General features: G+C 42.5%; 5 protein-coding genes, 4 non-coding genes and 1 pseudogene across 20 annotated transcripts; 2 read left to right on the top strand and 8 right to left on the bottom strand.

Annotated features, from left to right (window-relative positions):
* Window positions 1-2,054: 2,054 nt before the first annotated feature.
* Window positions 2,055-4,027, bottom strand: LALBA (lactalbumin alpha). The gene is made up of 4 exons (XM_045555058.1): window positions 3,895-4,027; window positions 3,424-3,582; window positions 2,857-2,932; window positions 2,055-2,341 (listed from the first exon to the last, which is right to left on the bottom strand). The coding sequence occupies exons 1-4, from the start codon at window positions 4,025-4,027 to the stop codon at window positions 2,281-2,283; spliced, it is 429 nt and encodes a 142-aa protein (XP_045411014.1). The 3' UTR covers window positions 2,055-2,280.
* A 10,951-nt stretch (window positions 4,028-14,978) lies between these two features.
* On the bottom strand, window positions 14,979-15,112 carry LOC123640891. The gene has a single exon (XR_006736124.1). It is a non-coding gene; the product is annotated as a small nucleolar RNA SNORA71 (small nucleolar RNA).
* Window positions 15,113-26,211: 11,099 nt separating this feature from the next.
* Window positions 26,212-53,524, bottom strand: KANSL2 (KAT8 regulatory NSL complex subunit 2). The gene is made up of 10 exons (XM_045555057.1): window positions 53,473-53,524; window positions 52,648-52,906; window positions 51,344-51,522; window positions 50,730-50,844; window positions 45,522-45,685; window positions 43,545-43,711; window positions 42,685-42,781; window positions 36,459-36,712; window positions 30,796-30,915; window positions 26,212-28,872 (listed from the first exon to the last, which is right to left on the bottom strand). Exons 2-10 carry the CDS (start codon window positions 52,896-52,898, stop codon window positions 28,741-28,743), a joined length of 1,479 nt encoding a protein of 492 aa, XP_045411013.1. The 5' UTR covers window positions 52,899-52,906; window positions 53,473-53,524; the 3' UTR covers window positions 26,212-28,740.
* On the bottom strand, window positions 29,101-29,237 carry LOC123640922. Its single transcript, XR_006736150.1, has one exon. It is a non-coding gene; the product is annotated as a small nucleolar RNA SNORA2/SNORA34 family (small nucleolar RNA).
* Window positions 31,779-31,916, bottom strand: LOC123640923. The gene has a single exon (XR_006736151.1). It is a non-coding gene; the product is annotated as a small nucleolar RNA SNORA2/SNORA34 family (small nucleolar RNA).
* On the bottom strand, window positions 42,445-42,581 carry LOC123640921. Its single transcript, XR_006736149.1, has one exon. It is a non-coding gene; the product is annotated as a small nucleolar RNA SNORA2/SNORA34 family (small nucleolar RNA).
* Window positions 53,525-58,461: 4,937 nt separating the features above from the next.
* On the bottom strand, window positions 58,462-82,893 carry CCNT1 (cyclin T1). The gene is made up of 9 exons (XM_045555055.1): window positions 82,282-82,893; window positions 80,488-80,569; window positions 72,793-72,921; window positions 70,265-70,325; window positions 68,514-68,576; window positions 67,042-67,087; window positions 65,695-65,858; window positions 65,458-65,528; window positions 58,462-64,436 (listed from the first exon to the last, which is right to left on the bottom strand). Exons 1-9 carry the CDS (start codon window positions 82,440-82,442, stop codon window positions 63,033-63,035), a joined length of 2,181 nt encoding a protein of 726 aa, XP_045411011.1. The 5' UTR covers window positions 82,443-82,893; the 3' UTR covers window positions 58,462-63,032.
* Window positions 78,835-79,577, top strand: LOC123640445 (annotated as a pseudogene).
* Window positions 82,782-116,689, top strand: TEX49 (testis expressed 49). 3 transcript variants are annotated; one of them, XR_006735978.1, is made up of 4 exons: window positions 82,782-82,920; window positions 84,545-84,641; window positions 113,755-113,877; window positions 116,508-116,689. XR_006735978.1 is itself a non-coding variant. In XM_045555056.1 (4 exons), exons 1-4 carry the CDS (start codon window positions 90,490-90,492, stop codon window positions 116,554-116,556), a joined length of 396 nt encoding a protein of 131 aa, XP_045411012.1. In that variant the 3' UTR covers window positions 116,557-116,689. The 3 variants fall into 3 exon arrangements, 1 of the variants encoding a protein (XP_045411012.1); XM_045555056.1 differs by lacking the exons at window positions 82,782-82,920; window positions 84,545-84,641 and adding exons at window positions 90,490-90,568; window positions 115,626-115,770; XR_006735979.1 differs by lacking the exon at window positions 113,755-113,877.
* ADCY6 (adenylate cyclase 6) lies at window positions 116,368-137,403 on the bottom strand. 10 transcript variants are annotated; one of them, XM_045555049.1, is made up of 22 exons: window positions 137,383-137,403; window positions 131,819-132,680; window positions 127,975-128,124; window positions 127,461-127,582; window positions 127,256-127,367; window positions 126,958-127,085; window positions 126,281-126,439; window positions 126,061-126,202; window positions 125,817-125,945; window positions 125,531-125,556; window positions 125,147-125,294; window positions 124,810-124,907; window positions 124,541-124,628; window positions 124,251-124,367; window positions 123,850-124,008; window positions 123,392-123,570; window positions 122,500-122,535; window positions 122,284-122,413; window positions 121,705-121,968; window positions 120,720-120,924; window positions 119,818-119,942; window positions 116,368-117,078 (listed from the first exon to the last, which is right to left on the bottom strand). In XM_045555049.1, exons 2-22 carry the CDS (start codon window positions 132,677-132,679, stop codon window positions 116,950-116,952), a joined length of 3,507 nt encoding a protein of 1,168 aa, XP_045411005.1. In that variant the 5' UTR covers window position 132,680; window positions 137,383-137,403; the 3' UTR covers window positions 116,368-116,949. The 10 variants fall into 10 exon arrangements, with proteins under 10 accessions (XP_045411005.1, XP_045411002.1, XP_045411003.1 ...); XM_045555046.1 differs by lacking the exon at window positions 137,383-137,403 and adding an exon at window positions 137,079-137,366; XM_045555047.1 differs by lacking the exon at window positions 137,383-137,403 and adding an exon at window positions 134,583-137,021.
* Between the last annotated feature and the right edge of the window lie 5,857 nt (window positions 137,404-143,260).

Below are 143,260 nucleotides of genomic sequence, written 5' to 3'. Positions count from 1 at the left end.
GCAAGAAGAAATAATAGAGTGGAAGGTTCAAACCAAAGGATTCCAGGTTCTCAGATTCATCATAATCATTGAGCTGACTGTAAGAGTCTCTGTTCTACCTCTGGCTCCCAGAGAAAAAGAAAGGGTTCCTTTCACAGCTCTTCATGAAGGATAAGAAATCCCTCAAAGCCTTCAAGGCACCCATTTCAGATTCTTGGGTCCCCATCCATGCTGTCCTTTTCCCACCCCACATCTCTACCTGCCAGAATCCCACCTATACTTCAACACTAGCTTAAATGCCTCCTTTCTTGATCATTTTTCTAACATCCCCTCCCAATATAAATTAGCCTTCCTTTTGTGAATGCCCAGGGCACATTTCTAACCTCTCTTATGATGCTTATAACACTATTTTTTGCATTATAACTATTTTTTTTTTTTGAGACAGAGTCTCACTCTGTTGCCGGGGCTAGAGTGCCATGGCGTCAGCCTAGCTCACAGCAACCTCAAACTCCTGGGCTCAAGCGATCCTCCTGCCTCAACCTCCCGGGTAGTTGGGACTACAGGCACACACCACCATGCCCAGCTAATTTTTTCTATGTATTTTTAGTTGTCCAGCTAATTTTTTTCTATTTTTTTAGTAGAGACAGGGTCTCACTCTTGCTCAGGCAGGTCTCGAACTCCTGAGCTCAAACGATCCGCCCGCCTCGGCTTCCCAAGTGCTAGGATTACAGGCGTGAGCCACCACGCCCAACCTATAACTGTTTATTAATGTTTATCTTATCTCTCCTATTAGTCCTTGAGGGAAGAGACCCGTTTAGCTAACCTTGGATCCCTTTATTGTTTTTTTGTTTGTTTTTTTTTTTTTGAGACAGAGTCTCACTTTGTTGCCCGGGCTAGAGTGAGTGCCGTGGCATCAGCCTAGCTCACAGCAACCTCAGACTCCTGGGCTTAAGTGATCCTCCTGCCTCAGCCTCCCGAGTAGCTGGGACTACAGGCAGGAGCCACCATGCCCGGCTAATTTTTTTGTATATATATTTTTAGTTGGCCAGATAATTTCTTTCTATTTTTAGTAGAGATGGGGTCTCACTCTTGCTCAGGCTGGTCTCGAACTCCTGACCTCGAGCGATCCACCCACCTCGGCCTCCCAGAGCTAGGATTACAGGCGTGAGCCACCGCGCCCGGCCTCAGAGTCTCGCTTTGTTGCCCAGGCTAGAGTGAGTGCCGTGGCATCAGCCTAGCTCACAGCAACCTCAGACTCCTGGGCTTAAGCGATCCTACTGCCTCAGCCTCCTGAGTAGCTGGGACTACAGTTATGCGCCACCATGCCCGGCTAATTTTTTGTATATATATTTTTAGTTGGCCAGATAATTTCTTTCTATTTTTAGTAGAGATGGGGTCTCAGTCTTGCTCAGGCTGGTCTCGAACTCCTGACCTCGAGCGATCCACCCACCTCGGCCTCCCAGAGTGCTAGGATTACAGGCGTGAGCCACCGAGCCTGGCCTTTTTTTTTTTTTTTTGAGACAGAGTCTCGTTCTGTTGCCTGGGCTAGAGTGCCGTGGCATCAGCCTCGCTCACAGCAACCTCAAACTCCTGGGCTCAAGCGATCCTTCTGCCTCAGCCTCCGCGAATAGCTGGGACTACAGGTATGCACCACCATGCCCGGCTAATTTTTCTATATGTATATATATTTTAGCTGTCCATATAATTTCTTTCTATTTTTGTAGAGATGGGGTCTCACTCTTGCTCAGGTTGGTCTTGAACTCCTGACCTCCAGCAATCCTCCTGCCTCGGCCTCCCAGAGTGCTAGGATTACAGGCATGAGCCACCGCGCCCGACCCTTTTATAGTTCTTTGACTATACAAGGTGATCAATAAAGTTTGTTGAATTGGTACAGAAAGTAACCCATATCTTTCTGTTGCAAGTTCAGCCTGCTCCTTCTTTAGTGGAGACAGAAGGTGGCTACAACCTATAGCTCAGTGTCCACCCATTCACCCTTCTTCCTCCCCTTCCCTCCAGAAAGAAAATAAAGCCAGCGACTTCAAATAAGGCCCTTTATTGAGGACACAGGTGGAATCTATTGCTGTAGTGAAAGTGCCATCAGGGGCACTAATCAAAGGTCTGAAGTGCAGTGCACCAGTCATGCATCCCTGGAGAGTAGCTCTCAAGAGTCCAGTGGTGTCACTGCAGGGCCCAGGGCTCAGAGACAGCATCGGGAGGGTAGAAAGAAGCAAAGTGAGGTAGCGTTAGGGAAAGGAGTTCCAGGAGCATAGAGAGGGCAGGAGTGGCGAGGATAGCGGACGCTCACAACTTCTCGCAGTTCCATTGTTCCAGCTTATCAGTGCAGAGTGGTTTATGGGCCAACCTGACAATGGAGAAGGGGACAAGGTGAGTTGGTTGACTGGATCTTAGCTTGAACTTCCATCTAGCTTCATCCCCAGGAGGGCTGAGGTGGAAGAGTGTGAATGAGAATTACAGAAAGACTTTCCTAGCCAGATAACAAGGGACACTAAGCCACATAGTGGGTTAGCGCCTAAAAAAATAATCCAAGAAAATTGTAGGGCTAGAAAAGATGAGCAATGATATCAAGAGCTTACTTCAGGGTATAGGACTGAACAAGTGGAATTAGAAGCCCAAGACCAGGTGAGGGAAGGCCTGGGTCCCAGCCCTCCATTAGCAAATCCCTCATTAGGGAAGTTGCCACACAGGAATGGAGCACAGGAGGCTTAAAAATGTAAATCTGAGTCTGCTAGATGAGTTTTGTTTTGGAGCCTACAGTCAAGATTAAGTGATCAAGAGCTAGAGAGAGAGGAAGGTGGTACTGGCATAATGGGGGGAAGGACATGGGGAAGGGGAAGTAGAAAATAGAATGAAAATTACCAGTAGTCAATTCCTTTAATGTCCAGGATCTTCTTGGCACACATTATGTCATCAGTAAGGTCATCATCCAGGAACTCTGGCAGGAGTGGCACAGAAAGAATTAGAGAGGTAAGAAGTATTATACATAAAGGTAATTAGTTAATGAGTTCCCCTGTTCCCTGGACCCAGTGGGTCTGGTTCTTCTCTCAACTCAAAGTCTATTGTCTTTCTATATGAAAAGACCAACACAGTAATGTCTTCCCCTGGATCTTAGCTTGGTCTTAGCCCAGGGACTTCCTGGTACATCTTTGGAGGAATCATCTGCATCCAAAAATGCAGAATATCAGGCTTCAAGACTCTCAGACAGCTCAAATAGTTTACCCCTGAACCTCAGGGCACAGTTTGGGGATTTGGTGATCATGAAAAATCTAAATAGCTTCTTACTCAGCACTGTTAATTCAAGTCCCACAATTTTTGTGGAGTCCAACCAAGGCAGTGAACCCAGACATGTGCTTGACACCAAAAGGGAGATTACCCCAGGGGCAGGTTCCAGAAAACCAGAGAAACAGGGTTATAGAAGCTACTCACTGTCACAGGAGATGCCACAGATGTTCCTTGACTCAGGGATCTGGTCGCTTCTACACCAGTGCTTATTACTGATCTGGAAGAGTCCATATTCTGTGCTTCTCTCATTTTCGACTATAGCTTGTGTGTCATACGCACTGGCATGAAATAGAGTACATATCACTGAAGGAAAGATGAAAAAGAGATGTCCAGGATCAGCATAATTGAGGAGCAGAAAAATGCTTTCTATCCAATCTCCAGAGATGGCAAAGCACAGAGTATCTTGAATTAAGAAAAAAAGTTCCAAAAATGATCAGACAATGGGAGAAAGGAAGGATAGGAGAATAAATGGAATGAAAGAGTACACATATGAGCCAAGAAGATAAGAAATGATTAGATAATTAAGTGAAAGTGGAGGAGAGAAAGGGAAGAAAAGGAGGATGGAGGAAAGAAGCAAATGAGGAATGGGAAGAAACAAGGGTGCAGGGAACTTACATTCAGGCAAAGTGAAATCTCTATAGCCATTCATGTCCTTCAGGAGATGGAACATCTCACATTTCGTGAACTGAACAGCCTGTATGGCAGGGAACAGGATGGCCGCTAGGAGCAAAGGGACAAAGGATATCATTTTGGCTGCCCCCAAGAACATGGAATGGGAGTACCACTCAGCTTCACCTCCTTTTATTCATGCAGAAAGCCTCAGGGGCCCTGGCCCTATATCCAGGAAGTGGATGAAGAGAGACTGGTGATGCCAAGACAGAAACATTGAGCCTGCCAGCTTCCTTCCGTAATTCACCCTACTTTTCCTTCCCCTCCCCCAATTGTTCTCTACCCAGAAAGAGTTCTAAGCATGATCCTGTTTCCCATTTGGCTTTGTTTACCCCTATGTTTCTTATAGGGTTGGTTCTAGGAAGAAACATGTCCCCAGCTACTTTAGGAACAAAGGAGGCCTCAGGGGCAATACAAATAAGGCAATCAGAAAATACAATAAGGGTCCATGGCCAATTCCCCCTTTTCCCCTAGAAAGGGAAATACAGAATGTGGAAAGGGAGTGTATCACCTGCCATAGTTCCAGGATCAGGGCTGGCACTTGTCCAGCCAACCCAGCCATGGAACAAAGCCCAGAAAGAGTCCCTTGATACGGGGGTTCATGGCTGAGGGCTCAGAGATGGGGATAGAATATGGAGATGTAGACTATGAGAATCAGATATCATATGATCCCTAGACTTCCCACTTCACGAAAATGGGCAATTCGAAAAGCCTGTATGAAGGTATCTAGCTGTCCTATGACCTGTTATCAGGTTCCCCAACCCCAACCACCCCTACCATCAATAACCAGATACTACAGTAGAATTAAGACATTGTGTAAATCCAAGACTAATAACTTGTGCTATATCTGTTCATTAGTAGAAGAATTTTTAGACGGCCTCACAGTTTGCCACAAAGTTGTAAAGAGGGTGACCTAAGCCAGTGGGAAGATTGGACTTAAAGCACCTTAAGACTGGCGGTATCTGGAGTTTATAAAACAGGTTTCTGGCTCTGAACTCGAAGGTCAATGCCCCTGAACAAGTAGAGTTGAGGGTACTAGTTCTGAATAATTCCGTTAATTCGCTGGCATCAAGCTTCATGTCATGGTGCCAATACCTGTTAGCCTCCTTCGAGCCAGGGCTCACCCTCTTTATTCCAATATCTAAACCTGATTTCTTACATTTCAGGCTGTATTCATCCCAATCAAACTATTTAAGACTTACTAACTGAAGATCTTCCATACTGTTATCTCATATATGTCTTCTGACTTGGGGAAAATTCTTTTCAGTTTAATCTGTCTTCTATACCATGGGTAACCAGTATATGAAGTGGCACAAGTGAAACTAGTGTGGAGGATCTCGCTGTGCTAAGAGGGATGAGCAGGAAGTCCTGATTGCAGAGAGATACATATTCAGAAATACAGCAAATTGCTGCCACTGCATTTCTCCTTATTCCACCCAGCGGCATCGGAAGGACACACAACAGGAATAGGAATTCTATCACACTAAGCAAGTTTTGTTCAGAATATGGCTGGGAGTGAGAGGATGACCTTGGACCATGTGGGAGAGGGACCAATAAGAAAAGCCAGTCCTGCGGACTAGCCTTTCCAGCAGTGGAGTCTTGTGTAAAATGCCTCCTGCCCTGGGTATGGACTAAGTACCTACAATAGAGTAAAATGGCCAGCCAGGGTCTCAGGAATCACACGGGCTTTCTACACTTGCAGGCAAGTCAAAACCTAAGGCTGCAGCCAGCTTGCCTATAATTTGATTGTACTTCTGCCCTTCCCTGAATGCAGTGAAAATCAGCACACAGGTCAGGAATCACAACTAAGCACAGAAAAGAAAATGAACGTGCCTCAGGCAAGCGGAACCATTATTTCCCTAGAAATACTTGTAAAATAGGGTATCTGGGGTCATCTGAAAAGGAGAAGAGAAGGTGTCTAATGGGAACAATTGCAAACATTCAGAGAAAGATGTAGATTCTTGGAGATGGTCCAAAGGAGGACAGCCAGCCACCATTACAGAACTGAAGGAGGAAGCCTATGGAAAGACACAACACAGCTAAGGGAGAAAAGCTTGAAATTTAGTTAGGAAGCTCTGCGTGGAGGCCAAGATCTGAATCAAAATGGTGAAGAGGCATTTATAACACACTTTCCTGGATTTTTTCAGAAATATACCAGAAAGCTATGTTTATTCCCTCAGATTCTGTTATAAAAATCATGGTTTCTAAAACCAGGAATCATCTTTTTAGAGGACTTTTAAAAGTCAACGAATCAAAAGCTTCTCTTTCAAAGCACATTTGCCATCTGAAACTGTAGTTTGTAGGTGAGTGGTAGTTTACAGACAGAGCCAACAGCTACCCTTTGGAGGGAGCACCCTGAGGGCCACAGTAATATTATTACTTCTTACAGTTAATATCTTCACTTTATTCTACTTCCTCCCATAATTGAGGAAAATTATCAGTAGGTAGATAATGAAGCTAGATCTTGGACTTGAAGCCTAAATTTCATACAAATGTTTAACTGAATTTGAGAGTTAATTAAAGCAATTAAGATTTTGGCCGGGCGCGGTGGCTCACGCCTGTAATCCTAGCCTTCTGGGAGGCCGAGCAGGGTGGATCGCTCGAGGTCAGGAGTTTGAGACCAGCCTGAGCAAGAGCGAGACCCCGTCTCTACTAAAAATAGAAAGAAATTATCTGGCCAACTAAAAATATATATAGAAAAAAATTAGCTGGGAATGGTGGCGCATGCCTGTAGTCCCAGCTACTCGGGAGGCTGAGGCAGTAGGATTGCTTGAGCCCAGGAGTCTGAGGTTGCTGTGAGCTAGGCTGATGCCACGGCACTCACTCTAGCCTGTGCGACAAAGTGAGACTCTGTCTCAAAAAAAAAAAAAAAAGGCAATTAAGATTTGGAGGAGTGATTTCAATTGGCACTTTTCTTTTTTAGTTGCTTGTACAAAAGCCCATGCAAAGTCACTTAGCACTATGGATTCACATTCTATACCACACCAAAAGCCTGCTTTCAATTAATATGGGCTTATTTTGAATTGTTGTATTTGGATTTTGTACATATTTCTATACCTGCTTTTATGCTTAAATGAACCATTGATTCATTTTTGTGAATTGGTAATAGTATCAACAAAAAATGCACATATGCAAATGTAAATTATAACACAAAAATTATTTTAAAATATATTAACTAAAATTAATTTTACCTTTTTAACTGAATATTAGCTAAAACAAACTGATACACATGTAATTACCAAAAAGGTAATAAAATTTCTGTCATATCTTAATAAATATTTTTCATTCTTAATTCATAAAATGTTTATTTTTAAATAAATATATCTTTATATAATTTTCCATCACCATCTTTAATAGAATCTTACATCCTATTTTTTGTTAATGTGGTGCTTTTTCATTTCCTTTTTAGGTTGGCTGCCCTCTTCCCCTCCTCATTTCTTCTCTGCCTCACATCATGCTGTTAACTCATATTAACAATCTACCATATATTTTTATTAATTATTATATTTATATATATGTGGTTTTGCTATTCATTTAAAATTATTTAATTCATCTGCAATTCTGTCTGAGTTCCCTCCTCTTTTTAACTTTTCATATTTGTCTATTCTAACACAAATACCTTATTGATTTCATTGCAGTGGCTTTTGGTATGTTCTGGTATCTATTAATAATATGACAAGTCTTCCTTGTTATTCTATTTTTTTAGAAAAATAAACTTTTTATTTTCAAAATAAAGTTAAACCAAAGGGGTATGGGGCAAGATGGCTGACTAGAGACATCACTTGCTGGAGCATCCGGAGAGAAGGAAGGGTTTCGGATAGGGGAGATAGCAGAGCGGGTGCAGCACAGGTGAATTTCAGTGAGGAGTGCAGAGCCTGCTGGGGACCTCAGGGAGGAAATTGGGAAGCAGAGAAGGAAGAGGATAAAGGAAAAAAGATAATGGCAAGGACCAAATCCAGAGGGGTTCAGAGCCCAGAGAAGGGATAAGGGGAGATCCCTTTCTCCCTCTCATAATCCTTCAGTGATCAGCAGGCTACCGAGTTACTGGGAAACTTTTCTACCCCCACAAACTCAAGCACTGCAGCAACCACAGAATTGTGGGGAGAACTTGAGTGATCCCAGAGCTTCAACACCCCAAGTGGGGTTCCCCCCAAGGAGAGGACCCAAGAGCCCAAAGAGCAGGCTTTCTTCCAATCAGACTCTTATCTCTCCCTGTCTCTCCCCAACCCACTGCAACCGGGACAGTAGTTTCAGCTGAGAATTTGGTAAATGGCCCCCTCCCTGCAGCTGGCGCATCCTGCAGTCTGAAGTTTACACAGAGACTGGGGCCCATGCCTCTCTCCTTGGGGACCTGCAGGGGACCCAGGGCACCCGATCTGGGATCTCCCTGCCGGCCAGCATTTTGTGGATACACACGCCAGCGGATCAGACATGCTGGCCAGCTCTGTGCCCCCAGGACTTGAGTGGGTCGCTGGATGACACAGGGGTGGTGGTGGTGGGGGGGATTAGGAGCTGAACTTGGGAGGCAAGGGAGCCCATGTGGGCAGAACTGATGGGAGAAAACTGCGGGGCTCAAGACAAGGCAAACAGGAGAAGCGTTCATCTCCCCCAGAGAAAAGCTACACTGTTGGCTAGGGCAGGTCCTCCTGTGGGGGGAGATCCCAGCCTGTGAGGCCATAGCAACCAAGTGCGGCACATTCAGGGCTGGAGGGCAGGGGCAAGTAACAGGGATGGAGCTCACTCCACAGCCAATCTGGGAAATCTGGCCTCCCTCGCAAGTAGCCTTTAGGTCTTGGAGAGCCGGCCTCAGCCCTCCAGCCAGTGGCTCCCCCAGCAGCCAGAAAGATGACCTCTGAGCCCTGCTGAGGCTTTGCAAAGCCTTTCAGACTCACACAACCTAACCACACCCAGCCTTGCCCCTCCGCACACGTCTGCTGTGGTGGGGTCCAAGCAATCCCCTGGGAACTATAGGGCCCTTCCCAAATCCCGGGGCATTCAAGTGCTCCACCTGATGGACTAAAGCTTATTGCCGGCACAAAAGAACATCTCTGCCATTGCCTCTCTCCTGCAAGCATCAACCACTGACAGGGAGAACAACTCTATAGCTCATTACAGCATCTACCAACTCAATCAAACAGGGCGTGGCTGATTCTCACAAGCATGGCCCACCATCTTAGAGATTAAACTAGGGGTTCCAATACAGTTCATACTGCTTTGAAGAGGGAAAGACAGCAGAATGCAAGCAACCCAAAGGGACACTGCTTTTTAGGACAAAAACAGAAGTTACAGGCAGCTCAATCTATGAAGGGTCTCTCTCCTCCACTGCCAACCTCTGGGCTGATCAGGGAGCTGCTCAGAGTCTGTGCAGAGACATTCCACCATAGAGGAGGCACAGCAGAGAGCTGGTGCCTGCCAATACGAGGTTTGTGCAACTGACTCCAGCCTGATCATTCTAGTGCACAGAGCCAGGTCTGCATGGGACCCAGCCTTCCAGCAATAGTCTTTGCTGAGCAGGGAAAGGACAGATGCTCCCCTGTGACTGGGGGCAGATCATGCCTCCTCCCTGGTATGGGAGCCAAACAAAGCAGAGTCTCAGATGTCACAGGCACCACTTGGGAAGCCTGGGGTGACTGTATCAGTGCATTCTAGCTGTGGGGGGAAACCTGGGCCAAACAGCAGAGCTGGCCTGGATACGTAGACCCTTAGGCCATTGAGACTGCAACAGGGCATCAGCAGTCCCCACACTGGTGAAAAAGCCCACCATAATGGTTACTCTGCCCCCAAAATTCCCAGAGCCAGCTCTGAAATTCTCGCTGTGCCCGAGTCTGAGGCTCTGCCCCTGTAGCTCCAGGGCCCCCTCCAGGCCTGCAACTCCATCCCTGAGGCTCCAGCATTGTACTTAGATGCCAAGACCACACTACTGAGTCTCCACCACTACCACTGGGCCAGCAGAACCTCCCTGAGGTCCAACACTTCACTCAGGAAGCCCCAGCCTGAGCAGCCATCACTCTTAGACTTGGTTCGAGAGAGACCAGCAAAGGAGAACAGGTGTCCTGCAATCATACTAACCCAGAGCTGAGAGTGGGAGCCAGATGAGAAGAAACCAGCAAAAGAACCCTGGCAACATAAAAAAAATAAAATAGTTTGACAACCCCAAGGGAACACAGTGGAGCTACATTTGTGGACCCCACCCACAAGGAAATTGCCAAAATGACAAAAATGGAATTCAGAGTATGGATAGTAAGTAAGATGAATGGAATAGAAGAGAAAGTTGAAAACCAACAAAAAGAAGCCAATAAAATACTTCATGAAATCAATGGAAAAACATGAAAAAGTCATTAGAGAGCTAGATACCATAAGAAAGGATATAATAGAACTTAAAAAATTGAAAGAGTCATTTAGGGAATTTCAAAATGTGGAAGAAAGTTTTAACAACAGGCTAAACCAAGGAGAAGGAAGAATCTCAGAGCTTGAAAACAAGGCTCTTGAGATAACCCACTCATTCAAAGAGATGGCGAAGAGTATAGAAAAGTTGGAGCAATCACTGAGAGAGATATGGGACTATGTGAAGCAAACTAATGTTTGAATTAAAGGTATCCTTGAGGGAGAACAAGAAAGAACTAAAAGCATGGGCTGGGCGCGGTGGCTCACACCTGTAATCCTAGCACTCTGGGAGGCTGAGGCGGGTGGATCGCTCGAGGTCAGGAGTTCGAGACTAGCCTCAGCGAGACCCCATCTCTACTAAAATAGAAATAAAAATTATCTGGACAACTGAAAATAGATACAGAAAAAATTAGCTGGGCATGGTGGCACATGCCTGTAGTCCCAGCTACTTGGGAGGCTGAGGCAGTAGGATCGCTTGAGCCCAGGAGTTTGAGGTTGCTGTGAGCTAGGCTGATGCCATGGCACTCACTCTAGCCCAGGCAACAAAGTGAGACTCTGTCTCAAAAAAAAGAAAAAAAAAAAAAAAAGAACTAAAAGCATGGAAAACCTATTTGAGAAAAATAATGAAAAAAACTTCTCTGGTATCGCCAGAAATTCAGACAGACAGACACAAGATAGACATTGAATACTGAGAAGATTCATAGCAAATAGGTCATCTCCAAGACACACAGTAATCAACCTGGCCAAAGTCAAAATGAAGGAGAAAATTCTGCAAGCAGCAAGATGAAAGCATCAAATAACCTACAAAGAAAAAACGATCAAACTAACTGCAGAATTCTCAGTGGAAACCTTATAAACTAGAAGAGATTGGGGCCCCATTTTCAATTGACTTAAGCAGAACTGCAAGACTAGAATTTTGTATCCTACAAAACTAAGTTTCACAATTGACAGAGATTTTAAGTCTTTTCCAGATAAACACTGATGGAATTTGCCATGACTGGACCTGCCTTGCACAAAATACTCAGAACAGCACTATACACAAATCAGCACAACAGATACCCACCAGTGTAAACTCACCTAAAAAAAAAAAACTCACAACTCCTATAAAACAATAGAACAAGAGGTAAAACAAAGCAATAAGGGACTACCCAACAGAATGAATAGACCAACATCCCACATATCAATGATATCAACCAATGTTAATGGACTAAATGTACCTCTCAAAAGACATAGGCTGGATGAATGGATGAAAAAACACAACCCAAGTATCTGCTGTCTCCAGGAAACACATCTAAACCACAAGGACACACAGACTCAACATGAAATGATGGGGGGAAAGTCCATATAAATGGAAATCAAAAGAGAGCAATAATAGCTATTCTCATAGCAGACAAAATTCACATAAAGCCAACAAAGGTGAAAAAAGACAAAAGAGGCTCATTATATAATGGTAAAGGGAGGTATCCAATAAGAAGACATAACAAACAAGCTCCTCCAAGATAATAAAGCAAATTTTACTAGACCTAAGCAAAGAAATAAATAGCACCTCATACAATAATTGCAGGGGAACTCAACACCTCACTGTCAAAGCTTGACAAATCATCAAAGCAAAAAATAAAGAAACAATGGATTTAAACCAAATTGTAAATCAAATGGATCATACAGACATTTACAGAATATTTTATCCAAAACTACAGAATATACATTCTTCTCAGCCAGACATGGAACATTCTCCAAGATTGATCATATCTTTGGCCACAAAACAGGTCTCAACAAATTTTAAAAAATCACAATCATACCATGTAGCTTCTCAGACCACAGAAGAATAAAACTAGAAATCAATTACAAGAGAAACACTCAAACCTACACAAAGTCATGGAAATTAAACTACCTGCTGCTGAATGATTACTGGGTCAAGAATGAAATTAAGATGGAAATCAAAAAATTCCTTGAACTGAATGACAAAGGGGACAGAAGCTAACAAAGTCTGTGGGATGCAGCAAAAGCATTCCTCAGGGGAAAATTCCTAGCCGTAAATGCTTGCATTGAAAACAAGAAAGATCACAAATTAATGACTTAATGTCACACCTCAGGGAACTAGGAAAGAAAGGACAAACCAAACCCAAAGCCAGCAGAAGAAAAGAGATAAAGCTCAGAGCAGAACTAAATGAATTGAGGAAAAAAATACAAACAATTAACAAAACTAAAAGTTGGTTCTTTGAAAAGATAAACAAAACTGGCAGACCTCTTGCTAAATTAACTGAGAACAGAAGAGAAAGGACCCAAATAAGCTCAATCAGAAATGAAAATGGTGACATTACAACTGATACCACAGAAATATAAAACATCATCCATGAATACTACATAAATCTCTACATGCATAAACTAAAGAACGTACAGGAAGTGGACAAGTTCCTGTAAACACACAGCCTCCCAAGATTCAACCAGTTAGAAATAGAACTCCTGAGCACACCAATAACAAACAGTGAGATTGAAATACTAATAAAAAAAACTCCCAAGGGAAAAAAAGCCCTGGACCAAATGGATTTACTGCTGAATTCTATCACACCTACAAAGAAGACCTAGTACCCACAATATAGAAATTATTCCATAATACTGAGAAGGAGGGAATCCTCCTCAACTCATTCTATAAAGCCACTATCACCTTGATACCAAAGGTAGGAAAAGATATAACAAAAAAAGAAAACTACAGACTAATATCCCTTATGAATGTAGATACAACAATCCTCAATAAAATACTAGCAAACTGACTTCAACAGCCCATTAAAAAAAGAATCCACTAGGACCAAGTGAGCTTCGTGCCAGGGATGCAAGGATGGTTCAACATACATAAATCAATAAATGTGATTCACCACATAAATAAAGGCAAAAACAAAGACCATATGATCATCTCAATAGGTGCTGAGAAAGCATTTGACAAAATCTAGCACCCTTTCATGATAAAAACCCTCAACAAACTAGATATAGAAGGAACATATCTCAGAATAATAAAAGCCAAATGTGACAAACCCACAGCCAACATCATACTGAATGGGGAAAAGTTTAAAGCATTCCCCCTCAGAACTTGAAGAATACAATTAATAAACTTGGCTCAATAGATGTATATGTAACACTGTACTGAATAACTGCAAAATACACTTTTTTATAATATGACCAAAACATTGGAAATTGTAGTGTTTCAAACTTGACCTCAGTGACTCCACCTTGGGCTACTTACTCCGTGTTGAACTGCTGATGAATTTTGAGATTCACAAAGGAACTGTGAAAGGTATTTCCTTCACAAACAACTGTGCTCTCAACAATACACAATACAAGGAAACTGGTCCTAATCTTTACAAACTGTATATAGTTTTGTACCAACTGAAACAAATGCACCCTTCTACTGATAATTAAAGACTTCTTTGTTTAATCCACCAATAAAATAATCTGACAAACAATTTATGTAATCTAAATGAATTCCTATAAATGTAAGCCTCCTCGCCCCTCTGGGGCAGTGTAGTCTCTACCTGGGTTGCAACCCCCGCTCCTGAGTAAATGCTCATTTTCCTCTGATCTATTGATTCTTCCTTTTATTTTTGTCAGGTTTAACAAAATATTCAGAATAATAAAGCAGTTAAAACATGATATCTAAGGAAATACTAGCCCTAAATGTGGAGGATATTAAAGAAGAAAGGTTGAAATTTAATGAGCTAAACACCCATCTCAATAAGCTTGAAAAAAGAAGAAAATAAACTCAAGTAAATAAATGAAGGCACTAATAAAGAGCAGAAAATAATGAGAATAGAAAACAAACATAAAAGCCAAAAGTTGATTTTTTGAAAATACTAATAAAATCAATAAATGTTGTATGAAACCAAGAAAAAAAGAGAGGAGGCACAAATAACCAATATCAGGCATTTTATGTAGAAGTTTTGTTCATTTGTTTTTGTTGTATTTTTTTTCCAGCAGTGTGTTCTGTAAGGGCTGCTTCCATAAATCCCTCACTTAAATTCTGCTCTGCCCATCTCTGGTCCTTTCCTGCTTACCTAGACTGGAGGGAAAACCCCCCGTGGCCACACAAGGCCAGGACCAACAGAATTAAGTCACTTGTTGAAGAATTCTTTGAAGGGGTGGAAAACAAATCTGCTCCCACCCTCAATCGGTGCGCCAGTTGCTTACTCAGTGTTTTCCCCCTGACACTCCACAATGCAATGAGTCCTATCCCCTTACAATGGTGGGACATACCCTTTCTTGCTTTTCATTTGTCCCACACTGACAGAGCAGACTGTCTAGTGATAGAACAAAGCAAGCCACAAAACTCAGACACTGTCCTCAAGATCCCAGCAAAGAGAGCTTAGGAGACAAGTCAAGGAACAATTTCCACAGGATCTGTTTGGTGCTGAGGCAGGTGACTAACGGTGTGGAAGGAGAAGTGTGGAGACTAATGAAGCCTCTGGAAGGAAGGGGGAGGGGGCCCCATCACAGCTCCATACCCGACCCTTCTATTCCTTGAGGCTGAGCTTATACTCCCACACCCTTCCTGTATGTCTCACAGTAATCTGCTCTGGGCTGGGGAGAAATGCAACTCAACGAACTAGATGATGCCAGGCACAGGAGGCATCTGGAAGGTGGTGGGAAGAAGGAGATGTGGGAAAGCCCCAGGGTCTGGAAGAGACAGGAATGGACCCTCCAAACACGGGGAAATGTTTCCAGTGATTCTTCTCCCTGCACTATCAATGACCTGGGCACGGGCAGCCCATGATCACTTTCGAATGCAGGGGAAGTTTTGAGTTGACTGATTCTTTCTTCTGCCTGGTCAAGTCTGCTACTGAGTCCCTCTAGTGTGTTTTCCAATTCAGTTATTGTATTATTCAGTCCAGAATTTATATTTGGTTCTTCTTCATAACTTCTATATTTTTGTTCATGTTCTCATTTTGTTCATGCATCATTTTCCTGCTCTTTTTAATGGTTATTGTTTTTCTTGTCAGGCAATACTTTATGTCACAAAATAGAATGAGTGTTCCCATGATAGTTATTTTGAATTCTTTGTCCAGTCATTCATATATTGCCCCTTGGTCAGGGTCAGTTTTGGGAGATTCAAGTTGTTCTTTTGCATAGACTGTGTTTTGCCATTTCTTTGTTTGTTTTGTTATTTTCTGTTGGGATTCCAGCATTTGAAAACTTAACTACCTCTCCCAGTCTTTATAGTCTGGTTTCATGTAGAAAGGGCTTTCTCCATGCAGCCCAGCTAGAGAATCTGGACACCTTTCAAGCCTTTCCTGAGGATACATCTTCTCTGTGTTTGTGCATGTAATCTTTTTCTTCTTCTTTTTTTTTTTTTTGAGACAGAGTCTCGCTCTGTGACCTGGGCTAGAGTGCCCTGGTGTCAGCCTAGCTCACAGCAACCTCAAACTCCTGGGCTCAAACAATCCTCCTGCCTCAGCCTCCTAAATAGCTGGGGCTATAAGTGCGCCACCACGCCGGCTAATTTTTTCTGTTTTTAGTAGAGATGGGGGAGGGGGGGTCTCACTCTTGCTCAGGCCGGTCTTGAACTCCTGACCTCAAGGGATCCTCCCGCCTCGGCCTCCCAGAGTGCTAGGATTACAGGCTAATCTAATAGAAGAAGTTTGCCTGTTTCTACTCAGGAGCTCTTCTTTGTTTCTGTTTACAAAATTGCAGCCTCGCTGGTGCTGTAGAAAGCTGTGATACTGGGGTTCCACCTAGTGTCTGTCTGTGGTACTGTAGACTCTGGTGCTGGAACAAGCTACATTGATCACTTTTATTCTTAACTGCCCCCACCCTGAGCCTTGTTCCTGTCAATGCTTAAATTTGGGCAGCACCCTAAAAAGTAGAAATGTTGGGTGTACATTTCACTTCTTTCCCTTTTCAGGAAGAAGTCAGGAGTTGGGGTTTCCTCATTATTATGCTATCCCATACCAAATGAAGGGCTCTGGTGAGTGCATGCCACAAATTTTCCTAGTGATCTTTGATGGAGTTGGCTTCAAGCTCAGCTGCGGTGCAACAACCTCTTAACTGGTTTCTGGATTTTTCACAAAAGTAATTGGTTTATATATTGTGAAATCCATGTTTCTGTGTGGAAGGAGGGTCTGGGGTTTCCTATTCTGTCATCTTGCTGATGTCCTTTATTGCCTCATTTTCCTCTGGTTAGTGGTCACATTTCTCTGCTTCTTGTATATCTGCTAATTGTTTTATTGGATCCTGGACATTATGGATGGTATGTTATTGAGTGTCTGGATTTTGTTGTCTTTCAAAGAGTTTTGTTTTATACTAGTAGACAGTTAAGATACCTGAGGTTCAGTTTAACATTTTCAAGCCTTGTTTTTAGGGTTTGTTAGAACAGATCTAGATTAGCCTTCATTCTTAGGCTAATTTAAGTCTATTCCTAAGGTGTGGCCTTACTGAGGTATCTACTGAATGCCTCCAGTTTCCAGTGAAATTTCTCCACTCTGGTTGTAGGAACTCAAACATCTCCCACTCTGTATGAGCTCCAGTAGTTACTTAACTTACCACTCCTAGTAATATTTAGCCAAAGTCTCAGGGGTCTCCTTATGCAGGTTTCTGGGATTCTTTCTCAACATAGCTCACTCCTCTTCTGCCCTAAAAATTCAAACAATCTCTGACTCTCCAAACTCTGATCTCTGTCTCCTCAGCTTAGCAAGACAACTATACTCTGCCTCCTAGATCCCAAGTCTAGAAACTTTGTTAAGACAGAAAATTGATATGATAATAGGGCTCACCTCAATTGCTTCCCTTCTCTAACTTATTACAGTCCTGTGCTATATGTTTTCCAATAGCTGAAAACAGATATTTCGTATACTTTGTCCATTTTGTAGTGTTTACAGCAGGAGGGCTGATCTGGTACCAGTCACTCCTTCATGAGACCTGAAGACCCTTACCCTCATTTTTAATGTTCTAAAACCTCTGTTACCCTTTAAATTCTAATTCATATTCCACTCTGTCCATTAACTTCCCTTAACCCCGTTTTTTGTAATATCAATAAACTATGCCACTCTTTTGTTGCAGTTATCACATATTCCACATTAAATATGTAGGCAGATCCTATGTCTTGACCATCAAATAATGCCTAACATGTGGGGCTCAAAAATTGTTATTTATTTGTTAACCCAATTTTAAAAATGGGCAAATGACCCAAACAGACATTTCTCAAAAGGAGACATATAAATGGCTAATAGGTACATGAAAAAAAAAATGCTCAGCTTCACTAATCATTAGGGAAATGCAAATTAAAACCACAATGAGATGTCACTACATACCTGTTAGAATGACTTTTATAAAAAACATGAAAGATAACAAATGTTGGAAAAGATGCAGAGAAAAGGGAGATTTTATACATTGTTGGTTGGAATGTAAATTAGTACAGCCATTATGGAAAATCATATGAAGATTCCTCAAAAAACTAAAAATAGAACTACCGTACAACCCGTTCTTCCCACTTCTGGATATATAGCCAAAGGAACTGAAATCAATATGTCAAAGGGATATCTGCACTCCCATATTCATTGAAGCATAATTCACAATAGCCAAAATATGAAAACAAGTGTCCATCAATGAATGAATGGATAAATAAAAATGGTATATATACACAATGAAATACTATTCAGCCTTAAAGGGATGGAATCCTGTCATTTGCAACAACATAGATAAATCTGGAGCACATTATGCTAAATGAAATAAGCCAGACACAAAAAGATAAATACTGCATGATCTCACTTATATGTGAAATCTAATAAAGTTGATCTCATAGAAGTAGAAAGTAGAAATATGGTTAACAGAGTTGGTGTGGGATGGAGGGAATGGGGAGATTAAAGGGCACAAAGGTGCATATAAACAGGAGGAATAGGTTTTGAGATCTATTGCAACAGCAGGGTGAATATAATCAATAATAATGTATTATTTGTCTCAAAACAACTAAGTAAATTCCAAATGTTTCATCATATAAAATTGATAGGTAAATGAGATGATGGATATGTTCATTAACTTGGTTTAATCATGCCACATATATCAAAACACTACATTGTACCCCATAAATGCATACAAATATGGTTTATCAACAAAAATAATCTTAATTTAAAAATACATTTTAAAAAAATATTTATTTGTTCGGCCGGGCACGGTGGCTCATGCTTGTAATCCTAGCACTCTGGGAGGCCGAGGTGGGAGGATCGCTTGAGGTCAGGAGTTCGAGACCAGCCTGAGCAAGAGCAAGACCCCGTCTCTACTAAGCAAATAGAAAGAAATTATCTGGACAACCAAAAATACATAGAAAAAATTAGCCGGGCATGGTGGTGCATGCCTGTAGTCCCAGCTACTCAGGAGGCTGAGGCAGGAGGATCGCTTGAGCCCAGGAGTTTGAGGTTGCTGTGAGCTAGCCTGACGCCACAGCACTCTTGTCCAGGCAACAGAGCGAGACTCTGTCTCAAAAAAAACAAAAATTATTTGTTGAATGAAAGAGATGCTCCAAAAAGCATCTGATCAGTTGAAATATACACAAAGAGGATAAATGACCTCCTCACAAAAAAAAAAAATTATTTGTTGAATGAAAGAGATGGTCCAAAAAGATACTCTCTTCTGGTCAGTTGAAATATACACAAAGAGGATAAATGACTTCCTCACTTAATGGAAGGTTGGACTATATATGGTTAGAGTCCGTCCCAACTCGAAGCTTCGTTGAAAAAAATGGTTAGGCAAATTGTGCTTTATTTACATCATGAATATTACATGATTATTTTAAATGGGGGAAAACGCTTATACACTTTGGGAAGCTGAGGCAGGAGGATTGCTTGAGGCCAGGAGTTTGAGACCAGCCTGGGCAACATAGTGAGACCCTATCTCTACAAAAAATATTTTTAAAATAGCCAAGTGTAGTGGCATGCACCTGTAGTGCCAGCTACTCAGGAGGCTGAGGCGGGAAGATTGCTTTGCTTGAGCCCAGACTATGATTGCTCTATTGCACTTCAGCCTGGGTGAGAGCAAGACCCTGTCTCTTTTTAAAAAAGAAAAAATTTTTAATATTAGGTTAAATATCAGGATTCAAATTGCATACATGGATTAATAATTACAGCTATGTGAAAAATGCACATATAAAAACTGGAAGGAAATATAATCTTAATAATATATAATCTTATAATCTTTAAATCTATATAATCTTATAATCTTTAAATATATTTAAATTTTTTTTATTTCACCCCCCCCAATGGAAATATATTTTAAAAGAGCAGAGTTATTCTAACTTGTATGTGCTACTAACGTATGTTTTTTATTATCATTATCCAACACTAGTCTTGAGAGATAACTGGCTTGGCTTTCTACTTACCTTCATGAAGGATGGCTTAGGATGATCAATTATTCCAAAAGTCAAACTTTATTTTTATTAAATATCCTCCAACATCTTACTGGATTTAGCTAACAGCCTTATTGAGAATATTTGTTCATGTTATCTGCAAGTACATTTTGCAACTAGTTTATCCTGCAGGGCTCACCAGAAAGTTTTATTGCTCATAGTGAGGTATTCTAAGGGTGCTTTATGGAGACTTTGTTTGTTAATGACTGAGGCCATTGTTTGATAACATCTACTTTATATTTTTTCCAGGATGAAAATTTGACAATCAATAGCAGCTAAGTTAGGGTACATTTTAGGTAAGTCTGTACATCTGTGTATCTGTTCCACAATGCTTATAATCAGGAGGTAGCAAGCATCTGAAGATAGTTTTTAGGGACCAACTTGATCACATTTCCAGGCCAACTCATCACAGCTTTCTTCTTTCTCTTAATATCTTCTATTTATCCTTCTCCTCTATTATCCAAAGGCAAAACTGTGAAATGTCAGATTTGAATTCTGCTTCTGCCACCTACTAACTGGTGTGCTCCTGGACAATGTATTTGACCTCCCTGTGCTGTAGTTGCCTGAGATACATAACGTGTAGATAATGATAACAACTATCTCCTGGGATTCTTATGAGACTTCAATGAGATGATTCTGTAAAACTCTTATCAGAGTGTCCAGCATACAGGAACTGTTCAATAAATGGTCTGTTTTAGTATCACTATTTTGCTGTCTGGTTTTACCATAGCCTCCTCTTTACATTGTCCCCATCTGTCCTTGATGCTGACATCAATGAGAGGGAGAGGGATAGGAGAAGCTATTCCTGTGAAGGTAAATTTCCCCCCGGGCAGGATACCTGCATTCAGGAAAGCTGGCTCTGAATGAAAGGGGTATCTGACGAGGATAACACAGCCCCATCATCAAAGCATGGGAAACAAACATCAAAGCATGTAGTAAATATACAAACCAATCTTGTTTTGTTCACTGCTCTATACCTAGAGTCTAGAACAGTGGCTGACAGGTTATAAGCCCTCAATAAATATTTATTGAATTAATTGATGTTTCATGTATGTTTATATAAAAACATAATTTAATACCTAAAAAACAGCATAGGCATCCTTTATTTCTACTTTAAACTCACACGTAACACCTCTGAAAAAGAGCTAAAATTCAAACAAACTTTTAAGCACAAGTTGGATATTTTTATTATTATTATTATCATAAATTCTACGTCAATGAATACTGGCTTTCCGTTCTACCTGGAAAAGATTCTTATTCTCTCTCTCACCTGGCATCTCACTCAGGCTCTTTACACAATCCAAGACCTAGGCCTCCCTATTTTATTCTCTGCCACTCCTTCAAAGAAAATATGCTAATTACTTTCTTGCAGGTCACCTTTTCCTCATTCAAGTCTCTCCACTCTGCCTCTCTTCTGCCACGGTGAGACACTTGTCCAGTTTCTTCCAGGAAGGGTCATCCTAGTCTGCTCCTAAGAAATCCCAGCCCCGGCACAGAACTTGTCCTGACCTCCTCCTGGCCCAGATCTGCTCTCTGCTTTCTTATGGAAGAAACTCGGTGCTATATCACTGCAGCAAGGTTTCCTGTTCACTTTTGTCATTCAGCTGCTTTTTACTGTCTGCCTCTGTTATCTTGAAGGGACCTGACCTGGTTTTATGCTAATCTGTGATGTTAAACTGTCAAAATAAACAGAAGGGATTACCTGTAGCAGTTTCCTCCTGCCTCCTCCCTGCTAAGAGATCAAAGCAAGACCCTGGGTCCTAATCCAGAGTAGAAGACTGTTAATCTTGGTCTGAGAGGTCATACTCCTGACTGTCCACCCCAATGCTGTGAGAATAAATCACAGCATACTCACATTTCACTTTGGGCTTCATTCTGAGCATTGAATATTAATTAAATAAGTTGATATTTGCTTTGTGAATTATAAAGTATTAGATAAATTTTGGCTTTAATGTGGCTGTTCTTTGATCTTGCCACTCTTTTCCTGTCTCATAAGGGAGAGGTCATTAGATCTGAGTGAAACACTTGGATGTGGTCCTGTGAGGAACAGAACATTCCCCTGGAACCAGAACATAGATGCAGCTGCTCCAGTTGGCTCCGAGCTATGTCTCCTCTCCAAGGAGCCTCTTCTTCAGCCCCAACAACGGGTTGCCTTAGAAAAGGCAGCAGGACCCATGGCAGCACATACAGAATAGGGACAATAGTCTCCTGTGAGCACCCCAGGGTGGGGGGAGCCAATAACAAGGAGGCTCCACAGGAGAGAAGCAGAAGGTGCACAGAGCTGGCAGCTGGCAGAAGAATTAGTCCAGGGTAAAGACGTCCAGGAGAGGAGAAGTTGACTCCAAGCCCAAATCAGGTCAGCGCCCACTCTCCACTGAGTCTGGTATCTAGAGTTCATCTGGGTCAACACTGCTCTCTGCCTCCAGAGAGGACCACCTCTGACCCAACCTAAACAGTCCTGGAACAGAGCGTCCTGTACTTTTCAAATGTCTTGTGTTTGTTCCAGGAGGTTCCAGCAGATGAGGCCCATATTTGGCAACAAACTTCTGGAGATTCTAGGAAAGAACCCTATTTCCCCCATTCTGACCCTGTTCCCTGAGCCTCACCTTATTTTTTTCTTATTTCTTTTATTTTTTTGAGACAGAGTCTCGCTTTGTTGCCTGGGCTAGAGTGAGTGCCGTGGTGTCAGCCTAGCTCACAGCAACCTCAAACTCCTGGGCTCAAGCAATCCTTCTGCCTCAGCCTCCCGAGTAGCTGGGACTACAGGCACGTGCCACCATGCCCGGCTAATTTTTTCTATATATTTTCAGTTGTTCAGCTAATTTCTTTCTATTTTTGGTAGAGACGGGGGTCTTGCTCTTGCTCAGGCTGGTCTCGAACTCCTGAGCTCAAAGGATCCACCCGCCTCGGCCTCCCAGAGTGCTAGGATTACAGGCGTGAGCCACCGCGCCCGGCCTAAGACAACTCTTTAGGTTAGGTTTTCTCAAACTATCGCCTCTTCCACTCACACAACTGTTACAGTCTTTTCAACACCCTCTTTAGATTATCTTATTAACAAATGTTTTATCCCCTCAGATAAGGACCATGGGACCACTGTCTGTACCATAGTATGCCACCAGAAATGTATCCAAAAGGCTTGGGGAGACTAGGAGCCTGTCAGCTCCTGGAGGAAAAGAATTAACTCCCTCATGCAACCTTTGGTTTAAAAATTTAACCCTAATGTTACTTAAAATGGATCTATAAACCTTTAAACAGGAACAGATACTGTTTGTGCACCCCTCGTTTATATTTTTGTCTGCGGAGGCAAGAAAAGAACTTCTTGGGCTTATGATTGCTTAAACAGCTGGACAACGGGGCCACTTGTTTATTAGGACTCCTAACCACTCCCTTCTTGGTCCATAACAGATCCTAATAGAGACTCCATCTGGGGAACCCCAAAACAGTGTCTCCCAGGGGAAGTCCCAGATAAAAATGACCACTTCTTTGGGTACACCCTACTACCCTGATGGGGACTGACAGCTAATCAACTTGTGCTCCACAACCTATCCATAATCTTGAAAATTATTGCTAATAAAACTGCATTAGTGGCCGGGCGCGGTGGCTCACGCCTGTAATCCTAGCCCTCTGGGAGGCCGAGGCGGGTGGATCGCTCGAGGTCAGGAGTTCGAGACCAGCCTGAGCGAGACCCCGTCTCTACTAAGAATAGAGATAAAAATTATCTGGACAACTAAAAATATATATAGAAAAAATTAGCCGGGCATGGTGGCGCATGCCTGTAGTCCCAGCTACTCGGGAGGCTGAGGCAGTAGGATCGCTTAAGCCCAGGAATTTGAGGTTGTTGTGAGCTAGGCTGACGCCATGGCGCTCACTCTAGCCCGGGCAACAAAGTGAGACTCTGTCTCAGAAAAAAAAAAAACTGCATTAGCAATAGCTGCTCAACGAAAATCTTTAGACTCTTTAGTTCAAGTGGTTCTTGATAACCACATTGCTCTTGACTATATTTTAAAAGAACAAAGGGGTGTTTTTGTTATACCTAATTCTTCATGCTACACTTACATAAATACCTTCACAGAAATGGAAATACGTGTTGATAAAATTAGACAACAAGCTTCATGGTTGCAATAGGTTAACAAAAATAATCTAGAAATGAGAAATTGGTTCTCAAGACTATTCTCTTAGATTTCTCCGGATACTCACTCTATTCTTTCAGGGATCTTAAAGTTTAGCCTTTCCCTTTTACTACTGATTTTCTTGATTTGCCTCATAACAAATATATTAATTAAATGTGGACTAAAATGTTGTTTCAAAATAACAAACAAAAACACTCAGATAATGGTACTGGAGACGTTGAATCATTCACCTATGACTCATGAATACTTTCAGCAACAGGCTCAAAACTTTCATTCCTCAGACCCCAGCTGTGCCCCATTTCAATAGGAAACAGCCAGATAGAACCACACCCCAATTCCCCCAAATTGAGGAATAAACTAAGAGGAGGGGAGAATTGTAACCGGTTCCATAAGCAAAAACACCTAGAAAAAGTGATGGCTAATACTCAGCGAAGTGGAAATGACTGAGTTGCCCTGGCGGCAAGCAGAGGAAGGAATTAAAAGGTGCAGGGAGGGCATGCCAGAATGGGTCTATTATGTGAGACCAGAACCAACAAAGTTTTACGTTCCATGAGAGGGTCCAGAGGACACTCATTCACCAAGCCTATCAGGGATGCACTGGTGAGAAGGGCCACATTGCTAAGTTCAATTAGTCTTCTCCTCTGCAGTCCAGGACTGAGCTTGGTAACAGCCATGAGGATGATGGGGCTCCTAAGTAATAGAAGCCAGGTGGACAGCACTTAACTATAACCAGTTCTATAAGCAAGAAAATGTTTTCTCGATAATGTTTTTAGTTCCCCCATATTTCTAATGAGTTTTCAGCATTCACATTATGGCTGCAACTGGCAACTCCAAGTGGCCTTGATAGCAAGATTTATCTCAACCCTGGTAACTTATCAGCTACAGAGAACTCTTCAGTAAAATTTGCAAACCAGAACTTTGTGACTGTCTGTTGCACGATGCATTCTCTTTTGATTCTCTTTCCCAGGAACGACAGAACCTCCTACAAAGTCTCACACCACCTGTGCGTCCAGAGAAGACAAGATAAGCGAGCTCCCTACCCGCAACAGACAATGCCCAAAGACCAAGGAGCCTGTGCAGAAGGCTGAAAGAACAACCAATATTAACGGCTGGCTCATTATAATACTTATCTGCCATTTGTTGATCATAGGACGTATGTACTAGCATGATTTCTCACTGTGCTTATGTGCCTGTACTCCACCCCAGCACATAATGATGCTCACATCCCTCATACATTATTCATTTCACCTGCAGAAAAACCCCCAGACCCTGGTGCTTGGCGAGGTGGATTTAAGGGAAATTCATACCTCCCCCTCACTGTTGATGCATCCATGGAAATAAATCCTTTCCTCCTGACAATCCTCACTGTCTCAGTAATTGGCTTTCTGTGCGGGGGTGGGGGCAACATTGAACCCCCTTTGTGGGTTCATTGACTTGTTAACTACCAAAAGTAAAGGGTACACAATTACTGTCAAGAGCAGCAGTCAGAGGGGGATCCAAATAGGCTGACCCACAGGGAATTATGGATATGGTTATAGAACTTAACATCCCTGGGGTCAACCTAGATAGGCAGCTATGAGGGTGCTGCTTAACATCTACAGAGAGAAGAAAAAAATGGAGGGACAGGAGACTGATGGTGATCACCCTAATAAAATGTCCCAATCCCTTGCTCTGAGCTAACTTTCATATCTAGAACTGTGATTATCAAGAGATGGTCAGATCCCCAAGACAGAGTACCCTTCACCACTATGGCCAGTATGTATAGCAGTGAGTGGCTTAATCCTTCCCATTTACTTAGGTGGTGATACACTGGAGAAAAGAAAACAATCAGTCACTTCAAATATTAGACATAGGATCTGAGTTGACACTGATACCCAGAAGCCTGAAGTGTCATCACGATCACACATCACAAAGGGGGATGGGGTGTCCTTCCCTCAGCTCACTGAAGAGAGGTACCTATCAGACCAGCTGGAGGGGGAAAAAAGCCAAGCCAGGTTTACCGATGAGTGGGCTCAGTTTTTATGTGCAAGGAAAAAATGGATGGCAGCTGTATTACAGCCTTATTCGGAGTCAGTATTCAGTGGAAAGGGAAAATCTTTCCAGTAGGTTAAGATGTGAGCAGTGTACCTGGTCATCCACTTTCCGTGGAAGGAGAAATGGCCCAAGGTGAGAATATATACAGAATCCTGGCTAGCCGGTCAGAAAACTGGAAGGAAAAGGAGTGGAAGATCAGATACAAAGAGGGTGAGATAGAGATTTGTGACTATACATATTGGAAATGACCATGAAATGTGATTTGTTTTTTCTATCATTTGTTAATGCCTACCAGAAAGCACCCACCATTAAAAAAGGCACTGAACAACCAAGTGGACAAAATGATTTGGTCATTTAATGTTAGCCAGCCTTCATCATCCGCCACCCCAGAGCTAGGACAGGCACATAAGTGAAGTAGACACAGTGACAGATGGAGGCTAGGCTGGCATGGACTCTTACATACCAACTAGCTCCTGCCCCCTCCAGATGTCTCACCAGCCAGCAACAGAGACCAACATCAAGCCCCTAATATGATACTATTCCTCAAGGACACCAAGGCAGGTACATATTCACAGGTCCCAGGGATTGGAATATGGACACCTTTACAGGATTATTCTGTCTACCACAGGTGCAGGTTGGTACTCCCTCACACAATAAAAATGTGCAGCAACCCTGGCCTGAGAAAGGTACTACCGAACACTCAAGACCCCTTGTCTGCAGCCTTGCCGGGTCTTGGCCTGGGGGTGGGGAACCTTATGAATGAAGTAGGTTCACATGACCAGGTAAGCCAGGACCTACCATCCATATGCAAGGACAAAGGAGATTTAGAATGTTTAGTGGAGTGGGACCTGTATGCTAGTATTCTGCGGATGTCTACCCTTTGTGGCCTTCAGACAAACTATAGCAATAGGAGTTGTGATTTGTCCCAAGCTTCTCCTAAAAGAGGCTCCTCAGGAATCATGAACACGCCTGAGAAAAGTAGATCTAACACAAAGACCAAACCATAGTAGCCATGGAGGTATGGTATACCACCCAGATTTCAAGAAAACCAGCCCTAGAGTTAACCGACAGCCTTCAGCTTCCTCACCTTTGAATCTACCAAGTTATCACACTTCACTCAGGCTGCTACTAATGACTGAGCACAATAGGGCCATTAGGCCATTTTTTTCTAACAGGCAACTTTTGCTTGGGGACTCCATTAGCAGGGCCAATATTTTTACAGTCTGAGGCCAACCCTCCTATCTTCCCTGTGACTAGTAAGAGCCAGGACCTTGGAAGAAAATGGTAGCTATATAAGGCCTTCTCAAAACTCACCATAGATGGGTTTGTGAACTTGAGTTGCTGTAAGAATTTCAGGGGTGTTAAGAATACAGATTCCCTGGACTTCATACCCCAGAAAGTGGTATGGGCCTGTTTACTTCTTAACAATCACCTTGGGTGATCTGTATACCAGTGTTCTGCAGATCACTTCTTTAAAAAACGGGAAGAGGATATGTAATCTGTAATCCTGTTGAGTCATGTCCATTCTCATAGCTGTCTAAGTAATGCTCATCTTTGTGGATAAAGCATAAAAAGTACTAGAGAAACCAAAAAGCAGTGGGAACCACAAACCAAACCATGGGAAGATCTATTAAAGATGACCTACTCAGTTCATCTGATGGGACTTCTATGAGTTCTGACCATTCATTCTCTGGATGTAAATAAAATTCTTGATGATGGTATAACTGTATCAACCCTTGTGTACTCACTTCAGTTCTTACAGAAAGTAATCTTTTGGACTACTTGTCATAACGCATTATAGTAACAGACAACTTCAAGCTTAACCCTAACTTAACTTCTATTATAACCCTACCCTAAGATTTAGCATCAAAATAATCTTGACAATGCCTATCTATATCTATCTTGCTGATCCAGCATCAGGCTCAACTTCCCTGAGATGGCTTTAACTGTGAGAAATAAATGAGAGCAGGAGTAAGGGACACAGAGTAGAGGGTGAAAAGAAGGAAGATATTTAAAACTAGTTGGCTTTAACAAGTCCTGCCCCTTCTCATTTACTTCTTCCAGGTTTTTACCTTATCTTTCAAACCAAAACCAAAACGAGCCACTGAACATTTATTTACTTCCTGGGATAGAATTATTGTGTGTCCCATTTTCCCTTTCCCATCAGAGACAGGTCTCTAAAACCCAGAAATGACATTCTCAAATACAAACAAAATATGCATCCAATTCAGATAATTGTTTTACATTTTCATAACATTTCCTTCAACATTTAATAGAAACTATATACAATAAATTTTTACTGTATCTTACATAAGACAGCCACCACAGAAATTTACACAGGTTAGAAGCAAGATAGGTAATTAAGAAGGGCCCAGTCCTGTGGGCTATTTTCTCACAGGATAAAAGTCAGAGTTTAATGGGGAAAGGGGTTCAGACTACCCAATTAATCGAAGGTGAAGGCAGGCTAAAATGTAGCGCTTTCGATAACCAGACATATCTCAAGGGCACTACTCAGAGATAGCTCCCACCTGGCCACCTATGTGGATTCCTGTCCATGACTTAGGAAATCCCATTACAAAGATGTCTCTTTCCCCTTAGGCATAGTCCCAAATACTCAATCCCAGAAGCTTTGACAAGAATTACCACTCTTTCTTTCTCAGAGTGAGAAGAAGCCGTGACTTTTGAAAACTATTGGTCCATTCTCTCCATATTTGGTTGTATGTTTAACTACAGCACTCAATCCAGAAGAAAAACAAGGTAGTCTGGGTTGCCCTTGTTTAGTGAGAGATGATCAGAGAAACACTTGTTTGAAGAATGAGAAATTTAAATCCACCAAAGTCAAACGGTCCCCCAAACACACTATCAACTGATAGAAGGGGGTTCTGGCTTCCCATTTGCAGTAGTCAATCCACTTTGAGGCAATGGTGCAGAGGCTTTCTCAGAATTTCGAGATCCCTGGGATCTGCACCCATCCCCAGCCATCTGCATCTGGCCCTGTTAAAAGAAATAAAGACACTTTGGTTAGAATTTCATTCATTGTGGTATGAAGTATGTATCTGACTTATCAATGCCCATTTACAGTAACAACAAGAACAAGACAACAAAAATAAAATAATTCTGAGCAGGTGCGCTTCCCCAAACTTAGCTATCTCTGTCTCTTAGAGTCAGAAGTCATTACTTGTAGGATTTCCTGAAGCTCTTCCAATGGGAGGGAAAGCTGTGGGTTGTTTCTTCCAAATGAAACAGCCATTCTCTGCTAAGATTCCAGAACAGCCAACAGACCATAGGAAGACAGTCCTTTAGGCCTCTGTTTGAAACCAACAGCTATAGTATAACTGCTGGTCTTCAGTCAGGGCCATTGGTTTTCCATCAAAGGCTCAGAGAAAGAAGTCAAGTCACATTACCAGTCCTTACTTCTACAATGAGAACAATCCCAGTGCTGAATTCTCCCCTAACACATTAACTGCCACGTTGAGTTGTATTTTAACTCATGGTATTTTGAGCCTGGGGCCTCATGAGGTATATGTAACTCACACATCTCTCTTTACCTTGGGAGCCATGAGAACTATTTTTCAAGTTGCATATAACTCACGCAAGGAAAATATAAAATAAATTTTTCAATAAATTAGAATCATTTTGCTTTCGAAGTTTTTATTCTATTCTTATAATAAAACACCATGGCCCTAAGGAAAAAATTTTTTTTCTAGCATGTCAGTCAATGTGTTAAAAGGTACAATTTACTGGCCCGGAACAGTGACTAACACCTGTAATTTCAGCACTTTGGGAGGCCAAGGGAGGGGGTGGGGGGATCGCTTGAGCCCAGGAGTTCGAGATCAGCCTGGGCAACATAGCGAGACTCCATCTCTAAAAAATATTTAAAAATCAGTCAGGTGTGGTGGTGCCCAACTATAGTCCCAGCTACTCCGGAAGCCAAGGTAGGAGGATCACCTGAGCCCAGGAGTTTGGCTATGCAGTGAGCTTTGATTAACACCACTGCACTCTGGCCCAGCCAACAGAGCAAGACTCAATCTCCCCCAAAAACTTAAAAAAAAATTTTAAAAAAGGTACAATTGAAGATACCATGTCCCAACCTTTTATTTAAATAAATTGGCCAGGCATGGTGGCTCACACCCATAATCCCAGCTCTTTGGAAGGCTGAGGCTGAGGCAGGAGAATCATTTGGGCCCAGTAGTTCAAGACCTGAAGGGGCAAGAACCCCACCTCTACAAAAAAAGAAAAAAAAAATTTTTCTTTTTTTTTTTTTTGAGACAGTCTCACTCTTGTCACCCGAGCTAGAGTACAGTGGTGTCACGACAGCTCAAACTCCAGAGGTCAAGTGATCCTTCCGCCTTGGCCTCCCAGAGTGCTAGGATTATAGGTATGAGCCATGTACCGGGCCCTCAAAATTTTTTAGAAACAGCCAGGCATAATGGTACATTCCTGCAGTCCTAGCTACTCAAGAGGCTGAGGTAGGAGGATTGCTTGAGCCCAGGAGTTCAAGGTTGCAGTGAACTATGATGGCATAACTGCACTCCAGCCTAGGCAACAAAGCAAGACCCAAATAAAATTTTAAAAAAGTAAATAAATTTTAAAAGGAAAAAAAAAAGAAAAAGGGAAGGAAAGGCAAAGAAAAGGAAGAATGTCTTACTCTGGGATATGAAGATCAGGGGCCATTAGGTATTCTAAGGGCCCATCTGGAGAATTAGAGCCACAAGGGCATCCAGGAGCAGAGAAGGGCATTTTTTAAAAGTACTCTCCTTATATGGTATATTCACTGAGCAAAAGCCATCTGGGGCAATCTTTATACTCTACTTGTGATAACACCCCTACTCCCTGGAGTACATGCTACCCTGCAGGGAACCCTCTGCCTGGCTGGGTCACATGAGGAAAGCCTAAGTGGGATTGTTCTTCACTTGCCAAGATATCCACAGGGCCTTCAGCAATTTCTTTGATTGAATGATCTTCAAGGGTTATTGAAGGATCAAAAAGCAAGGGTGAAGGAGGGCACTGCATACCATCACCAACAACATCCAAGTCCTAGGAAAAAAAGAGAAAAGTCTATCAGCAATACCAAGGGAATCAATCAGCTACAGGTGGCATATTTTCAGCAAACCTCAAAGCAATTCTCTGCTCCCTCTCTCACCCCTTGCCTAACCTTTAATCAAGAAAAGATTTTACCAGAATCTCCAACAAATGAAGACAAGATCCAACTGCACTGAGAACTTTTTCTTACTGCCAAGTACAAAACACAGATCAGTACAGTGGCTTAAAAAAGCAAATTCCCAGGAAAATTCATACAGATAGGAGAACGGTAGAGGCTAGGGGAAGGGAAGAGTTACTGTTTAATGACAACAGAGTTTCTATTTGGGCTGACGGAAAAGTTCTGGAAAAGAAAAGTGGTAATGGTTGCACAGCATTGTGAATGTTTTTAATACCATTAAGTTGTACACTTAAAAATGGTTAAAATGATAAATTCTGGTACATATATTTTACCGTAATAAAAAAATATTAATAAAAAGCATATTCCCTGAGGCTAACTATAGTCAACATCTAAATTCACCAGTGATGAATTTAAGTATGGACAATTAGCATAAACAAAAATTAAAATTAAATATTGCTTAAAAACACTGGGCAATATAAGATTGCCTGATTAATGTCCTAACAGTCACAAAACAAGCGAGTTCAGGAGGGGGATTTGCTGCTTGGCCTTTTGGCTAAGATCAAGTGAAGTGGTGAAAAGGGAGGAGGTGGGAAGGAAAGAGGAAGGATAGAAAAAAAGTTCCTCTGAATAGCTAGGAAATATTCTGGTTAAGTCCCTATCCCCACAGAGTAATAAGTCCGTGATTCTTAAACCCAACATAGTTCAAATGCTCTGTTAGAAAACAATGACATATTCTAGACTATGTTTCTTCCAAGTGAATTGGCCACTCACACAGCAATATCCAACAGCTAACAGACCACAGGGAAGACATCACTCTTGGCTCCTGTTTGAAACCAACAGCTACAACAGCAAACTACTGGTCTTGATTCAGGGCCTAAATGATTGCAAAGGCTCAAACAATACATCAAACTAACTTTCATGCCACTGCTTTCTAAATAACCTAGTGCTAAACTCTCCTTCCCAAGAGTTAAAAATATCCAAGGTTTGTACCCCTGTGCCCACTCCACTTTACAAAGGCTCTGTGTTTCTGATAATCTAGCTTCATGAGAAGCTGAGTTCCATGCATTTAAGTAAGTCGAAGAATTTTCAATCCTTTCCCATTTTATGGTGTGCTAATCATCATCTTCACATTAGATAAAAAAAAGAACATAATTTAAAATTCTATTAGGCCAGGTGCAGTGGCTCATGCCTGTAATCCCAGCACTTTGGGAGGCCAAGGTGAGAGGATCACTTGAAGCCAGGAATTCGAGACCAGCCTGGGCAACACAGCAAGACACTATCTCTAAAAAAAAAAAAAAAGAAGAAGAAGAAGAAAAAGAAACCTACTAGACTTAAAGCTGCTCAATTCAAACAAAAACATAGGAAGAAGGATACAGTTGCTTTACCTACCATCTATTTCAGATGTATTGGAAACTTATTAACCACAGAAACCACTGTTCTCATACCATTAAGATTGTAAATTGTTTTCTGCAATTCTTTTACTATGCACAATTATTATATAAATAATTAGCTTGTCATTTAAGCAGTGAAGCAAAAGGAATTCAAGTCTCAAGATGACAATGGAATAGAAATGTTTTCAAAGGAAAATAGATACAGAAAAGGCTTTTCTCACATATACGGTGTTTAACAAAAATTAAAATTGGAAAAGGAACCTAAAATAAACGATCAGCAAAAATTCCTATCATATCAGGAATGTTTAGAGACTAAAGTATCAGGATACAAAGACAGAATCCACATTTTGTTCTTGTATCAAAAACCATCACCGTAGAGACTTCATTGACTTAAAAAAAAAAAAGAAAACAATTATTAAAAAAAAAAAAACGATCAAAAAATAGAAAGAGAGAGAACGGGAACTCAAAGTAATAGGATTAAGGTATTAAGCTGCCACCTGCCAATCATCCTTGGATCAAAGCACAGAAAACAGGCAAATATAATATCCAGAATGAAAGGCTACATTTTTATCCATATTAATATCTGATACCTGTCCTCTCTCCCCACTTCCCCTCCCTCCCTTCCTAAAAAAATTTTTCTTAATAAAATATCCGATACCTGGTCTTCCCATAAGTTAAGTTACCAAAAGTTACCATTAACAAGTTATAGAAATGACAACTAAACATAGGCAATGAGTTAAGACTGCTTGGTGAAATTCACATGATTCAGAAATATTTTTGTAGCAAAATTGTACACTAATTTACACTATTAAATATATCCATAATTTGTGGAGGATAAAAATTAATTTCTAAAACTAGATTGTTTCAACATTTTCTGGAGAACTATTACCCCAAAGTATATTTTTTAATAAGCAATGTGATTTATCAAAAAGTACATGAATATGAACATAGTAGATGATCAAGTACAAATAGCTGATAATCATTTTTAAACCTCTATCAACAAAGGCTCTTTTTTTTTTTTTCCCTTTCTGAGACAGTCTTGCTCTGTCACCCAGGCTAGAGTGCAGTGGCATCATCATAGCTCATTGCAACCTCAAACTCCTGGGCTCATGCAATCCTCCTGCCTCAGCCTTCCTTGTAGCTGGTACTACAGGCATGCATCACCACACCCAGCTACCAGCTAATTTTTCTTTTTTTGTAGAGACTGGATCTTGCTCTTGCTCAGACTAGTCTCATGAGCTCAAGCCATTCTCCCACCTCAGCCTCCCAAGAGTGCTAGGATTACAGGCGCGAGCTACTGTGCCTAGCCCAACAAAAGGCTCACCTTAAAAACCCACTGGATTTTCAAAAGTAAGGTTACTTCTGAGGTATTCTTTGAAAAACTCATGTCACAAATAAGGATTAACAAATCTGACAATACATTTTTAAAACTTTTTTAAGATTCCTTAAATATCAGAAAACCTAAGATAACATCTCATAATCTCTAATATTTTGTTTACATATCCTCTGAAAAGCGAACAAGTAATATCATTGAGCAAACTCCAACAGGAATACATTCACAAAGCTGCTCGTGTTACTAAGTTTAAAAAAGATAACACCTCTCTGGGTTTTCTTCAAATATAAAGAAGCAGACAAAAATCCATCTTTATTAATCTAGGGCTATCTGTTCATTTATTCTCTTCAATATAACCTCATTAGAAAAGTCTGGGAAGCATTGAAGTATATAATGTCTATTTCTAAGGCTATTTTCTAGTTCTTATATTCTATGAATCTATGAAACAGACTATAAAAAACAATTATAATCAAGGTTATAAAATTACATTTTTGTTAGGCAGGTGTGTTTGTGCACACCTGTAGTCCCAGCTACTCAGGAAGCTAAGCTGGGAGGATTGCTTTAGCCTACGAGTTTGAGGCTGCACTGAGCTATGATCAAACCAATGCACTCCAGCCTGAGCAACAGAGTGAGATCCCATCTCAAAAAAAATTATATTTTCCTTCTAAATGAAGTAACAAAAATCAAAAATTTGATAAACCCACAAGCAGTATACTACCAACTTTTTTAAAAGGGAGAAATTACAAAAAAATACTGAAAGAAGTATATTCTCAATAGCATTTTTTCTTTTTCAGAAATTACTGTCCTGATATATCTTTCTTAGTGAAAGAGACCCTTGAGGCCACCCAAACTTTGCTTCTACGCTTAGCAAACAATCTTGCAACAACCTATATTGAATTTTCCATTTAGATCTGTCACCTTAATCATGTTATGGCTATATGAAAGATGCCTTCATTATGAAATTTGGAAAATTTATCCTCAGAAAAAATAAGGAAGACCTTTATCCAGAAGACTAAAGATTAAGCGGAAGTGCCAAGAAAGAGATGAAATGCCTCTAAAGTCAAATAACAGATCAGTGCTTATTAGGGAAACCAATGAAATCAGAGAAGGATTTATGAGACTGGGACCAATTGAGGAAAAAGTTGAAAAAGGCAGGGTGGTGCGCATACTTAGAAGGCTATAAGAGCAAATACTTGGGAGAGCACTGTTGTTCCAGTCAGTTCACAATAGAATCTGTAACATATCGAAAATGGAAAGAATAGCCAGAGCCTAGTTTAGAGTCATTTCTTGGAGAACATATTAATCTGAAAATAAAACTTTTACCATAGAGCCAAAACAGAAGTTTACACAGTTCAAGAGTTGATATAGGCCGGGCGCGGTAGCTCACGCCTATAATCCTAGCACCACTCTGTGAGGCCGAGGCGGGCGGATTGTTTGAGCTCAGAAGTTCGAAACCAGCCTGAGCAAGAGTGAGACTCTGTCTCTACTAAATAATAAATTAGCTGGACAACTAAAAATATATAGAAAAAATCAGCCAGGCATGGTGGCGCATGCCTGTAGTCCCCAGCTACTTGGGAGGCTGAGGCAGAAGGATTGCTTGAGCCCAAGAGTTTGAGGCTGCTGTGAGCGAGGCTGACGCCATGGTACTCTAGCCAGGGTGACAGAACAGGACTCTGCCTCCAAAAAAAAAAAAAAAAAGTTGATATATACAGAAATCAGAATTCATTTATGATTCTAATGAATCGAACTCATCTTGGGGATAGGTACCCAAATCTTTAGGCTACACCAAATCTAACCATCATCTTGCCTTTCCAACTTCCCTTACTTTACAATCTCCATTATCATTCTCTCAGAAAAAGAAATGCTTCTGTGAATTTAAACTTTTAAGTAGTTTTAGAAGTTTCAACATTAAGTCAACAAAATAGAAGAATTTTGCTTTTTAGTCTAAATGAAATTAGTGGTTTGACAAATAAGTCCACTGCTAAGTACATACACAGAGAGAACTGGAGAACTGAAAATTTGTCCACACAAAAACTTGTACATGAATATTCATAACATCATATTCCTTACTGGCCAAAAAGTAGAAACAGCACAAATGTCCATCAACTAATAGATTTAGAATTTTAAAATGTGGTATATCCAAACAATGTAATATTAATTCAGTCATAAAAAAGAATGAAGTATTGATACGTACTATCATAACATGGATAAACCTTGAAAACATTATGCTAAGTGAAATAAGCCAGACATAAAGGGCCACATATTATGATTTATATGTATGTCCAGAACAGGCAAATTTATAGACAAAAAGTAGATTAATAGTTGCTAGGGGATGGGGGCAAAAGAAAATGAGAAATGACTGCTAATTGTAATGGGTTTCTTTGGGGGATGATGAAACATTCTCAAATTAGATAGTGGTGACAGTTGCATAACTTTGTGAATATACTAAACATCACTAAATCATACCATTTCAAAGGTTAGAATTTATGGTATGTGAATTATCTCTCGAAAAAGGATAAAAAAATAAGGTAGCACAGAATTCTCTAAATAAATATGCTAACTTACAAATACAATAATACATATATCACTTCAAAAACTTACAACTCTCCTAACCACAAAAGACTAACCTACCCTCACCATTAATAAATAAGGCTTTATCTCAAGGGCCAATCAGAACAGAGCTTCTCTAACTTACATCACTGAACTCCAGAGGTAAACTCTCAGTGGGCTGAAGCTCAGCAGCACTCAAGTACAGATCCATGGGGCCGGCTTCCAGATCGTCTGGCACAGACAGTACCTGCTCCGGCTTATACATCTGGGGAGGCAACTGGAAATGCAGTGGGCAGCAGGGATCCTCAGAGAGGCTTACAGGAACTGGTTTGTTGCAGGGTACCTCTTCAGATCCCTGGCAGCATTTGAAGAGAACCTGATTGGTATCCTGACAAATATCTGTAGAAAAATGGTCAAGGGAAATAAAGCAGGATCTGTTGGAGGTACAAAATACAGGAGAGTTGTCTGCCATGTAAAACTTAAAAGTCTGGACTACATGAGATAATTACAGCTACATTTGATACAGAAAACCAAATGCAGTTAGTAATTTTTAAAGTTACTTCTCAAAATAAATGTCAATTACTAGCATCTAATTCTAGCTCTACCAATAACTTAAAACTTCTCCCCAACCTCCTTTTTAATATTGTGATCATTTAAACTAGACATTAATCCTGTTCTCCCTTATGACAGGGCTAGGCAAACAGCAGTAACACTCCCAGGTACACACACCTATTCAGAAGAAACATGTCCTGGCAAATGCAAATAGCCTACAGAAGCCCCTACCAACCCCTTCCAAGAGTCAAGAGATACAACGGGGTTTCTGCTCTGTTAAGCAGACGGGCAAAGTTTGCAAAAACTTTTTGGACTTTGTTTCCAAAGATGATTTACATGTTTAAAGCAGCACCAAATCTGGGGAAACAGAGATCTACAAATAGTCACTAGGTATCATATCCTGACAAGACCTAAAAATAAATCTCTATTTTTTTTTTAAGGAAAGAGTAGTAGTAACATGGGAGTCCTTTTATGATCCCAAAGAAAAAGATTATTTTGCGTATGGGGGTCCATGAAATAAAAGTACTCCAGGAACACCCCAAGAGCTCTATAACAACTTCTGTTAGCCGGGCACGGTGGCTCACGCCTGTAATCCTAGCACTCTGGAAGGCTGAGGTGGGAGGATCACTCAAAGTCAGGAGTTCGAGACCAGCCTGAGCAAGAGTGAGACCCCATCTCTACTAAAAATAGAAAGAAATGATCTGGACAGCTAAAAATATATATAGAAAAAAGCCGGGCACGGTGGCACATGCCTGTAGTCACAGCTACTCGGGAGGTTGAGGCAGGAGGATCACTTGACTCCAGGAGTTTGAGGTTGCTGTGAGCTAGGCTGACACCACCACAGCACTCTAGCCCGGGCAACAGAACGAAACTCTGTCTCAAAAAAAAAAAAAAAAAAAAAAACTTCTGTTAAGAGCAGGAGAAAGGGAGTCAATTTCCAAGTTGACAAAGAAAATTCTGTAGGATTAATCAAAATTGAAATCATGATTAGATAAAACTCAAGTTCAAGTTAAGTTACTCTATAAAAATACATTTTATGCAAATGTGAACATTTCTTGAAATCTTAACTACATGGTTATTTTCCCTAGATTAGCAAACACTTTTTTTTTTTTTTTTTGATACAGGGTATTGCTCTGTTCCCAGGCTAAAGTGCCACGGCCTCATCACAGCTCACTGCAACCTCAAGTTCCTGGGCTCAGGTGATCCTCCTGCCTCAGCCTCCCAAGAAGTAGCTGGGATACAGGTATGTGCCCACCATACCTGGCTAATTTTTCTATTTTTTTTTGTAGAGACAGGGTCTCATCTCACTCTTGCTCAGGATGGTCTCGAACTCCTGGTCTCAAGCGTTTCTTCCACCTCGACCTCCCAAAGTGCTAGAATTACAGGTGTGAGCCACTGCACCTGGCCAAACAAATGTTATTTTAAACTTGGGCTTATTTTTAACCAGAAAACATAATATTCTATAAATCAACTGTACCAGGGTTATGGAATTATGGGTAATTTTCCAACAATTTTAAGGCAATTTTTAAAAATTAAAAAAATCTAGTTTTAGGCCGGGCGCAGTGGCTCACGCCTGTAATCCTAGCACTCTGGGAGGCCGAGGCGGGTGGATTGCTCGCGGTCAGGAGTTCGAGACCAGCCTGAGTAAGAGTGAGACCCCGTCTCTACCAAAAATAGAAAGAAATGATTTGGACAGCTAAAAATCTATATAGAAAAAATTAGCCGGGCATGGTGGCGCATGCCTGTAGTCCCTGCTACTCGGGAGGCTGAGGCAGTAGGATCGCTTAAGCCCAGGAGTTTGAGGTTGCTGTGAGCTAGGCTGACGCCACGGCACTCACTCTAGCCCAGGCAACAAAGCGAGACTCTGTCTCAAAAAAAAAAAAAAAAAAAAAATCTAGTTTTTTAAACCAAGTAAGTCTTCTTGAATAAAGCTGTTTTTTTCTATCCACACTTGGAAAGGGCTAAACTCTAAAAGCAGAGTTTCACAACCATGGCACTACTGACACTGTGGGCCAGGATATCCTGTGCTGGAAGTCAGATGTTTAAGCAGTATATCTGGCCTCTTTCCATTACCTGTCAGTATCACCCCTATCCCTGAGTTATGACAACCAAAAATTTCTCCACACATTGCCAAATGGAGGACAAAATGGCTCCCAGTTGAGAACCACTACTTTAAAGGAACAGTAGATAACACAAAGTAAACATTTATGGAACAATCAAATGAATAAACATGAATCTAATGGGAATAATTAGATTTGCACTCTGTATATCCTTAAGAGAATCTAAGCAGTATCTAATGTGCTTATGCAGCCCAATGTTATTTAAGTTATTATTATAATATTTAAAATATTAACCCATTAAATATCTCAATCAGAAACTTTTTTCATGGAATTCAAAGGAATTTCACAAAAGCCTCTTATTTAATACCAGAGTATCCTAGAAAAACACTCCCCCAATCATTCTCTACCCTCTCTCCTTTCAGATGGGGACAACAGAGACAAAAAGAAGGGAACGGTTAACCTACACCTAAAGTCTGGGTACTTCACTTTCAGTCCAGTGCTGTCTCAATTAGACCAGAGTAAAGAGTTAACAGGTCACCAATGGCAGTCGTATCTTTCTCTGGGGTAAGGACTTAAGGAAGGGTAAGTGACTCAGGCAACTATGGAGTGGAAAGGAAAGAGCATAAAAAGAAAAAAAAATACTTCCCTTCTCTTTTCAAATACATTTCACTTTCAACTTTGCTTTTTAAAAATACATATATTTTAACAAATCACTTGAGTACAGTATTATAAGAAATATCTAAAATAGTCCTTACTATCTCTAAACTGGGCTTTTTTCCTTATAAAAGTAATTCGAGCTCACCAAAAAAACCCAGAGTATCAAGAAACAGAGTGCAAAAAGGGCATTCATAACCTTACCATGCAAAACTCATCACATTTCTGTTACATTCCCTCCTGGTATTCAATTTCATGCAGTTAAAACATACTCTACAGAATTCCATATCCTATTTTTGTCACTTTCATTTTCAAATTCACAGGTTTTGGCAAATATAAAGTTTAATGCCTTAAAATATTCCATATTATATTGTGCCTTAATTTACTTTTCTCCATGTCTGAGTATTTTAAGGCTATCTCCAGCCAGAATAGTATTTTGTCAAAACACTGGTCTGCATTTGGTTGTCTTCTTAAAATAATTTCCCAGAGGTAAAATAACCATATCAAAGAATATGAATATTTTCAAACTGGTTTCCAAAAAGCTTATACCAATTTACATTACCACTGGCAACATTTAGAAGGTCCCATTTTACCATACCCTCACCTAATTTTGAAATTCATTCACTCATAAAAAAATTGCGTATCTTAAAATTTACCTTAAATATATGTACAAATATCAAATTTATAGATTTTAAATTTTCCTTGTTTTATTTCCTATTTACACTTAACCTTTGAACAACACAAGTTTGAAGTGCACCAGTCCACCTGTATGTGGATTTTCTTCTGCCTCTGCCACCCCTAAGACAGCAAGACCAACCCCTCCTTCTCCTCCTACTCAGCATAAATATGACAAGGATGAAGACCTTCATAATGATCTACTTTCACTTATCGAATAGTAAATATATTCTCATATATATATATTGAGACAGAGTCTTGCTCTGTTGCCCAAGCTAGATGCAGTGGCACAATCATAGCTCACTATAGCCTCTACTTCCTGGGTTCAAGTGATCTTCCCGCCTCAGCCTCCTAAAGGCATACCCTACCACCCTGAGCTAATTTGTCTTTTTCTTTTTGTGGAGACAGGGGTCTCTCTATGTTGCTGAGGCTGGTTTTGAACCCCTATCTCAAGTGATCCTCCTGCCTCAGCATCCTGAGCGGCTAGGATTATAGATGCCAGCCACTACACCCTACTTTTATTTTTTTCTCTAGTTTACTTTAAGAAAATAGTATGTAATACATACAACACATAAAATATGTTAATCGACTATGTTATCAGTAAGGCTGGTCAATAACAGGCTATCAGTAGTTAAGTTTTGGGGGTCAAAAGTTATATGCAGATCTTCAACTGTATAGACGTTCAGTGTCCCAAACCTCAAGTTGTTCAAGGGTCAACTGTATTTATAGAGAAGATAAACACTTTTCAACTATCTTTCTTTTTTCTATTTTCTTTTAAATCTGTCCCTAGATAGCTTTTGCCCAATTATATTTTAAGCATTTATCTTTAAAGTTTCTAATTACTTTGAGCAAGCATTTTATATATAAAGAATAGTAGGCTGGGTGTGGTGGCTCATGCCTGTAATCCTAGCACTCTGGGAGGCCGAGGCGGGTGGATCGTTTGAGCTCAGGAGTTCCAGACCAGCCTGAGCAAGAGCGAGACCCCTGTCTGTACTAAAAATAGAAAGAAATTAGCTGGACAACTAAAAATATATAGAAAAAGTTAGCCAGGTATGGTGATGCATGCCTGTAGTCCCAGCTACTCAGGAGGCTGAGGCAGAAGGATCACTTGAGCTCAGGAGTTTGAGCCACGGCACTCTGGTCTGGGCAACAGAGTGAGACTCTGTCTTAAAAAAAAAAAAAAAAAAAAAAAGACAGTAATCCTTTCTCAGACATTTGTTGCAATAATAAATGAGTAAAATATCTAATAAACAATAAAAAAAAATCAGCCTCCCTGACCAAGAGGGGGTTCTCCTCTTCCTATTAAAAGAAATACATATTTTCAAATATTGGCATTTCTTCCCAGGCAAATAAAATACAGCAATTTTATGCCTTTCATATAAAGATCACATTTAAGTGCTTTTACTGTGAAATGTAATTTTCTCAATCAACGTCCATAATAAAGATGCACTTTCAGGTCAGGCACAGTCTATAATCACGTCTATAATCCTAGCACTCTGGGAGGCCAAGGCAGGAGGATTGCTTGAGCTCAGGAGTTCGAGACCAGCCTGAGCAGGAGTGAGACCCCCGTCTCTACTAAACAGAAAAATTAGCCGGGCATGGTGGTATGCACCTGTAAATCCCAGCTACTTGGGAGGCTGAGGCAGGAGGATTGCTTGAGCCCAGAAGTTTGAGGTTGCTGTGAGCTAGGCTGATGCCACGGCACTCTAGTCCAGATAACAGAGTGAGGCTCTGTCTCAAAAAAAATAAAAATTAAAAAGATGCACTTTCACAATCCAATAAACAACTCAAAAAAATTTTGAAGCCCAATAGTAAATGTAGTCCTTTAACAGAACCAAAAGATATTATGATGGTTCAAAGGCAAATTAATCAAAAGGAGAAGAAAAGACTTCTCACTTTTGGAACCAGTAAGCTTCTAATTTGAATGAAGTTTAAAATATACAAGTTAGGGCCCTGACCACACAAAACAATAATATTAGAGGGAAGTTCATAGTGTAGAATCATCCTTTCATTTTGGTTGAAAACGCACAGTAATTTTGGGGGGTTATAATTAAGATTTAACAGCATTACAATTCTAACAAATAACTTAAATCAGGATCTCGAGATACACATAAATATTTCATGGATATTTTGCAACCCCGGTATTAAGACTACAAATAAATATAAGCCTACATCTACTGCCAATGACTCAGATGTTTCTTTCTAACGAATTGACCATTACATTTCCAAAGTTCTGAAATGGCCAACAGACCATAGAAAGATAATTCTTTAGGCTCCTGTTTGAAACCAACAGCTTCAGCAAACTGCCGGCCTTGATTCAGGGCCAAAGGAAAACAAAACCTTTAATTAGGCAAACTAGCACAGAGATTCCCACTAGCCTTCAGTCTAACCAGCAAATCAAGCTGGAACAGGTGCCCAGTAAAAAGATACGGGTAAGGCAGTGTCTGGTCATTGGAAGAGACTGATTGGAACAACGAACATCATCCACAAAGGCCAAGCACCTCTGACTGGAACGAGTAGTATGGGCCTAAAATGAAAAAACAGATTAAAACAAACCAACTGACAAAAGAACATATACAATCATGACAATACTTAGTTACAAGAAAAATACATCCTTAAAGGCTAGAAAATCCAACGTTTAACAAAAATTGATTCACCAGTATTATGCAAAAGAAAAATATTTAAAACCTCATGTATAAAGAACAAGCCAACCTTAATCCCAAATATATCTATTCCTGTTATAAAAGTATGATATAACATAATGATTTTCAAACTAGTTTGTCTTTTAGCAGAACCCTTTTTTAAATTGTACCTTACATGGAGCCTCAACAAATAAAACAGATAAAAATGAAATTAGTCTTATTGAAGCAGAGACCAACGATTTGAGAAACAAATTTAAGAATGCTCACTAAACTCTTCTTCCTATCAACCTTATTTCCTGACATTCAATTGCTTCCATTTCACCTACCTTCCCATCTTTTAAGACAAGACTACCACGCAACTTAGGCTTAACCTGTGCTATTCCTGAACCGAAGAATATCTGAATAAAAAAAACGTAGAAATCTATCTCAACTACTCAATTTGCAGATGATAATACTGAAGCATACAGGAGTCTGTAGGGCATTGAGACTAGAACCCTATGTCTCCTGACTTCCAGGTAGGCGCTTTCACTATAACCTAAGGGCAATTAAGTCAGATTTCAGAGCCAGGACTGGATACTGTTTTGATCATTACCCTAACTCTGTAAATAAAGTGAATGTATGTATCTTAGAGGTACAGACACCAATTACCTGTTGGGCGGCACCGTCTGTGGCCAGCATTCTGCGTTCCTTCAACTGCCTGTGTAGTAAGGCTTCCACTCCATAGCGCTGGCGGTATCGCCGGAGACACTTTAATCGCTTCAAGTTTTCTCGTTCTTTGGCCAAAAGTCCCTCTGGGCCAGTCAGGAGACTACTACCTAGAGAGTTACAAGAGTCAAGATGTTATCTGCCAACCAACCCATCAAGGATGCTTCTCCAAATCAACAAGTAAACAAGGAAATCTTTGGCTATAAGACAGGCAGTTTCTAAAGCAAATTCTCCTTCAATCTAGGTACCAAGACAGAAATAAATCTAATGACAGTAATGCATTGCATAATCTTTCAGTCAATGACAGATCCCTGTTCTATGGTGAGCAGGCCTACACAAACCTACTGCCAAAGTCTGAGGAAGCTGAGAAGTCAAAGAAAGAGGCTGAAAAATCCAGTTTCTCAGAAACATTTAATAGGGACTTATGAACAGAAGCCATGTCTCCAGCAGCAGTGCAAGATGATGATGGATCCCTGCACCTCCCCACCCCAGGGCTTATATAATACAGGAAAGGAATGGGTAGGAAAACTGAAGCTGACCCCTCAGAGAAAGGCAAGAATGCTATATGAATCTGCCTAAGGGTAGGATTTACGGTCAAGACTGTTTGACCTAAGGGCAGCATTTACATGGTAACAGCAAATAAGGTAGAAATTCTAAGAGGCATCCCCAGAACAGGGGTTAATGAGAAGTCAACATGGCAGATTTCATCCAAGATGGAGTTGCTTTAGCCTCCACAACTCCATATACAATGATAGTCCCTTAAGATTATAATGGAGCTGAAAAGTTCCTATTGCCTAGTGACATCCTAGTGCAACATATTACTCTCGCATTTGTGGTTATGCTGGTGAACAAATCTACAGTGCTGCCATTCATATAAAAGTATAGCATATACAATTATGTATAGTACATAATACTTAGTAATGGTAATAAACAACTATGTTACTGCTTTATGTATTTATTATCCCATACTTTTTATTATTAGTGTACTCCTCCTTACTAAAAAAAAAAAGTTAACTATAAAATAGCTTCACGCAGTTCCTTCAGGAGGTATTTCAGAAGGCAGTGTTATCTTAGGAGACGAGAGCTTCATGTGTGTTATTAACCCTGAAGCCCTTTACAATAGGGCAAGATGTGGAAGTGGAAGACATTGATATTGATGATCCTGACTCTGTGTACAACTAGTCTAATGTGTGTGTTTGTGTCTTAGTTTTTAACAAAAAACTTTAAAAAGTAAAAAATATTAGACAATTTTTAAATAGAAAAAAGCTTACAGAATAAGGACATAAAAATATTTCTGTAAAGCTGTACAATGTGTTTGTTTTAAGCTAAGTGTTACTACAAAAGAGTCAAGAAGTTAAAAAATTTTTTAAAGTATAAAAGTTACAGTAAACTAACGGTAATTTATTATTGAAGAAAAGTTTTTTTATAAATTTAGTGTAGCCTAAATGTACAGTGTTTATAAAGTCTATAGTAGTATGTAGTACTGTCCTAGGCCTTCACATTCACTCACCACTCAACTGACCAACTCAGAGCAACTGCCAGTCCTGCAAGGTCCATTCGTGCTAAGTGCCCTATACAGGTGGTACCATTTTTTTTACCCTTTATACTATATTGTAACTGTACCTTTTGTATGTTTACACATACAAATACTTACCGTTGTATAACAACTGCCCCCAGCATTCAGTATGGTAACATGCTGTACAAGTTTGTAGCCTAGAAGCAACAGGCTATCCCATATAACCTAGGTGTGTAGTAGACTATTACCATCTAGGTTTGTCTAAGTATACTCTCTGAGGTTCAAACAATGACAAAAATCACCTAATAACGCACATAACCCCTATCATTAAGCAACATATGACTGCACTACCAAAATCACATGTTGAATCCACAATAACTTGCTGGAACTGTCATATAACTTGCCTAGAGCTTCATGTTCCACTTTGCGATTATGTAAGTACCGGCGCTTCTTCTCCTTGAGCAGATGCTGAAGTCGTTTAAACTGATCAATGTACAAAGATTGCAAACGAATTAGCTTCTCACGCATAATCAGAGCCACTTCTTCTGCTGTGTAGACACCAGCATGTCTGGAAAAAGAGAATTCAGCAAAACATAAGAAAACATAATACTAATAAAAATCCAAGCTTGAAAGTAGAAAAGGGAGAACAGTCAATCTATTTTCCAGAATGAGGTGATGAGGTGGTTGCCTGATCTAAAAAAAAAAAAGTAGAAAAGGGTAGTAAGATTAGACTTAGTTTGTTATTTAACAAGTAGTCAGGCTGAGACAATGACCTTATTAGACAGGCATGTTTTCACAGAGCATTTTAACATTCAAGTTATTAAACAAAACAAAAAACCTCCAAAGAAAGGATACTAACGTGCAAGCTCACAAAACGGGGGAAGGAACATTTCATTATTTTTCCCAGTTATTTATTTGTATTATGTTTAAAAGAAGTGAATAAATGGAACATCCTAAATTTTTATTAAATCTATATTCTTATTCCACTTAAATGACTTAATATGGAATCATCACTTACCAGCCAGGACAGCTTTAAAGTGTTCAATTTATTAACATGTGTCTTAATATATTCTAATTAAAGCACAAGAGATACTAACATCAAGTTGATTAAAACTTGTAATTTTGGGGCCGGGTGCAGTGGCTCACGCCTGTAATCCTAGCACTCTGGGAGGCCAAGGCGGGTGTGTCACTCAAGGTCAGGAGTTCGAGACCAGCCTGAGCAAGAGCGAGACCCTGTCTCTACTGAAAAGAAAAATAGAAAGAAATTATCTGGCCAATTAAAAATATATATAGAAAAAAAAATTTTTTTTTAAATTGTAACTTTTTAAAAAATCCATTACTGGCCAGGCACAGTGGCTCACGTCCATAATCTGAGCACTCTGGGAGGCCAAGGTAGGAGGACCCCTTGAGGTCAGGAGTTCGAGACCAGCCTGAGCAAGAGCAAGACCCCATCCTCTACTAAAAAAATAGAAAAAATTAGCCAGGCATGGTGGTGCGTGCCTGTAGTCCCAGCTACTCGGGAGGCTGAGGCAGGAGGATTGCTTGAGCCCAGGAGTTTGAGGTTGCTGTGAGCTAGGCTGATGCCACCACTCTCTAGCCCAGGCAACAGAGCAAGATTCCATCTCTAAATAAATAAGTAAATACATACATACATACATACAGATAGACAGAGAGACATACCACTCCTATATTGGAGCTTATATGGACCCTCAAACACTGGTCACAATGGGCCATACACTGTCCTCAGCTCATTTTCTTGACAACAGTCTCAAAATCCAGTACACTAAGTTAACCCTTAATTGCCACAGAACTAGCAAGGATCCATATCAACTTTATTAAGCATTGCTGACAATCATAAATTAAAAGAACTTCCAAAAGTTATGCTAGTCATTAATGGGGTGAAAACTATTCCCTGCCTCTGACTTAAGTAATTCAAAATTAAGAGATTAACTTTGAATTTAAAAGATTTTAGGTTCCATTTTTCTAGTCTGATAATTATATAAATAGAACAAGCTAGACATATTATATATATACCTTAACTTGATATTAAATTTCGTACTTTGACTAAGTAAAAATTGTTTATTTAAAAGGCAATACAAATTACATATTTAAACTAATTTTAAATCCAAAAATTATGCTTTATTGAAAAAATTAGCTGTTAAGTTACTGAAATACATAGAATAAGTAAAATTAACTTTAGGACTGAAAGCAAGTAATCTCTGCCAAAAATTTTTCCTAACTATATACAGAAGCCAATACTACTGGTATATAAGAGAAGTACTTAACTACAAAGTACCCTGAAATAAAAGTGAACAGAAACCGAGAGAAATTAAAACATGATGAATAAAACCAGCAAATTACAGAAATAACAATCTAAAAGACTATCAGAAAATGTGAAAAAATCTTATTAATAAAAATACAGGTCTTAAAAAGGTGACTGAGTTACATCTCAAGAAAATGGGCTATGTCTGCTTAACCCGCCTACAACAGAAATACTGAGCTTTTAACCTAATAAAATTTGTTAAAACGAAATTAATTTCATTGCACCCTGCCAGAAGAGAATTTAATTAATGGTCTGGGAACTGAAATTTATAAATCTGAAGCCACTACAATAAAAATTTACTAGAAATCACTGGGCAGGGGGTATGAGTATCCTGACTACTAAATATGGATGCCCGGCTCATGTAACAGATGGATCATTTACTGAAAGATGGATGTGCCAGACTTTCATAGCTAATCTTTAAAATCATGTACTAACTCCCTTGCTCTCATATGCACAAATACAAGTCAAGGTTTTATTATTAGACTTCATCTTCAAAAAAGAAAAAGAGTAGGCTGGGCGCAGTGGCTCACGCCTGTAATCCTAGCACTCTGGGAGGCCGAGGCAGGTGGATGGCTCGAGATCAGGAGTTCGAGACCAGCCTGAGCAAGAGCGAGACCCCGTCTCTACTAAAAATAGAAAGAAATTATCTGGCCAACCGAAAATATACATAGAAAAATTAGCCGGGCATGGTGGTGCATGCCTATAGTCCCAGCTACTCGGGAGGCTGAGGCAGTAGGATCGCTTAAGCCCAGGAGTTTGAGGTTGCTGTGAGCTAGGCTGATGCCATGGCACTCTAACCCGGGCAACAGAGTGAGATTCTGTCTCAAAAAAAAAAAAAAAAAAAGAGTAACCTTATATTCCACTAAATAGTGTCTCTTATTAAAAAGAGCATTCTCCTAAATTTCTTCATTTTGAAAACAATGAGGAAGATTCAACAACCTTCATCAAAACAAGTGTGGGGTGTTTATAGAGATCATATGACAAAATTTACTTTTTAAAAAGAGAAACAAAACTTTAACACTACCATTAGCTAAAACTTCACAAATGTTGGAGGTTGTAAACAAGCTTTTAAAGATTACTTTTTACAAAGCAATTAAGTACGTGGTTACTTTGAGGGAAATCACATATATATGTACATGAGGCTAAAAAAACCTACACCAATAATATTCTAGTTAAGATAAAGTCTAGTAACATCATAACACAAAAAGTGCCCTTTCTGCAACAAGCAAGTGAAGATAAATGCAGTTAAACTGTTAAATAATTACTAAATACAAGATAGTAATGTATAATCATGTTAAATATTATAAGGGAACATTTAACAACTCTATATGCCTAAAAATGCATGTTTAGTGGGCCTCAAGTTTTTTTTTGAATAATCGCATTGGCCATACAGTTAATTACCTAATATGCATATTTGGGGCTTTATAGTCCCTTTGAATATGTTTCTTCTAGGAGAGACTGACATCAACTGCCTAGTCCTTTCAGCACTTGTATTTCTCATAAAATTAACTCGTATTTTATTTATATAGCAGTCTCTTAGATTGATCCACTCTAGATTACTACTGACAAAATCAAGTTTCTGGACCTTCAAAGCTGAGTGTTTACCACACAACAGAACACTCACTTTGTGACCCTACAGAGCACACATCTCTTCAAAGCAGTAAGTTTAGCCATCTAGAACCACAAGGGAGAAAAAAGAATGAATATGTCTGGTATAAGTTACTACTGCTAGAGAATCCTGCTAGAAAACAAACATTCCCTTTCAAACTACCTCCATGAGCTTTCTAAACTAGTAATTCCTGAAAACTGACTACACTGAGATCACTCAAGAGAAATCGATGAATTAGTCTACTCAGAAAATGTAACCCCAGACTATGGTCATACCACACTGAACATACCCAATCTCCTCTGATTGGGTGCATAGGCAGGGTAAGCAGGGTAAGGCCTGGTTAGTACTCCAACAGGAGAAAAGGTAACCTCAAATCACTTCTTATAAACCACGGAATCCAAGGTAATGAAGAAAATACTATTCCAAGAATGAAAGCCCAAAAGTCAAGGCTAGAAACTCATTACCCCTGCCACTATCTACAGTACTTCTACATAAACTATTAGGAAGTAGTATGAGACAGAAGTCAGCAAGCAAAATTTTAAGAAACCAAAACTAGGCCAGGCACAGTGGCTCACAACTATAACCCCAGCACATCCTAACACTTTGGGAGGCTGAGGATGGAGTATCACTTGAGGCCAGGAGTTTGAGATCAGCCTGAGCAACAGTCTCTACAAAAAATTTAAAAGTTAGCCAGGGGGTTGTTCATAAAATAACATAAAATAAAAGAAAAATTAGCCAGATCTGGTGGTACGTGCCTATAGGCTTAGTTACTTGGGAAGCTGAGGTGGGAGGATCATTTGAACCCAGGAGTTCAAGGCTGCATGAGCTGGGATGATGCCACTGCACCGTAGCCTAAGAGACAGAGCAAGACCCTGTCACTGGGGAAAAAAAAAAAAAAAAACTGAACTCAAAACCATGAGATACAGAAATATGAGACTTTGGAATGACAACGTTTTTATGTTTCTACAACTTCTAAGGTGATCATGGGTTAAGTGAAGAGCAGAACCTTAGCAAGATGTAATTAGGATGATTACTCACTTCTCGGTTTCTAAATCAGTTTTTCTTAGGTGAGACTGGTTTCATGAAAAATACCTTTTTATTTTTCTTTAAAAAATTCACAAAGAAACGATAAATGTTTAAGGTGATGGATATAATAATTACCCTGATTTCATCATTTCACAATGTGTACATGTGTCAAAACATTTTGTACCCCATAAATATGTACAATTGTAAACTAAAAATAAAACTTTAAGAAAATCCATAAACACAGAATTCTACAAAATAAATAGTTATTCAAGTACAATCACCTCATTATTCCTGAGTTTTAGGCCAACACCTATTCACATCCATTTTCTCTTCTCTAACTGGTCTGAGCATTTTTCAACTTATCTCACACATTCCCATGTCCAAATGTCCTATTTTCTCCCCTACACTTTGTCACATGTAGAATTTGGTGTTCATAATTTTTCCAAATTATAAGGCTTCTAAAAAAGAATCAAATCCTGCCTTGAAGCAAGATGACAATGAACCATCGTAATATACAATAGCTGTTACTGCTCACAAATAGTTATCTTTGACCCTCCTAAATTACTGATCTATTAATAGCATAGCATGCAGCACTATATTCCATATACTAACTACATAAGATATTCAAAAGCCTTATGTGGAGTTACAACTTACTTTAGGGGATCTTCTTGATCACTGTCTATGCTATCAGCTTCACTGTCAGGGTCACCTCTCCAAGTCTGATCCACAGTAATGGGTTCCTGCTCCCCATCACTCCAGCTGTCTTCATCTGAGGCAAGGAAGGGAGAGCAGCCATTAAGACTTCCCACCTCTGTAACTCCACCACACCAAACTAGATTACTTATTCAAACCTTAAAATTAAAAAAAAAACTTAGTACAAAGGCACTGGCAAATAAAAACGCTTAAAATACAACCCAGGTGAGATTATTTACAATATAAATGAGTTAACCACGCCCTCTCAAAGGGACAGAAAAGCCAATTTAAAAATTATTCTTGTTTCCTGAAACTACTTTACCTAACAAAGCTGTTAAGCACAAAAACAGCAATGAAGGAAAATGTCACCCACTCGGGGGAGTAAACCTAAACAAATACTACTTCAAATTCAAAAGAATTGGTAAACAACATAGCAATCGTGGAATGCACACTGAAGTCCCAATGAATAAAAAATAACATTGCTAAATATATTCAAGGTACTGTACTAAAGTAAACTAAGTTCTTTCTTAACCTTTGTCCTTCTTTTTCATTCTAGGAGAGAAGAAGACCCTTACCCAGTATTCGGCTGGCTTCACTGCGGTTACTTTCTGGAGTCTGAGACCCCAGCTCTGTCTTAGCATATGAGCTCAGCTGGCACAAGAGTGTTTCACCCATAGGCCCTGGGTTGGTCTTCTTCATTTGAGCATGAAGTGCCAGGGCATTCCTACGGGCATGTTCAGCACAGAAGGACACCCTAAAGAAACAAAACGTTAACAGTTATAGGTCCCTTCTTAAAAGGGTTCAGTGATTTCCTTAGTCCCAAATCTTTAGATCATTTTTAGCAAATTAAAATGCCTATTATATTCATTTCTAAACAGGCCAGTTTAGTCGAAGAATTTAACTGGCCCAAGGTCAACTCATTTGATGTTATTAAAGGGAAATGCAGGCAGCATTATCCAGTACTCCACCAAACAAAACATTCCAACTATAAAAATGTTGACATCATCTCATAAATCATGCACGCTTTCGTCTTTCAAAAATGGCTCTGGAAGGCTACTCAACACTTTAATATCAAGCCACTGTAGGTAATAAGATATGGGACACAATTTTAAAACTACAAGATATTATCTAGTCATTACATTTTTGCATGGATATCTTTGTGTATATGATGAAAGCTATCAAGCCTCTTCTAGAAAAATACACACATATACAATTTTGCATGTTATTTAACAAAGTTCATGGACAGCCAAAAGTGCCATGCATGCCTGCATTAAGAATAATTTCGAATATCCCTGGCTGGGCACGGTGGCTCACACCTGTAATCCCAGCACTCTAGGAGGCCAAGGTGGGAGGATCGCTCGAGGTGCTCAAGGTCAGGAGTTCGAGACAAGCCTGAACAAGAGCGAGACCCTGTCTCTACTGAAAAATAGAAAGAAATCAACCGGACAACTGAAAATATATAGAAAAACTTAGCCGGGCTTGGTGGCACATGCCTGTAGTCTCAGCTACCGGGAGGCTGAGGCAGTAGGATTGCTTGAGCCCAAGAGTTTGAGGTTGCTGTGAGCTAGGCTGATGCCACGGTACTCTAGCCTACTCTAGCCGGGGAACAGAGTGAGACTCTGTCTCAAAAAAAAAAAAAAAAAAACCCTTCGTTTTACAGCTAAGGAAAAAAATACAAAGAGAGGAACTAAATGACCCAACTCAAATGTCCTTCCAATTTTCACCGTTTCGATGTTTTTGTTTTTTTTTTCCAAAAGATATACCCATAACCCCAATTTCAAAAGCACATGACCTAAAACTCGGCAGCTATGCTCAAGCCCACATCATACCACATCCTATTCTCACTTTAAGAGACACATATCTTTATACATATACATACCCATCTTTCTTCTCTGGCTTTGGGGCAGCACTGGGACATCTTTTTCCATTCTTCGTCGATATATAACTACACTGCTTGAAGGGTGCATTCTTGTCTTCAAGGATATGCTTAATGCAAAACTCTTGCCCCTCGAGACGAGGTTGAGAGCATGGGCGATGAGTGAAGGAACACGACAGGGGCTCCTGAGATCTGGACACTGGGGTGATCCTCCCCCGATTGGTTGGCAAGACGTGAATCCGAATCCTGTTCATACCAAAACCTGCAGAGTCAAACGAAAGATCAAAAAGCCCTTACCCTTCCCGAAAATTCTCGCTCTACAATATCCAGAGAGATCACAGATAGTTTCTACAGGACCGCCAGAAATGGGCCCCGCAGGGTACGCTCCGTAACTCCTCACCGCCCTCCTCCAAGTCTTTACAGGCATTTTTGTGACTCTTCCTCCCCTTAACTTCTCCCATCCGGCCCGGAAGATACGTTCAAAGTATCTTCAGGACTCGCACGACAGCCGCAAGAGCGGAAGCTACGGCGCCTGCCCCACGAGGCGGCCACGCCGCAACACCGCGCCCCGCCCCCGCCTCCCTGCACGCCGCCTTTGTCCCGTCCCGCCTCAGAGATCACGACTGGGCCGCGCCAAGCCTCGGCTGCCCGTGCGAACGCCATTTTGTCCTAAGGCTCCGGTCACTGGAGAACCTGGCTCCTGGGAGCCCGTAGGAAGGAGCTTCATTCCGACACTGCTTGAGGCGAAGTAGCAGCTCCGAGCCAACAGAAAAAGCGAAGCGGCACCCTAACTGCAAGGCCTAAGAGCACGCAGCACCGCCATCTTACCTCGGGCGCCGAGCTCTGCCGCGCCAGCCGCTCTTAACTTGGCCCCGCTCCTTTCCGCGCTCCCAACTGCTGATTGGCTACTGCTCCGATGACGCTGTGTCGCCATTGGCCGAGGCCTACTACCTATCATTTCTGGGAAGGCGGAGCTCTGAGAAAACGCGCGGCTCGGGTGGCTAAGACGACCTGTCTGTCAGCAACTCTGCCTGGAGGAGAGTGAGTCCAGAAGCTCGGCGCGGGGCGGGCTGCTGCGTGGGTCGCCGGCTGCAGATATTTTCCATCTCACAGCGTGGCTCATTGGACCCCGGGTCTGTAGTCCTAGGCTGCTGCTCTCTTACCACTCATACATAGAGGCTAGAGAATCACTGTCCATTTGACTGTTTTATGAACAGTTTAATACCTTTACTGAACATTGGATGTAGCGCACCCTGAGAAACATTTTTGGGGTGTGTACTATGATTAACGTAATGGGGCATTACCTGTATAAATCATTTAATTTTCCACAGCAACCCTAAGAGGTAGAAACAATTATTACTTCCATTTTACAGAGAAGAGGACCGAGAACCTGATAGGCCCATAACTGGTAAATGGGAAGGAGAGGCGAGTTTGAACACAGCCTCATCCTTTATCCCTTATTGCCTCTCATTTAGTAAAGAGCATTGGACGGAAATATGGAAATATGAGTTCTAGTTTAGGCCTTGATTCTCTAAAATTCTCTGCAATTCCATGCTAAATAATGCAGGTATTGGCCTGGCGTGGTGGCTCACGCCTATAATCCTAGCACTCTAGGAGGCTGAGGTGGGAGGATGGCTTGAGCTCAGGAGTTCGAGACCAGCCTGAGCGAGAGCGAGACCCTGTCTCTACTACAAATAGAAAACATTAGCCGGGCATGGTGGCGCATGCCTGTAGTCCCAGCTACTCGGGAGGCTGAGGCAGTAGGATCGCTTAAGCCCCGGACTTTGAGGTTGCTGAGAGCTAGGCTGACGCCACGGCACTCTAGCCAGGGCACAGAGTGCGACTGTGTCTATTAATTAATTAATTAATTAAAACTAGTGAAAAATGTCAAGAGATACAGGAATAGAGATGCAACAAAGATTTTCCTTTAATAAGAGGGTCTACTGAAGGTCTTAGTTGAAAAAAAAAATCCTGCTAAGTCCAGGACAGACAAAAAATTGCTATTTAGAACCACTTTTAAAGTGGAGAGAGGGAGAAGACATTATTAAAGGGTCAAGACATTGGCAAATTCTTTGTGCTGTTTAATAAAGTAGATAGCTTTTTTTTTTTTGAGACAGAGTCTTGCTTTGTTGCCCAGGCTAGAGTGAGTGCCGTGGCGTCAGCCTCGCTCACAGCAACCTCACACTCCTGGGCTTAAGTGATCCTACTGCCTCAGCCTCCCGGGTAGCTGGGACTACAGGCATGCGCCACTATGCCCAGCTAATTTTTTCTATATAGATTTTTAGTTGGCCATATAATTTCTTTCTATTTTTAGTAGAGACGAGGTCTCGCTGTTGCTCAGGCTGGTCTCGAATTCCTGACCTGGAGCAATCCACCCACCTCGGCCTCCCAGAGAGTGCTAGGGTTACAGGCGTGAGCCACCACGCCCGGCCAGTAGATAGCTATTTTTAATTCACTGAACACTGCTAGCTATTGGAGAGGTTAAAGTGGACTAGAAGCTGTTTATAATAGGGGATGCGAAAGAGAAACTCCTGAAGGAAAGGGATTTTTGAGAATTTTGACTTTGGGGGTCTAATCTTAGAGAAAAGTGAGAAAAAGGACAGAAGAAAATGAGCTAACAGTGTGATCTGACACTGTAGGAGCAGCTGGGTTAGTTTAAAAAAAAATAGAAATCTTTGTATCAGAAAAGAACTTTCACAAGCTCTCACCACATCAACTCAAAGCCTGTGATTCAGCTAATATTCTCTCCCTTCCATCCAGTTATTGTGACTTAACTGCCCTTGGTTCTATCAGAGGCAAAATCCTCCACTTGTGCACTAGATCCCATTTCATCTACTCAATGACATCACTCCAAGGCTCCCTTCTCTCCCACATCTACTGGATCTTTCCTATCTGGCATATATGCATGCTGCAATTTCTGCCATTTGAAAAATTTTTATATTACCTCTTCCTCCAGCTACTTCCCCATTTCTCTTACTCCTCTTTATAGTAAAACTCAGAAGCGTTATCACGTTGTCTCCAACTTCTCTCCTCTCTTGAACCCTCTCCAGTTAGGTTTTCCTCAACACCAAATTGCTAGTCAAGTTTATCAATGACCTTCACCTTGTTAATTCTAATGAAGTTTTCAAGCCTCATCTTGTTAGAGCTTTTTGCAACATCTGACACACTTGGCCACTCCCTCCTCCTTAACACACTTTCAGATCTCCATTCTCTTCCTAGTTTTCTTCCTACCTCACAGTCACCCATTCTTAGTCTTTTTTTCTCTTGTTCCTCTTTTCCCCAAATTTTGAGCACCGGTCACCTCTCTTCTCTACTAACATTTCCTTGGTTATCTCACTCTATCTCATTCCATTCATAAGCTCATGACTCCCAAATGTTTATCTCCAGCCTGGACCCCACCTTTGAACTCGACTCTATATCCATCTGTCCAGTAGACATCTCCACTTGGATGTCTAACTGGCGTTTCAAATTTAATGTTAAAGCCAAACTCTTGCTAGAACTGTAGTCATCTCCACCTCAGTATATAACTCCATCCTTCCAGCTGAGCAGGCCAAACACTGGGAATCATCCTCAACTTCTTTCTCTTCTCCCTAATAACAAATCCTATTGGTTCCATCTTCAAGATATATCACTTCTCATTGCCTTGAGCACTTCTAACCTGTCCAAGATCTCTTACCTAAATGTTGTGAAAGGCTCCTTGCCCTTGTCTCCTATAATCTATTTTCAACATGGCAGCTCAGATGAACTTTTTTTTTTTTTTTTTTTGAGACAATCTCGCTTTGTTGCCCGGGCTAGAGTGAGTGTGCTGTGACATCAGCCTAGCTCACAGCAACCTCAAACTCCTGGGCTCCAGCAATCCTTCTGCCTCAGCCTCCTGAGTAGCTGGGACTACAGGCATGTGCCACCATGCTCAGCTAATTTTTTTTCTATGTATATTTAGCTGTCCAGATCATTTCTTTCTATTTTTAGTAGAGAGCTCTTGCTCAGGCAGGTCTGGAACTCTTGACCTCGAGCAATCCTCCAGCCTCCCAGAGGGCTAGGATTACAGGCGGGAGCCACCATGCCGGCCCAGCTGAACATTTTAAAACGTAAGTTGGATGTCACTTCTCTGCTCAGAACTTTCCCATGGTGTCTGTCCCATTCATTCAGTCTTTATGCAATGCCCTGTAGTATAGGGCTTTCTATTGCCTCTCTAACCCCATATCCTTTGATTCCTCCCCTCACTCATTTCCATACTAACTACTCTGGCCTCCTTGCTATTTCTCAAACATGCCAGTATATTTTCATCTCCGAACCTTTGATGTTTCAGATGTTTCCCGGAATGATCTTATCCCAGCTATCCAATGGTTTGCTGTGTCACTTCCTTCAGGTCTTTGCTAAAATGTAACCTAATAAAGCCTTCCTTTGCCACCTTTTTTCCCAATTGCATCAACCCTTCTTACCTACACAAACACATACACACTCCCTCCCCATCCCCATTTCCCTGCTTTACATTCTCCAAAGTACTTATCACCATTTAACTTACTGTACATTATCTGTAAATTCTTTGAAGGCAGAATTCTTGTTTACTGACGTATTCCCAACAGTAAACTGTTGTCCATAGCACTTAGAAAGGTGTATCTGATATTCAGTTTTAACTTATCACTGTGGTTTTTTGGTTATCTGCTGGTTTTGAGCAGTTATGTGAAGGGGTTGAGATTCCACAGTACAAAAACAGTAGCACAAGTAGGACAATGTGACAATCCATAAACTAAATCAATTTAGCAAAAAGGGCCCCAGAGCCAGAGATTATTATTAGTACAGCCTCTAAGAGAATCCACAGGAGTCTCAAAGGCTTCAAACATTGTACAGAATGTTGAGTGGTAGAGATCAAAACAATCTTATGGAGCTCTCAGTGTCCAGGAGACCTGGATATGTTGTAAACATTAGTCATTAAAAGGAAGCCTAGCTCTATATTGATTAGTTGAACAAACCCTGTAATTGGGGCTCCAGCTGTACTTAAACTTTAAATTCATTTATACCTTATCTATTCCCAAGGATAAAGCAGACCAGAATTCCTTCACTGTCATCAACTTCAATAATATTTCAGATTATATATATATTTTTTAGGAGATTTATATTATATACATACATTTTAGAAAATGGGAGAAAGAATGAAAAGAAGTCATGACTTTTTACAGAAGTATCACCCTGTTAAATTTATCTTTTTTCCTTTTAAAGCTTTCAAACTATAGCTACTGCTAACTTTGTGTTATAAATTTGGAGTACGTCAGCATAAAAGTTCTTTCCCTTTAAGTGTGTAATTTATAAGATTTACCTCACAGGTGTGGTTTTATTATGGCCCAGTACAAGGGTAAGTATTCCCTATCAAGTTTTTCTGGGCACCATCAAGAATGTTAATTTTTCCTTCAAAGCATATTTTCTTCCAAATATATTGCCATGTCTACAACACTTCAGGTTTTTCAAAGAACCAAGGATACAATTGTGAATTATGTTAATAGTGCTTTCTAGATAAGCAATACATGTTGCTATCATCTGTCAGAGCTATAATTTTTTTTTGTGCAAGTTACTCTTCCAGGTATTCATTCAGCAATAAAGAGTGAGAGTTTTTCCCTTTGACTACAACACAATTTATACTACCAGGTTCACTGTGATGACCAAATCTTTAGGTCTTTCCAGTGGACTCAATTTCCACAGGATCTTGCACAAGAACGAATATACTAATATCAAAATTGAAGCAAAATTATAATATCAATAAAATGACAGTCTAAGACTAAGGATAATATGAAGACTCAGTACACATAAACAACAATCAGATGAGTGTTTTATCATTAACGTTTATTGATGGGATGGATAAATACAGATTGAGAAACAAACTTGACAGCAAGATATCAAACTGATAGCCAGACTATAAAATGTATACAACATCCTTTTTAAAAATTTTTTGAATTTTTTACAAAGAGCCCTTACTTACATCCTATCATTCACATAACAGCAGAGATCCCAGGGGTAGCATCCAGAACTGAGGTGCCCCAAGGAGGACAGAGGCAATAGCAGAATATGCTGAGAAAGGACTCTTAAGAGCACTACAAAGATAACAGACAAAAATCTCACCACAAAATTGTACCTGAGTAACACAGATTGGTAAAGTGTTTTACTTTTTTTTTTTTCCTTTTTGCTCTTTGGTCTGATAAGAAAACGGACAGTTTTAGGTGTGTGAAGTAGGGTGGGAAAGGGTCAGTTTCAAATTCAGAAACCTAGGTTAACACTAAGTTAGGCTGCTGCATTCTTTTCTTTGGGTGCTTAAACTAGCCAGCACTTTCACATAATTACATTATGATCAACAACTAATCAGTTAGTTCCTCAGCTTCAACTGAAGAGTTCCTGATTACCTGATGGAGGACATACCTGCTCTGGCTTCAGTTAGCATGCTGTCAAGCATCACTCTCCATGCTTAACATGGCAACACAAAACCCAAGAGCCTTTGTCTTCATTCAACCATGAATACACACTCAGAAAGGAGAAGGATACTGCTTTTTAGTAAACATTCTTTTTCTTTACCTCCCTTTTCCAATACCAAATTCATATTAAAAACTTTAGCAACATTAAAAGGGAGAGCTCTTCCACATAAAAAATAATTTCCATTCCAGACCACTCTATCAGGTAGGATTAGAGTACCATGCTTGTTTCAAACTCGCATCCACAGAAGGGTAAAAAGACAAACTTGTTAAGTGTGGTACAACATGAAGATTTCCTAAACCATCAGGAGCAAACACTCAGTTAAGAGCTGGGTGTTAAGCAACAACTCAAGAAATTTGGGGAGGTATCAAAGACACCAAAGGCTTAGTGGAGGCTAATTAGCAAAGGACTATTTCTCACCATCTGATGGGTTGCATAGACTGCTTAAAATCTCCCAAATCCGAAAGAATAATATTGTATTCCCACTTCAAGATGTTCTAGACCTTCCCTTGTCCCAGCTTAAGTATCAAAATAACAACAAACAAAAAAATTATTTTAAATAATCAATTCCCCAAATAAGGGAAATTCAAATATGTTTAAAACCCAACCATACTGGGATACATAAGGCCCGTCTAATTGCCTTCTACCAGAAGCAAGGTATGAGAAGTATACCTTCCAATATGAAGAATTAGGTAGCAGAAGCTTAAGAAAACTGAGCAGTGATGTTACCATGATTTCTATATCCTAATCATTGCTGTTGTTTCCAACTGGAGACTTAAAATTTTTCTGTCAACACTGGTGAACCCAATAATACAGAACTATATTATATACACTATAATCATTTTTAAAAAAGAAGAAAAGAGAAGTTAAGGAAATACATTGATTCACGAATGAGAAGACTAGACTAACACCTAAGTATTTTCTAAACCCCAAAAGCGTAACTGATACTTCAGAAGACCAGTTTGGCTTTAGATTAACGTTTCACTAGGGTTCTAACAGCAACACAGGTATCTGATTTAAAAACTCTAAGAACAATCCACAGGTATTTGTTTTTGTCAACATGAGAGTCAAGCAAAGTTTCAGGAATGAGATTTACAGAACTTGAGGCTCCAGGCCTACTTACCACCTTCACTTATCCTTGACAGTCTACGCTAAAAGAAGAAACAAAAATCCGTATTTACTAGACTAACTTTGGATGTATAAATCCCATTTCTTACCCTTTGAAGGTGTGAAGATAGGAAAGACATACACAGCACAGAAACCACACAACCCAAACTCAATTAAAACGCAATAAGGTTTTAATTGAGCTTATGGAATTTGGACGATACACATGCTAGTTGACAGGTCCATCTGCTAACCCAAAGACAATACAGCAGCTTCACGAGGAACCTATAAGGAGGTTCATGACATATGCATAGATCTAAAAGCAGACATTGTAGGTATCTTTAGATGGTACCAGGAGGCATTAATATAAAAGATCTCTAAAGCAACCTATATCAGGAATGATCTACTAGTGCAAAGGTCAGACTACACAGCATAACGCAGCTCTTAAGTCTTTGTAAGCACTTTTGTCTAGTTCATTCCTAACAACACAGTAAGGAACTTAACTACAATACTGCCATGAAGAACTGCTGTTAAGTCAAATGGATATGCACCTTTGTGGTGAAGGAGTATGTGATTTAAATATATGTGACATTTGATAAGAATAATTAAAAGCTAGAAAAGACATTTTTCACAAAGCAGTGATCATCAATTCCACAAAGATACAGATACAAATTAAATGGCATATTCCCTTTGGAAAGGCCAGGAAGGGAAACAGATGCTACCAAACAGAATCTAAATTAATAGGAAGCCTAAATTTAGTAAACACAAACACACATCTACCAATTATCTGGCACAACAAAGAAAATATCAAGGGGAAAGAGGAAAATGTCATCTATATGTCATCTATAAAAGTGAAGAGACACACCAAGAAATATTAATGGTTTAGAGGTCAACAGAGAGCTCCTTGTTTTAGCCAGCAATGGTAGGCACTCTAGACAGGTCAAATACACAGAGATGCAGGACACCAACCCCTTCCTAAAAATTCCTTTCTATATTAGGCCAGTACATCATCAATTCCAACTGCCTTAGTTTTCTTCCCAAACTATTTCTGGCAAGCAGCAGCACTTGTACAAGTCCATTTCCCCAGGACTTCCAATGAAAAGAATTCAACTCCTCCCTAAAGACTATTTGGTGTGAAGGAAGCTGCATTAAAAACAAGATAACAAATTCAAATTGCACCATCTCTTCTAGAGCAAAAAAAAATGCCATGAAAACCAAAGAATATCCCATCAAATGATCTGTGGCTGCGTGGTTTTGAATTAGACAGCTTGGCTTAGAATTCTTTCCTCATCAAAAATGTTTACTCCTAATATATGGGATAATCAAGCCCCCATAACAAAAGAACTTCTGACTTATTTTTTAAAGGACTCAGAAATCTCAAGAACTTCTGTCTAGAATCCAAAGCCACCACATCTGAACACAATAGTATCTCTTTGCTAGGCTTGCTTGCTCTCATGGCATCAGTACTGTTAAATTCACCAGCTCCAATCTCTCAAGTAATATAGGTGGCAAAAACCTGAGGATACAGCTGTTTCCCTTCAGATACACAGATAAAAAAAGCAAGTCTTACATTCATAATATAATTTAAAACACAATGTACTAAAAATTCCAAATCACAATTTCATTGTTTTTAGTATCCCCTAGTTTCATGGCTTCTCCCAGAACTACTCTCACATATGGTCTGGGCTTTCATAGGCAGGATATACATAGCACATCCCCCTCCCCTTCACAGACCCTGAGATTGCTCTCATTTGAACACTTTCCCAAAGCCCAACTTGAAAAAAGACACACCCAATTCTGTAGGGCACAAGCTGGCCTTGCTCACCAATCCTCCTTCCTCAACCATACCCCGGTTTTGCATCAAAATGAAAAGAGGGGTAAAAAGGAAGTTTTCATAATGAAGTTAAGAATCAGGCCATAGGCAGCACTTGCCCAAACTAGAAATTAGGGGCTACTACTCAATTACAACATAAAGAAAGGGGAAAATGACAAGTCAAATACAAGCCTCTTCCTTCCTTTATGTTCTCAAGGTCAACCATGGTCTCTCTAGTAGACTGTTAGGAAGTGAAAACAGTAAGGGATAGGGAGGGAAAGATAAAACATGATTTTTACACACACACACTTAAAACACACATACCCACACTTACACTTAAAGGTCTCAACACTTCAAGTGGCCCGCGCCTACTTCAGAACTCTTGGCCAAAAAACCTACCCTCCCACCCACCCCGCACAAATTCCCACCCTCCAATCCCACCCACCAGGAGTCACTGCTATGTATCTCATACACACAGCAAAATCTCTATCCCCTCCCCAATTATATAAAAAAAACTAAACAGATAACTTACTTTCTTTAAATTACTTTTTAAAAGTCTCTTAAAAGATTTTGACGTTTAAATACTTCCTCTCTTCTGATATATTAAACACCAAAAGGATCCACAATTGTTTGATAAAACAAACCCTCCATATTTCAGTTCTGGCAAGAAGAGGGAAGATACCAGCTGCAATCAACCTAATTGGAAGGTGGAGAGGCCCAAGAATAGAGAAAGTGTTCTTAATCCTTCACAGCTTCAACACATTCCCACCTCTGTGATACCAGTAAAATTGTAATAAAATAGTTAAATGTATGAGACAGCAGATATAATAACCAAGGCCCTCCACCACCCTCCCACTTATCTCTCAGTATCAATTTATTCCCTAGTCCAAGAAGGGTGACATATTTCATAAGGGAAGTAATTTTCTTAACTCAGAATCAGTAGTCAAAAAAAAAAAAAAAAAAACCAACGTGTTTTTTAAAGAAGTTTTTTTTCTCCTCTTCTTTTTTTTTTTTACTTAGGAAGGGGTGGAAGTGGTGGAGGAGGTTCTGATGGTAAAGGTGGTGGCCGGGGTTTGTCTGTATTGCCAGATCTGGAGGAGATCCCACCAGCCCGTGGATTCAGATATTCACCATAAGAATGAACAAATTCAAACGCAGGGGGCTGAGTGGGCTGAACACCCTGGGCACTGAGCAGAGAGTGAAGCATATTCACAGTATCTTGATAGTCTATCGTCTGAGTTGTGTTATGACCATTGGCTCCACTGGGCCCTTTATCCAGTTTCATATGAGAAACTCGAGTTTTACAGCTGGGCTGTGAAAAGGGAAGGCCACTTGTATCTGAGCTATGCCCAGGTAACTGGGCCATTGTAGGAAGTGGAGGAAAGGAGAAACTTATGGAAGAGGATTTACTACTCTTGGCAATCTTGGCTGGATGATCAAACACTGCCCCTCCAGTCTCTTCAGGGGGCCCCCGTTTACGAGTAGAACTGGAAGAGGAGAAAGAACTAGATAAGCTATAGGTTTTGTGTGCTAAGGTGCTTGTCTGGCTACTATGTTTTGGATCACCTGGACGTTTATTCCCAGTACCAACTGGAAGCTGTGCGTGAGAGTGCTTGTGTGAGTGGTGATTATGATGATGATGATGATTAGATGGGTGAGTCTTGTGCTTTTCTTTGTGCTCTCGGCTCTTTGTAACACTGTCATCTACAGAATTGTGCTTGTCAGATGCAGTATGAACTTTAATGCGCATTTTTATCTCCTCTGGTTTTGAAGAGGCAGCTTTATCTCCACCTGCCACTGGGATTCTCATTTTGAGAGCTGTTTTGTCAGCCTTTTCCAGAAAAGGCCGTTCAGGGTTTTCAGAGCCCTCTATGGGTATTTTCAGAATGACTGAAGAATGGGTATCATGGTGAGACAGGAGATTCTGGGCAGCGTATGCATACTGTGACTTCACATTGGCCTCCATGTTCTCCAGTTGTCTCTTCTGGGCGGCCAACTCTTCTGCATGCTTTGCACGGTATTCTTTCAGTGACACTTTAGCTGATGGTACGCTCTTACCACTCTGCTTCTGGGAAATAAATGCATTTGAACCATCCTGTTGCAAGGAATGATCAACTCCTATAAGTGCTAAATTCTCACTAGTCCGATGACCCTGAGCAGGTTCTAGTTTAAAAGGAGGTTGAGAGGACAGCCAGCGCTCGCCCTGCAACATCTCCACACTGGTTAAGTTGTTAGATGACTCTTCAGAGACTGGAAGGGAAGGCACTGCACTTGTGGTAGAAGTTGACATGCTCATTAAACCTGCAATAGTTGTGTCTGAAGAGCTCTGGGAAATCATATTGAGGATTGTCTGCTCTGAAGTGTTTTCATCTGCTCCTCGGTCATCTGCTTTTGTTTTCCTGGCAGCCTGGTATGCCTAGAATGAAGCAAATAACATCCCTTCACTTGAGGTAATTTATTAAATAGAAGAACACTGAGTTGAATAGATTGTACTTGCAGCAACACTGGAAGTTCTGGATAGGCCACAAACAGGAGGCTATCCTAACATAAAACCCAATATAAATACTACCATCAGAAGAAGATTTTAAAACCTTCAATCAAGAGTCACAGCAACAACAACAACAACAACAAAAAAAGTCACAGCAATCTTTACAAATGTTACAAAGCAAGAACATAAAATAATTTGTGCTTATCTAAAAATCATTCATTAACATCTATGCCTTCTTATGATTGCTTATGATTGGAAGTTGTTAGTCCATGAACAAATTCTAGCAATTCTGGTGAGGTTTTATATGAAAGTAAAATATGAACTATGTGATCTCAAACCTACTTCTAACCCTAGGCTTCTAAGAGGCAAACTCATTTTCTACAACTCGTTCAACTCAGGAGAATAAAATTAAGTTCATCAGTCTCGACTTATGAGAAAATGAGGGAACAATTTTAAAAGAAATTTTCTATCTGATACTGGGGAAAAGAAGGAATGATTTCATTATTCGTAACTAATAATTTGAAAAATATTTGAAATACAACTATGGACTATAATCTACACAGAAACAAAATTCTAAAATACATTTTTAAAATCACAACACCAGCTCTAACCTTGTAATTTTCTATCTTGCCTCTACCAGAAGCCGATATTCTGACTCAGAGAAGCCATGTTTTTACCCTAACAGTCTCCGTGCAGAAAATACTCAACCAATGTTGCTAACCAAATGACATATCACAGGAGTTGCAAAATGCAAGGCAAATCCTGCTATCACCTATAGCCATTGACTTCTGGGCCAGTATCCAAGCTATGAAGTTGAAGCCATGATTATTACATAACTATAAAAAGGGAAATTCCAAACCTAGGGTACATTTTCAATTCTGGTATATTCACTGGTGCATCAAAAGAAGAAACTAGTTTTGTTCCACAAGTTGACAGCAGTGAGTCTTACCCTCCAATTTCGAATGCGTTTGAGCCTGTTGGGAGTTTTCTCCAGAATCTGTAGAAATTCATGTGTCAGTTCTACAAATAAAATAGAACATTCAAGAAAGACTCAGCGAGACAGAAGTAATAAAGCAAGAATAACCTCAACTAACTCACTATTTTCATCTGAATCAAGTCATGTTCAGCCAGATATGTGATAGATCAAAAGCAAGTGCTTTTCAAGGTCCCTTACTCTAAAACTTACCATCTAAAAGTTCCAAGGTCACTGTGGCGTCAACATACTCCCACCAGTGCTTCCCGTCAGTTGAGACTGGGATCTCCCAGTTGGACCACTTGCAAGCCAGATGAATGCAGACACAGGCCACCACAGGAGGTGTGTACTGCAGGCTAAATGTGGTCAAATGCAGGCTGACATCAAAGGGAAGGAAACAGAGAGTGTCATGAGCTCTCAATTCTCAACCCAAAGCTAAAACTCTCCATTATTAAAAAAAAAAAAAAAAAAAAGTTTAAAAAAACACAGGAGAGTGAGAAGGGCAAGAAATCTCCAGTGCTCTGATACAGCACTCTATTTTCCTATTAACCCACCTATTCAGGTAACAACATTTCTAAATTTCTTGACTGCACATCATTCAATCCACACACTGACCAGAGCCAAAAAAAAAAAAAAAAAGTTGGGGGGAAAAAGGCTAGGTATTCAAGTTTTTTAAAACATTGACTTCTGGACCAGTATCCAAGCTCTGAGTCAATGTTTATTACCTATTACACTGAGACTAAGCTCAGATCTTAAGCAAAATTATAAGCCTTTTGGTGTGTGCAATCCCTAAATCAAGTACTTAAGGAAATACTGTAGAAATTACCTTGTCTCTTAACCAATCATAGGTCTATTTAAAATAATGAACAATCTTTCTCTCAAGTATGAATATGCTTGATTGATGGTTTATTTCAAAAATTTCTCATAAGAGGTTATAAAAAGAAACTTCTTATCCCTGACAGTTATTAGGGGTATCTTTGGTTTCCATGAACAAACAATATCAGGGATTACAGTTGAGAGTTAGTTAGTCATTTGATAATACAGGTTATGTACTAATAATTTATTTTGTAAAAAAAGGAAGAAAGAAAAAGTATTGAAACTCTTTATACACATAAGTGGCCCATTTGTTTGGGAGTGGGGGAAGAAAAAGGAGTCTTAAAAATATAAGTATTGCAGAATCTTCCAAATTAAGTTTTCGGTCACTATCAATGAACGCTAAGTTTAACTTAATGTTCAGAACTGTGCTCTTGGATATTTTAAAGCAAAGTAACACATACAGAATTGAGTACCCTATCAAAGAATCAGTACTAAATACTTATATCACCATAGCAAATTAAAAAGCACCATGGAAATTTAAATGACAACATGAAAACTGTGCATAAAAATCAACAGTTACCAGAGAATTGTCTATAACACATTGTATCAAAGATCATTTCCATGCCTGGGATCCTTGGGTTCTAGTTTACTGAGTAGTTGTATTTACCATTCAAAAGGTAACAATTCCAACCCAAGTAAAATCCTTTCCCAAAATTAGAAGGGAAAAAAAATTAAAATATAAACCTGTTGGTTGCCATGAAGTAAGAAGTCTGTGCCAAATCCTTGCTTGCTAAAAACAAACAAACAAACAAACAAACAGTGGGGCAGGGGCAAGGGAAGGAAAAAAGTTGTTAGTTCCATTTATTCTCAACAAATATTTAGTAACCATTTAATATTTGCAAGGTACTATGAATAGAGTGGTAAATGAGGCATACATGATCCCTGACCACCTGATGTTTCTATTCTACCTAAGGATACAGATCAATGATTTTTAATTTTAATAATTATGCTGCTTCCAGACCTAGGGACTCAAGCATTATTCTGCACACCAGATATCTGAGATACTTGTAGCAAGTAATTTAGAGATTCTGATATAAGGATTCACCGAGAAACACTAAGCTAGATGAACTAAAATGATCTGAAAGCCAGAAACAAAATCCAGAAGACCTTAATATATTTGGGAAAAAGTGATTTTTGCTGATAAGTTTTTAATGGAATGGCCTATGATTTACTCCCCAAATCATCAAATAACAAATTATTTAATTTATTACAATGAAAAAACCACATTCCTTTTTAAAAAAAAAAATGCTCTGGGTAACAAAGCAAGGTTTTATCTTCCCTAGAATGTCATCTTTTCAATGTTAACAAATATCCATCTCTAACCTTATCCTTGCTCAACATTTTGTTTTTTTTTTTTTTTTTTTTTTTGAGACAGAGTCTCACTCTGTTGCCCGGGCTAGAGTGCCGTGGTGTCAGTCTAGCTCACAGCAACCTCAAACTCCTGAGCTCAAGGTCTCCTACTGCCTCAGCCTCCCGAGTAGCTGGGACTACAGGCATGCACCACCATGCCTGGCTAATTTTTTCTATATATATTTTTAGTTGTCCAGCTAATTTCTTTCTATTTTTTTTTTAGTAGAGACAGGGTCTCGCTCTTGCTCAGGCTGGTCTCGAACTCCTGAGCTCAAATGATCCACCCATCTCGGCCTCCCAGAGTGCTAGGATTACAGGCGTGAGCCACTGTGCACGGCCAACAGAAAACATTTTAATACTTTCATAAAGAACCTGGGAAAACTGCAAATTTTCACATGAAACACACATTAGTAAAATGTAAAATAAGACCAATTGTCAGTTTGGTCTACAAAACTATAAACATCACTTAAACGCACAATGGCGTCCAGACTTTTTAAAAATTTTTTGCTGGGACAGGGTCTCACTATGTTGCCCAGGCTGTGTCTCAAACTCCTGGACTCAAGTGATCCTCCTGCCTTGGCCTTCTGGGTAGCCTTTAATCAACCCTAGAATTAAAATAAGATCACCTACCACCCCAAGACAAACATCTTCAAGAGGTTAACTCTCACCATTTATTTTTATATAAACCAAGCAGGCCTTTCAGTTTAACTTTTGGCCAAAGCAGATGTGTTATGTATTTGTTCACAGAAAGCCACAGCCTCTAAATGGTAAAACAATTTAAGACATCTCAAGTTGGGATTCCTTACCTCGAACAAGTTGAGTGCACTTTACTACATGTGTATGTGGGTGATCAATTGTTAGTTCAAAGCCTTAAAAGAAAAAAGTAACTGGTTAAAAAGCTAGAGATACTCAAAAACATTTTATACTTATTTTATCTGAGTCATCACTAAAGGCCTCCCTCATTTCCCTTGCCCAAAATCGCTGTTCAAAGGCTAAGAGTCACACAAAGAATGCAGTACACTCTTCTCTAAGATGTATTATCTTCAAAGTTGCTTACACTTTGAGCTAGAGGGGACTGCTAAGATCTCAAGAGCACTGAAGAACACAAAACACATTTTTAGGGACAACAGAATATAACATAAGGTTGGAAAAGGAGTCACTCAAGTGATGACTGCCTTTTAAAGCCTAACTTTTTTTCTGAGACAGGGTCTTGCTCTGTTTCTGGGGGTAGAGTGCAATATGATCATCATAGCTCACTGCAACTTCAAACTCCTAGGCTCAAGGGATCCTCCTGCCTCAGCCTCCCGAGTAGCTAGGACTACAGGTGTGTGCCACCATGCCCAGCTAATTTTTCTATTTTTTGTAGAGACAGAGTCTCATTATGTTGTTTAGGCTGGTCTCAAACTCCTGGGCTCAAGTGATCCTCCCACCTCGGCTTCTCAAAGTACTAGTGTTACAGGCATGAGCCACTGTGCCCGCCCTAAAGTTTAACCTTGAAAAAACATTTTAAAACCTATTCTTCTTTTACCTCAGTTTTGTTCCTTTTCATCATCTCAGTTACAGCAGACACTGATCATTTTATTTTACCTCAAATGGTCTTTACTAGAATTATTTAAGGAGGATCAGTATGTCTACAAAAACTGTCTTTGAGTAAGTTGCCTTTTTTGAGAATATAACTAAAATTTTCCCCATATAAGAAATTCTATTGATAAATTTAAAAGGTGCAAATTATTCTGAAAGGATAACTGATTTGTGTGAATTAGATCTCACTGGTTTCCACATTAAAATATTAATAAAAATTTATTTCACCAGAAAAAATTCATTGTCCCCTAAAATATGATTATTTTGAAGATAATTTAAGAGTCAACTAGCAGAAATTAACTTCAGAGATAAACTTTCAATAACTCATCATGTGTACATTGTCCAAAAAATATATAGCTATACTAATAACTTTCAAACACAACTCATAAAATCCTATCCTACCTGGGAGAAAAAAATGGCAGTCCAAAAGAACAAGAAATTCTTTATTTTCATATTTTTTAAGCTTTTAAAGACAGCCATCTGATGAAAATAACAGATAATATAGGAACATCATCAGAGTTGCCCACGCAACCACTATAGTTTGAGTTCCTCCATTTCCACTTTGCTGTCCTAAACACCAGTGACTAATTTTAAAAACAAATGCTGTTATCTAACTACAATGACAAATAGGTCATAACAATCCATGAAAGGAAAAATGTTCTTTAGATAGTTTTTGTCATTATTTACGAAGTTAAAAAGTACCAAACCTTAAAAAGCAAATCATGAAACCTAAAATGAGGAAAAAAAACCCCACTAATTGCTGTTTCAAAGGTCAGCTGTACTGCTTACATTCTCCCTATGGTATAGGCCAGGGTTAAACTCTGAGCTCTATAACCTCTACAATCCGGAAACAGAGGGACAGACACTCTGCAAAAACATCCCAAGGGATTTTCTTCCTGTTTCCTATTTGGCAAATTTAAAATCAAATCATTATGTTAAATAACTTTTTTAGTGTTTTAAAGGAAAATAAACTTACCTAAAGTCTGCAAAATTATGCTTTCTAAAATCACCAGATCTTGAACTTGTTGCAAGTAAGCCTAAAAATGAGAAGACAGAAATTATTCTCTATAAACACACAATGTGTAAAGTGTAAACAATTCTAACAACCCCTCCTATAGAAACCAAAACAATAAAAGGCAGGGGTGAAAATAGGAGATAGAATAGGAATTAAAATACAATCCTGATCCCTCATCCTCATTCAGTACAGATTTTCCTTAAAAAAAAAAAAAAAAGTAAAATAGCACACTGAGAGATAACTTTATTCATATATGGCTACGGAAATAGTACCAGAGATCTAGTTCATTTTCAGACTGATTAACATTTTAAGTTTTAAAGCTCAGGTGATTTAGACATAAGACAATTTAAAATATATCTTTTTTCAACACCACCAAAATACATTCGCAGAATCTTCCAACAGTACTGTAGACATTTAACTGGTATCAAACATTTGACTCCTGTTAAACCTTCCCCTTTGTGGCAATGCTAGATTTCTAAAAATTAACAGAAGAGTTCAAAGGAAAAGGTAATAAACAAGAAAATTCTCTCAGATTTGTAACAACCAAAACTATAACACTAGCCACATCTGGTTACTAAGCACTTGAAATGTAGCTAATCTAAACTGAAATATGCTATAACTGTAAAATATACATCGGATTTTGAAGACAGTTAAAAAATAAAGAATGTAAAATACCTCACTAATAACTTAGTAACATCGATTACATGCTAAAGTGACAATAATTTAGATTTACTGCATTAAATAAAATGCATTATTAAAATTAATCTTTTTAAAAAATTAACTTTCCACTTAACTTTATGATTTGAATAAATTGATAAGGATTTAAAACTATGCTAGTTCTCCTTTCCACACAGTGGAGAGAGTATCTACTCCCCCAACGACCTTAAAACAACTGGAGACTTGGGAGAAATTATGTAAATATGTATTGGAGAAGGAAAAAAAACTGGGGATTATTATGTTTTTGTTTTGTTAACTCAATTCTATAATCACATTTACTAGTCTCAAACCTAAATAAAGTCCAGAACAATCACTCTTTTCAACAAGAGCTACTGGTGTGGCTCAAAGAGAAAAATGAAGGAAGTCAAGACATGGCTACATATAACATAATTAGGAAAGACTATTATTAAAAATAAAAACAATCTCCCTGGCAAACAAAACCTTTCTCCATTATGATCAGAAGAAAGCACACGATTCCATTTATCTATTTGATAAAGGATAACCCAGACATCCATTGTAAGAAACTTAAATAATCTAGTAACAAAAATCCGTAATTTTTCTCTAATTACTTACAAAAATCAGAATTCTCAACTCATCAATCCTCAATCACTGACTTCTACAACCAGAAGAGAGTTTCTTTTCTTTAAGAAAGTCAAGAAAGGATAGAAGAAAACAAAAAGCTATGTGTATATGCATAGGACAAAGGTCTGGAAAAATATCTATCAGACTATAACCAGCAGTATACTAGGAAAAAGGGAGATGAACTTTGACTTTAAATGTTTCTTAAGTTTTTGAATTCTTTTATAATAAGCATATATAATTTTTATAATTTCTTTAAAAGTTAAAAAAAAAAAAAAACTAGTGACAGGACTCACTTTCTTAAGGACCCATAACAAAAATGTATCTATAAGAATATCCTTCATGGCCGGGCGCGGTGGTTCACGCCTGTAATCCTAGCACTCTGGGAGGCCGAGGCGGATGGATTGCTCGGTTCAGAAGTTTGAGACCAGCCTCAGCAAGAGCGAGACCCCATCTCTACTAAAAAATAGAAAGAAATTATCTGGCCAACTAAAATATATATATACAGAAAAAAATTAGCCGGGCATGGTGGCGCATGCCTGTAGTCCCAGCTACTGGGGAGGCTGAGGCAGTAGGATCGCTGAAGCCCAGGAGTTTGAGGTTGCTGTGAGCTAGGCTGACGCCACGGCACTCACTCTAGCCTGGGCAACACAGTGAGACTCTGTCTCAAAAAAAAAAAAAAAAAAAAAGAACATTCTTCATAACATCCATAGCGGCAAAAAGATGGAAATTATCTATACTTCTTAATGGAGAATGGTTAAAAAATATATATACACACATGCACACAAGCATATGATGAAATACTATCTAGACTTTTTTTTAAAGTAGAAAATTAATAAAATGAGAAAATATTTGAGATATAGTAAGTGAAAAAAAAAACCAGATACAAAAAACATGCACACATAGCTATTTATAGAAAAGAAGCCAGAAGTACCAGCGGGGTTCACTGTGCTTTGGCTGTCTAAAATATATCTAGGTGATGTATTTTCTTCTTTGTTTTTCTGCATTTTCAAATTTTACTATAATGAATACAATTAACTTTTGCCATAAAATTTATGTGATTTTTTTGCTAAGGAAAAAACAAACACTAAAAGGTGCCTTTAACAGCCCCCATTCAAACTTCAGTAAATCAAAGTTACAATATTAAGTTATAATAAATATAAAGAAAAACAGATGTATAATTAATCTCCTACCTCACTCCTAGTATCAGGAAGTGACTCCTGTGGATGGAGGCAAGCATGTGCTACCTTGATGACATGTTCCAATTTTTTTGGCTGCTCTTCTACTTTAGCTGCTAGAAACAAGGCTGCTGGAGCCACAGACTGGATAGAGAGAAAACAGATCATGTTTATTATTTATTTATTTCTAGACCAAGGTGGATCTAAAGAGGAGCTAAGTATCAAACAAATCCAGTGTTTGTCTCAACTTCATGAACTCTTATTTATGCTTTTCCTGCTACTTATAATATCTTCCCCTCTCCTATCCATTGATCCATGTCCACTTCCAAACAACAATCCTTCCACAACCTCTCATTAAAAGCTATGTATGAGAGAAGGTACTAGATATAAATAGACAGTTTTCTATTTAAAATGAGATTCTTGGCTCATGCCTGCAATCCAGCGCTTTGGGAGGCCAAGGATCATTTGAAGCTAGGCATTCAAGACCAGCCTGAGCAATATAGCAAGATCCTGTTTCTAAGAAAAAAAAAAAACCAAAAAAAATTAGCTGGGCATGGTGGTGCACACCTGTTATCCTAGCTACTCGGGAGGCTGAAGTGGGAAGATCGCTTGAGCACAGCAGTTCACGGCTGCAGTGAACTATGATTGTGCTACTGCACTCTAGCAACAGAGGAAGACCCTCATCTCTAAAAAAAATAAAAATGAAATAAAATGAAATTCTTTGTTAAAGAATTTGTTTATATCAAATCACTCTATACATTTTTCTAAGGAGTAAATTGAAATGTCCAGAACAAGCAAATCCATAGAGATAGAAAGTAGGTTAGTGGTTGCTACAGACTGGGGGAAGTGGGAAATGGGAGTGGCTGCAAATGGGTGAGGAGCTTCTGGTGTGATGTAAATGTTCTGGAATTAGACAGTGGTGATGGTTGCACAATACTGTGAATATACTAAAAACCAGTGAATTGTACAATTTAAAACAATGAATTTTAATGTATATAAATTATATCTCAATTATTTATATGTATCAAATTTTTTAAAAAAGAATACAAAGCATAGTATTATATGTAAGAGATCATACATAGAAGGCATTTGGTGGCAGGGAGGTGGGGGGGAATTCAAGCCAATACAGGCAAACAACAAACTGAGACAACAAACTAAGACACTAAACAATATAAAAGATGAGAGCAATATGACATTAATGTAGCCTAGTAATCTGGGAAACTTCAGAAGTACACTTTTCTTGAATCTTAGGAATATTTCAATGAATTAAAGATGGCAATGGCAAGAGCTATAATTCACAAGTCAAAGAAATGCAATAAAAAATTTCACAGAATTTAAGTATCTATTTCACTTTACTGATTAGAATAGATATTCTAATATTAATTTGTATCCCTGCAGTTATACATAATACTTTTGTAGAGCAAGTTTTCCTCCACAAATTCAATTCATAGTAATTCTTTTCCTTCACATTTGTTTCAGTTGTATACAGAGCTTGCTACATATACATTTCTCAGTCTTTGGCATAAACAAAGCAGGGTCCAAGAAAATGCACATGAACAAAGGTATGGGATCTGGGCACGAAGCACATTTGGAACACTAAACTGAGTAGCTAAATGAAATACATAATGGGATGTGAGACACTAAAGATTTCAGAAAAACATAGAGTATAATAAATATTAAGGAAGAGTAATCTGGTGGCAGGTAGGACTAGAAGGAGGAAAGGATGGGATATATTTAAAAGTTAATTTAAAAAAAAGAAAAAATTTTTTCTTTTTTTGAGACAGAGTCTCACTCTGTTGCCCAGGCTAGAGTGAGTGCCGTGGCATCAGCCTAGCTCACAGCAACCTCAAATTCTGGGCTCAAGCGATCCTCCTGCCTCAGCCTCCCAAGTAGCTGGGACTACAGGTATGCACCACAATGCCCGGCTAATTTTTTCTATATATTTTTAGTTGTTCAGCTAATTTCTTTCTATTTTTAGTAGAAACGGAGTCTCGCTCCTGCTCAGGCTGGTCTCGAACTCCTGACATCGAGCGATCTTCCCGCCTTGGCCTCCCAGAGTGCTAGGATTACAGGCGTGAGCCACCATGCCCGGTCAAAAGAAAAAAGAAAAATTTTAATAATAATTCAGGCATTAGGAAACAAAATTTAGAGTAGGCACTAACATTAGAAATAATGGAAAAAAGAAACAGGCATCACTTTGGAAAACTATTAGGGTTGCACTAAATATATATGCATGTATTTGCATACAGACAAAAATTCTAATGGGGTATACTCAAAACATTAAACAGGATTATTTCTGAAAAGTGAGTTATAGTGAAATCTTCATTTTCTCCTTCAATCCTTTCTTACAACTTTTTTTCTTTTTTTTTTTTAAGAGACAGGGTCTTGCTTTGTCACCCAGGCTGGACTGTAGCCTTGAACTTCTGGGCTCAAGCAATCTTCCTGCCTCAGCCTCCAGAGTAGCTAAGACTTCATACAGGCAGTGCCACTACACTCGGCCTCAATTTTATGATAATGAAAAAATATATTTACAGGGAGAGAAAAAATATATTTACAGGGAGAGAAAAAACAGTAATATAAAAATTAACAAGATTTTGTAACTGGGCCCAGCGCGGTGGCTCAGGCTTATAATCCTAGCACTCTGGGAGGCTGAGGCAGGAGGATCACTTGAGCTCATGAGTTTGAGGCCAGCCTGAGCAAGAGCTAGACCCGTCTCTATTAAAAATATAAAAAATTAGCCGGGCGTGGTGGCTCATGCCTGTAGTCCCAGCTACTTGGGAGGCTGAGGCAGGAGGATCGCTTGAGCCCAGGAGTCTGAGGTTGCTGTGAGCTAGGCTGACACCACACACTCACTGTAGCCTGGACAACAAAGTAAGACTCTGTCTCAAAAAAAAAAAAAAATTTTGTAACTGACTGGACAATGCAGAAAAGGAAAAGGACAAAGACAACACCAAAGTTTTAAACCTATCTAACTCTGCCTTCCAGGAACTAAGAATATATTTGAAAGGAGCTAACTATAATATAGTATATAAACAATAGATAACAAGGCAACACAGTATCTCATTAAGCAAAAAACTGCAAGAGATAATTTTCAATTTAATTTTTATGCAATCAACCATATAAATACTCAATATTCCTTATGGAATCATTTGTCAAGTTTACATATCAAAGTGTTTCCCCATCAAAGGCCAAGTTTCTCTAGGAGGAATTCTTATACCAGTTAAGAGTATAACATTTTCTCCATTTTCAAAAAACAATAATGCTAGCTAATGTTTATTGTTTGCTATGGGCAAATTAATTCATTTAAAGCCTATCCACTACTCATTTGCCCAAAGCTACACAGCTAGGAAGCACTATAGCACAGTTCCAAATCTAGACAGGACTCCAGAGACTCTACTTTTAACTGCTGAGCTTGACCTCTTAAGAGTCAACTAATTAGAGTAAAATACACCAATCAAATATGTTAGGCACTAAATACAGAATCTGTATTTTGAAATATATAAACAAATACACCCCACCCAAGTAGTTCACCACTTTTATTTTCCCCCACTTAAAAACAGTTAAGATAGTACATGTAGAAATTCAATTAATGAGATTGAATTTCTTCTCAAAAAGAAAGTAAATGCAATTCCAGAACTTAAGTGTAAAGAAATAAAGCAGTTATTTAACCATGTCCACTAAAGAAATAAAATTTATTTTAATTAAAAGACAAGTACTCTACCTACCAGGGTGTTGGAAAAATACTATCTTGATCTGAGATGTGGTCACATATAAAAAATAATAATGCAAAAATTAATCAATTTGCATCATTTAGATTTTTATGCTTTACTGTATACCTCAATAAAAAAACACAAAATGAGAAAAATATTCACAACACCCGAGAACAGGTATAATATATAAAGAACTCATAAAAATAAGATAATCAGAATAATAAAAAGGGGAAAAGAGAACAGTCAATTTTTCACTCAATTCTTCAATTTCACGAGAAGAACCATGACCAAAAGGCAAGAAAACCTCAACTTCACTAATTGAAGCAATGTAAATTAAGAAAATAATCTAGGACCTCATTAATCTGGCTCACCAACATACAACTAGCACTTAACAAGTAGTTAATATTTCCTGAAGAACTAAAATATTTCTTGAAGTAATGAATATTTTTTGTTAGGGTGTAAAAAAAAGGACACTCTTCTATAGTCCTGGAAACAAAGCATACTGATAATCTTTCAGGAGGGCAAATCAACACAACAAAAATTTTACATATGCATACCCTTGCGTACAGCAATTCCACCTATAGGAATTTATATTAAAATTCTCACACAAGTGTACTACGTAAGTACAAGACTACCCTATGTAACATTATTTATAATATAATAAACTAAAAACAACCCAAATACCCACCTATAGGGAGCTAGTTAAATAAATTATGGTAACTACACAAATACTACGTGGCTATTTAAAATAACAAGAAGCCAATATAAAAAGATAATCCAATATGTACTGTTAAGTGATAAAGGCAAGTTGCACAACAGTAGTGTAGTAAGACATGATTTTTTTTAATAGAAATAAATGCTAGTGTACATACAGAAAAATGTCTGGGACACTACATGCCAAACAATTATCAATGGTTATCTCTGGGTGGGTTTACAGAGGAGCTTTTAATTTCCACATTATACATTTCTATACTGTTTTAATTTTTACCATGGGAATTTACTACCTTTTTTTTTTTTTTGGAGACAGAGTCTTACTCTGTTGCCCTGGGTAGAGTGCAGTGATGTCATCGTAGCTCATTGCAACCAACTCCTGGGCTCAAGTGATCCTTTTGCCTCAGCCTCCCAAGTAACTGGGACTACAGGCATGCACCACTATACCTGGCTAATTTTTTCTATTTTTTAGTAGAGACACAGGGTCTCACTCTTGCCCAGGCTGGTCTCGAACTTCTGAGCTCAAGCAATCCTCTCGCCTTGGCCTCCCAAAGTGCTAGGACTACAGGCGTGAGCCACCATGCCCGGCCCTATTGCCTTTGTAATAAGAAAAAAAATAACATGAAAAATGCATGAGGGATTGAATATATATAACACCAATGCCACAGCAATGTATTAAAGCCTCTCAAATTTGAATTTAGATTCATCTCATCTAAACTCTTAGAATATATTAAAAGGGCAATATTTTTGATCTGTTAATTCTACAATGTGTCTAAAATCAATCCTCTAAAGAGGATCAACAACTCCAAATTAATCACTGGAATTTGGAAAAGGCCATGACATCCAAAAAAATATCTTCATATTGGATAATTACCAGATCATTCATTCATTCACTCATTCAATAAGTTTACTGAAGGTGCTTCGGAAAATATACAGAAAAGTGAGTCTCTGACCTTGCCAAGCTTAATATGTAGGAAATAAGATGTAATTTAACAGATAAAAGTAGGGGGAAATATATATTAACCTATATATGCACAAAATGGAAAAGTTGATTTGAGATTTAGTTCACCCCAGATTTTAAATCTTTATTGTAATAAAAGGGAAGAATTATAAAAAATTTTCTTCTGTAATATTTTAATAAAAAAGAAAAAGAATTATAGAAAACCTACAGAATTGGCGCAATAGCAATGAACTTGCTCTTCAAATTTCACTCTTTATCCACTACCTTCTACACTGGTGTCATTAGATAGCCTCATTAAATGCTAACATACTAATCTCTCCCTGCAATCAGAAGTAGGGCATGACTGGAGGTGTGGGGACTAAGGGCAGAAGAAAGCCAAGCTAACTGGACAATCATGAAAAATTAGGAATACTTAATTCACAAGTCCAAAAAGCTTGTTATGCAATTATTCCCAATACTGATTCTGCAAATTTCTTACATTACAGGAGCTATGTCTACCTTCACAGATTCTTTTCCTACAGGATAAAAAAAAAAAAAAAAAAAAAAAGAGTTTAAAACCCATCACCCTAAAGGGTATGTCTTAAACAAGTTTCCTTAGTAGTAGAACCTTTTTTAGGAAAAAAGCCATGAAGAGCTCTTTTTCCTGGCACATTGGAGGCAATCAGCCGCTTCAAGATGAAACTGAATATCTCCTTCCCAGCGACTGGCTGCCAGAAACTCATTAAGTGGACGATGAACGCAAACTTCGTACTTTCTATGAGAAGCGTATGGCCACGGTGAAGTTGCTGCTGATGCTCTTGGGTGAAGAATGGAAGGGTTACGTGGTCTGGATCAGTAGTGGGAATGACAGGCAAGGTTTCCCCGTGAACCAGGGTGTCTTGACCCATGGCTGTGTTCACCTGCTACTGAGTAAAGGGCATTCCTGTTATAGACCAAGGAGAACTGGAAAAAGAAAGTGCAAATCTGTTCGGGGTTGTATCATGGATGCCAATCTGAGTGTTCTCAACTTGGTTATTGTAAAAAAAGGAGAGAAGGGTATCCCTGGACTGACTGATACTACAGTACCTCATCATCTAGGGCCCCAAAGAGCTAGCAGAATCCGCAAACTTTTCAATCTGTCTAAAGATGATGTTCACCAGTATGTTGTAAGGAAGCCCTTAAACAAAGAAAGTAAGAAACCTAGGACCAAAGCACCCAAGATTCAGCGACTTGTAACTCCACGCGTCCTGCAATATAAACGCCGGCATATTGCTCTGAAGAAACAGCATACTAAGAAAAATAAGGAAGAGGCTGCAGAATATGCTAAACTTTTGGCCAAGAGAATGAAAGAGGCCAAAGAAAAGCGCCAGGAACAGACTGCCAAGAGACGTAGGCTGTCCTCTCTGAGAGCATCTACTTCTGAGTCCAGCCAAAAATGAGATTTTTTGAGTTAATATCATCCCCCCAAAAAAACCCCATAATGAAATATTTTACTCACAAATCCATATGAAGCATTCTCCAAGTTTATCCCTATTACGTTGGGATTTTATTAAACAAATATAGTTTTTCCTAGAACTGGGATAACACTATACATTTACAATCATGTGAAATAAGACCATTTGAGGTAGCAAAACTGAAGCTACCACTATTTACAATTCTGTCCAGAAAAAAATCCCTTTATTACTATTTTTTTTCCTATTATTAAAAGTCACTTCCCCAGTCATTATTATATAATGTACCTTCTCCTCCAACCATTGATTGGAATTTTATCAAAGGCTTTTGGAAAATCTAAATAACTTACACTCCTTTCCTGTGACCATATTATTATTTACCACTTTGAAAGTTATACTTAAATTAAGCATGATTTCTCCTTTAATGCTACTCTACCAACCCAAAAATGTTAACTTTAAGTGTTCAATAATCTACTTCTTTTTTAGAGAATCCAATCCACCTACTCTAAGAGTGTCTAAATCTACCAGACAACTAGACACTTCACAGGAAAACTGGAAGACTGGAATCAGAACAGCAGCACGACACATAAGCAAACTGATCAACCCTAAATTCTAAAGTTCAAATCCCAGTGCAGTAGCAAAGACCAGCCATAAATGAAATACATAGTTAGAATCTATCACAAAAGGATTACACCATATGAAAAAATTAAACTTGGCCATGCACGGTGGCTCATGCCTGTAGTCCCAGCTACTTGAAAGGCTGAGGTCAGAGGATCTCTTGAGCCCAGGAGTTTGAGGTTGAAGTGAGCTGTGATCGCACCACTACACTACCACCTGGGAGACAGAGAAAGACCCTGTCTCTAAAAAACAATAAATAAACAAAAATAATAATACTTACATTTCGATGGAATTGTGTGAAGGACTGAATCATGTAGAATCGATGCATGTACACGATAGCAGTGTTGATAGTCAATTGTGAGCTGAAGTGTTCAAGTTAAGGTCCAAAAACAAGCGGGCAGGCAGTACAATTTCCAAAAACGTAACCTCTAACTCCTCCCAAAAGACCACCAAATGATCAAGCACGGTAGATGCTACTAAATGAAATCATATTTACCTCTGCCTCTCCAAAGAGGTCTGTTTTCTTTCACCAAATTATTAATCGCCAATTGACATTTAGCACAATGTCTTACACGTAACAGGTATTTAATATAAATTTACTGAATGAATAAACAAACTCTCAGGATATGTGGATCAAGATAAACTATAAAAAAAAGTGTAAGATCTTAAACATTTCTGTCACTTGCCTTCTGAAAATGCTGCAATGGTGATCTGTTAGCTCAGGATATCTCTTAAACATGATTTACAGGGCCCTTCCTGACCTGGCCTCTAGATACGTCTGCACTATCTCCCTCACCTTCTAAACTCCAGCAATTAACTTTTCAGTTCCACTTCTCTCTGGCAACCAAGAATTCTCACATGGTGATCCCTGGGACCACAAATACTTTGAAATGACCTGATATTCATTAAATGAAAACAAAAACTTTTAAATATCTTAATTCTAAAGACCTCAGCTGACAATATGGGGTCTAGAAATGATGCAGTCCCATGGTGGCAACAACCTTAATGACAACACACATACAAAAGGGAAAACGTTTTAAGGATACACTGAAACAGAATTCGAAACAAAAAAGTTTAACTCCGTACTGACTGGATGCTTAGGAAACAGACTGGATATCAACAGGAAACAAAATGACAATAAAAAGGACACTTACTTTGAGATGAACACAACCTTAAGATACAAACAGCAACACATTTAAATGGAAGCTGCACCCAAGAAAAAGTGTTTGTGCACAGAATGAAAAAACTTTAAAACCATATTAGTTTTCTCCACCACCAAATGAGTGTATTTTTTGACAAAAATATTTGGAGGGGAAATCACTAACTTAGCACATCTTTGAAATATGAAGAAAACGAATATACACCAGCACTCTAAGTAACGTAAGAACCCAGTATTTTGTAAAAGATTTAAAACATTCGATTCCGTGAGTCTACATCCCTAAAAACATAAACCGACATCTTTCCTTCCTCTTAAATTCTATAAAACTCTTAACAGCAGCTACTACTATTTGAACGTCTGAATGCCAAGCATTGTGGTAGGAACACAATCAAATCCAAGAGGTTATCATCCCATTTTTACAGATGAGAAGACCAAGAATTTGACAGCTAGCAAGTGGGAGGAATGGATTTGGAACCAAACCTGGGGCATTAATTCTAGGCCTTCAGGTACTGAATTTCTCGAAACTCTTCACACACTAAGTTTGAGAGAGAGCTGTCAACGGTGAAACCTCTACTAGACCCCTAAAGCACAGCGGAAAAGGAGAATCTTAAAGTCACCAGAGCAGGTCAGAACACACTGAAGAGGGACTGGGAAGAGCTAGTTAAAACACAAAGCTGGGAAGGATACGAATTCCCAGCAAGGCTGGTGGCACGGGTGAGCGAGCGGGAAATTAACTCCGCCTCGCTGCCATCGCGCGAAGAGTTTCAGCCCGCCCCACCGTGGGCTCTCCCACCTAGACATCCAGCTCCTGCTGCCCACCTTCTTCCCCGCTTTGGTCCCCACCAGAGCTGAAGGCCTGGACGCGGAGCATAGTGGGACCGACTCGAAGGCCAAAAGCCTAGGCCGCAAGGATACACGTTAAGACGTTGCCCCATGTCCTGGAGTAGATTGGCCGCCTGCTGGCGATAAGAAAGTTCTTTATCTGGGTCCAGGCCAAAACGACGGGATGGGCTATTTTCCAGCTGTTCTCGAGTAAAATACCACCGTTTGTTGTTGTTCTTCCTCTCTCCCTCCATAGTGCTTCAACCAGAAGGCAGCGACGGAGGCTGCAAGCACTTCCCAGCGTCACCTAAGCGGCGACACATCCGCTGTGCGGAGGCAACTGCGACGTGACGAACTTCCGCTAAGAGTCGACAGCCAGATTGTGACGCTTCCGTCGCGGAAGCGAAAGTCAATGGGCCTACTTCCGTAATGGACCTCGCGCCACCCTGTAACAGCTAGTATACCAGGAAGGACCTTGAGGGTAGGACGCAGGCGCGTCACGTGACACCTTGGGAGGCAGGGGGTGGGAGGAGACGTTTACGTTTAAAAACCACGTCCTTTCCCGCGAGAACTGGGCTGAGCGCGCCCTCCGCTAGGCAGTGAGTCTTCAGTTGTGGCGGGTTGTGGCGTGCTTCCTGCCCACGCGCCGTTTGGCTGCGTCTCGGAGAATGTCGTTTGTGGCGGAGTCGGCGATGAAAATGGGGCGGGTGAAGAGCTTGAAAGAGAAAACAGGTGGGACTATCAGAAACTGAAAAAAAAATTAAAGAAAGTGGCCCTATCTATATCAAAGCAACTAGGAGCCTCTGACGTTGTTGATAGCAGTGTAAAGTACTACAACCCGTTAGAGAAGTCACTTCACAGTATGTAGCAAAAGCCATGGAAACATTCCTGCGATTCGCCACAGTGATGCAACTTAAAGGAATAAAATGAAATTAATGGCATTAATTTAGAGCTTACATGTCGCAGAGGCAATACTGACTTAAATATATTAATACTATTTCACTGAATCGGCACAACTCCGAGAGGTAATATTAATCCCTGTTTGCGAATGGGTGAAGTAAAACTGTCCTTCAGTGTAAAAAGCTCCCACCACTACCTGCCACATGCACAAATTTATAAATTCCTGCCCCTTGTCAAGATGTATTCCTGCCCCAAAGTCTGATGGCTGTTTGGTCCTGGACAAGATACTTAACCTCTCTGTGCCTCTTCTATAAAATGTAGATGATAACGCTTACGTTTTAGTTTGTGAAAGGGAGTGAATATTTAATGAGTTACAAGCATTTATAATAGTAACTGGTACTTAGAAAATATCCAGTAGATCTTGTTGTTATCATAGAATTTGTTACATTGTATTGAAGTTGAGGGCAAGAACAAGGCCTTCATTTTTGTATCCCTAGTACAGCCCTGGCCCTAGTAAATAGTCAATAAATCTTTGTAAAATGCTCGAAACACCCTACAGTACAGAAATTGGGGCTCAGGGAAATCAGGTAGTTTGCCCTACACTACATTGTTAATAATGCTAATAGTGCAGTTTTTTTTGGTTGGTTTGTTTTTGTTTTTGAGACATGGTCTTGCTCTGTTGCCCAGGCTAGAGTGCAGTGGCATCATTGTAGCTCACCACAACTTCAAACTCGTGGGCTTAAGTGATCCTCCTACCTCAGCTAATTTTTTTTATTTTTTTGTAGAGACATCTGGTCTCAAACTCCTGAACTCAAGCAATCCTGCCCCCTTGGCCTCCCAAAGTGCTAGGATTAGGCCTCAGCCCTAAGTGTAGATTTAAAAATCAAGTCTAGGGCCAGGCGCAGTGGCTCACGCCTTGTAATACTCTGGGAGGCCGAGGCGGGTGGATAGCTCAAGGTCAGGAGTTCGAGACCAGCCTGAGCAAGAGCAAGACCCCCATCTCTACTAAAAATATAGAAAGAAATTATCTGGCCAACTAAAAATATATATAGAAAAAATTAGCCAGGCATGGTGGCGCATGCCTGTAGTCCCAGCTACTCGGGAGGCTGAGGCAGTAGGATCCCTTAAGCCCAGGAGTTTGAGGTTGCTGTGAGCTAGGCTGACACCACAGCATTCTAGCCCAGGCAACAGTGAGACTCTGTCTCAAAAAAAAAAAAAAATCTAATCTAATTCCATTGTTCTTTCCATTCTAGCAACCTGTATGTCTGCTTTTCTGGAGCCATACTCAATTTACCTTGATTAAATTTGGATTATTTTAGATAAATTTGAATAATATTAGAATCCTTTGTCTTTTATAATATTTTGGGTTTTGTCCTTTCCAGATCAGGCTGCTTTTACTCAGTATGTTTGATCTTAATTCATTCTCAGAAGTATTTCCTGTCTATTAATATTTCAGGCCTTCCTCTGCCATATACGGCCTACAGTGAGTATTAGCTCCATTATACCCTGGAGAAATGAGATTCAGGAAGATTTAAATGACTTCTGTTTATAAGGTAAAGGAGCTTATGATTTCAAACTACTTTCATCACAGACTTTTCTTCTTTTAATAGAACATGTACTTTTTTAATAGATTCTTTTTTAGTAGAATAAGCACTTTTTCAGTTACATAGTCATGCATGTTGTCTTCTAAATAGCCAAAATTATTTCTTCCATATCCCTTTTGCCTAATGCTCTGACTGTGTTTGGTTCTCCACTTAATCTCTTGGATTGATGACTCCATACATATTGAATTTTCTATCTTGGCTTAGTATGCCACTCTTCCAGGAAAAAGTTCTGGTCTCTGTCAGGCTTCAGGCAATGCAGCTACTAATCATGGTTTGCTACCCTGCCATACAGAAGAGGGGGGTGCTGTGTAAATCAGAGAAAGAAAATATTGTTCATTTGAAGATGTAATTGACAGTAGGAAGCAGTGGTAACATATTAATAATTGCTAAATATATGAGTTTTTGAGTCAGGCCTAGATTCAAAGCCCAGCTATTCCTTTTTTTCCAACAATTTTAACAATTTGTAAGTGTACAGTTCAGTAGTGTCAACTATATTCTCATCATTGTGCAACAGAGCTCTAGAATTTTTTCGTTTTGTAATACTGAAACTTTATGCCCATTGAAAAACTCTCCATTTGCCTCTCTTTCCAGCTTCTGACAACCATCATTCTACCTTCTGTTTCTTTGACTTTGACTACCTTAGATACCTCTTATAAGTGGAATTATGCAGTATTTGTCTTTTTGTGACTGGCTTATTTCACTTAGTATAATGTCCTCAAAAATCCCAGCTGTTCTTTTAACTAGTTGTGTGATCTTGAATATCATCTCTGCATCCATTTAATAGAACACCACCTACACTATGTAGTAGGTGTTCAATACACATCTATTGGTCAAATAACATTAGCCTTCAGATACATTGCTCTTAAAGAACAATTGACAAAATCTTAAGCTAGAGGAATTTTCCTTATTTTTTTCTTTCTTTCTTTCTTTCTTTTTTTTTTTTAAAGACAGGGTCTCTTTCTGTCACCCAGGCTGGAGTGCAGTGGCCTGATCATAGCTCACTATAACCTCAAAATCCTGGGCTCAAGCAATCCTCCCACCTCAGCTGGGGCTACAGGTACGTGCCACTACACTCGCCTAATTTTTTTACTTTTTGTAGAGACAGGGTTACACTGTATTGCCCAGGCAGGTCTCAAACTCTTGGCCTCAAACTATCCTCACACCTTAGCCTCCCCAAGTGCTGGGATTACAGGTGTGAGCCACCAACACTTTTTTCTTTTTTAAAAAATGTAAATAGGACTTCGTTTCCTGTAAATCACACCTATAGGGCTACTCTTCCTATTCACTGGACTAATCTTGTTCTGGGTATAGCATTATACCATATTTCATTGTTTTGTCTTATTTTACACTGTGCTTATAAATATCATGTTTTAGTCATGCCAAACATTACCATTTCTACTGTTAAAACAATTTTTCCCCAACATTCATATAGTCTTCACATTAAAATATGAAAAGATAGTGTGCTCTTTGTAACACTCCCCAACTCCATGTTCAGTGATGTCACTTTGATAACTTGAAATCAGCCATGGTGTGTGTGGGTGCTGGTAACTATCAAGAAAAAATATTGTGTGTCTATACATATGTACAAAAGTTCCTTGTAAAATTTACTGATATAAAGGATGTATAGCACATAATTTATAAAAAAATAAAATATACAGTCTTCTTTATTGTAAATTTCCTATAGCAAACTGATTCTTACAGACTATTTTCTTTGATTTTGTCAAATTCTTGAATCAGAACCCAATCTATGGCTGCAGTGGACAAACAAATACAGATGCTCTTTGACGTATGATGAGGTTACATCCCAAAAAACCCATCATAAGTTGAAAATATCTTTTAAGTCGAAAATGCATTTAATAAACCCAACATACCAAACATCATAGCTTAGCCTAGCCTACCTTAAACATGCTCAGAACACTTACATTAGCCTACAGTTGGGCAAAATTATCTAATAAAAAGCCTATTTTATAATAAAGTGTTGAATATCTCGTGTAATTTATGGAATACTGTACTGAAAGTGAAAAACAATAATTGTATGAGTACTGAAAGTACAATTTCTACTGAATGCACATTGCTTTTATATCATCATAAAGTTGAAAAATCATAAGTGAACCATAATAAACTGGGGACCATCTGCATAGTTTTGAATGTTCGTTGATATTTTCATTTGCATTAATAAGATGAAAGTGGAACAACAAGACTTATGTTGGAACTTCACTTATTTGTCAATGACTTGAGAAACATCTTTGCTGAATTGGATAATAGTTTTTGAATGATGGAAGAATGTTCCAATTTTTTGTGTTATTGATAGCGTAATGGCTATAGACATGGTATACTTTTTAACTTTATCTGAATTAACATTTTTCTCTATCATTTTCCTACGTCAAGATAATCAACAAAATGAATAAATCGAGCATTGTAATATTTGCCAGTTTCTGTGTTGTAAATTCTCCCACCATGGCTGATTTCAAGATACCAATATCAAATTGGGAAGAGATTTACACACCATCATGTAATATTTTCTCCAGACAGATATGATAGATGGGGACTTCAGTTTCCAGTCTGACAGATAAAGAACTTGGAAGTCATCACTGCCATCCTCACAACAAGAAAAAAACTAAAATTGAAACTGAACAACCCTTCTTAGACCCATCAGAGAATTGAGATCATGGAGCAAACCTCTGCCCCCAAAACTAGAGAGATAGATGGACTTAGAACAGGTGGGACAGAAACTTACTGGGAGTAAAAACTGCTATTGGAATCAGCAGCTGACAGAAATACTCATAGAGCAATTGACTAGTTGCTGGAGACCAAACACAGACTAGCTTGAAAGATTTAAAAAACTCCTGGACGCCTAGCCTTTAAGAGTTCCCAGGCCTGGTGCAGTGGCTCACGCCTGTAATCTTAGCATTCTGGGAGGCTGAGGCAGGAGGATCACTTGAGGTCAGGAGTTCGAGACCAGCCTGAGCAAGAGTGAGACCCCCATCTCAACTAAAAAATAGAAAGAAATTAACCAGACAACTAAAAATATATAGAAAAAATTAGCCAGGCATGGTGGCACATGTCTGTAGTTCCAGCTACTGGGGAGGCTAAGCCAGGAGAATCACTTGAGCCAAAGAGTTTGAGGATGCTGTGAGCTAGGCTGACGCCAGGGCACTCTATTCCTGGGAAACAGAGTAAGACTCTGTCTCAAAAAAAAAAAAGAGTTCTTGACGTTTTTGTGAGTTTTACCTCCAGGAGCCCCACTGAATTGTCACTGTGAAAACTGGAAAAAAAATCCCCTTGTGGTTCCAGCAGGGAGAGAGAAAAAGGAGTCATTTTGAAATACACGCAGGCCTAAAAAAGGCCTGCTATTAAGGGAAACTATTTAACAGAGTCTAACCAATGTAGGAGAAGGGAAGTACCCCACTGTAGCCTCCAGTAGTCTTCCTGTTTTACATAAGGGGGAAAAAAGACGAGACCCTTGTGAAGGTCAGCCCAGAGACATAAGCTCAATAAAATGTAGAGACCTAATAACAGAATTAGAGAATGCCCCCCCCAATCTCACCACTACATTAGTAGCGTTCCTGTATAATAACAGGGGATTACAAATGAAAAAACTGCAAGGTTCACACCCTGTTTAAGAAAGAGTCTTGCAGCCGGTGTGGTGGCTCACGCCTGTAATCCTAGCACTTTGGGAGGCTCAGGTGGGAGGATTGCTTCCAAGACCATCCAGAGCAAGAACAAAACCCCGTCTCTACTAAAAATAGAAAAATAAACCAGGTGTTGTGGCTCACACCTGTAGTCCCAGATACTCAGGGAGCTGAGGCAGGAGGATCGCCTGAAGCCAGGAGTTTAAGGTTGTAGTGAGCTATGATGACCCCACCACCGCACTCTACCTGAGGTGACAGAGACTCTGTCTCAAAAAAAGTCTTGGCTGCAGTGAGCTATGTTAGCGCCACTGCACTCCAGCCTAGATAGCAGAGCAAGATTCTGTCTCATTAATTAAATAAATAGATAGATAGAAAGATACATACATACATAAAAGAAAGACTCCCTAAGGAAATTCAAAGATAGCAAGGATGACAAAAACAAGGACAGCTGGAAGAAATTTTAGCCTCTGATACCTACAGCTATAGAAAAAGTAAACACAGCCTAACTCCTAGCCGTATTAACACAAAACCTGGCTTTTACCAAATACATCATGTCCAATTTTTGACAGAAAAGTTAAAAGGCATCCTACAAGGTGAAAAATACAATCTAAAGAGACAAAGCAAGCATCAGAACCAGACTCACATATGGCAGAAATTTTGGAATTACCAGACAGAATTTAAAGTAATTATGGGCTGGGCGAGGTGGCTCATGCCTGTAATCCTAGCACTCTGGGAGGCCAAGGCGGGTGGATCGCTCGAGGTCAGGAGTTCGAGACTAGGCAAGAGCAAGACCCCATCTCTACTAAAAATAGAAAGAAATTATCTGGCCAACGAAAATATACATAGAAAAAATTAGCCGGGCATGGTGGCGCATGCCTGTAGTCCCAGCTACTCGGGAGGCTGAGGCAGTAGGATCGCTTAAGCCTAGGAGTTTGAGGTTGCTGTGAGCTAGGCTGATGCCACGGCACTCACTCCAGCCCGGGCAACAAAGCAAGACTCTGTCTCAAAAAAAAAAAAAAAAAAATATATATATATATGTATATATATAAAGTAATTATGATTAATACGTTAAGGACTCTTAATGGAAAAAGTGGACAACATTCAAGGACAAAGGGTAATGCAAGTAGAGAGATGAAAACTCTAAGAAAGAATCAAAAGAGGAGATGCCAGAAATCAAAAACACTGTAACAGAAATGAAGAATGCCTTTGGTGGACTCATCAGTAGACTGGACGTGACTAAGGAAAGAATCAGTAAGCTTGAAAATATGTCAATAGAAACTTCCCAAACTGATAGGCAAAAAGAAAAAAGAATGAAAAAAACAAGGTGGAATATTCAGTTACAATGAAATTAAATAAACTCATGAGCATAGATAATAGTAAAATGTAGTAAAATAATTAGAAAGAGATGAGTTTTTAGTATTTACTACCTTTATTTTTAATATGACTTAATTAAAAGTTTAAATAATTTAATTTTTAACAATGGCTTAACAACCAGCTCACAAAATTAATGAAAATTTAACAAGTTCTCCAAAGTTGGTATGGATTGGCACACCACTGCTGAAATAACTTAAAGACTCATTGGAAGTATCCCTTATTTTTTGTTGGTTGTTTGTTTTTTGTTTTTAGAGACAGGGTCTCTCTCTCTCTCCCCCAGGCTAGAGTGCAGTGGCACGATTATAGCTCACTGTAATCTCGAACTCTTGGGGTAAAGCCATCCTCATGCCTCCACTTCCCAAAGTGCTGGGACTGCAGGCATGAGCCACCACTTTACAGATTTAAACACTGTTTGTTAAGATTCCATTATGTACTGAACACCAGGCTAAGGAAAAAAATTAAAAACTGAGGCTTAATTTTTATTCAAAGTCAGATACCTACTATATGGCAAAACTAAGATTTGAGCCCCGGTCAGTGCTCTTTCTACTCACTGCCTTCTGAAGCTTACAATATAAGACTGGGTCAAGAAAAGGGGTACTGACAATTGATGCCTGCATTTTCCTGAAGTAATTTTGCCCACTCCAGCTTCACTGTGAACCCATAAATCCTATACCCCATTAGACAAAGGCAGTGTCAGTCATGGTAACTCTTCAGGACATTACCATGGTTACTGAACACAGAGTCCAGTCCTTCAGCCTGGACATTCCAGAAGAGGTCAGGGAGGAGCTGAGATGGCCTTCTTCAACTTATATCTACTGGGATATCAAAATTCCTTTTGGAACAAAAAAAGGGACACAACTGAAGAAACAAGTAAGGGGAATATTGAGTTAGAGGGGTAGAAGGGCCACTTCTTTTCCTAGCCACTTCCTAGCCATCTCTTTTCCATCATGTGTGAAGGAAATTAAGTTTAGGTAGGTGCTGAAGCAAAAGTTGTATTGGGGTGGAGGAAGAGGTGACTGGGAAAGAATAAAAGCACAAAGTTAAGATTGTGAAGGACCATCTTATGTAGGCCTCCATTGGACACTCTCTGTCCTCTTTGTAATTCTATCAAAGAAGTTCTGTTTTACTATCCAGCTTCCTGGTAATATTTGTACAAAGGGCCCCCAATGAACCTAGATACACCTTAATAGCTCAATACCAACCCTCTTCTGCCCTACCCCAGCTGGATCTCAGCATTATGCCATGAGGCTATTCCTGTCTTCAGTTAAAGAGGAGCTCTTCTCCACTCTCTTTCAGAAAAACATACCCTTCAGGAAACCCACAAATTTCACTTGTTCCAGGCCAAGAGTAAGTCTCTCCTGGCTGCTCCAATCCTACCTGCCCCTACTAGATGGGACTTCCTTACCATGAAGAAACTGAGCACCCAGCCTGGGGTTTTTCTACCCAGTCAGCCACTTAAACACTGGTGAACAAGACTTGATACCAGTCCAAAGAGGCCTGGGTCTCAATTCTTTGTAGGCTAGGCAGAGAGGAAGACTTCACTTGCTAGAGGGGATTTGCACTTGCTAATTTCTAATTAAATCCTTTATAGTCCAGAGTCCTCTATGCTGTGGTCCCCAACCCCAGGCTGCAGCCCGGTACTTGTCTGTGGCCTGTTAGGAACTGGGCTGCACAGCACTGCCTGAGCTCCGCCTCCGTCTTCTCACCCCCTCCCCCTACCCTACCCCTGTCTGTGGAAAAATTGTCTTCTGTGACATTGGACCCTGGTACCAAAAAGGTTGGGGACCACTACTCTATGGGATGATAGATAGGGAGGTGTCCTGATGTCATCTGCTTATCCAAGTTTTCTCATTCTGGTGACAGTGCATCAGAGGCAGGAGGCTTGGCCAAACTAGTGGTCTAGAATTTAAAGTTAGAAGACTGGACATCGAATTTGCTACCTCTGCTTCCTACTTACTTCCCCTCACCCTTAATTTCATACCTTGCAGTTACCCTGTGAAGATATGGACGGAGGATTTCACTTGCTAACTACTAATTAATCCATAGTTTTGTTGGCTCTGGCACTTAAGAATAAACAACTATTTATTATGCACTGTGTGCCAGGCACCATACTAAGCACTCTGCGTTCTTAATTTCATTTAATCCTCTAACATTCCTGTGAGGTAGGTATTACTATTCCCTTTCTACCAATAAGAAAACTGAGGCTCAAAGAGGCTATTTATTTACCCAAAGTCACAGCAATAGAGTCAGAATTAATTCCAAATTGTCTAACATCTCTGCCTATACTCTTAAACACCTTGTTATTTATGGGGACAAATGATACAGGTCTCTTCCTGTGAGCAGGCCACCATACAAATGATTGATGGTCAGCCTTTCTAGGAGAATCAGTTAACCCGCAAACCCTGAGTTAGAATGTCAGGTGGGCTTTCATATAGAATTATTCACTGTTCCCCAAAAAGTAGTTCTCAAGATTGCCAGGAGCCCACCATTCTCTGGAGCTAAACGGTAACTTTGGTAGTGGCCAGAATTCTTAACTTGAAAACTCTTACATGAAGTCAAAACCTTGCAACCTGTTCACATAGCCCCTGGGCAACTTCCTAAGAAAGTTACAACATTCTACAACTTCAGAATAGTGTTCTGCAAGGGAAAAAGTAACTGGATGGGTTCTTTCTGATCTCTCCCCCGCCCCATCATTCTCATTATAGAATCATAGTTAAGTAGTCCAACTAAACTACTATATGCAGATAACAAAACAATAGTTTGATTTGTTTCCTGTGCTTAAAACTCAAACTTTGCTGAAGTTATTGGTGAAAACTCAATGCTAGGAGTTCATCCAACCAATTCTTATTCCTCCAAAGAAAATGGGAATTTCACTTCTGGGACAAGAATTTAATGAATTTACCATTTGACATGGCAACCAGTTACCACTGATCCCATTCTTGTGGGAGACATCTTGAACTAAATGTGATCCATCTGACCCTGGGAGGTGGCTCACCTAATTAATAACCATAAGCTTCCAACCACCAACTATAGATCCCTGATATAAACATACACTAGGCATCTGGGCATCAAACTAGCAAGTTTGGAACAATTATTAAGTACTGTATGAGGAAAGTTGATGTAAAATTACAGTAAAGTATCTCTTATAGACTACTAGTTGATCAATTTTTTAAAAAGATTAAACTTCAAGAAAAGATATATACTATACATTTTATTTTCATTTAATATAGTAGTCCCCCTTTATCTGCAGTTTCACTTTCCAAGATTTCAGTTACTCCTGCTCAACTATGGTCAAAAAAAATATTAAATGAGGCCAGGTGTGGTGGCTCATGCTTGTAACCCCAGCACTTTGGGAAGCAAAGGCGGGAGGATGGCTTGAGGCTAGGAGCTCAAGACCATCCTGGGCAACATAGTGAGACCCTGTCTTTACAAAAAGACAAAAATATTAGCTGGGCGTGGTGTCACATGCCTGTAGTCCCAGCTACTGAGGAGGCTGAGGTGGGAGAATCACTCAATCCCAGGAGTTCAAGGCTGCAGTGAACTGTGATCCCACCAGTGTACTCAGCCTGGGCGACAGAGCGAGACCCTGTCTCTGAAAAAAAAAAAAAGATTGAATGGAAAATTCCAAAAGTCAACAATTCCTAAGTTTTAAATTGCATGCCATTCTGAGTAGAGTGATGAAATCTTGCACTCTCCCACTTGGGAAGTGAATCATCCCTTTGTCCAGCATATCCACCCACTATGCATAGGAAAAAACGTAGTGTATGTAGGGTTTGGTACTAACTGCAGTTTCAAGCATCCACTAGGGGTCTTGCAAAGCATCCCCTCGGTTAAGGGGTAGGGGAAACTATTGTATGTATAAATGTAGATTCATTCATCTTTTTTCTTAAGTAGTGCCAAAGAAATTCCTTTTTTTGAAAATGTGTCTATTGGTGAGCGTCTTGCCCTTTTCTCCCTCAATTCATCATCTACAATTTCCAGTTTGGTTTATTTAAAGTGGAATCACATTTGTAAAGCTATCTGATTTATAAAAGATTTTTATAATTTCCCCCAAATCTTTTATAGTTATCTTCCCCATGTCTAATACAACAGATATATTTAAAAGTTATCTTTTTAATTATTTTCTAAAATAATATTACATAAAGAATATGGATAGGGGGGCCACAATGGCTCACACCTGTAATCCTAGCATTCTGGGAGGCCGAGGCGGTAGGATTGCTTGAGGTCAGGAGTTCAAGACCAGCCTTAGCAAAAGTGAGACCCTGTCTCTACTAAAAATAGAAAAAAAAAAAATTAACTGGGTGTCGTGGCATGTACCTGTAAGTCCCAGCTAGTAGGCAGGCTGAGGCAGGAAGATTGCTTGAGCCCAGGAGTTTGAGGTTGCTGTGAGCTAGGCTGATGCCACAGCACTCTATTCAGGGCAATGGAGTGAGACTCTGTCTCAAAAAAAAAAAAAAGAATATGGCTAAAAAGCTTTTAATGAAAACCGAGTCCCCTGCCCCAGCCTTTCCACCTACACTCTCCAGAGGCAATTATTTTCAACTATTTTCTTTTGATATTTACCTTCCTACTTCTAAAGAAAAATGTTTATATGCTATATGTTGATTTATCCATTTTTGGTTTTATATATTGCCTTCCTGTTATGAGAATTTAGCTTTCTTATACCACACACTTCCCATCCCCCACCCTAATTTTTCCAGTATAGCTATATCACAATTTTAGGTTTGAGGTAGGCAGAATTCCAAGAGTGACACTCAATGGACCTCACTTGTGTATAATCTCCTCCCCTTTGACTGTGGGTAGAACCTCTGAATAAGGTGAGATAGCACTCTATGATTATTAATATATGTGGTATGGAAAAAAGATTACTTGGTGGCTTTAATCTAATCACACAAACTTTAAAAGCAGAGAGTTTTCTCCAGATAGCAGCAGAAGAGGGATTCAGAGATTGGAGGCATGAGTATGATTTGACACATCACTGCTGACTTTGAAGATGGAGGGGGCCACAAAGGCAAAGAATACTGGTGGCCTTTAGGAGCTGAAAGTGGCCCCTTACTGACAGCCAGCAAGGCCTCAGTCCTATAACCACAAGGAACTAAATTCTGCCAACAACCTGAATGCCACTGGAAGTGGATTCTTCTCTACAGTCTCCAGATAAGACCCCAGCCCAGCCAAGACCTTGACTTCAGTCATGTGATACTTCAGAGAACCCGGTCAAGCCTATCCAGAGTCTGACCTACAGAACTGTGAGATTATAAATGTTTTCAGCCAATAAATTTATGATAGTTTATGATGCAGCAATAGAAAACTAATATATTAAATCAGTAGTCTTGTAGTCTTAAAATTATGTTTTAAAAAGCCAAATAATGTCACTATAACTTTTCCTTTCCTTTTCCCTATCCCTAGAGACTTTTTATTTATCCCTAGAGTTAAGAATTGCCACCATTTGTTCATTCACTTGCTTCAGTATGTACTTATTGTTACTTCTTTCCCTAGTATTTCAACAGCTTCGGCAAAGGCACAGCAATATGTTCTTCCAGTCACTCAAAACACAACCAATAATCTGTCAGTTCCATTCTTTCCCAAACTGTCTTTCTTCTACTCTAGTCTGGACTGTTCACTCTCAAAGCCTGTTGCATAGCTATTGTCCTGGGACTTGCTTTTGCCTCTCTCCAAGGTTGTGTTCCCTGTTTTCTGGATCCCATGTTTTCTTTCTTGATTTACTCCCTCCCTTTTCTGGAATATGTCCACAAGTAGCTTTCTAAGAATGTGTAGGAGGTATATTTATGAATCTAAAATGACTTTCTTTATTCTAGCCTCAAATTTGACTGACAGTTTTTCTAGATATGGAATTCTAGGTTGAAAATCATTTTCTCAGAACTTTAAAAGTATATTTTCATTGTCTTCCAGTTTCCAGTTACATTCTTTTCTATGTGACTAATTTCTTCCTTTATTTCATTTTTTTCTTTCTTTCTTTCCTTTTTTTGTTTTTTGTTTGTTTGTTTGTTTGTTTTTTGAGACAGGGTCTCACTCTGTCACCCAGGCTAGAGTGCAGTGGCGTAATCATAGCTGACTGCAACTTCAAACTCCTGGGTTCAAGTGATCCTCCAGCCTCAGCCTCCTGAGTAGCCAAGACTACAGGCATGCACCACCACAGTCAGCTAATTTTTTTATATTTTTATTAATAGTAGAGACCGAGTCTCACTCTTGCTCAGGCTGGTCTCAAACTCCTGGCCTCAAGTGATCCTCCCACCTCAGCCTCCCAGAGTGCTACGATTACAGGCGTGAGCCTGGCCCTGATTTCTTTATTCCTTTCTGGAAGCTTTTATTTTATTTTTATTCCCTAGTACTGAAATCTCATAATGATGAAATTTACTATAGGTCTTTTTTCATTATGTATCCATTATGATGGATACTCCATGAGCTCTTTCATTCTGGAAATTCATACGTCTCATTTCTGAGAATTTTATTTTTTGTTAATTTATTCTCTATTTCCTCTTTTCTCTTTTCAGACTACCATTTGCCAGCTATAAAACCTGAGTTGATCTAATTTGTTAAATTTTCTCTATATTTTCTATGTATGTATATATTTATGAATGAATAAATGACAGAATCTTGCTCTGTCACCTGGGCTAGGGTGCCATGGTGTCAGCCTAGCTCACAGCAACCTCAAACTCCTGAGCTCAAGCGATCCTTCTGCCTCAGCCTCCCGAGTAGCTGGGACTACAGGCATGTGCCACCATGCTCAGCTAATTTTTTCTATATATTTTTAGTTGTCTGGCTAATTTCATTCTATTTTTTAGTAGAGATGGGGTCTCGCTCTTGCTCAGGCTGGTCTTGAACTCCTGACTTTGAGCGATCCTCCTGCCTTGGCCTCCCAGAGTGCTAGGATTACAGGCGTGAGCCACCACACCCGGCCTCCCATATATTTTCTTTTTAAATTATTATTTATTCTTTAGGAGACTTTCTCAATTTTATCTTCCAACATTCTGTGTTAATTATATATTGCTATGTAACAAATTACCCTAAAACATAGAGGTTTATAACAACAAACATTTATTACCTTACAGTTTCTGTAAGTCAAGAATCCAGTAGCAGCTTAGCTAGATCGTCCTGGCTCAGAATCTCTCATGTGGTTGCAGACAGGGTATCAGCAGGGGCTGCAGCCAAATAATGGCTAGAGATGGGTGGGGCTCTTGGAAATGGGAGGGTCTATTTCCAATCTAGCTGAAGGCCTCAGTTCTTCTGTGGGTGTTGACAAGACACCCTAGCTTCTCCCCACATGGGCTTCTTCATAAGGTGCTAGAGTGCTCTTATATGGTAGCTAATTGTCCTCCACCACCACGGCTACCTCAAGACCTACTGGGTGATTAGGCCACAGTCTTCAATGAGTAAACATATTCCTCAGTTCTGTAGTGTTCTTGGTCACACATTTATGGAGTTTCTGAAGGGCAGTAGAGATTACTGCCAGGCACAGCATGACCTCTGTGCAGACAATTGAACTGTAGAAATTCATTACTACTCTACCAAGAAGCCCCCAATAAGAGTGGTGAAGCTGGACATTGAAGTGTTGAATTGAAATCTGCACAGCATTTTACGAGTTCAGACCTGGATGGGGTAAACTTCAGTGCAACTTTCTGTTGCCTCAGTATTATTGGATTGAAGAATTGCTACCTCTTGTTAGGAGGTTCATTTCATTTGCCATTACTTCCAACTTCATACTCAAAGCACTGAGAATTTCAAGTGGACTATATTGAAGTAGACTTCAGTTTCTTTGTGTCATATCTGTATTCAATTTTTTTAATTCTTTCATAAACCTATTGAGTGTTTTTTAACTAAATTAGCTTGAATGGACCACCCAGCTCCTGTAGAGGTCACATACAATAACATGAGATTTCTTACTACACACAATTCAATCAATGCGACCTTAAACAAACTTATAGAGAAACTTAAGAAGTATGGAGTTACCACAATAATAAGCGTATGTGAAGCAACTTATGATACTACTCTTGTGGAGAAAGAAGGTATTCATGTTCTTGATTGGCCTTTTGATGACAGTGCACTACCATCCAACTAGATTGTTGATGACTGGTTAAGTCTTGTAAAAATCAAGTTTTGTGGAAGAACCTGATTGTTATATTTGCTGTTCATTGTGTTGTGGGTCTTGGAAAAGCTCCAGTGCTTGTTGCTCCTGCATTAATTGAAGGTGAAATGAAATATGAGGATGCAGTACAATTCGTAAGACAAAAGCAGCATGGAGCTTTTAACAGCAAGCAACTTTTGTATTAAGTATTTAGAGAAGTATCATGTGGTTGTGCTTCAGATAACTCTAATGGTCCCAGAAACAACTGTTACATTCAATAAAACTAGGATGCCTGACGCTATTGCCATGGAAGTAAAACTTGAGACAGGACCTAATTTGTCATACATATTAGCCAATATGTTGGCTTGGTAATAAGTCTAATGAAGCTTTCATAGGAGTGTTGTAAAGTGGTTTTACCAGGCCCCAAGCTTGACAGAATTGCAACCTCTATGTTGGGTTACAGTCAACCTTTTTGGACACCTAGCAGGAGATTCTTGCTGTTCAGCATGTAAATTGTGCGCTTATCATTGGTACCAGTTGACCTTTCCCGAAATCATGCCGTATTGAGTTATGTCTTGTTTAAATCTATTCCAATGTCAGAGTCTTATCAATATATAAGAAATTTAGAAAGATTAGGTGCCAACATACCTAGCATAATACTTGTATATTTTTAATATCATACAGAACTGAAATCCCAGGAACTATGAACACTTTAGACCTTATGTAGTCATTTCAGACTGAAAGTAAGGCCTATGTGGTTGTCTGTTCACTTTATGTTTACATCTCCCACATTCATACCAGTATACATCAGGTTTGCTTAACCATTGATTTTTTTCTTTTTTGGATTTTTACCAAGTCTTACAGTGATTATTTAATGTCTTTCTATAAATCTCATTTTGTGCTGTTACCAAAAAAACCTGAATTTTGAAAATCTGCATTGTACAGAAGCACATGTCTTTAATGTCTTCAGACAAAAAAGCCTTATAATGAATATCATGTTTGCACTCTGAGTGCAACTTTTAAGTGCAATTTAAAAGGGGGCCCTGAAAAAAGAATAAGAGGAAGCTATTAAATATTTTTAGCAAAATGTTGCCTTTGTCTTGTGCAAAACATGTAGTAAATTTTTTAAAGCATCTCTAGATGCTTTGTTAATTGTAGCTAAAACAATTTTTAATCACAAAATTTCTGAAATTCTTGTAATTTTTTTCTATACTTATCAAAAGTTGTTTACCAACTTATTTTTGTTTAAAGTGTGATTTTTTTCTTCTTTTCCCAACTTCTCTTACCAAAAAAAAAAAAAAAAGTTGGTTTCTACTAATGAATTGATCAGACATCTAATATTTTATCTGCCTTTTGAGCTGTGTAACTTAATATTTGGGTACTTGATAATTTATGTAATTGACAAAATGGTAATGTGTATTAATGTTAGTTCAACCATATATTTATGCTCTCTGGGAATGTGTGGTTATAGTTCTGTGGAAGAAATAATTTGTCATTGTTCTCCAGCTTGTAAAAGTTTAGTGTGAGAGCTTAAATATCTAAATAAATAATGAAATGCCAAAAAAAAAACCCCAAACACAATGAGATACCATGTTACCCCAGTCAGAATACCATTATTAAAAAGTCAAAAAAAAATAGATGTTTGTGGGGATGTGGTGAAAAGGGAATGCTTACATACTGTTGGTGGGAATGTAAATTAGTACAACTTCTATGGAAAACAGTATGGAGATTTCTCAAAGAACTAAAAGTAGATCTACCATTCGATCCAGCACTACCATTATTGGGTATCTACCCAAAGGAAAAGAAATCATTATATCAAAAAGACACTGGCATTCCTATGTTTATCACAGCACAATTCACAATTGCAAAGATACAGAATCAACTTAAGTGCCCATCAACCAAGGAGTGGATAAAGAAAATGTGATATATATACACCATGGAATACTACTCAGCCATAAAAAAGGACAAAATAATGCCTTTCACAACAACTTAGATGAAACTGGAGGCCATTATCCTAAGTGAAATAATGCAGGAATGGAAAACCAAATACCATATGTTCTTACTTATAAGTGGGAGCTAAGCTATGGGTATGAAGAAGAATACAGAGTATTACAATGGATACTGGAGACTCAGAAGGGGAGGGGAGTGAGGGAAGAAAAACTACTTATTGGATACAGTGTACACTATTCGGGTGATGGGTGCACTAAAAACCCAGATATCACCACTATACAATTTATCCATCTAACCAGAAACCACTTGTACCCCTAAATCTATTGAAATATAAATTCAAAAAAGGATTAAAATTTTAATTTAAAAACAAAAAAACTTAAATGACCTTGTCCTGAACCAAGTTGGAGACTCCTGAATATTTGCCTAATCCAACATGTGAGTTAGGACGCAGGAGAGGAATAATATCAGATCCCTTTCTAGATACAATTTAGACATTTAAAATTTCTTGTGATGAAATATCATTCAGAGATAATAGTATCTGGCAAAAATGACAAACTATCCTAAAATTCAGATGGAAATGCAAGGGACCCAGAATAGCCAAAACAATCTTGAACAAAGTTAGAGGACTCCTACTTCCCAATTACAAGTCTTCTACACAGCTACAGTAATCAAGACAAGGTGGTATTGGCATAACGATTGGCATATAGATCAATGGAATAGAATTGAGAGTCCAGAAATAAACTCTTAAATTTATGGTCAGTTGCTTTTCAATGAGAGTGCCAAGACAATTCAATGAAGAAAGAATCATCTTTTCAAAAACTGGTTGCTGGAGGCTGGGCATGGTGGCTCATGCCTGTAATCCTAGCACTTGGGGAGGCCAAGGCAGGAGGAGCACTTGAAGCCAGGAGTTCAAGACCAACCTAGGCAACATAGCAAGACCCTGTCCCTAAAAAAAAATCTGCTGGGTGTAGTGGCATGTGCCTGTAGTCCCAGCTACGTGAGAGGCTAAGGCAGGGATCACTTGTGCCCATGAGTTGGAGGTTGCAATAAGCTATGATGACACCCCTCTACTCTAGCCTATCCAACAGAGCAAGACTCTGTCTCTCAAAAAAAAAAAAAAGCTGGAAAAGCTGAATATTCACATATAAAAGAATGAAATTGGACCTCTACTTCATGCCATATAAAAAAATTAATAACTCAAAATGGACCATAAACGTAAATGTAAAACTTTAAAACTTTTAGACAAAAACATAGGAGTATGCTGTGAAAACCGGGTAACTAGATGCAGAAGAATGAAACTAGACCTCTATCTCTCACTATACACAAAAATCAAATCTAAATGGATTAAAGACTTGAATCTAGGACCTGAAACTATGAAACTACTAGAAGAAAACATTGGGGAAACACACAAGGACATTGACCTGGGCAAAGATTTTTTCATATAAGACTTCAAATGCGGCTGGGCGCAGTGGCTCACGCCTGTAATCCTAGCACTCTGGGAGACTGAGGCAGGAGGATTGCTCAAAGTCAGGAGTTCGAGACCAGCCTGAACAAGAGCGAGACCCCATCTCTACTAAAAGTAGAAAGAAATTAGCTGGACAACTAAAATTATACATAGAAAAAATTAGCCAGGCATGGTGGCGCATGCCTGTAGTCCCAGCTACTTGGGAGGCTGAGGCAGGAGGATTGCTTGAGCCCAGGAGTTTGAGGTTGCTGTGAGCTATGCTGACGCCACAGCACTCTAGCCCGGGCAACAGAGCGAGACTCTGTCTCCAAAACAAAAAGGAAAAAAGACTTCAAATGCATGGGCAATCAAAACAAAAATAGACAGTTGGGATGACATCAAGTTAAAAAGCTTCTACCCAGCAAAGGAAACAATCTACAAAGTCAAGAGACAACCCACAGAATGGGAGAAAATATTTGCAAACTATCCATCTAACAAGGGATTAATAACCAGAACATATAAGGAGCTCAAACAACTCGATAGCAAAAAAAAAAAAAAAAAAAAAAGATTAAAAAATTAGCAAAAGATCTGAATAGACATTTCTCAAAAGACATATAAATAGCCAACAGGTACATTAAAAAAAACTCAACATCACTAATTATCAGAGAAATGCAAATCAAACCAAAATGCAGTATCATTTCACCCTAGTTAAAATGGTTTGTATCCAAAAAAACAGGCAATAACAAATGCTGGCAAGGATGTGGAGAAAGGGGAACCCTCATACTCTGTTGGTGGGAATGTAAATTAGTGTAGCCATTATGAATTACAGTATGGAGGTTCCTCAAAAAATTAAAAATAGAACTACCATATGATCCAGCAATTCCACTATTGGGTGTATAAAAGAATGGAAATCAGTATATCAAAGAAAAATCTTAACTCCTGTGTTTATTGCAGCACTATTCACAATAACCAAAATATGGAATCAAACTAAGTGCCTATCAATTGATGAATGGATAAAGAAAATGTGGTATATATACACAATAGAATATTATTAAGCCATAACAAAGAATGAAATCTTGTCATCTATAGCAACATGTAGACCATTCCAAACACAGAAAGATAAATATTGCGTGTTCTCGCTCATATGCAGGAGCTAAAAAAGTGGATCTCATGAAAATAGAGAATAGACTGGTGTAGCCTGGGCAATATTGAGACCTTGTTTCTACAAAAAATAAAAAAATTAGCCAGACATGGTGGTGCATGCCTGTAGTTGCAGCTCCTTGGGAGGCTGAGGCAGGAGGATCACTTGAGCCCAGGAGCTTGAGGTTGCAGTAAGCTATGATGATGCCACTGTGCTTTAGCCTAGGCACCAGAGTGAGACCTTGTCTCAAAAAAAAAAAAAAAAACACTAGTGATTGCCAGAGGCCAGGAAGTGGAGGGCGGAGGGAAGAATAAGGGGAAAAAAGGAATCTAAGTGTATTTATTGCCACTGAACTGTACACTTAAAAATGGCAAAGAGGGTAAATTATATATGTATCTATTAGCTCAATCATAATTTAAGAAAAGAAAACATAGGAGTAAATTTTTGTTACCTAGGATTAGGCAACTGTTTCTTAGGTATGACACTAAAAACACAAATGACAGAGGAAAAATAAATTTGACTTCATCAAAATTTAAAACTTCTATAAATATTTGGATTACAAAATATATTTAAAATAAAAAAGTATAAACTCTTATTAAATCAATAATCATGAGGGAAAATTAAACTTGCTGAACAGTTGTATGAGAAAAAGGCTCTGGGCTCAAGCCAATTCTGCTGGGAAATTTTTTTCAAACTTGTAAGACACAGATAACTCCATTCTTAAAAAGCACAGAAAACAGGCCAGGTGCGATGGCTCACGCCTATAATCCTAGCACTCTGGGAGGCCGAGGCGGGAGGATGGCTTAAGGTCAGGAGTTCGAGACCAGCCTGAGCAACAGTGAGACCCCGTCTCTACTACAAATAGACAGAAATGATCTGGACAGCTAAAAATATATAGAAAAAAAGTAGCCGGGCATGGTGGCACATGCCTGTAGTCCCAGCTACCCGGGAGGCTGAGGCAGGAGGATTGCTTGAGCCCAGGAGTTTGAGGTTGCTGTGAGCTAGGCTGATGCCAGGGCACTCCAGCCCGGGCAACAGAGCAAGACTCTGTCTCAAAAAAACAAACAAACAAACAAACAGAAAACAATGAAAATAATTGATTAATTTTATAATGCCAATACAAAACTGATAAAAGACCACAAAAATAACCAGAAGGTACAAAAGAGGAAGCCACAGACCAATGTAAATATAAATGAACAAATCCCACTGGCCAATCAAATTCAAGAATATATATATACATAATGTGTGTGTGTGTGTATATATATATATATTTTTTTTTTTTAAAGGATGGAATCTTGCTCTGTTACCTAGACTGGAGTGCAGTGACACTATCATAGCTCACTGCAGCCTCCAATGCCTGAGCTCAAGTGATCCTCCCACCTCAGCTTCCCAGGTAACTGGGACTACCAGCACATGCCACCACACTCAGCTAATTTTTTAGAAAATTTTTTTGTAGAGACAAGAGTTTCACTATGCTGCCCAGGCTGGTCTCAAACTCCTGGGCTCAAGCAGTCCTCCTGCCTTGCCTCTCAGAGTGCTGGTATTATTGCCTCTCAGAGTGCTGGTATTATATAGCCATGAGCAACTGTGCCCAGCTAAATTTAAGAATATATTAAAGATAATCATCTACCATCAAGTAAGGTTTATTCCAGGACTATAATGATAGTATTAGGGAATAGATTAATACATCACACCCATATGTCAAATTAAAAGATATATACATATATATAATCTCTCACCAGAAACTAAAGACATTTGATATTTTTTAAAATCTTTTGTAAATTAAGAATAAAAGGTTGTTTCTTAGCATAATAAAGACCTCTCACCTCATATCATACACAAAAATAAATTCCAGATGAATTAGAGAGCTAACCATATAACTCTACAGAAATACTGAAAGGAAATAGAGTATATTTACAATATTAGGGTAGTTTTGGAAAACTTTCCTCATAACACAGTAAGCGCAAAGGCCTAAAATAAAATACTGATAATTTTTAGTAATAAAAAATTTTAATTGTGTATCAAAAGAACTCATGAAGCTAAAAGTCAAGAGAAAAGACTGAGAGAAAATATTTTACATGCACATATATAAATACACATATACATATATATTCATATGAACAATAATATTGAGAATACATAAAAGGCTCCTAAGTAAGGGACCAATCCAGACTTCTCCTCTCATCCAACATCAGATATTTATTTATTGGGAACTGATTGTGCGAGGCACTGTGTTAGGCACCGGAAATACAATAGTGACTAACATAAGACAATAAACAAGTAAATAAAATAAACAAGATACTCACAGATTGTGACAAGTGCTGGGAAGAAAATAAAGGGGCTATGCAATAGAATGGAAGTCATAAACTGCTGGCCTGAGGGCCAGATATGTTCTGTTCAGCCTGCAGAGTTCTCTTTTAAAAATTTGGGCCAACATTTAAAAATCCAGATTTTATATAAAACCATCATTTATAACTTCTTTTAAAAATTATATCTGGCCACACTGGTCCTAAGTTGCAGCTCTAGATGACAACAAACAGAACAAAGTAGCAGCTGCCCCTTTGGATGGGACAGGTTTCTTAGCCAGCTTGCTTTATTCATAAGCATTATCTGCCTGGCCCTCATAGGCAACCGAGTTTGAAGATGCCATGATGGAGAGTAACTTAGAGAAGCCCACTTTAGATAGAGTATTCTAGGAGGAAATGTTTGAGCAATACCCTGAATGAGAAGGAGCTAATCATATGTAAAGCTAAGGTTAGAGCTTCATCTTCATAGGAGCGGATTTCAAAATCTAGAGACAGTTCAAGGCCAAAACTGTAACAAGGCACCTCCACCTCCCACTTTGATCAGACTGCTTTCATTGCATCTCAGCCAGAAGCCTGAAATTCATTTCCCACTTCTGACAAACCTTCTTAATTGTGCAGACCCTAATATATCTGTGCATTCTGACCATCATCCATGACCTTGTAACAAAAACAGAACCATAAAACAGTATTTTTTTTCTTTTTCTTTTTCTTTTCTTCTTCTTCTTCTTCTTTTTTTTTTTTTCCAAGACAGGGTCTCATTATATTTCCCAGTCTGTAGTACAGTGGCTATTCACAGGCATGATCATAGTGCACTGTAGCCTTGAACTCCTGAGCTCAAGTAATCCTCCTAACTCAGCCTCCCAGCAGCTGGGACTACAGGCGTGCACCACTGCACCTGGCTTGACCAGTATTTCTGATGCCACTACCCTCTCCACAAGACATTCAGGCAACTTGGCTACCCTCTGCCAAGTTTGGCTTCAACCATATCATTCCGTCTTCCACTTAAAAATTCCATTCAATAGTATTATAATTAAGGTCTATTCCTAGTATTTCCTTGAAACTACTTGAACTGCCCCAAAGTTTAAGTCTGGGCCCACGTGACCAAGCTCTGGGGCACATATGTTGACCTCTGGAGACTCATTATAAGGCCCTGAAAAGTGTTGAGTTCCAGAGAAAAAAAGACAAAGGTGAGTGTACTTGGCTTTCCTCTAGCATGTTTAGTCTTCCTAGAATGATTAGTGTCATAACTACAAATTTCAAGTAGGCACTCAGGGCTGCCTGACAGCCCCGTTACATTCCCCTAGTTAGTCTCCCACTCCTCAAGGAAACATTTCACATCTCTCTCCTTGAATCTCTAAAACCCTTCTCCCACCCTCACTCTGAGCTAATTTCCTTGCTCCTTGTTTCACTAAGAAAATAGAAGCAATCAGAAGAGACTTTCCTTTATCACGTCTAGCATGCCACTGCATCTGTACTTTCCCTCTGGTACAAATGAATGAACTGACTCCATTTGTGTACTGGACCCCATCCCTTTTCACCTACTCAAAGATTTTTCTCCAAAAATGATCACCTTCTCCTTCACTATTTTCCTCTTCCCAGATTATTTCCATCAATGTACAAATGTGCTTTAATCTCTTGTTTTTCTTTTGAGACAGAGTCTCACTCTGTGTCCCTCGGTAGAATGCAGTGGCATCATAATAGCTCACTGCAACCTCAAACTCCTGGGCTCAAGTGATCCTCCTGCCTCAGCCTCCCAAGTAGCTGGGACTACAGGCGCACATCACCACGCCTGGCTAATTTTTTCTATTTTTGGTAGGGACAGAGTCTCGTTCTTGCTCAGGCTGGTCTCAAGCTCCTGACCTCAAGCAATCCTCCCATCTCGGCCTCCCAGAGTGCTAGTCGTGAGCCACCATACCCAGCCTCTTTCTTCCATCTTAAAGTCTCATATTTCCTATTTTCCTGCCCCCCCCACCCATAGAGCAAAATTCCTCAAAAATGTTGTTTGTTCTTGCTATCTCTGGTTCTTGTCCTCCCATTCTCTTGAGCTACACCAACCATGCTCTTGTCACCACCATCCACTAAAACCACTTGTATCCAGTCACCAATGACTTACATATTGCTAAATTAAATAGTAAACTCTTAGTTCTCATTTAACATATGGACAGAACAGTGCAACAGAGCTCAGATGTAATGAACTTTGGTGCTGCTGAGGTTGCTTGAAATGTATGGTCAGCTGGGAGGAGTTTGAGCCTGTGGACCATCAGAATGGGTACATGATTCATACCTTTCTATTACTTCAGAACTGGTTTGGGAAATTCACAAGGCGGGCAGGGAGATTTTGGATAAAATATAGCATTCTCTTTGTCTCCTAGCCCACATCCACCTTGCTTACCCCAGTCTTCTCATCCCAGTTTCTATGTCCATTAATTCAAGGAATCAACAGTTCCTGACTCTCCACTCACCCTTAGTTCTACAAGCTAGACAATCTTGAAGGACTCTCATTTGTAATCCACCCCTGTCTCCAGAATGATTCCAGTTTCTTTCTGGTTGATTTCACCTTGTTAATACATTCACTCAAGTGTCTTGACTTTTTTGTCCACCTGCTGTAGCCCTTCCACCTGTTCTCCATGCTCAAGTCAGCTACATTCTTACCTGGCCCCTCAGCTAGGCCTTTAACAGCAACTATAAAAACGAACCTATTAATATTCACACTTTTCATTCTTAATGCTCTTACTATCATATTTTTAAGTCACTCACAAACTTTCTTTGAAGAAGGATAAGGGTTTTTTTTTTTCTTCTAGTAGGTGTGAGTGTATTAACATTCAACTCAAAAGGGCTCACTCAAGCTTTCCTTATTATAGTCATAATGAAAACTCACAGAGGTGAGTCAATGCATGTATTCAAACATTCTGCCAGTCCCTCCCGCCTTCCTTCCTTTTCCTCCTGTTAAAGAACCAAAATAGAAAAACCAAAGAGGAAAACGGGTCTGGAGTTTATCCTTGACTTCAGAAACTCAGTTTTATCAGGTACCCAAAGTTATTCAGATTCAGCAAGTTAGAGGGCTAACTCAGTAAGCAAATTCACAATGCCTCAGTTTCCTCACCTGTAAATGGAGACAATAATATCTGCTTTATAGATCTGTTGTGGAGATTAAATGAAATAATGTATGTAATGCACCTGAGACCTAGCACATAAAACTGTACAACAGGTGGAGGAAAAATTATAAACCATATGTAAGTTAACTGTTTACATATGAAAAATATGCCTTTCTTGTAACTAGAATATCTTTGTCCACTACTCAAGACATACTTGCCAGGATAGGATACCTGCAAAGCAATATTTTTAACCATAAGCTTCCTTGAAATGCTTCCAAACACTGTGAAATCAAGAAAGAAAAATAAATAAAAAGGAAAAGAGAAAAAAGATTCCTTGAGGTGTAAAAAATGCTGGCTGGCTTCAAAGGATATTTCATCTAGGCCTGGTCAACTACAGCTGACAGAAGAGCACCCCGAACAGTGACCTGAACTCTTGTGTCCACCAGGCAGGAGATTACTGTCTCTCCCAGACTTACCCTACCTGATTCTAATACTGGTTGCTCCTACAGGTTTAGCCCAGCTTCCAGAGTTTGCTCACCTTATGCCCTGGTCTCTTGAGTGCCTAAGCTTTCTCTTCTGTCATGCCCAAGGGACCACCATCTGTATCTGTCTTTTCCTTTGCTGAATCTGTGTTAGCACCTGCTTTGAACTATATTCTCCTATCCACTCTCGACTAGACACTCCTAGAGGGAATTTGTCTTGGTTTCAGATAAATTCCCTCTAATCTGGCCCTTTTCTGATACAACTCTCTTGCCTTATTATATGAAACCTTAGGTCAGGCTAGCTCTCACCATAACACAAGTCCATGCACTCAGGACATTGCCCACTGATAGGAGTCTCAGAGGCAAATCAATGGGGGTGGGTAGTAGGGAGAGATTATGCTTGTTCTTGTCTTGAGACAATTGAAACAAATGACCTGTCTCTGCCAGACTCTCCAGTGACTAGCTACAGACACCCTGACCTCCAAGCTGTGCACAGCCAAAGGGCTTCACTCCAGCTTCCTCCACACCGGCCCTTATCATTCCTCTTCCCAGTGGAATTCACTAACAGGTCCTCAGAGTTGCCCTCTCTTCCAATTCCAAGCGAGTTGCTTCAAAGAAAAGCTAAACCTTGAGTCTTTGATAAAACCTGAACACATCTCACTCATGTTCGCATTTTCTGGGTCTTGTAGGAGGACACAATAGGTGGCTTTCCCAAACCTGGCTGGAATGTCCTCTGCTCGGTCTCCTAGGTCTCCTGGCCTGAGCTGCCTCTTTGGTGAACCACCTGTTAGGAGACAGCTGGAGATGCCATTCTTAGACTCCAGCAGAGGGCACTGTAGTTCTGGCTTTTCAAACAGGAGTATGAATGGCACAATTCAGCCAAGAATGAGCTGGCCAGATCCTCTAAGCCCCTTCGCCTTTCCAAATGGATAGATTACTGAAGTTGTAGAAATGTATCTTGGAAGCAACCTCTACTGTCTAATAACTGCAACAGACTGCCTTCTCCTATACACATGAAACTAAACTCATGTGCCTCGTAGCTACACCCTGCCAAAACCTAGGGAAGTAGGCCCACCTCCAAGCTGGGTGACTGTATCTGTACTGAAGCAGACAGGTCACTTCATCCACCAGGCTCAGCCTTTCTGCACTGGTCTTCCCCACTGGGACTGGTCCAATCCACTGGTGGAGTCACCCACCAAGTTCCTTTCCTCTCTGCTTCCAAAATGCTGGCCATGGGAAATCATATTACTCATTTCAGTAGTGCTCAGGGAGGTAGTGCTCTGCCTCTGGATCAAGACAAGGCTGTCATGTCACCCACCCAATTCAAGGCTGCTCCAGGTGAGCAGACACCCTTAACAGGACCCCTGTTGAGCTGTAAACAGGGGAGCCCATCATGGGACTGCTTCTATCAGTCCCTGTTTTCCCTTAGTTCTTGGTGTTTCCTGGAAGCCCTGTAGGTTATTTCAAGGGACAGTTAGTATGGTGGTTAAGAACATGGGCTCTGGAGCCAAACTGCTTGGGTTAACTCTTATCTCTGCCACATGTTACTTATGTGACCTTGGGAAAATTACTAAACTTTTCTGTGCTTCTCTTTCCCCTTTGTTTCAACCTTATAGAGTCATGCCAAGCACATTCACTAAGTATTAGCTATTTTTATTACTATCTTCAGAAAGTCCACATTCTCCACTTTACATCAGCAGCCTGCAACCAGTCCTAAGTACCGCTGTTGTCTCATGTTCCATCTACTTCCCCCATATTCAGAATCCCGAACAAGTGTACCACTTTAAGGAAGATATTTTTGGACAGAGAGCCAAAGGAACTGCCCCCATATGGAAGATGTGCCCTGAGCACTGGTCTGGTTCCCTGGGCTGGTGCTTCTGTCTACTTCCTTCCAAAGCACTGACAATTTCCTTGTATCGGGGAAGACAATAAGTACAAGATAGCCTTCCAAACACACTTCAGCCAGTTTCAATACGTCTTAATATTCCAGCCAACTTCAAGGGATTTATGTCCAACATTTGATATGACCTCCTAGACAGGAGTCATTTTTTACATACCACACTGTAACCTTTTCTCTCAAGCTGACCTTGTATGTATTTTAGTCAGGGTGGTATTACTCTGCCTGCAGCAACACCAACTCTAGACAACTGCAAGTAATGCGTGCTTGATATTATCACCATTGTGTTCTAAGCATCTGGAACCAAATACTCTAATCTAGATTTCTGGGAGGCACCAAGGTAGACCCTCTGTAAAAATTCTTCAACCTGAAAGCATGACGGCAAACCAGCCCCAGTTCCAACAAACAGAGGCAGTGGTCAAAGGGGTGGATAACTAAGATTCTGTGACCCTCTGGGTCACAGGGAATCCCACGATACTAAGAAATCTGCACCATTAATTTGTATGGGTCGAAGATCCACCCAAATACTTTTATACCACCCAAGGTGTCCTTCATTGTCCATTCAAAACATCAAATGTGGCCGGGCGCGGTGGCTCACGCCTATAATCCTAGCACTCTGGGAGGCCGAGGCAAGTGGATCGCTCAAGGTCAGGAGTTCGAGAGCCTGAGAAAGAGTGAGACCCCGTCTCTACTAAAAATAGAAAAAAATTATCTGGCCAACTAAAATATATATATATACAAAAAATTAGCCAGGCATGGTGGCACATGCCTGTAGTCCCAGCTACTCAGGAGGCTGAGGCAGTAGGATCGCTTAAGCCCAGGAGTTTGAGGTTGCTGTGAGCTAGGCTGATGCCACGGCACTCACTCTAGCCCGGGCAACAAAGGGAGACTCTGTCTCAAAAAAAAAAAAAACAAAAAACCATCAAATGTGGTTTTATAGCAACCCTCAATTTACGGCCTAGTTCTAGAAGCTATCTGGGGTACTTCATATCTGTTTACCAACAAAAACCTACCAAGCATGGTATTAACTGGGTGGGTGAAGAATCTCTGTTGTACCACCTGCCAACAAAATGATTTGTCTACCTTGTCACAGTGGAGTTTGCTCCTAAAGAGCTCATTGCTTCCCTTTACGCAGAACATGCCCTTCCACAGTAGCTGTGGCATGATTCTTACCCAGGCCTCCCACCCTTCACCCCAGGTGTCTTCCAAACTTTAGCATTTGGGGAAGGCATAGGTTACCAAGACCATCTCCCAGGTTGCCAAAAATGGATGCAAAGTGTATGCCAATTGGCACTTGACTCAGGAGGAAGGAATCCAAGTGGGTGATACTGTCCAACACACCTCCACGCACACAGTAACCATCCATATGGGAGACTGGGAGCCTGCTGTTTGCACACTTTGAGATAATAGAGAACATCATCTGACTGTACCCTTAAGGAAAATCAGCCTAAGGCCTTAGGACCAGATAATGAGTTCCCACTGTCGCCTGAGCTCAGACCACTAGGCATATGCTCTTCTTCGTTCTCCTCAGTCTACATCTATTTGTCCATGGACATTCTGCCACCTCCACTTTGCCCAAAGTCAAATGACCAAGCTCAAATGACACTGCTTCCAGGAAATGGCCCCTCATTGCTGTAACCTGTGAGGAATTACAAATCACCCCCCTAGTTCGGTCCAGGCTTCCAGAACTCTATAGACTAATAAGGGCTTCAGTACTGCCACCTCTCCAAGTCTTCAACTGTACATGCAGGGGACTCAAACCATGCCCTGTTCTGATGGTGTCATTGTCCCAAACAGAGGATGTTAGAGTGGACTTTGATTGGAGGGCAAAAGGGAGAGAGGAGGGACAGAGATGATGAATGAGTAGGGTCAAGCCAGGAAGAAGGGGAAAAAGCAGGAACTGGGGGAAAACTCCAGAACAGAGGTCGCATCCCCACCCTCCACCAGAGATGAGTCAGCAATCCTCAACAAACAATTTCCAGAGAGAATGGCAAACACTGATCCAGTTCCTGACAAGCATCAGTATTCAAGAAAGATAAAAATCTGAAGAGTGGGACAGAGATGCTGCTCCATGAAAACAGAACGAGGGCACAGAAAGTATCATGCAGAACTGGATTTTACTCTGCATCTCAGACTGACTGGAAGAGATGGGGAAAGGGGCCCAGCCCCTTTTGGCTTGGGTGATGGATGGATGGAACATCAAAGAGACAGAAATCTGGGAGCCACCCTAGACAGCTCTCTTTTTCTCACCCCTTCACCAAGTCATGCTTTTTGTATATTAAATTTTTCTCAAACTCATTCACTCTTCTTCAGGAGTCTGACAGGCAAGCTAAATCTAGCCCATTTAAGCAGAACATGAATGTATTAAAAAAAATATTGGGAAGCACATAAAAGCTATAGGAGGAATGGAGAACCAAGCTCGGTGGATAGTAAGCAGAAACAATGCTCACAATCATGCCGCAGACTTGGTTTGGCATAAACACTACTACCTGCAATATTATGGAGGACACTGCTGGCATTAAGGACGCCGGGCCCTGAATACTGCTGCCAGAAACAACATGCAGCTTCCCTGCTGCCACCTCCATCAGACTTTGTATCTCCACTGCTTCCTTGCAACCTCATCTTTGATTCAGAATCTGGAGCAGACATGTTGGGCCTAACCCAAATTCTTTGTCCATGCTTTGCTGCAAGAGAGGCTGGGTAAGGAAGATCTGGCCTTTTCAGCCTCTATAGTGAGATATATAGGTTTTGCTTTATAAGAGGTGATTCCCAAACATGATTGATGCTAGGTAGCCACTACACTACCTTTCAAGCCCCATCCCCTGTCCTCCACTTCACCCACCACTCTACGTTCCAAATCAAATAGATAACTCTCTGATGCCTCTATTTTTGTTTTTTTTTTTTTTTTTTTTTGAGACGGGGTCTCACTCTGTAGCCCAGGCTGGAGTGCAGTGGCTTCATCATAGCTCACAGCAACCTCAAACTCCTGGGCTCAAGTGATCCTCCTGCCTCAGCCTCCCGAGTAGCTGGGACTACAGATGTGTGCCACCACACCTGGCTAATTTTTCTGTTTTTTTGTAGAGATGGGGTCTTGCTGTTGCTCAGGCTGGTCTTAAACTCCTGGCCTCAAGCAATCATCCCACCTCGGCCTCCCAGAGTGCTGAGATTACAGGAGTGAGCCACCGCACCCAGCCCTCTGATGCCTCTCTAATGCTTCTAACACACTTACCATTCTGCTGCCTGAAATGCTTTTCCTGATTCTACTCTGGCCCATGAACTCCTTAACCTCCAAGACTTGGCTCAAACGTAACTTCCCCTACTAGACCATTTGAAGTTCTACAAATATGCCAATCCCAGGAGTGTCCACCCAAATAAAGGCCCTTTACCACCTGACTAACCCTGAGTATCTGTCCAATATCCTGTTAACACAAGGCCACTTAAAACCCAGGAGTCAGGGAAGAGCAAGACAAGTGCTAAGGGAGAGCTTGTGATCCCTCACCTCTGTCACAGGCATGGTGATTTGATTCCTGAGATCCTGAGAATCAGATGTGAGTGGCTAGGAGAGATCCCTGCCATGTATTTGGTTGGCATGGAGACCAGGGAACCAGAGAAAAAAGCCATTTGCCAAGTACCCAGAACAAGTCTGCTCTCATTTCAGACCAGAAGGAACCAGTACCCACTAGGCTTCCCCACATTTTCTCAGAAGATGGGAATTATTCCGTGCACCAGAATAGCCACACAAAGTACCACGAAGCTGTACGGAAGGTGTTGTTAAAGACATGTAAGTATCTTGGAGTGGGAATCATGCTAGGAAAAGAAAAGATATGTCTGAGTTCCTAAAGAATGGCTAGGATATGGTGGGGCATGGTTATAAAGCAGGAAAAAAAAGAGACACTGAAAGACGAGGGAGAAAGTAGACTTGAATGGTGGGTGAGCATGATAAGGTAAAAATTGAATCACAGCCTGGGGAACATTGACCACTTGTTTTTCCACTGTCTTAGCACTTGCAGGAAGCCCGTGGAGATGGGCTCACTAGCAGCAGAACAAACTCTGCTACATGCAATGACTTGCAGGAATCTCCAGAGAAGGATGCTATGTAAACAAAGCCAATCCCAAAAAGATCACATACTGTATGATGCCATTTATATAGTACTCTTAATGACATTGATTACCAAAGGGGATGTATGTAGCTATAAAATAGTGACTCCGGGATGGATGGTGATGGAACTGTTCTGTGTCAACCTGTTAATATCCTGGTTGTGGTAGTGTACTATAGTTTTGTAAGATGTTACCACTGGGGGGAATGGGTAAAGGGTACACAGGTTCTCCTTGTATTAATTCTTGTAACTGTATGTGAATCTATAATTATCTCAAAATTAAAGTTTAATTTAAAAAACTAAAATACTTTCAGAAATCAAAATAGCTATATGCAAAAGGAGGGGTATCTGAGTTATTTCTAATAGCAAAATTTTTAAAGCTTATTAATAATTAGCAGGAAAACAACTAAGTCAAAAATGTAAGATCTACTCAATGAATGATTAGGGGCCAGGCACAGTGGCTCACTCCTATAAATCCCAGTACTTTGGGAGGCTGAGTCAGGAGGACTGCTTGAGGCTAGGAGTTTAAGGCCAGCCTGGGCAATACAGCAAGACCCCATCACTAAAAAAAAAAAAAAGTGAAAAATTAGCCAGGTGTGGTGCCATGCACCTGTAGTCCTAGCTATTTTGACAGGCTGAGCCAGCAGAATCACTTGAACCTGGGAGTTGGAGATTGCAGTGAGCTGTGATCATGCCACTATACTCTAGTCTGGGCAACAGAGCAAGACCCCATCTCTCACACACACAGAGAAAGAATTATTAGGGATTTTTAAAAAATGATGGTTATAAACACTATATAGCAAACCAGAGTATGAGACTTTAATTCTAAGTTTAAAAAATACACAAATTGTATACTGGTAGAATTAGATTTATCCATATAAATAGTGAAAATATATTTTTCACTGTAGGTGAGTCTGATATTATTTCAAAATTTTAAAAACATTATCATCTAGAACATGATAGGCACTTGACAAATGATATCTATTAGCAGTATCTAAATGTGAAGTGGTATCATTTTTAAGATTCAGAGAATTACCTGCAGTGAGCAAAGGAAGGCATTATTTCAAAGAGGAGGGAAGGGAATGAGGATGATTAGCCCAGAAAAAACAAAAATAATGAGTCAGTGGACCCCATCTTACACATTTCCCAAGTGGGTTGACCACTTGTTTTTCCACCATCTTAGCTCTTGAGGAAAGCTCTTTTGGAGATGGGCTAACTAGCAGCAGAAGAACCAAGACTGATTAATCTGACCATGAAGGGTGTAAGATACTGGAATCCGGAAGTGAAACAGGGTGTGGTGACCACATTCCCAGGACCTCTCAATACCTGGTCAGGCCCAGTTGCTAGGTTAGGCTTTTGCTGTCCTGAGGCAGAAAAGTGAGCAGAGGCCTTGAAGGAATTCAATAACCTGCCCTTTCCCCAACCCATTCAGTCCCCAATCAGGTCTTCAGAGTCCCCTTGACTGATGCTCAGAACTTCAGCTTCTGGCGGTCTCATGATCCAGGAGTGCGTCCAGAGGAAACCATGCCATGGATCTGGAGCCCACGCCACTGTCTCATAAAAAGCCCAATGACCAGGTTAGGCTGGGACGGGTTATGCTGGGGACACTAAGGGAAGTATTCCCTTCCCTCACTTAAGTCCTTAGACACTGTTTGATCTCTGCTGTTAGGGAATAGGAGAGATGTGGGTCTTACCAGAAAAAACTGGCCCCAGAATCTGGGCAGTGGTGGCATTCAAAGGAGTCAAAGACTTGTTCTTATCTTTGTGTATGACAGGTGTCTACAGTCTTCCTGTGGGAATGTGGGGATATTTCCTCTCCCCCCACCCCTGCACCCTTCCAGTCACCTTCCGGCAGTAGCCCTGCCCTTTCTGCCCTGAGGCAGTCTTGGCAGCTTTTTTTTTTTTTTTTTGAGACAGAGTCTGGCTTTGTTGCCCGGGCTAGAGTGAGTGCCATGGCGTCAGCCTAGCTCACAGCAACCTCAAACTCCTGGGCTTAAGCGATCCTCCTGCCTCAGCCTCCTGAGTAGCTGGGACTACAGGCATGCACCACCGTGCCCAGCTAATTTTTCTATATATATTTTTAGTTGGCCAGATAATTTCTTTCTATTTTAGTAGAGATGGGGGTCTCACTCTTGCTTAGGCTGGTCTCAAACTCCTGACCTTGAGCAATCCACCCGCCTCAGCCTCCCAGAGTGTTAGGATTACAGGCGTGAGCCACTGCGCCCACTGCGCCCGGCCTTTAGCAGCTATTTTAAGGACCTCTCACCCTCCAGCCTGGCCTGGCTGAATCTGAGACCCTCTCTCTCCTTTCCAGGTTTATGGATCACTCTACTCTCAATGACAGAACTTTCAGTCTATACTGAGGAGGATATGGTGGCAGACGGACAAGATGAACTGCGGAAGGAGTGCAGAGGGGGAAGGAGGGAGAAGGTGCTGCTTCAGATGGATGACTAATGGGAGGGCTCAAGAAGGCAAAGTAAACAGATTGGACTAGAAGTCACTTGTGTGTGCTAGGTGGGAGCGGGAGGGTGGTATTCTAATGCCCAGATTCCTGTGGAAGCAAATGTGTAAGAGATTCCTGAAGGAGCTAGACCTCTCAGTGTGAGAGGTTTGAGAGGGCCAAAGCACTGGAGGGACAACCGCAGGGGTCTTGACCTCACATGGCAGGGGTCAGAGTAACAAATCTGGGAAGACACACTGGTCCTCATGATGCTGAAAAGCCTAGAGTAGTCTTGCTCTCTGAAGACACTGCATCTTCACCTTGGCAGGGAGAAAGCCACAGGAAGCCCTCTGACCACAGACGAGAAGCCCACAGAGCCCTGAGCAGGAGGTTGCCTCCTGTACCAGGCTCTGCCACTTCTGACGCAACCCAGGGCCCAGAACAGCTGCAGAGAACAGGGAATTTTACAAAGAGTTTGATTTTATTGGTATTTAAATATATTAAATATTTCACTGAAATACATGGTACAACGCCCTCCCCCCACCCCCACAGTGGTTACATTATAAAACCAAAGCCCATGGCCTCCCATCCTGACTCCTCCACCAACTGGCGAGGAAAGGGGCAATGGTAGCCAAGAGAAGGGCATGGCTGGCACTGTGGTATGGGGAGCCAGGGTGTGGACAGGCCCCTCCCAGCTGGCAAGAAGCAGAGATGAGTCACCCAAGGCTGAGGTCTTCCCACTCTGGTCTGCTTACACCCTCACCCCTACCCCATGGCACCAAGCAGTCCCTTCCTCTCCAGGGGTATGGCCACGGGCAGGGGAGTGGACTTTCTGTCTGAACCAACTAGTCTTTTCCCCTCTTTCTGCCTTGGCTAATGAAGTGCCTGATTGCCCTTTTGGCTGATACATGAAGATCCCCCAAGGCAGGAAGTACTGAGCCAAAAACAAGTCCTCTGCAGGGAGCTGGCATCAGAAGGGGATGTGGAAAGGCAAACCCACTGCCTGCCCCTTCCACTTCCCAAACCCAGTGACTCTGGGGACACTCCTCTGCCTCTCTGTCACTTCCAAGACAAAGTGATCTTCAAGCAAAATTGAGGCTAGTGCCTTTGGCTTAAATAGGTACAGATAGAGAAACCAAGGCACCAACTAATTCAGGCCAGAGTCAAGGAGGTTGCAGGGAAAGGGGTAAAAAGAAGGCAGGGATAGGAAGGGAATCTAGAGTTCAACCTCCTAGCCCTTCTCCCAGCCCATGCAGGCTTCACAGGGGTTGGGGAGCCAGGAACATGCTAGACTCAGGCTGTCGGCTGGGGAAAGCCATGTTTAAGGTTCCCCAGCCCCATCCCCTAGTACCAATATCTGGGTCCTCAGAGGGATCCCATGCTACCCTAGTCCCAAAGCATACCACATCCCAGGACACTATCTGGGGAACCCAGGAAATTCCTGAGTCTCTGCCCACCAAACCCCATACATATTTCAAGTGCATGGAGCACTGGGGCTCAAGCGGGCGCTTGGGTCCCTGCCACAGGCAGGAAGACAGTCATGCTGCACACGTGGCCCCCAAACGGCACTTAGGGATTTGGCACAAAGAGGACTCCTTTCTCCAGCCACCCTCCTTTTGCTACCACACCCGATCCCACTCCTGTGCAACCTGGGCATCTCTACATCCCTTGAAATAGGAAACCCTGCCTTAGTCCCAGAAGACAGAGGCCCACAGGAGAGAGGCAACTTGGGGTGGAGAGCTGAGGAGCAGGAGCACAAGGACACACAAAGACCTGGAAAACAGATATGCACACAAAGACCAACATGCACACACAGTTACACAAACACACAGGCCCTCCCCAGTGCTAGAGACGGGGGACAGGTTTGGGATCAGGGTCATCTTCCTCCACGCCCTGACCCTTTTCTATTTGGCAACAGAAGGGGTAGAGATGCTCCATGCCCCCTTGCCAGCAGACAGCAAGAGAGTGCTGAGGCAGAGTGACCTGATCCTGACCCCCGTCGGGGTCCTCAGATCATAGTCTGGCACCACCCGTGCCCTGGCCGGCCTGCTCCTTGGCACCTGCAGGTGAACTTCCAACTCCTGACATCCCTACACACATGCTTGCTTTCTGCTGGGCATTTTCACAGTACCAATGAGGCCAGACACCCTGTTCCCTGGAGCGTGCAGGAACTGAGGCTAAATCTGAGCTGTCAGAAGTCCCTTTGTTCCCCTTTGGGGACAGATCATGGGACTAGGATTTGGCAAATGGAAACATTCCCCTGAAATATGGACACAGCTGGGTCCCCAGAGCATCTCCCTCCTCTGCCCTGTGCCTAGGAGGGGGACCTGGCTGGGATGGAGAGGTGCCCAGGACCAGTGCTGGGGATGCAGGCATAGCAAAGGCAAGCATGGAATAGGCACTCCTCATGCCTGTCCCCCAGACTTTGTATAAAATATTCCCAGGAAAAAGAGGGAAAGGAAGGGCCCAGCCCTGAACCTGTTGCCCAGACAGACAAGGACAGGGCAGGCATGGCAAGCTGCCATTTTAATCTCTCAGGCAGGAGGGTTCCCCTGCCACTGCTGCTACCCCCCTCCCCTGTTCCCAAAAGCTGGAAGAAAGGAGAGGGAACAGCCCTACCCCAATTAAAAAAGAAAGTCACTTGCATAATCCTCACGGTATCCCCTTGTTCACCAGCCTGAGGGCAGACGAGCATGGTCCAAGCACAGCCTGCTGAGGTGTTCCCTTTTGCATTCAGCAGGGTCTAGAGACTCAGTGCTCCCTGCCACAGCTCCACCCAGTGAGCACAGAGTCCACTCAATGCCCGCCTTGGTCCCTTCAGCTGAATTTGTGGCTGGGCCCTGCTAACTGCTAGGACCCCCATTGAGGAAGTAGGTGGTCATCTCCCCCTTGCCCTTCACCTTGACCACCCCTCGACACTCCAGCTGGTAGCCCTTGGCAGCTAGAACCTGGTACAGGTCCGTGGTCACCTGGGGGAGTGGGAGGGGAGCCTGCTTAGCCTGGAATCCCTCTGGCTGCATTGCAGGGGCCCAAGGGTTCTCTAGTCAGGCTAGCTCCCCTCCCCCAATCCCTGCCCCACCAACCACAGAACATGCCACCCTGTCCCCTGTCCTAGCAGACTGCAGAGACCTGTGGAAGCCCTCTGGACCATACTTCACCCAGCCCCTGCTCACATCCCCCTCACCTGGATTCTGTCAGGGACCCCCGTACTGTCCATACGGCTAGAGACATTCACTGTGTTCCCCCAGATGTCATACTGTGGCTTCCGAGCTCCGATGACGCCTGCCACAACTGGGCCCATGTTCAACCCTGAGGTGGAGAGAACAAGAGATTGAGACTAGTGGATGCCCCTTGGTCAACCCAGGTAGTCATCCCACCTCCTGGCACGTTTAGAAGGACCCAGAGAAAAAAGTGGAAAAAGGACAAGTCTCCCAGTTGTAAAGAATGGAAGACCTGGACATCAGCTGAGGAGCTCCCCTGAGTCAAGACAGCTGTGCTGTAACAGTGTCTGTGCCAACCACTCTAAGCAAGCATTTTATGTTGTTTCGTCCTCTCAACACCTCTAAAAGGTAGGTATTATTATCCCCATTTTACAGATAAGGTACCTGTAGCATAGAGAAGTAAGATGACTTACTAAATAAGCCAGTAATTGGAACAGCCAGAATTCAAACCAGACAGTCTAACTCCAGAACCCATGGTATTAATCACTCCCATCCACCAGTTCATCTGAGAGGAAGCACCTTTCACCAGCCTGGCCATAGACAAGGACACAGGTATTGGAGTTTAGATAAACCTGGTTTCAAATCCCAGCTCAGCCACTTGCTAGTTCTTTGACCTTGGGTGAGTTATTAATCTGAGAGTCAGTCTCTTTATCTGTAAAAGGGGATAATAATGTGAAGACTAAGACATGCTCAGAAATGTCTAGGACACTGCCCGATGATCTCTGTTCTAAGTATCAGACTTGGTATGGGAGATGGGAGGGAAGAAACCCCACAGGAGTGCCGATGGGGAATCTGTGATCCCATCCCTCAGCTTCACCCAGAGAGGGTACTGGGAAAAACCTGCCAAGCAATCAGGCCCTCTCACCAATCTTCATCTGGAAGTTGTTGAAGGAGTGCTCGTTGATGTGCTTCATCTGCTCCATGAGCCGCATGGCGTAGTCGGCGAGGGCAGTGATGTGGGAGCGGCCCACCTGATCATAGGTGCTGGCGTTCAGCCCAGAAGCAGCCATGTAGGTGCTGCCAATCGTCTTGATCTTCTCCAGCTGCCGGAACCGCTCCTCGCTGATGATCTGGACGGCACAGGGGGACCTGGCTGTCAGGATGAGCCCAACCCCAGCCCTGCCCCAGTGCCCATTCCCTGCCATGCCTTGGCTCCCTTCCCCACTTCCCTGTCTCAAGGGCCCCCTTTCCAGACGCTGCTCTCAGGGCAGGACTGAAGAGCGAGGAAAACAGGCAGGCTAGGACCCCAGGCCAGGATTTCGGCACACAGCTTCAGACAGTCAACTGCAATGGCTCATTCACAGAACATGGAACCACAGAAGGGATATCAATTATTCCAACTCTCACCTTTTGGGAAACTGAGTCCAAGGGTGAGCAAGTGACTTCCCTCCAAAACAGTGAATGGCCCATTCCTGACCTGGATGTTCCAGACACTTCCTCACATTTTGCTCCCAGTTTCTCTAGTCAGAGGACCATCTTGCTTGTTTGGTCTCATGGGGCTCTGTCCACAACTACTGCTGCCTTCTTCAATGACATCCACCTGGCACCTCTCCTGTTCCCCCCCCCCAAGATCCTCATGTTCCCTTTTGCTCCTCAACAATGATGGCCCTGCCCCACTGGGGCTGACCCCCTTGCTACCTCTGACATTTTCATGGGTTCCTGTCCCAGCCTCCACTATACCTACCCTCACCCCTACCCTTGACATCTCTGGGCCCCACCACATCTCCCTTTCTCCTCCCAGTACCACCTGCCCCTTCCAATCCTGGCCTTCTCTCCTTGCAAAGTTCCCTCCACTCCCCCGGTCTCCAAGTCCTCCACTCTCTGCCAGCACCAGCCGACTGGACAAGTACCTCATCAAAGTCAGCGATGATCTCATTGAGCAGCCGCAGGCACTCGACGCCCTCGTTGTTTGCCTCCAGCTCCACATAGAACTCCGAGAAGTTGGCAATGGACGCAAACATGACAGCCACACACTCACACGACTGATAGTAGAGCTCATCATTGCGGCGCTCCCGGGCCAGGAAGTGGGCGGCCACATCCTTGGGCAGGATGTTATGCAGCAGGCGCCGGTTGTATGCCTGGAGCTCCTCCATCTCCTCCTTCTCCCCTGTTGCCTGTGGACACCACACCCATCACCCATTGCCCAACATTCACAAAGGGTGGATGCAGTGGCCAAGGCTTGGAGGTGGGCGTCAGAGGGAATCACGTGGAGGAAGAAAGGCACGGACAGATGGAGCCTAAAGAACAGGCAAAGGGGTGAAGGGGTGGGTACAGGATAGAGGACGGGACAAGTATGGGCACAGGGAAGGCATGGAACCAGGCTGGGCTTAGGGTGGCCTGAGCCTTAGCCAGCTCGCAAGAGGTGCATTTCTGGCTTGGCCCAGGCTCTGCCCCTAGGTTCCCTCATCCCCAGAGGCCCACCCAGTCACCTGCAGTTTCCAGAGAAAGTCCAAGCGGGCAGTTGACTCCACCTGCTGGGCATGCAGATACAGCGCCAGCGCAAACACCAGCAGAATCACGGGGGTCATATACTTGAGTGCCACCCTCCCTGCAGCGGGGCTGAGGGTAAGCAGAGACATGCTTGTTGTCTGAAGGTGGCATCTGGCAGCCTTCCCCTTTGTTGCCGCAGAGCCCTCCTCACTTACCAGTCCAGCCCATTGAAGGTCTCATTGGAAGGAGCCCTGGCAGGAAGATACAAGAGACAAAGTTTCCTGGGTTGCTGGGTGGAGGCGTGGAAGGGGAGACAGAGACTGCATTTACTGAGCACATACCGTAAGTCAGGCATGGGGCCAGCGCTTTTACTTACATTAATCTACTTGTTAAGAGCAGAAGTTAAGAAAACCTCTACTCTTAGTGGCTCCTCCCCTTACCAGCTATGTGACCTGGGACAAGTTGCTTAACTCTCTAAGCCTCAGTTTCCTCATCAGTAAAATAGGGATCAGATCTAAGTAACACATGTAAAAGGTTTAGCACAGTGCCTGGCATACTAAGCCTTCAGTAAATGTTAGTTACGATAATCTTTACAACCACCTTGTCATTTAGGTGGTATTGCCATTTTGCAGATGAGGAAATTGAGGCTCAGGGAAGTTAACTCACCTGTCCAAGGTCACACAGCTAATGAGCAGCAGAGCAGGGCTTCAAACCCAGCAGACTCCAGGGGCTACCACAACAAGCTATGGCCACATATCACAGGGGTGGGGTTTTGCAGAGAAAAAGCCAGTGTGGTGTCCCAGGCAAGGCCCTCAAGCAGGAGTCAGAAGTTTTGGTTCCTAGCCAGAGCTCTGCCACCAGGCTGTGTGACCTACAGGCAGTTAAGACAGTGACTATGAAAGCATCATGCAAATGCAAGAGGGATTTTTTTTTTAATGTCTAGCCTAAAGACAGGGATTTCCCAGGACTGGAGTTTCCCTGGGGAAACTATTTGGGGTCATGTGCTGGGAGTTCGTCTATCTCCTCCCTTTCCCCCACAGGTGAGTTGTGGCATTCCAAGGCCATAAGGGCACAGAGACGCTCCCAGGGGTCTGAGAATAAACTCACAAGCCATGGACGCCAAGCAGTAGGTCATAGTTGTCAAAGATGGTAGCTGGGGGACCCAACAGAAGCAGCACCAAATAGATGAGCCCCAAGACAAAGATCATGGCCAACTTCCCGATGCTGCTGATGTGCAGGAAGACAGAGCTGGCCAAGAGACTCAGCAGCATGTTCCCGACGAAGTACTGGGGGAGATGGCAGAGGCAGCGTTGGGGGAGGGCAGAAACCATGGCACCCCCCGGCAGGGAGAGCCCTGCACTCCCCTGCCTGACCTAGCCTCCCCTCCATGACCCCCAAACCCCAAAATCTTTCATCCTCCATGCTCAGCCCCTACACCACACCAGGGTCCCTGGTTACTCCTAGAGTTGGGGACTCTGATGATTTCCTAGGTCCCCAGGACCTGGCACAGGAGGGCCAATATCTGTGCCAGGACACCCGCCCCTGCCTGAACACTGCTTGGACACCTCAGGGAAGCTGCAGGTGGGTGCGGTGCCCTCACACAGGGGAGCATCCAGGCCCAGAGAGTAATTGAGCTGCTGCAGGTGGCAGGCAGTGATGTCAGCAGGTGTTAAATTCAGCATCCGCGCTGCACAGGTCCGTAGGGGGGTGTGGTTACAGGTATACTGCAAAAGTCAGCGGGTATATCAGAGTAACCAAGGAGGGGAAGGGTTACAAGGTTCATGCCCAGGTACCCCAGGGACCAAAGTTCTCACTCAAGGATAACAAGAGGTGGGGACAACAAGGAGGAGGGAGAATGAGGTACTCCCTGGGGGCAAAAATGTGTCTTATTCCTTTCTGTGCTCCCAGTACCCAGAGCAGCACCTGGCACAAATTAGAGGTAGGAGAATTCCCACTGGCTCCTTACCATGTTGGCGATGGCAGAGGTGAACACAAGCAGGACTGAAAAGATGCCAACTGCAGTGCTGTGTGCCCGCGAGCGCACAATGCTGCGGGACAGACGTTGCAGGGCCTTAGGAAACAGCTGGAGGCAGCAAGAGACCAGGAGTTGGAGGTTGTTTCGGCCAAGGAGGAAGGCCAACCAGGGACGAGCCCAGCAGGAGAGGCGTGCCCTTCTCCTCCCTCTCCCCATGGGACCCCTCCCTGCCCCTAGCCCAGCCTGCCCTCCCCTACAGCCCCGGAAGTCCCCCTACGTACAGAACCACAGGAGTACACAGCGCAGGTCAGCACCGTGATGAGCAGCAGCAGGAAGACGCTGGCATAGATCCCAAGCATCAGGGTAGAGCTGGGGCGGAACAGGGCCAAGGAACACTTTTAACTCTGGAAGATCTGAGCATCCTTGTCCCACCCCCCGGAACAGGCAGAGGTGCAGGCTCCAGGGACTGTGGGCTTGTGTGGGTGTTTAGGAAGCTTCTGGGAAGTGGAGAAGAAGAGAGAAGCTGAGTGGGGAAGGGCAGGGCTCTCACTGTGGGAAGACGAGGAGCTGGATGAAGCAGATGAAGCAGAAGACCAACAGGGCACAGGCGACATAGGCTCCGAAGCGGGGATCCACCTTCCGCGAGTACTGAGGGAGAGGAGGCCAAGCTGGGTGCTGGGCCTTGCCCTGGGGGAGGCGGGTGGCAAGGGCAGGGCACTGCCAGGGGCCTCAATAGGGAGAAGTCGTTGGCCCAATTGATGTGACTCCCTACCCTGTTCTGTGGTCCTCTTCTCCTCATTGCCCAGAAACGTCTCCTGCTCCCTCACCTGTGCTCAGCCTTCCCCGCCTCCCCCCAGCCTATCCTTCTGCCCTTGTAACCCCCAAACCTTCTTCTCCAGATCCTCTCTCTGGAAGGTGAGCAGGAACCGGCGCACATGGTCCTTGCGCAGCTGATCGATGCTGCGGGCATCAATGGCACGGCCCAGGAATTCATCCACCTCGTCCTCAGGGTTCAGGGCGTCCTGGGCACCCCGGCTGAGGAAAGGGGACACGGCTTCACCAGGTGCATGAGCATGGCCACGTGAGAAGCGATGAGGAAGGAAGGGCATGGGCAGCACCAAGGGAGGAAGAGAGAGCTGGGGGTGTGGCTCATGTTCCCACACAACACGTCTGAGGTCCAGGCGAGAGGGGGTCCCAGCTTCCCGCAGCCCTATCCCAGGGTACAAGTGCCACCCCCCCCTTCTTACTCCCTCCTCAGTAAACTGACTTACTTGTCTTTGCTGGAGTCATCGATGCCCTGGAGAAAGGAACAGCATGTGAGTGAGGTGGAAGGCCCCCGTCTTCACCCTGCAATCCCTCCCCCGCCCCAGCACTGTGCTGAGGGTGTCTCCACCATATACTTTGGGGAATTTAGGACCCCTGGGATGAGACTGTCCCTTCTGCCCCCACATCAGAAAGTATACATGAAGACACCAACCACAACAAGGAAGGAAAGGGACAGAGTGTCGAGGGAGACTAGGAAATGAGGCCCAGGTCCTGGTGCTGAGGGCCCCTCACCATCTGGCGGAAAGCCTTGGAGTCCTTGGTCCGGGAGAAGGCACGGTCAGGCACCCAGCGTGGCATCAGCCCTTCCATAGAGTTGGCCCGTGTCCGCTGCAGCTTGGCCAGCATGGCCTTCTCCTCCTTCTGCATCAGCAGCATAGGTACAGTCTCAGAGGAGGGGGCCGAGGCCTTTGCCTGCTCTTCTTCATTTGTCCCTCCCCCTGCCTGCCCCTCCCCCAGGCTCCCCCCAGGCCCTGACCCGTTTCTGGCTGGCACCCAGGATAAGGAAGGTCTCAATGTGCTGCTCCTTGAGGTATGCATTGCGCTCGCCGCCACGGCCAGGCTCCACCTCGTAGTCCCCGTTCAGGTACTGCAGCGTGGCCCGAGTGATGTGGATGCGGCTGTGTGGGGCCAGCAGGGTGAGACCCTGGCTTTCCCACCGTGCTCCCGTCCCCTACCACCTGGGCTCCTCCACTCACCCGGCCCGGCCCCCTGCCTCCATGTGGTTGGCCAGGGTCACATCGTTGGACCACACATCAAACTGCCATTTCCGCAGGCCAAGGACACCACAGTGTACGCGCCCGCTGTGGATGCCCACGCGCATGTTCACATTCACACCTGTCACCTCACGAACCAGCCTGGGAGGATGCAGCTCTGAATCAGCTCCTGGCCTTCCCCTCCCCCAGCTCAGCACCCAGGCCCTTTGCTCCCCTTGGCACCCAGTGGGCAAGACCAGACCCAGATGCAGGGGACGGGAACACAGCCTTAGATGGACATGGGCAGAGGCTAAATGGGGCTCCAGGACAAACGTCTGAGAACGGTGTTTGTCAGCAGGGGCCCAGCAGCAACTTGTGGAACTGGGCTAGGAGGAGGAATCACTGCTCTGGCCTCCAGCCTGCACAGCTGGCGCTCTCTCTAGCCCCAGGCCCCCACCACCCCAGCTCCCCCTACCCCGCCCAGGCTGGCTGGTGTCTAAGTGTGCACATGGGTCTTTGCTTAGGCTGGAGAAAAATCCATTCCCTTCCCCTGTGACAGACAGATCTCAAAGACAGAGAAACAGCCAAGACAGAGGAAAATGCCTGAGGACACATCAAATAGTAGGAGCAGTTTAAGGCACCAACAGTTCCAGGAAGGCTGGGATTGGGGCACTGCTTACGAGATGGCCTCGATCATGTCCACCCCCATCTCCACACAGCAGTGGGCATGGTCTGCCCGCGCCTCCGGCAGCCCTGACACGCAGTAGTAACAGTCCCCTAAGATCTTGATCCTCAGGCAGTGATTTTCCTGAAGGGAAAAGAGTTGGAGGGAAGAGTCACCTTTATTCTCTGGCCCTCCCAGCCTGCCTGGCCCACCACCCTCACTGCAGACTCTATCTGCTCCACACCCCCAGCTGTCACCAGCAAAGCTATGCTCTTACCATGGTCAGCACCACCCCCAAACCCCAGCACCCTCACCGCAGCCAGCTTGTCAAACCGGGCAAAGAGCTCATTCAGGGTCATGACCAGCTCCTGCGCAGTGCACTGGGATGCCAGGCTGGTGAAGCCTTCAATGTCTGCAAACAGGATGCTGTAGATGACAACAGAGGATGGATGGGCCACATGGCCCTCAAAGACTCCTAGATCCCCCACCCCTCTTGGCTTCCTGCCACCCCCACCCTACCTGACGTTGTCATGCTTCTGGATGTAGATCTTGTGGAACATCATGTCTTCTTTTTTTGTGTTGATGTCTTCTTTCATCTCCATGGCAACATGCTGGGGCAACACGGACAGCAGCAGCCGCTCCTAGACCAGGGGTTCCAACAGGGCATTACTATCCTCTTGGCTTCACATTTCAATACCCACTGGTCCCTCCACATCCCCAGAGCCCTCCCAGACTTCTCTGGAGACCTGAGCTTCCCTTCTGGACTGTGGACCCTCCCCCATCAAAGCCCTCTGCACACATACATCCCAGCCCTCCCTGACCCCTGCCCATTGAGCCCCCAGATGTGCTCCTGTCTATTCCTTCCCACCCCTCAGACAGGACAGAACCCCAGTGTCACAGGGCCTCTGTGATGCACAATCTGGGGGAACCATTCACATTGTGTTCCACGGAGTTGGACAAGGCTGCAGATCCAAGCTACAAGTTATGTAGGGGTAAGGTAGGGGGAGGCCTGGTCAGGGAAAGCAGCCCCCACCTGCTGCCGGTTCTCATGCTGCAGGTGCAGCCGGGCCTGGATGTAACCGCGGGTTTCCTGAAAGGCCTGGCGCTGAGACACCTCAGCTGGGTAGTGTGTGCAGATGCCAATGACGTTGGTGCAGAGGAACAGCAGCACATTGGCACCAAGCTGCAGGAAGGTGTCAGAGGAGACAGGTGACCATACACACACACACACACACACACACACACACACACACACACGCATACATGCACGCAGTTTACTATGCTCTCTGTGGATGTGTGCCTTTGGGAAGGAAGCCAGAGTCCTGCACTCTGAAAGTCCCCAAGCTGTCCCTGCCCTTGCAATATTACCCACAGGGCTCTAGATCCCAGCTCTGTGCCTGGATCACTCCATGACTAGAAATGAGATCTTTTCACAGCTGCTGGGAGCAGAAGCACCAGCTAAGGCCAGGTAGGTCATGGGGCCCAGCCCCACAAACAACCCAGGCAAAAGACAAATGCTGCTCCTTCTGCATGTGATTCTCCTTAAGGACAGCACCCAGGAGGCCTGAGCTCTATATCCCCCTATAAGTGACCCAGAATAAGTCACTTCATCACTCTGGGCTTCTGTTTGCTCAGCTATAATCCAAAGACCAGGGATAAGATCTCTAAAGTCCCTCCATTCCCTGATATAACTTATTATTTTTTTAATTTTTTTCTCAAAACAAAGTTGTTGAGACCTGATATAACTCAATAACAATAATTACTATTATTATTGTTATGGTAGCTAGTTTGTTGTTGGCTGCCTACAATGTGCCAGGATTCTATGGGTGCCTTATATACATTGTATAATATCTTTCTTACAACTCTATGAAATAAGTAACAATATTCCATTTTAAACTAAGTAACTTCCCCAAGATCACACAACTGGTAGTGGCTGGCGTGAGACTTGAGTCCAGTAGGATTAGACTCCAAAGCCTACATCCTAACCCTGCAGTCTGGTGCATCCCAGGTTTCCAAGATTCCAACTCACTCCACTGACAAGCTCTTGACGCCTAGCCTCAGAGCCCAGGCTGGAGAGTCATTAATTCTACTGACACAAAGAACCCTCCCTAACTGGGGTTGGGGTCCACCATGCCTGGCGTGGCCACCCCGCCAGGTATAACTCCCCCAACCATCAGCCCCACCAGGCCCTCTGTCTATGGCCCCCACCCTAGGGGTGTTCAGCCCCAGTCATCATCAGTATTGGCCAGAGAGCAAGTCTAAGGGAAGCTGGCCTCAGTGTTTCTGGAAACTCAGGAGTTAACCTGACCCTTGCAGCTCTACCCTGGAGTTGGATAGGGCACCTCCGGTTTGGGTAGAAGGGAGGGAAAGAGCATTACCTAGAAGCCAGGGGTTGTGGGCTCCGCCCTGAACCAGAACTAGTCCTGCAAACTTGGGCAGGTTGCTTAATCTTTGGGACCTCAGTTTCCTCTTGGGTAAAATTGAGGGGTAGGTCTGGCTAACCATGTCCAGCTCTAATCCTCTAGGATGGGCCTCCCAGCTTCCCTTCCCAGTCCCGCTCACAGGCTCTCGACCGACTAGGCTGAGCTCCCCCTCCCAGCAGCAGGGGTGAAGACGGGGGCACACTATGTCCCTTGGGGGTTTCTAAGAATAGCCCCCAGTGGGAGAGAAAGAAAGGGGGGCAAACCAGGCAACTTCCCTTCCTGGCCCCAGGAGCCCAAGAGGAAAATGTGAGTCATGGACAAGGGAAGGGGAAGGGGGATGAGAGACTGAAATAACTCTGTATACACACATCCCTATCTGACTGTGAGAAAAAATGGATGCTGGGGGACCGCAGGAGACACCAAACTGGGCCGGAGTCACTGGGTGACACTGCTCAGTGTGTCTGAATGAGTGGGCCGGTGGGGGATGAAGACTCCTTCCTATGAGCATGAGGAGGGCTGGCTCTGGGAAGGGCCTGCCGAGGAGGCTGCATAGGAGGCCACAAGCCCCCACCCCATCTGGACACCCACAAGCACAAATAGGCACAGGGAATTTTTCTCAGCTCAGAGGAGGCTGTATGGGCAGCCCTGGCCCCATGGACTGGCATAGTGGCAGCAGTGACTTTTTCCACCACCCCAAGAATGTGCCTTCCAAGACCCACTGGGTGAGGCTGTAGCCAGGCACCCCTCAGGAGGCGAGAGGCTGGCACAGTCCTGGCCTCCCTGGGACTGTGCCCCCCCAATCAGGCACTGGACCTGGTTCTGGGAACCATGCCAGCAGAGGGCAAGAAAGAGATGGCCACCCTATCCCACCCCCTGCCGGCCAGACAAGAAGGGGAAAAGGAGGTACTACCCCTAAGCTCCTTCTTCCCCAGCAGGGCAGTCCAGCCCCAAAGTCCAGCTTGACAGCCAACCTGGAAAAGCAGCTCAGGGGCTAGCAAAGGCAGAAGGACCTGGCCCTTTAAGAGGTCTGACAGTGCCTTGTGGGCAGGTGCTCCACAAACAAACGGGCTATAAAGTTACTTTTGAAAAGGTACGTTCTGTTCCGGAGTACAGGCTGGGCGGGGAAGGGCATCATGCCAGAGCACCCAGGTTTTCACCCTGGGAGCTCCAGGCAACTTCCTCTCTGTGGGTGGGGATAGGGTGGGCTACAGGCCACAAGCCTTTGGCAAGGCAAAGGCTAGTCCCTCAAACCTTGAGCAAGACAGGACAGCACTCTCTAGAGAAGGGTGCCAAGAGAGGGCCCATGAGGTGTGCTGACTGCAGCACCTGAAGGACCAGCCAGGGAAGACATCCTGGTCTCTGCCCCTGGGCAGGGGGATGACACGAGATGCAGACCCCACAAACTCATGTCTCTCGGAAAGGGACTTCCCAGAAGCCCTGCACTGGGTCCCATGCCCTACAGCACTCCCCACACCTCCCTGCCCCAGACGAGAACACCGCCCTGCTGGGTTCTCTTCCACTCTGGGAAAGGGTGGGGCCCTTACAGCAACTTCATGAGGTAGATACTATTTTTATCCCTGTTTTACAGACTGGGAAACTAAGGCTGGGAGAGGCAAGGTTAGCTGTCTAAGATCCCGCAGAAAAGAATGCAGCCCATTGGACAACCAGGCCTGCCTGTGGACATGCCCTTATTTCTCACTCCCCGCAGCACGGCTGGCACCACCTCACACACTCACAAACCCAGAGGCAGCAGCCGGCACGGGCAGATGACCCCAAGGCAGGGCTGCTAGGCCCCCGGTGCCTGGTGTGAGGAAGAGCAAAGGGATTGAGATCAGACTCTAAAGCTCTTCTCTTCCATAGTTCAACCTCATTCCAACTACTTCCAGCCCAGGGGAAAACTAATCCCAGCTCTTCACCTTCCCTGTCCTCCCAGAAATGGCCTTGGTCCAGAAGACAGGTGACTCCTCCCTTGCTGACTCCATCCAAAACCTGCTCAATCCCTCCAGATCACCCGCTAGAGCTGCTCTTCAGGGATGGCACCAGGGCCTGAGTCTCAGGTGTCAACTTGGGGACAGAGACGCCCAGACCTGGATACAGCCTACACTGCCTTCTCTGCCCCACCACGGCCCCGGGGTAAACACCACATCCCTCCAGCCCTACAATATGCCTCTACAGACTGCACTATTTCAGCAGGCTCAGGCCAAAGAGCTAGAGACTCTGCCCAAGGTGACAGAGTGCAGGCTTGGGTCTTGGGGCGGTCCCTCGCGTCAGCAATGCCCTTTGCCCCAGATCCCAAATGGAGGTGACCCCTGAAACCTAGCCTCCCATCTATCTCTTGCCCCCACCTCCCAGATGTAGCCTGATATCCCTGCACCCAGGGTCCCCCCATGACTCTGCAAGCCCCTTCTCAGTCCTCGCCTGGTGCCCTCCACCCCTACCTCCCTGACCACCCACCTGCTTCCAGAGGAAGGCATCACCACGGTTCAGTTGCCAGGCCAAGATCAAATGCAGGGTGGAGAGGCCCAGGCCGCTGAGGACAGCCGCCCGCATGCGGATGGGGAGGAGCGTGTAGATGATGTAGACGAAGAACACGGGGCACCAGAGCCCTGCGGAGGGGCTGTGCGGGTTGGCTGCCAGAGCGCCCCCGACCTGCACAGCCGCCAGGATGCCCAGCACCACGTAGCTCACCACCCACATGGAGTCCTGGCGGAAGCTATGTCGGTTACACACCACCATGAGCGCCACGAAGAGGATGGCGGCGCAGGCCAGCAGGGCCACGTACGCGGGCTGAGGGCGGGCAGGCGCGGCGTGGAAGGCCAGCAGCACCGCTGTGAGCAGCACGAGCACCGCCATCAGCAGCGTTAGGCTGCTCTGGTTCATCTGAAAGAAGTACCGCTGGTACAGGCGCTCCAGCTTGGCAGAGCGGAACTGCTTCGACCGGAACACCTGCACCAGACGGCGCCAGCAGGATCGGCTGCGTCTAGGTGCCGCGTCAGGCGCCACCTCGGCCGTCCCGACCGCCGCCATCACCTCATTGTCCTCAAAGCCCAGGGCCACCGCCCGCAGCCCCAGATCCATGCCCCTGCCTGGGCCGCCCCTCCGGATGAAGGCCTCATCCTGCCAGGGGCACCGAGGGGGTGCCGCAGGGGCAGGGCTGGGGGGCTCTGCATCCCGGAGGCAGCTCATGTAGCGGGGCGTGCAGAAGCCACCCGCCCGAGTGCCGTGGCGGCGCAGACGCTTCTGCCCATTGCGTTCACCCCAGGCCGTTTTCCGTTCATCCACTTTCGGGACCAGGAGGCCACTAAACCACGACATGCTGCTGGGAGGAAACGAATGAGATGGCATTAATTACCACCACCCCAGCCACTGCCACCACTAGTAGCTCATTACCTGAGCACTTCCCACTGCCACGCTATGCTTCATACACATCGTCCTCATAAAATTGAGGTAGGCAATGCTATCCCCCTTCAACAGGTGAGGGAACCAGGACATAGGGAGATGGAGAAAAAAAATTTTTTTCTTTTTTTGAGATATAGTCTCGCTTTGTTGCCCGGGCTAGAGTGCCATGGCGTCAGCCTAGCTCACAGCAACCTCAAACTCCTGGGCTTAAGCGATCCTCCTGCCTCAGCCTCCCGGGTAGCTGGGACTACAGGCATGCGCCACCATGCCTGGCTAAGATATATATATATATAAAAAATTAGCTGTCCAGATAATTTCTTTCCATTTTTAGTAGAGACGGGGTCTCACTCTTGCTCAGGCCGGTCTTGAATTCCTGATCTCAAGCCATCCTCCCTCCTCGGCCTCCCACAGTGCTCGGATTATAGGCATGAGCCACCGCGCCCAGCCGAGATGGAGAAATTTGCCCAAGATCCAACATCCACGTAAGTGTGAAAACCAAGATTCTAACCCAGATCTGTCTGACTCCAAAGCCAGTACCCTTGAAAATTCACCTCTTCCCTAAAAGGCACTGATTTCTTGGTGATCACAAACTCAAGTGCCTGTGTCAGTGAGCGAAGCAGCCCATTGTTCAAGAGAACTAGAAAGAAAGAGTTCACACCCTGAACCTGGGGCAAGCACCACCCAGCACCAGCCAACTGTTGCCGTGGGTCCCCCTGGGGCCTGATCTTCTGATTTTTTTCAACAAAAGCTAAAGGAAAAACTCTGGATTTTAAGGCGACATCTCCCGATTTTTAAATGTTGGCAACTAATTCACATTTTTCAACACTGCAAGCCAAATAAATCACGTCTGTGGAAATAGTTCTGCCTGTGAGCTGCTAATCGGTGACCTCTGTACAAAAGGGAATCTCTTTCCACATCCTTCCTCATCACACTCACACACAATGCACACTTCACCCAGCTAAATTCAACTTCTCCCTCAGGTCACAGCTTAAATGTAACTTCCGCAGGCAAGATTTCCCAGCTCCCCACCCCGACTAAGTCTGGTCCCATTTATCCTCTGGACATTTCCTCCACAGGACCATGGCGATTATAATGAAAGCCTTCCTTCTTTAATGTGTGTGCCTGCCCCCGTGACTATAAGCTCTGTGAGGGTAGGCATCATATCTACTTTGTTCAGCACTCTATTCCCAGTGCCAAGGACTGGGCCTGGCTCATAGCAAGGACTCAATAAACATACATTGAAAAGACAGAGGGAAAGCAGGCACTAGGGCATTGGCGTGGGGCCGCTAACGTGAAACGATGGCTAATACTGATAACCCTAGGGTCTTCATCTTCCTCACTGCTCCCCAGTCATGAGCCTCTTGCTGTTCCCCACCACACCCAGCCAGCCAGGGACCCCAGCGCCTGCTGTTCCCTCTGAACAAGAGCTCCTTCAGGTCACAGTCCAAATGTCCCCTTATCAGCAAGGCTTTCCCTGACCACCCTATTAATATAGTAACCTCCTTTCCTGGGGCTCCCTATCACTCTTCCTAGCTTTATGCTTTTTTTTCTCCATAGCTCTTATCAGCCACTGCCATTCTATATATTTTTCTTATTTGTTCATTGTCTCTTCTAACTAAAATGTCAACTTCATGAGGGCAAGGATTTTGGCTTGTTTTGCTCACTGCTATATCCACAACACTTAGTAGGATCTCAATAAATGTCCATTGAGTGGATGGATGGCTATCTGGATGGATGGATGGGTGGGTGGGTGGGTGGATGGATTATACTCCCATGCACTTTCTCTGTGCTTTAAACTTTTCGAGGTCTTTCCACATGCCTAATTCCATCTGATCTTCACCAAAACCCTGTAAGTCTGGTCCTGTGGCCTCCTGGGAAAAACAAAAACAAAAACAAAAACTGAGGTCCAAGGCAGTTTTATATGGCTGGCTCAAGTTATAGAGATCATGGGTAACCAAATCAGTCCCAGATCCTAGGTTTCCTGGAAAAAGTATCTTGAACTGGGATGGGAAGACTCCATGACAATACTTTTATTGTGTCTCCTGGCTGAGCCCAGACCAGGAGAAGATGAGGATGAAAGCACTGTCATCCATGGATGCCTGGGCCCCCAAAAAGGCCACACTCCTCCATGCCCACAGGGCACCCTGAGGGGCCCCTTGTACTTAACCTACCAAGCTAGCAGCACTGACATTTGTACTCACTAGAGGATAAGATAGGACAATACCCAGCAGTTGCCACAGATGGCCAAAGAACCAGATGCTCAAGCCAGATGAGCTGATACCCAGGGACCCACAAAGCAGAAAGCAGACTGGGGACTTCTCTGTGCACCCCAAACCCCCATTCCTGGGTCACCTTCAGCCAAGTTTTGTGGGTGTCCCTTCTATACCCTGCAAAGCAGCATGCCCTTCAACCTCTTAACATCACCATCTGGAAGGACAGATCGGGAATATAAGACTTTTGGTCAGCCTGGTATTTGGAAAAGGTCACCAAAGTAACCTTCACTCTTCAAAATACTTCATAAGAAGCATCTTTGGCGTAAGACCAGGTTTCAAACCTTAGCATGATTATTTGCTACTGCACAGCCTTGAACAAGTTATTTAACCTCCCTGTGTCAGTTTCTTCATCTGTAAAATGAGGAATAATAATGGTCCTCAGGAAAGAATCTAGTCACACCTGTCATGAAGTACATACTTGATAAATATTCTTTCTTCTCCCCACCCTGTAACACTTGAACCCAAACCTCTCCCAGTGTCCAAGAGATGGAAAAATGAGAAAGTCATGAGCAAGAATATGCATCTCTCCCGCCAGTCAGATGCCTGGTTTTATCAGTCCTTGTGTCCTCAGCTGTCAGTCCCCAGAGCTGTTGTCGACACAGCCCAGAGTGAGGTTTCCCACCACCCCCCGTGACATTTTGCTTCAGCTTCCTCCCATTTGCCAGTACCCTGCCTTATTCTTATCTCTCTTATCCCATGTCTCCCCCAATACACACACCACTACCACTACCCCAGACCTCTGTTCCCAAAGGCCACGTTCCCAGCCCCCTGGAAGCACATCCTAGCATCTGGCTCAGACCCACAAAGGAAGGGACAGACACTATCCAGGAGAACACATGACCCTCCCAAGAACACTCTGACCCCCCCAGGGGATAGCTTCAGAGCTCTGTAATTGTCCAACCAACTGCAACTATCCCACCCTGGGCTGCACTCCAGGCACTGCCCATCCTGGAGAATTTGCCAGACTCCCAACCCTCCTGGCACCCCTTGCCAGACTAGTATAGCAAGGAACAGGGGAGGGCACTGTTCCAAGCCACAAAACTTCTCTATACGGTCCTCAACCACTACTATGACCACCTCCCTCTCCCCAGAGTCAGGCTCCTAGGCCTTGTGCCTCTGACCTTCTCCCCTGAGTCCTGGTCCCTTTGCTCTCACTCTCTCTCTCTGTCACATGCACACAGATCTGCTGCTCCAAGCACCTCTGGCTCCCACGGCCAGAGCCATGTCCCGTTCAGCCTGGCAGTCTGAGGCCCAGTGCCACCCAGACCTCAAGTCCCTCCCAAACCCTGATCCTTCAGCCTGAGACCAGAGTCTGGAGCAGGCCAAAGCCCAGCCCTAAGGATGGATCTGCCCACTGCTTCTCCAAACCCTCTTCGTGGCCACCTCCTGTCCATCCCGTCCCCAGGGCCCATCTGCCCCTGCCCTCCTTGGCAAAAGAAAGCTCCAGGGGATTTAAAACGACTTCAGAAATTTCATGGCAGAAGGCACTGCCCAGGCGGGGCCCAACAGTGCCAGGACCGACCACCATACTGGGATGTGGGCCTCAATGCCTCAATTCCAGGCCTTTCCAGATGTAGAGGAGCCTCCCCAGGGCCTGTATCTGTAGGTTCAGAGCCTGCTGCCTTCCTCCCTCCCCTTGTCCCCACTCTCCATAAAGACTACAGAGGGCTCCCAAATCCACCCCAACCAGAAGAACCCCCCCCACCAGGTTCCTCCAGCTCACGGGCACTCTGGTAAGGGGAAGGTATGCCAGAAGAGTCTCCCACCGCCTGATCTCACCTCTGGCTTTTCAGTGAGGCCCCAGAACCTGCTCCCCTGCCCACCCTGCAGCAGGCCTTGGGGCAGGGGGGTGCTGACACCACCCCTTCCATTCCAAAGACTTGGAGGGGGGGGGGCTCCCGCGGAGGGCATCTCTCCCTCTGCCCAGGCTGCCTCCCCCGCCCCTAAATACAATCACACTCTACCCCGAACTCCGACGCTCGGAGGCTCACCCCACAGCCCCGCCACAAGCACCTCAGGCCGGCCCTTCCCCCAGTACGCGCCTTTCCCCCTCCTCCGGGCAAGCCCGGGACTCGCATCCAGTGGAGGAAGGGAAGCATGCGGCAGGCGAAGAGGGTGGGGAGCCTCGCGCCCGGACCTCGGAGTCCTTGATCCCATCTCCTCCATGACTTCCCTCTGCCGACCTCAACTGCCCCAGGCTCCCCACGAACACCGTCGAGACTGCCCATCCCGGGCGCCCGTGCCGCCGCCGAGAAACTCGGCGGGAGCCGCGCCGGTGCGTCCCAGCCCCGCGCAGACCCGGGCGCCCCGCGCAGCCACTTCCCCAGCGCTCCCGCCGCGGCTCACCTGCCGGCCCGGGTCGGCGCCTCCCCCGGGCCCCGCCCCGCCGCCCCCGCGGGCTCCGGCCGCCGGCCGTCCCGCTGTCCTCGGTGCCCGCGCGTCCCGGCCGCCCGCCCGCCGCCCCGCCGCCCGCCGGCCCTCGCCCCCTCCTTGTTGTCCAGCGCAGCCGCCCTCTACCCCGGATCCAGAAGTCCCCTCCCCGCCGGCTCCCGGACTCCCCGCCTTAAAGGCACAAGCTCCTTTTGTCTGGGCGCCCGCTCCTCCTCCCCAGGAGCGGGGGCAGAGCTGCCCACTCGGGCTCCGAGGAATTGGGTAGGGGTGGAGGAGACCGAAGAATGGGACCCCTCCCTCCGCACGCCCCCTCCTCTCCTCCGGCCGCTTCCTCCCCGAGTCCTGGGAGGACAAGCGGCTACTGTTCTGGGATCCAGACCCCGGGGGGAGGGGACCGAGCAGTTCGGCCCCCTCCCCTGCTCCCCCGGGCCGCATCCTCCAGCATTCCCCTCCCACCCTCACCCCAGGGGTCCCCAAGCGTGCGGGCAAACCCACCCCTCACGGCGATTACCCCCGAGGGTGGGCTTCCTTCCTGTCGGGGTCCCCAGGGGCTCAGCCCGCGCCCAGCGCCCACTCCTCACTCCTCCCTTCCTCCCTGCCCCAGGCCCAGCCTCCACCCTGCCATTCCCGCCCTGCCTGCCACGGCTGCTCCCTCCCGCGGGAACTCAGTTTAATAATTAATTAAGATTTCATTCCACAAGGCGCCAGGTGTGTGCGGCCTGCTTGCTCGCACACCACTTCTTTCCTCTTCCCCCTGCCCTCTGGGGCACCGGTCCCGACTCGAACCTGCTGCACCCAGAGCCCAGTAGGAGGGAAGGGGCACTGTCCCCGCTGCCCTCCAGCCCCACCCTCTCTGTGGAGCCCCTTCCCCGCACCTGCCAACCTGCAGAATCCCTCCCCCAGCACCTTTTACCCAAAGGGTTGTGCTTCTCTGCTGGCGGCTGGGAGGGGTGCTGCTGGAGTGCATTGCTAGGTACACTACTGAGAAATTGTTTGGGACTTTTATTTATTTCCAGCAGGAAGCAGCCTCCAGAGTTACCTGAGAGATGGGAAAATCATGTGAAAGCTGCTTTAACCCTTTGAGGATTGGAATGATGGTGGAACCAGAAAGGAGAAGAGGGTTAATTCCCAAGATGTAGATGAGTCTGACTCTAGAGGAGGTGGCATTCTAGAACTGGGAAGAAGGCAGCCTGCCTCGGCTTCCCTTTGAGGTGCCTTCCCCATGCCCTCAACCAGACCTGTAGCTCCTCCTTCCAATCCAACCCTTCCCTAGGCAGCCCCTTCCTCCACCAAGGCACCACAACCCTGATGTCTGAAGCTGCTTCCTCCTCAGCCCCAGCCCTCCCTGCAGTCCTGTGCTTCAAGACCCAATTCTTTCCACTCCAAGTCCCCACTGGGGTTCCTGAGACCAGGACAGAACTTGAGGCAAGGAAAAGAGGGGAAGAGTTAGGAAAGCCAGTTTCCATCACTTGTCAGCCATGTATAACTGCAAACTCTATACCCTGGGCAAATCATCACTTACTCTCTTGGAGCCTCATCTATGACATGGGAATAAAACTTTCTGCTTTGTCTTCCTTATAGGATTTTTAGGATCAGAGTGAGAAATGTTGGTTATAATGTTTAAAAATGAGAAAGTGATAGTTTATTCTGCGTGTGTGGTTCTCAGTTGTGCAGGCCTGGCCTGTAATTTGACCTTTGGGGCCTCTTTGCCTGACTTCTCCCTTCAAGCAGCCAGTAGTGAGAACTCTCTGACTCAGATCAGGTATGTCTACAGTTTACTCTTAGAAGAATTTGTTTATGGGCCACATAGGGAAAATGCAAAAGACAATTGAAATAGATAAATGTGTGCATTATAAAATGAAATTTTTGTTTTGGAATGGAAGGCTTTGTCCTTCATTTTACTCTGCAATGAAAAAAAATTTGGACACCAACCAAGTTAGCTGGAGAAATATGCTAGGGGTCCTTCTCGGGGCACTTTGAGTCACACTGGCCGCCTCTACTCTAGTGTGTGGCTGGTGTGTTAGTCTCGCCCCCTGAATTCCAGGGGCTGCCTTTCTTTGATCCCCACCATCAAATCTATTTCTAGCACTACAGAATACTAGGACCTTAAAAAATGATTCTAGTCCCTTATTTTAAAGACAGAAACACAAACTAGTGCTAGGCATGTGGGAAATGCTCGATTATTGAATTTTAAAATATGTAGGATATTAGAGCAGGAAGGGGTCTTAAAGATGATCTAATTCTACCGCCATACTTTTAGTAATGATGATAGCATGCATTTCTTCAGCATTTACTATGTGCCGAGCATAAGCCCTTGACATAAAATAACTCATTTAATCCTCATAACAACTTCATGATGCTGTTACTATCACTTCTCCCGTTCTCCACTTTGGAGGTGGGAAAAATAAGGCACAGAGAGGTTCAAAAGTTTCTTCAAGGTCACTAAGTAATTAAGTACATGGTAGATCCAGATTGTGAACCCTTGCAGTCTGGCTTCAGGGTCTGTGTTTGTAACCACTGTGCTACACTGATTGCAGAGAACCAAGACTCTGAGATGCAAGGTGACGTACCCACAGTCACACAGCTGGTTGGTGACAGACGTGGGACCAGAACTCATAGCCACTGACCCCAATGTATTGATCTTTCCACTCTTCCTTACTTTGATTAGGTCTGTATATATCACAGACATGAATTGTGCCAGTCCTTTCCTGATGTTTCCTCAGAAGCACAGATATTCTTCTGCTGGTGGGGTGGGCTTTGCTCCCATTTGACTATGGGAAGTACATTGACAGGTAAGGGCAGTGGGCCCTTAAGCTCTAGCTACGATGACCCAAAAAGTGTGAAAACTGCTGCCACTGACCAACAGCAAAGGGCCAGGGAATCCTTAGACCAGCAGGTTAGAGTCTGGGCCTCCTGGCAAACCCTTCCATGATGGAGGATTGCCTGTTCCAGACATGATTCAGTCAAATTATGTCTCTAAAATGCGCCAAGGCTGTTTAAAAGAGTTTGTAGGGGAGTAGCTTGGTAGGAAACATGAAGCCTCTAAGAGAGGGGTTCTGAGATTTTGACCCATTTGAAGAATTGGTACCCATAGCAGAACATGATGAAGTATTAATATATTGAAATAACTCAATGCCTAATTTTGTGCTACACCAGATCTAATAGAGTTGAGAATAACAGACACCAAAAGTTTTAGAAAAATATGGAAAAACCTTAAAATGGAGAAAATTCTATCAATTTTTTTCTTTAAACTGGGGCAAGATGGTTATTCATTTTCGTGGCAGAGCACCTTCATCCAGCTTGTGGAATACCAGCCCTGCTGAGCCTAGTTTGAGAACACTGCAGTAAGTAAAATACTCAGAAAAGACCTCCTTATCCCAAAGTGGAAAATAAATAGCAAATCGAGGATTAATTGGAAGGTTTTAACCCTGACAGAGAGAAGAAAAAAAGAGAGAGGCAGTCAGCAGAAACTGTCTCTACTTCTCCCAAGCTTAGCTTCGTCTCAATAACCTTTTTGGTTTTTGTAATACAGACCACAGTCACAAGAGTGATGTATTCTCAACCTCTCATTTTCAGGAAGAGGAAATTCCTACAAGGAGTTCCATACAGCTATATGTGCATTTGGACAACACTATAAATATGCAGTGTTAGCCAGGCACAGTGGCTCATACCTGTAATCACAGCACTTTGGGAGACCCAGGTGGGAGGATAGCTTGAGGCTGGGAGTTTGAGACCAGCCTGAGCAACATAGAGTCCCCATTAGTCAGGGCTGGTGGCACATGCCTGTAGTCCCAGCTACTCGGGAGGATGAAGCAGGAGGTTCTCTTGAACCCAGGAGTTTGAGGTTGCAGTGAGTTATGATGACACCACTGCACTCTAGCCTGGGCAACAGAGTCAGATTCTGTCTCTAAGTGTGTGTGTGTGTATATATATATATATATATATATATATATATATATATATATATATATAATAAAAATAAATATGCAGTGTTAAAAACACCTTGTAATATAACTAATGGATAGGCTGAGTCCCCTGAACCTTCCCTGGGTTGTTTGGACAACAACTAAGCTAACCTCTGCCTATGCCAAAGCAAGGACTCTTTTTACAGTGCAAATAACCACTCCCTAACGTTTTGGTCTTACAGATCAGATTTCTGCACATTTTATTTTCTGAAAGTAAGAAAAAAATATAAAAACAACCTACATTCATTCAATGCAGCAAATCTGCCATGTCTGCTTCACTACCCCTGACACGATTACTGCTACCACCACCACCAACCGCTCACAACTTCCTGTAGGTCCCAGGGTTGGAATAGGCCTTGGCCAATGCCAATCCCACAACCACTACTACCCATGGGAATGGAATGATCAACTGTCAACTCCAGAGGTATACAAACTTCCCTTCCCCATCCCCTTAGATCCTCATTGTTCATTCATCCTGCAAAGATTTATTGAGTGCCTACTATGTGTTAGGCACTGTTCTATTAATAGGTGCTGGGGATACAGTAATTGAACTTAGCAGTCAGGGTCCCTATTGTCATGAAGCTTGCCTTCCAGTGGGAGAAGACATTAAATAAATGAATAGATGAGAAGATAGGTGATGATAATAAGTGCAATAGATAGATACAGAACCAGGAATGGATAGGCAGTGGCTGGGAGAGAATCCTAGGTTGGGCTGTCCAGAGAGGTCTCTCTGAGGGAGTGGTGTTTACATGGAGACCTGAATGACAAGGAGTCAGCCATGCAAAGAATCTGGGTAAAGAGCATTCCAGGCAGAGTGAACAGCTAATTCAAAAGCCCTAAGGCAATAGCAAGCTCTCTGTGCTCAAGAAAGGAAAGAAAGTCTCCAGGAAGAAAGATGAGGTCAGAGAGGGAGGCATGCCCTAGCTAGTGCAGGAGCTCATAGGCCAGGGAAAGGAGTTTGGATTTCATTCAAAGTGTAATGAGAAGCCTTTGGAAGGTGTTAAGCTCGGAAGTGGCATGAGCTGATTTATGGTTTTAAAAGATCATGCTGGCTGCTGGGTGGTGAATAAATTGTGGGATCAAGGGATGCAGGGGAAACCACTTCGGAAGCTTTTACAGTGGTCCAGGTGGAAAGAACAGTAGCTCGGATGAGGATGGTAATAGCGGGCTGTCGAGAAATGGAAGACTCAGGAAATGTTTTAGAGTTGGAGTACCCTAAAGACCTGCCTTGCTTGGTTCCCTCTGCGTGGTTTATTCATATCGAATAATTCTTGACAACCAACAAATATTTGTTGAGCACCTACTATGTGCTAGGCACTGTGCTAAGCACTGGAAGTTACAGTCCAGAGGAGAAGACACACTCCACCTCCTCCTGCCCTCTGCCAGTAGGAAACTCTCAGTTGGGGAAGCTACTGCTGATCCGGATCCCATCCCATTTGCAAGGCCAGGGGCACACCCCTCACCCCACCTTCACCCTCACCCCTGCACTCCAATGCTGACCTGGAGTTGATGGGGTGGGGGAAGTGTTTACAGTTGGAGAATTGATGCCATAAAAGAAAGAGTCCAAAGTCCTCTCAATATCACAGAGCAAAGACCAGGGGAGCCCAAAGCTCATAGAGCGAAGAGAGGATGCAGCCAGGACCATGAGGAAGAGAAAATCCTCTTGGCACGCACACCACCGCTAGTCCTTCTCTGAGTGCCAAGAGCCCACCCTGCCAGAGCCCCAGTCAAGCCAGACTTGCTCAGCCTTCTCTACCACTCCATCTGGGGCACCAATTCCCTGACTTCCCCTTAGTAAATTTCTGAGTCTCTTGTGCCCTCTGGTGGCACATTCCTGGCACTGCGGCCCATAGTTGGTTTCCCCACTA

The sequence above is a fragment of the Lemur catta genome, chromosome 6 (genome assembly GCF_020740605.2).
Source record: "Lemur catta isolate mLemCat1 chromosome 6, mLemCat1.pri, whole genome shotgun sequence".
NCBI classification, from domain to species: domain Eukaryota; kingdom Metazoa; phylum Chordata; class Mammalia; order Primates; family Lemuridae; genus Lemur; species Lemur catta.
This window is presented reverse-complemented; position numbering and strand designations above follow the sequence as displayed.

What these genes read in the sequence shown, in the direction of transcription:
- KANSL2 (XM_045555057.1), bottom strand. Translation starts at nt 52,898, where the DNA reads ATGAACAGGATTCGGATTCACGTCTTGCCAACCAATCGGGGGAGGATC. An exon ending in AGTGGAACATGAAGCTCTAG is followed by an intron (nt 43,712 to 45,521) that starts GCAAGTTATATG and finishes GTAACTCTCTAG; the next exon opens with GTAGTAGTCTCCTGACTGGC. An exon ending in TACCTCTGGAGTTCAGTGAT is followed by an intron (nt 30,916 to 36,458) that starts GTAAGTTAGAGA and finishes TTTTTTTCCTAG; the next exon opens with GACTTGGATGTTGTTGGTGA.
- LALBA (XM_045555058.1), bottom strand. Translation starts at nt 4,027, where the DNA reads ATGATATCCTTTGTCCCTTTGCTCCTAGCGGCCATCCTGTTCCCTGCC. An exon ending in CTGTGGCATCTCCTGTGACA is followed by an intron (nt 2,933 to 3,423) that starts GTGAGTAGCTTC and finishes CACTCCTGCCAG; the next exon opens with AGTTCCTGGATGATGACCTT. An exon ending in ATTAAAGGAATTGACTACTG is followed by an intron (nt 2,342 to 2,856) that starts GTAATTTTCATT and finishes CTCCATTGTCAG; the next exon opens with GTTGGCCCATAAACCACTCT.
- TEX49 (XM_045555056.1), top strand. Translation starts at nt 90,490, where the DNA reads ATGGCCTTCTTCAACTTATATCTACTGGGATATCAAAATTCCTTTTGG. An exon ending in GGACACAACTGAAGAAACAA is followed by an intron (nt 90,569 to 113,754) that starts GTAAGGGGAATA and finishes CTCTCATTTCAG; the next exon opens with ACCAGAAGGAACCAGTACCC. An exon ending in GAAGGTGTTGTTAAAGACAT is followed by an intron (nt 113,878 to 115,625) that starts GTAAGTATCTTG and finishes CAACCCATTCAG; the next exon opens with TCCCCAATCAGGTCTTCAGA.
- ADCY6 (XM_045555044.1), bottom strand. Translation starts at nt 132,709, where the DNA reads ATGCCATCTCATTCGTTTCCTCCCAGCAGCATGTCGTGGTTTAGTGGC. An exon ending in ATGCCTTCCTCTGGAAGCAG is followed by an intron (nt 128,125 to 131,818) that starts GTGGGTGGTCAG and finishes ACCTTCCTGCAG; the next exon opens with CTTGGTGCCAATGTGCTGCT. An exon ending in CCTCTGCCATCGCCAACATG is followed by an intron (nt 124,009 to 124,250) that starts GTAAGGAGCCAG and finishes TGACTTTTGCAG; the next exon opens with TATACCTGTAACCACACCCC.
- CCNT1 (XM_045555055.1), bottom strand. Translation starts at nt 82,442, where the DNA reads ATGGAGGGAGAGAGGAAGAACAACAACAAACGGTGGTATTTTACTCGA. An exon ending in ATGGGGCAACGTCTTAACGT is followed by an intron (nt 80,570 to 82,281) that starts GTATCCTTGCGG and finishes TGAACACTTCAG; the next exon opens with CTCACAATTGACTATCAACA. An exon ending in GTGCACTCAACTTGTTCGAG is followed by an intron (nt 67,088 to 68,513) that starts GTAAGGAATCCC and finishes GTTTGTTTTTAG; the next exon opens with CAAGCAAGGATTTGGCACAG.